Here is a 139,076-nt window from a genome sequence, read left to right on the forward strand (position 1 = left end):
ACAATCGACTACCAGCAGGTCATTCAAGAAGCGGAATGTCCTTCTCGGCAAACCATGCCATCGATTGCTTGGAAACGTGAATCTATGCATAATCCTGCTGAAAAAACGACATCCTCGGTAGCGCTATTCTCAATATGGCCATCAAAACGTCCTTCAGTAATTGTAGATACTTTTCGGAGTTCATTCGGGTGAAAATGAAACAAATTAGAAGCTTGCTGTGATAGGAAATGGCTCCCCACACTGTCAAACTTCCGCCCCCAAAGTTTCGCTTCGATCTCACGACATGCCGTTGACTTAAATAGTACCAATAGCAACTGTAACAGTCCGGACCATCCAAATTGAACATTTTTCGCCGGAAAATACAACATTTCTCCATTTTAGTTTCCATTCCATGTATTGCCGGGCGAAAATGAGATGGTTCTGCTTATGGGTGGCGGTCAGTTTCGGCTTCCCTTGAGGTTTCTTCCACATGATGTTTGGTGACTTTTTCAAGATGCGCGCAATATGCCTCTTCGTTACTGGAACAACCGATTCTACCTTAACACTTTCGACGCCCCGTCACCCACATATGGGTGACACTTTCCTCGTTCAAATTGAATAGGATTTTTAGAAGGAATTTGATAGAATAGGCACCCGAATGTAACTATAAGATATGAAGAAAAATAATAAAATCATAACCATAATATTATACTGTTTATACTATACTTTTTATTAATTTATAGTACGGATGGTTTGTACTGCAGTTTTTTGCAAGACCCCTAGAATATGACTTTGACATGTGTTATTGTCATCAATTCGTTTTCAATTGAAAACAAACATTGCTAGATCATGTAAAAGTTATCTACAAACTAAGTTTGATATTCATTTAATAATTTATTCGCAAGTTGGGCCCTGCAAGAAACTCAAAAACGTCGCGTTGGGCGACGAACTTGTTAATGCAGGACATCGTTTCCTGGTTGCTTCGTGTCTTATTCGACCTTTAAGATGCAAAGTAACTTTGGTGTTCCTATTTGTTGGTCGTTATATCCTATATTTCTGGCACTATTGCAAGAAATTCCGTACCACTTTCTCAGATAAACCAATTTTTGTTACGATCGAGCGATTAGACAACTTTTGTTCACTGAATATGTTTATTATTTTCCGCCCCTCCTCCGTCAATAGAATACCATTCCTTTAAATTCTACGTAAATCGCTAATCTGACCAACTTCTTACGTTGCACATCTAATATTTATCTTGTAAATTGAACATTCCCAAGTATTTTTTCAAAAAACACAGATAAAGGCTTGGTGATTATGCGAAAACCTAATTTTTATGCCCTGCGGCTAAGCGTATTTCTCAGGTAAAAACGACGTTAGAATGTTTATATCCACCGATGCCGCCTTGTGTGTGTGATTGTGACGCACGTCCTTTCGATAAAAGTGACTTAAATATACTACCACTACAGCAAATAAGTATCCCGATAAAAATAACATTCCTAGTTGTTTTGTAAGTGTTTCAAGTTTTTTTTTCAAGTGCGGCTAAACGAATGTCTATCACTGTATAACCAGAAGGGCTAGAAGCATGTACACCATGGCACAAATTTTTTTAACCCCCTTACTTCAAAAAGCTTTCAACTATTCTAATTATGAATTTTTTTTTCCGTTCAATTTTTTTTTATTGTTAAAAGATAGATAAACAAATAATGATATAATAAAAAGTAAAAATATTCTGGGGTGAAAGAGGTGAAATGTAGATAGTTTCAAATGATATGTTATTTGAATAATGAAAAAAAACAAACGAATTAAAGTATTCCGACCGCAAACAACAGCTTTTCACTGTAGACTTGTTGAACCCCATAGCTCTCGCGGCTGATATAGGTTTGCGGAACGAATGGTTCGGATTCCGGTCTAGAAATCTCAGTCAACAATTCTTTTTTTGAAAGGGTGTTTCAATCTGTTTTTTGTGGACAATTGGAGACGGCCAGACGACAGATATCGGTAATATAAAGGTCATAAAAACGGTTCTTAAGGTGACGTAGGTAAACGATAACCTCCTTCTCCTGATCGGAAGTCAACACGACAGTTTTGATCCCTTCTTGGGAAAGCGCCACCGGAGACGTGGTGAGCACCGATAAGCAACCAAACCACCCGTTATCTTACAGAATACACTGAACAATGATCTAAAATGAATTAGGCTCACAAAAAGTATCGTATTTTACAAAAGAATTCCGCTAAAATACCTTAATTCCACAACAAAATTTGGTTAGACCGAAATGCAACTTCAGCAACTGTAGGGTGAATCGAAAAGTAAGAAATGGCAATTGTGTACAAAGGACATCGGAAAATTTTCAAAAAAAAATAACTTGTAGCTGTAAAAGTCAGAGCGTGTCGGTTTTACCCTGATTTCCCCTGCCTACATACGCAAATTATGTATCTCAAAAAACAACCTAAGTTATCCATATGTTCATTAATACTCACATCAATATAGTCGTGTTCAAGTGATGTGAAGTCAGTGAAAACAATTTTCTCATACTAAATCATAAGGCTATTTTTACCCGTGCGACTTATAATATTTCACATATGATAAAATAGTCTAGAACAAAGATACGCCTCATGGTTCAATCATTCTGATTTTTTTTTCTGAATGTCACTGAAACAATAAAAATATTTTTTTCTGTCGGTCTGATGAAAACTACCGGGTTTACAACATCATCTTCACGATGCTCCTGAGCTATCTATAACATATTTCAAAACAGGTTTTCAAGACGAGCAGACAAACGGTTATTTTACCATGATTCGGTGCCTTCCAACAGAATGTATCGATTGCCGTTTTGCAAAGTTTTTAATATTTCCACCAAACTAGTAGTGCCACAAAAACTTACTTATACAATCAAAACCACAAAACATCACTATTGCTGCCAGCTGCCCACATCAAGCAGTCTTCCGATCGAGTCTGTCGCGCCAGAAGTTTCCAGCAACTTGTAGACCATGAACGCCATCGCCGCATAGAAAATCGCTAGGAAAACCGTATGCGCCATCCGTTGTCGATGAAATTTCTTCTTGGCCTCCTCCAGGTTGTCCAGCTTCTCTTTCATGACATACGTGCGCAGGCCAATCAAATTGTTCGCTAGAAACTCTTTCCAGTCGATCTTCGTCACATCGCACGGGAACAGTTTCTGATCTTCCTCCGACATCTGTGCCAGCACCTTGTGGAACTGCTCATTGCGGAAGTTCCATTCGTTGTTGGTGAAGAAGCTGAGCACTTCGGAGAACTTGTGCACCTTGCGGTACAGTTTAAGCACCCTTGGTTTCTGGCTGTTTAGCTTCAGAGCCAAATCGAAGAAAATTGCCGGAATTACGTGGTAGAAGATCTTCAAAAACTCCGACACGGCGTAGTATTTTGTTGTGTTGTACGTTGGCACCCAGAGTGCGTTCAGAAATGGAACCTTGCTTTTCCACTTCATCTGCTCCTCACGAACCATTCCCCAGGAGACTGGATTGTCCGCTACCGTGCAGTTGATGATGTTCATCTCGTTTCGATGCTGGGCTGCGTACCATCCCACGGCTAGTGTTGCGTTGGTGACAATATCCGCCGGAATGATGTCCGCCCGGAATTCGTTGTTGATGTGAAAGATCCGCAGCGCTCCGGTTGCGGCTCCGACGACCACTCCGTTGAAGCCGTATATGTTATCCGTCCAGCCGGGAATTGGATCGTTGTAGGTGGTTGTGACTAAAACGGAGGAATGAAATATTAAAAACAGGTTTTGGCAAAACCTGAGATAGCAACTCACCGATTGACGGCCGAATCATTGCTATGGGTACTTTGTCCGTAAATCGGCGAAGTACTTCCTCCGCCAAAGATTTCGTGAATGCGTACGTGTTGGGCCATGGTTCGATGATTTTCCGGCTCATCACCTCAAAATTATCCATGTCCTTCTCATTCTCGACCAGTTCTATAAGCAAGTATGGATCGATGAGGGGTCGATAGAACTTTTCCTCGATTTTGTCCCTGTTGCAATGTGAGAACGCCGTTGAGACGTATATGAAAATCTCCAGCGCTTTCGATTGTTCGGCGATTTTCAATATCTCACTCGTGCCTCGGACGTTCGTCTCCACGGATTCTTTCAGATTCTCGTCGAATCTCACGTCAGCCGCCGCGTGGAGGAAGATGTTCGCATTGTGGATGATGTAGGACATGTCATCGTTGCTGATTGCCAACTGCTGCTTGCTAATGTCACCATCAATGATTTTGATTCTCTCCAAATAGTGCTCTGGATTTTCCTGATAGCTTTGGAAGATCGGCTCCGACCCGAGGATCGTGGTCAGTCTTTCGCTGGGTGTTTTCCCTTTCTTCGCCCTCGATAGCAGCAAGATTTCGGCAACTTTACAACTGTGAAAAAGAAGGGTTTCTGACCTTGACCCTACTTACTACATATCCTTAGCGCAACTTACCGAATCAATTTCTCGATGTACAACTTTCCAAGAAATCCCGTTCCACCCGTCAGAAAAACAATTTTTCCTCGATAAAAATCCTTCAGTGGCGAGTTATGCGTCTCAAAGTCTTTCAAGTTCATTTTGCAGGAAGGGGGCTCTCTATCTCTTGTTCAGCAAGCTGTTCGACAACTCGTGCTGGTTAGGCTGCAGCCACACGACTGAAACCGGCACCGTGTCACTTGATTAAACTATGAATGATGCGCGGGTTGGAATTTTAGGTGCATTAAAATTTTTCAAACTGGACGACGAGCGGCAAGCGTTCGAGAACGAATGGTAAAAACAGTGACGGTGCGATTTTGTGCCATTCGTCCGTTCACTTTGTGGGAATTTATTGTCTTATTGTCACTTCGGGCCACTTCCCAGCGGCTCTAATGCAACAGGTGGGCGTGGCGCGGGACAGTTGGATTGGTCCTCTACTGATCAAAACTTAATCAGTCACTGTTAGATAGATACCGAAGGTGAAGCACACGAACGAGTGGCCCAGGTAAAAATTTGAATTTGCATTTTCATTTTTAAATTCACATGTATGATGGTCAACCGACTAGCGGTGGAACTGGCAGGCCAATGGTAATGAAGAGAGTTTGGGCATTACGTTTCGCGTTTTGTTAGCTTGGGTTGGCGATGCCGGATCATTTTACGTTCGCTTTTGGATAATGCTTCAAACTCAATATTTTACATATAGAATATGAAATTATAATGATAATGGGGTTATACACAATCGGACGACGATTAAAGTCAGGGGTAATGACATGTACACGCCAATGCAGCTTAACAGTAACATCATTATGCATTAGAGGGCTTGAGAAAACGATACAGTTTTGCGCAGGATACGCCATGCAAATCTTCTGCTTCTCACAAATACAACATCACATTTTTGTTGCTGACCGTAAAACTTGATTATTGCAAATCAGTTTTGCAAAACTTGAATTTTGCAAACCCGTTTGCTCGGATTCAACCGGTATCTATTATGATTTTTTTCTTTTTTTTATTGCTTCGCTGATCGTTTAGGCTGTTCAAAACGATGCATTTTAGCTCTGGGGCTTCTGTGCTATAGTCCATTGAGAGATATTAGATTGAATAAGGGCAGAGCTAGCCATTCACTGATATAAAAGTGCACTTGAGATTTGTGAGTGAAATAAATTTTTATGACGAACTTCCAAACTAATTGGCTATTGATCCAATTGAATTTCTAAAACGACCTAGCCTCATAATATAATGAAAGTGGATACAAAATCAATGTGTCATCGGGAAACTATACCAAAAGACTCCTCCTAAAATCGTCTGATTTGCGGGAACTTTCTGTTTTACCGTCGATGGGGGTGTAAATAGGTTATGGGGGTGAAATTGGGTAAAACATGGAGAGAGTTACTATTAGTAAAATCTTGACATATATTGCGAATATTTTTCAATAGGAGACATATTTCCACAACTTCCAATGCATAATACTTAACTATAGTACAAATAGTTATAATTTAACTAGCTGACCCGGCAAACTTCGTCCCGCTCAAAATATTTATTTTTTGTTATCAATACCTTCAAACATTCACGTTTTCTTACTATGAGCAAGTTCATGGGTCCAATCGCAGAACTGTCCATTGATTGATCTTCTAATCGACCCCATTGAATTTACCTTTTACTGTAAAATTCCTAGTACAGGTCAGACTCGATTATCCGGAGTATTGATTTTTTTTCACTCCGGATAATTGTATCCTCCGGACAATCGTTTCTTTATTTGTTTATTTTGCTGGTATTTTTCGTTTTTAGAACATAAAAAGGGAATTTGATTTTTGATTCATATTAAGGGGTCAGAAAAAACCTTTATCACATGAAAAAAAAAATTATCCAGATTCTCTCAGGAGGTGATAGACGATCATATTTGATGAAAAAATTCTCCTACGCATATGTTCGAATTTCAACAATGACAGAGTTACAGAACTTTTATTTTGTATCGGACTCTGTTGCTTCAAACTGGCTCTATATTAAAAAGTACGCTACGGAAGACGATTCTGATACTTTCATTTGAAATATGAGAAAATTTAGTACAGGATATAGTAGTGGAACAATAATTAGTGAATTTTAATAACATTTTGGAAGTGAAACACTTAAAAGTTAATAATTTTTAATGTGTCATTATTAATTTTATCCTGAAAATTTATATTGAACTATATTGTTTCTATCAATTGAAATTAAGTTCTTTGACCGCTCCACAATTTGTTCTTCGACGCACAACTTCTATCTTTCTTAATTTGGCTGCAATATCGATATAAACAATTCCTGGTGAAAATTCAAGCAAAATCTTCAAAAATCACGATTTTTACCCCACTGTACATGTAATAGCCACTTAAACTTCACCTTAACGTTGAAAGGTTTCTTCATGAAATAAGCCATATTAGAAATATATAAAAAAAAAGTTTTTTACAAACTGAATATAATCGAGTCCAACATTGTATATAAGGGGGTCTCCGTAGCCACATTGGTTGCGCGTTCGCTTAGTAAGCGATCGATCGTGAGTTCAAAACTCAGGGCCCTCAATTGACCATCTTTGTGTTGTTCATGAATTACTACGTCCACGCAACAATCATCAGCGATGGAGATCGATCCACGGTCGAAATAAGATCGATTCATCCATACAACTGCTCTGCTCTGCAAGACACATCGGGCTGCTGTTCTATAAATAACTCAACAATGATCAATCAACTGTCTCCGCTGTCCGGTGGTCCAACTGGATAACGGAAGAACAGAAAGAATACTCTTACGCCTAAATGGCTACTGTGTGCATGTACCATATGTAATGGTATAGAAGAAATACTGGCGAATGGCAGCTGTGTAATGTGCTAATTATAGATATGATAACCATGTGACATGTACACGATTAAAATTCGGCTCTGTTACAGCTAAAATGCTAATGAGCCTTAAATAAATAAATGGAATAAAAAAAAAGCATTGTATATAATCGAATCACATATAATCGAGTCCGACCTGTACTGTATTCTATTAGTCAAATCATTTCAATTGATACCAATATTGAAGAGATTGCAAAAAAATATATAGTCGACTATTTTGTGGCGGCGATCTTCTCGAAATTTATGTTGTTCATAGTGTAGTGTATCCTCAAAATCAAGCCATTCAGGCATTTTTTGCGGCGGCCAAATGGAATTTTTCAAGATCATGGAATACGCAGTTTTATAATGACAGTAGAATTAAATGTATGTTCCAAATTTCAGATCAATCAGTCAACAAGAACGGGGTCAATCTTCTATTAATGTGGGACAACCCAACAAACATTCAAACGTACATATAAACAGGTCAAGTTGAATGAAACCATTCAAAAAGTAATTAGTTGTTTGGGGACTGCGGCCATCTAGAAATTGGATTTTTCATTATCTGCTATGTTCTACTAGTCGAGAACTTTCTTTTGATACATTTTTGGGCATTTTTCATGAATAACTATGTTCTACTAGTCAAGCCTTTTTTATTTGATACCCATATTGATGGGGTTCTGAGAAAATATGTAATCCGCCATTTTGAGTGGCTGCCATCTTGGATTTGCATTTTTCATAAATAAATGTGTTCTACTAGTCAATCCCTTTCTTTTGATACCCATATTAGCTATTCAATATAGAATTACTATACAAATTATTCAAAATTTCCGAAAATCAATAATCGGATAATCCGGATAATCGAGTCTAAAATTCCGGATAATCGAATCCCGGATAATCGAGTCCGATTTGTATTTCTAACAAAACTCATCATTATAATATCAGATTATTTTCAGGCACAATTATCGTTCATGATTTTTCAACCACTTGAAAAATAACATGTTTCTCCGTTACATGGAATAAATGTTTTATACAGAAAATATGATAGAATAAACACAGCCCTAAATCGGACAATTCCTTCCTCGAGTTCTGCTCTTATCAACACATTCGGCGATACTTTTTTATTGGTATAGATAGAAGAAGATATAGGAGTGCGTTTCATCACATTAACCCTTTCACGTACAACATCGAGCCTCACTTGCCGATTGTGCCAAAACGTACAATATCGAGTCTCTCTCGTGGCGCGCTTGCAGATCACAAAGCGCTAAGACACTCAGCAGAGTAGTGAAATTACCGTCCATTTCCTGTTTCGAACAAAGATAAATTTCGCTAGCGCAAACATCAAATGGACTAACAGAACTTCTCGCTGTAATGTAATTGTAGAATATATGGGAATCTATTTTCCGAATTTTGTCCCTTTTTCCTTCCGAGTTTTCTGAAAATTTTCAATTGTCATGTTTGGTTGGAATATTTTTGGTTGAAATATGTGTAAAATTTTGATGGCACCCCCTCTCCATTCCAGAGGAGGGAGGGGTGTCATACAATCATAGAAACATAACTCATACCCAAAACCCCTCACATCCCAAATTGTGCTTGATTAGTTCTCGAGTTATGCAGAAGTTTGTGTTTCGTTTGTATGGCAGCCCCCCCTTAGAGAGGGGGGAGGGGTCTCAAGCTATCACGAAAACCTTCCCTGGCCCCAAAAACCCTTACATATCAATTTTCATGTTGATCGGTTCAGTAGTTTCCGAGTCTATAAGAATCAGACAGACAGACAAAAATCCATTTTTATATATATATAGATAACTAGCTGATCCGGCAAACTTCGTCCTTCCCAAAATTTGTTTTTTGTTATCAATACCTTCAAACATTCACGTTGTTTACTATGAGAAAGTTCATGGGTCCAATCGCAGAAGTGTTCATTGATTGATCTTCTATTCGTCCCCGTTGAATTTACTTTTTACTATAAAATTCCTAGTATTTCTAACAAAACTCATCATTATAATATGAGATTATTTTCAGACACTATTCTCGTTCAAGATTTTTCAACCACTTGTAAATGTTTCTCCGTTGCATGGAATAAAATATGATAGAATAAAAACAGCCCTAAATCGGACAATTCCTTACTCGAGTTCTGCTCTTATTAACAAATCTGGCGATCCTTTTTTTTGGTATAGATAGAAGAAGATGTAGGAGTGCGTTTCATCACATTAAAATACATTTCCAGTTTCGAACAAAGTTCAATTTCGCTAGCGCAAACATCAAATGGACTAACAACGCTTGTAACTATGTGATTGTAGAACATATGAGAATTTAATTTTCCGAATTTTCCCTTTTTTCTTCAGAGTTTTCCGAAAATTTTCAATTGTCATGTTTGGCTGGAATATTTTTGGTTGAAATATGTGTAATATTTTTATGGGACCCCATCTCTATTCCAGAGGAGGGAGGTTGTCATACCATTATAGAAACATTTATCATACCCAGAAACCCTCACATCCCAAATTGTGCTTGATTAGCTTTCGAGTTATGCAGAAATTTGTGTTTCATTTGTATGACAGCCCATCCTTAGAGAGCGGGAGGAGTGTCTAACCACCATAGAAATACTTATTGCATCCTAAAACCTCTACATGCCAAATTTGGTTTCGTTTGCTTGATTAATTCTCGAGTAATGCAGAAATTTGTGTTTCATCTGTATGGCAGCACCCCCTTAGAGAGTGGGGTGGAGAATCTAACCACCATAGAAACATTTATTGCACCCTAAAACCTCAATATGCCTTATTTAGTTTCAGTTACTCGATTAATTCCCGAAGTAATGTAGAAATGTGTGTTTCATTTGTATGGCAGCCCCCCTTAAGAGAGGGGGGAGGGGTCTCAAACTATCACGAAAACCTTCCCCGGGCTAAAAAACCCCTACATACTAATTTTCATGTTGATCGGTTCAGTAGTTTCCGATTCCATAAGAGTCAGACAGACAGAAATCCATTTATATATATATATATATATATATATATATATATATATATATATATATATATATATATATATATATATATATATATATATATATATATATATAGATTCATCAAAGTTTCATGTGTAAATAGCCACAAAATTGAATTCCATGCCAAACCGATATAATGATTGTCAGATTTTTTTCATGGAAATTGGTAGTTTTATTACCCATCGTAAAATATTAAAACCGATTTTTTTATTTTTTTCATCATGGTGGCCATTTCTATTTAATGGTGATCCGAAAAATCAGCCTTTCCCTCTTTTTTTTTTTTCAAAAATGACCTTTTTCAATAATTCATAACTTTTGTACTACTTTTGTACTACTTAGATGATCGATATATCAAATTGAAACCAATTAGCTAATGTTTGGAAAATATTATACTTGGAGAAACCAGAGTTTTCGTGATTATTGATTATAATTGTTTTTCATAGCTTACATTGTTTCGGAACTCATTCAGCTCGCGCAGTCCGAAGACATCGGTCGCAAATTTGTTCGCGTCTATTATAGAGAGGAGATTATACCGTTATCGGTTCGTGGCTGGTGAAGTTATTTCGCCCTAACGGGGTTCTCTTTATTGCGCGAGTGAGGAGAGCAGCAATCACTACCAGCGTGAGGAAGAAGTCCTCCACGGCGGACGCGGTGCGTGTGCCGTATCATCACTGTGTGTGCTTTAGCATCGTCATCGATTCCATCATCGTGTTGTGGTGCGATATACCGTTGCATCTGTGCCGAGCGATTGCCACGCGGTTCGATTGGGACACCGTTTCATTTCATTCGCATTGGTGTGCGATTTAGGTATAATATATATTAGGTTTAGAAATACAAAAAAAAAATAAAAATTATATTATTTTATATCTGCCGTAATGGCAGAAGGTCATGTTGACATGGAGATTGAAACAACTGTTTCCACCTCACTATCTACAACGGGGGCTGGGAAGTCGCTTAAACGCGTTCCCCCCTCAGAAGATGGCTCTTCAGAGAAAGAGGTAATCTACCTTAACAAGCCCCCCTCAAGAAAATTGGCAAACTTTTCCTCTTCACCCCCTCAATCTCCCGCTCACGCTTCCGCTCTACTACCGAACTTGCCTCCCAGCCCTACTGATCCCGCTCCCGTTCAACAATCGACCTCGTCCTCCCCCTCAGTTGTTTCCTCTCCTCGTGTCAAGGTCTATCCAGACGATGCACTTGGAGCTGGTCCATGGGTTGTTTTTTTTCCTGCCTAAACCAAAAGGAAAGTCAATTAATATCAATCAGGTTTCGAAAGATCTGGCAAGATTATATTCCTCCGTGGTCGAAATCTCTAAGGTTAGACCGAACAAACTGCGTGTTTTCGTGAGGGATCGGAAACACGCGAATGCAATTGTGATCGACGAGAGATTCTCCCTAGAGTATCGCGTCTACGTGCCCTCCCATGACGTAGAAATCTCGGGGGTGGTAACTGAAACCGGCCTGACGTGAGAAATGATAAAAGAAGGAGTTGGTAAATTTAAAAGACTCCCGTTGGTGGGTGTTAAAATTTTGGACAGCCGCCAACTAGGAAAAGTATCCCAAGAAGAGGGAAAAACTAAATTCACGCCGTCAGACTCGTTTCGAGTAACTTTTGCTGGTTCCGCTCTACCTGACTACGTCATGGTGGGCAAATTGAGATTGCCTGTGCGACTCTTCGTGCCAAAGCCCATGACTTGCCAAAAATGCAAGTCAGTTGGTCACACTTCAGATTATTGTGCCAACAAGGAGCGCTGTGCTACTTGCGGAGAGCAACATGAGGGGAAATCCTGCAGTGCGACTGAACATAAATGTCCTTATTGCGGGGGATCCCCACACGAGCTCTCAGTTTGTGAAACTTACAAGAGTCGCTGGGATAAACAGAAGCGCTCTTTGAAGGAACGCTCGAAACGCACTTTTGCGGATATTTTAAAGGGCGCTTCTCCACTGGCCCAACAACAACAACCAATCAACACACAAAATGTCTTCGCCACGTTGCCCGTTGACGAAATAGAAGCGGACACAGCTAACGGGGGCACACCGTTCATTTTCCAAGGGAATCTCCGGCGCAAAAATTTGACCACTCCCAAAATTCAAGGACAAGCCCCTCCGGTGATACCCCCTGTTAGCATGCCTAAAAAATCAAGTGCAGCGGACAAGCAAAATCAGGTTCCTCCTGGTTTTCGTGGGAATAATTCACCTTCGAATGGCCCAGCACTCGAGGGGACATCAAAAACCCCAACTGTCCCTGTTTTTCTGTCCAGTTCAACTTCCCAATCGGGATTTATAAAGTTGTCTGATCTTTTGGACCAAATCTTCAAGTGTTTTAATGTTTCCGACTCCATCAGAACCATTGTCATTTCAATGCTTCCAGTATTAAAGATAATTTTGCAACAATTGATGCAAACATGGCCCCTCCTTGCAATGATTATCTCTCTTGATGTCTAATTTAAATAGAGAGGTCGGAGATATCACTGTTTTACAGTGGAATTGTCGTAGTCTTGTCCCTAAATTGGATACATTCAAATTTTTAATTCATAAGTTCAATTGTGATGTTTTTGCTCTGTCCGAAACTTGGCTTTCTTCGCGAGATGATCTCTCTTTCCACGATTTTAATATAATACGCTTGGACCGCGATGACAGATACGGAGGGGTACTATTGGGTATCAATAAGTGCCACTCATTTTTTCGAATTGACCTTCCACCTATTGGAGGGATCGAAGCTGTTGCTTGTCATGCAAACATCAGAGGCAAAGACCTCTGTATTGTTAGCTTGTATTGGCCTCCGAGAGCTGCGGTTAGCCGCAAGCAACTTGTTGACATGTGCTCACTCCTTCCTGAGCCACGATTGATCTTGGGAGACTTCAACTCTCACGGAACTGCCTGGGGGGAACAGTACGACGACAATCGTTCATCGTTGATATATGACCTTTGTAACAGCTTCAATATGACCGTTTTGAACACTGGGGAAACAACACGTGTACCTAAACCTCCTGCTAACCCAAGTGCTCTTGACCTCTCGCTTTGCTCGAATTCACTATCGTTAGATTGCAAGTGGAATGTAATCCAGGACCCCAACGGCAGTGACCACTTGCCAATCAAAATTTCCATCACCATTGGTTCGAATTCTTCTGAATCTATAAACATGGCATATGACCTCACAAGACACATTGACTGGAAAAAATATGCGGACGCGATTGCTCTGGCCATCAATTCCAGAGATGGTTTACCTCCATTGGAGGAGTATAACTTCCTTTCTCGTTTGATATATGACAGCGCGGTTCGCGCTCAAACGAAACCCATCCCAGGCTCCACTTTTCGTCAAAGGCCTCCCAATCCATGATGGGATAGCCAATGTTCCAAGCTTTATCAGGATAAATCGAACGCATTTAAAGCTTTTCGGAAACGTGGAACCATTGAGAATTTTCAAACGTATTTGGACCTTGAAAATCAATTTAAAAACTTGATCAAAGGGAAAAAACGTGCTTATTGGCGAAATTTCGTGGGAGGTTTGTCACGAGAAACGTCAATGAAAAAATTATGGAAAGTGGCTCGAAACATGAGAAATCGCTCTTCAACGAATGAAAGCGAAGAATATTCACATCGATGGATTTTCAATTTTGCACGGAAGGTTTGTCCCGATTCCGCTCCTGTGCAAAAAATTGTTCGAGATATACCACAAGATAGGTGCGATCTTGATTCCGAGTTTTCGATGGTAGAATTCTCTCTTGCTCTCCTTTCATGTAACAATTCTGCTCCGGGATCGGATAGAATTAAGTTCAACTTGCTGAAAAATCTCCCTGATGTGGCGAAACATCGCTTGTTGAATTTATTCAATCGGTTTCTGGAGCATAATATTGTTCCAGATGATTGGAGACAAGTGCGAATTATAGCTATTCAAAAACCCGGAAAACCCGCGTCCGACTTCAATTCGTACCGAAATTGTTGGAGAAAATGATCTTGTTTCACCTTGATCGTTGGGTTGAAACGAATGGCTTACTCTCAGATACACAATATGGGTTCCGCAGGGGCAAGGGGACGAATGATTGTCTTGCGTTGCTTTCTTCAGAAATTCAAATGGCTTACGCCGAAAAAAAACAAATGGCTGTAGTATTCTTGGACATAAAGGGGGCCTTTGATTCTGTTTCAATAGAGGTTTTGTCAAACAAATTACACTCTAGGGGTCTGCCACCTCTGTTGAATAATATGTTATATAACTTGCTTTGTGAGAAACAGTTGAATTTTTCTCACGGGGATTCGACAGTAAATCGGGTCTCCTACATGGGCCTCCCCCAGGGCTCATGTTTAAGCCCCCTTTTGTACAACTTCTATGTAAGCGACATCGAAAATTGCCTTACACAAAATTGCAGCCTAAGACAACTTGCAGATGACGGAGTGGTGTCTGTCGTAGGATCAAACGAATCCGACCTGCAAGGACCCTTACAAGATACTTTGAACAATTTTTCAAGCTGGGCCTTTGGGCTAGGGATCGAATTCTCCACGGAGAAAACAGAGATGGTGGTTTTTTCTAGGAAGCATAAACCAGCAAAACCAAAGCTTCAACTTTTGGGTAAACCGATCACTCATGCTATGTCATTCAAGTATCTTGGGGTCTGGTTCGACTCTAAATGTACTTGGGGGGCCCATATTAGGTATCTGAGTAAAAAATGTCAACAAAGAATAAACTTTCTCCGTACAATTACCGGCACCTGGTGGGGAGCCCATCCCGAAGATCTTATAATGTTGTATCGAACAACTATTCTCTCAGTGATGGAGTATGGCAGTTTCTGTTTTCAATCAGCTGCCAAAACACATCTCATTAAACTCGAGCGAATTCAGTATCTTTGTCTCCGTATTGCGTCTGGATGTACGCATACCATGAGTCTCGAGGTTTTGGCAGGCCTACTCCCACTAAAAGATCGCTTCAATTTATTATCTCTTCGGTTCCTCATCCGGTGTAAGGTTATGAACCCATTGGTGATCGGAAATTTTGAGCAGCTTATCGAGCTAAATTTTCATTCAGGATTCATGAGCTCATATCATGAATTCATCTCCATGCAGGTTGATCCTTCTTCGTATACTCCCAACCGTGTTTATTTTCCTGACTACATCAATTCCTCTGTGCATTTTGATCTGTCCTTGTCACCTATTTAATTTGACATATAGATCATCCGAATCGGTACAGTAGTTTAAAAGTTATGTGTTTAAAATAAAGTCATTTTTGGAGAAAATGGGAAAAAAAATATTTTTTGGGCAACCCTAACATGGAAATGATCACCCTAATCATAAAAAATACAGGTCTAATGTTTTGCGATAAAGAACAAAACTATCACTTTTTAAGAAAATCTGAGAACCACTTCATCGGTTTGACATGGAATGGCTGTATATAAACATTTCCATCGCACTTCTAGGAGGATTGACACTATTTCCGTAACTCAAATAATCATTCAACACTTACATGTTGTTAAATTATCTTTAAATTATGGAGAAATTGATTTCTAAACACAATTCTTAATAGAAAGTAATATTCTCTCATTTGACCTCTAAGGGGTTAGATTGGGTCAACTTTCATTTAATCGTAGTTCAGTGAAAAATTAATATTATTCGACAATTCTTTGAACACTTACGAGTGTTCATCATTAGAGAACATTTGTACGTAATTAGAATTGTGTTTTACTTTAATGTACGATAGATATTCAACAAAAAGTTCGATAACCACATTTTTTGATCCATTTTCACCCCCATCGATGGTACCGTAATTCCATAGAATTGTTTGTAAATTATTCTTCCAAGTAATGAACAAGTTTTGCCATTTTTGTTAGATGATTTCTTTGTTGTGTGCCAATATGTGTTGACAAAAATAAAATTCCACCCCCAAAAATAATATTATTATCACTCAAAACTTTTGAGTAACCCCTCGTTTATTCATGTTATGACAGTTAGAGCTTTGCGGTATTGTTATCAAACAATACTGAAGCTTTATAGTTTTGTCACAATCTTTCACTACTTTGCTGCCGAGAATGGCCCACAGGTTCTCAATTGGGCTGAGATCAGGACTTTGTGGTGACCATTCAAGGGATTTTATTGTGCGTGAACGGAAATAGGAAAGGTTGTTAATAATACCACACAGTCCTAGCTGTTATAACATGTGGAAACGAGAGGTTACCCAAAGGTTTTGAATGATTTTCATATTACTTTTTGGTGATGATCTTTTATTTTTGTCATCGCTTGTACAGCTTTGTACACTTGCATGAAGTCATGTCCATTTTAGAGTGGTCCGAAAAATCATTCAAAAATCAATTTTTCTAAAAGTTTTCTAAAATTCATGACTTTTGAGTTACTGGGCCGCCTCTGATGATTGACGTAACAAATTAAAGCTAAAAATTTTTTCAAATATCAGAATTTCAAAAAAAAAATAGATTTCGTTTTCGTAATTATTGATTGTATTTGTTTTTTTAATAGGTTTTTTATTGTATCGCATTACAATGACAGTTGTATAGTGTCAAAGTCTGGTGGCGGCTTCCAATCTGGGGCCATAATTTAGGTCCCAAATTCGATGTTCACAAAAATGTCCAATTAGAGACGAAAATTCGTGTCACCTTATAGGTCTGTCCAATTAGCTAGATGTCTAATTAGAGGTAACTTACTGTATATACAGAGTCTTTCAGATCAAACGCTCACGCAAAAAAAATCGAATAACTTTCCCCACTTCGGGACGATAATATTCGGCTACTCGTTCAGTCTGATCGGATGGTTTTTAGTGTCAAGATGTACAATTTACAAGAACGTGTATTTTTAGTGAAATCGTATTACTCGAGCAACCGAAGCCTTAACGAAACTTTGTCCTCTTATGGTAAGAATTTCAGCATTTTTCGTCGTCGATTATTTCCTCTGGGGGTACGTGAAAGACGGTTGCTATGTTAATAGGCCACAAAATTTGGACGAACTTAAAGAGGAAATAATTCGGATTTTCAACAGTATCGAAGTCGTAATGTTAGAGTTGTGCATGAAGGATTTTGTTTAAAATACTTATCAAAAAAGGGGTGGTCAAAGGTTTTGAAAAAAGCTTGTTTTCGTTTTTTAAACATTTTTTAAACGGACCACCCAATAGAAGACTAAATAACAAACACGAAAAAGAAATTGTGGACAAATTGTGGATGATCCTTCGAAAAACCAATGTAATGCCATGAAACCAGTCTGTAATTTTCCACGCTCTCATTATAGAGCCTATTGTACATCTCATGTTGTGGGCACTTGAATCAAAATCGGATCCATCGAGAAAAGACAATTTTGTGACCATTGCTTTCGCGGATAATCAATGCTCTACTGTACGAGGTCGGTTCAATAAGTATCGCGACTTTCGAATTTACGGGGGTTACGTATTCTGTTCAAAAAGTATCGCAACTTTCGAATTTACGCGGGCTACGTATATTCGATTCTAGATTTTTATTTGTGGCATTATGTTGGTACTCATGTCTCTAACTTATTATAATCCGTGGGTATTTAAAACAAAAATAAACTAAACATTCAAAATAGCCGTACTTTTCAGCATAAGTGAGAGACATGAGTACCAACATAATGCCACAAAAAAAATCTAAAATCGAATATACGTAACCCGCGTAAATTCGAAAGTTGCGATACTTTTTGAACAGACCTCGTGTTTCATATTATATCAATATATTTCGAAATAAAATTCTTTAAAACTGACATGTGCACCCAATACATGCCTGAATTTGCTTTTTTCGAACGCAACTAAAGCTTTTTTGTTAAGGGAACCTACAGCGACCATGTATAAAGACGGGCCGAGGGTAAGACAAACCGGTTAAAACGATATTCTATTGCTATTGGAATTTTATGTTTTCCTAAACTTGAATGTAGTTTGTTGCAGACCAATATAGAGCAATTCCACCCTAGTTTAACCGGTCGTTGCCAAGACCTTCTCCAGATATTGATGTAGGATTACGTCTTTTAGTTAAGGGTATCAAATCAGAAAACATGTCACGTTTTTATGAAATAGTTTTAACGTGTCCAACTATTTTCGCTGTCAACGAATATTGATTATTTGCATACCAATAGAATCGGAAATTCTCTTAGATTTGTTTGATATGCTACACATTAAAAATCCCTAGTCAATGGTTTGAATTGATGAAAATAGGAAGCACTCCTCTAAAGTGCAAGAACAAAACCAGGGTCGATTGTGAAAGGAATCGCGATTTTATTTGCACCTTCAAATCTAGTGGACCTCGATGAATTGGTACAAAACGTTGTGTCTTTCATACCGTCTGGTGGAGAGTGCTTGTGTAATTTTGCATCATACGCACACATTATTGTTTCTTTACGCATTGTTAAAGGTAGATTGAAGTGATTACCATTGAAAAATCCCAAATCAAATCAGCCGGCCACAGACTCCATTTTCTCCGATTTTTTATTTAATTTTGTACGTATGATGGAAACTACCCAAAATCATCATTTTCGTTCTCATGTGACCAATTTAAATTTGAAACTGTTTAAAATATGATGTTTGACAGTTGTTGGAAAATCAATGAACAAGTTAGGAAAAATAGCATTTTGAATGCACTATTAAGGAATCTTACCCTAAAATTGAATTTTCTATTAAAAACTTTGATATCACAATAAATTTGCTCTTCGATATATTTTTGTACATTTTCATTGGAAAGCCCTTTCAATTTATCAAAGTTTGAACAACTAGAGGCGAATGAACTGAAAAGTTTAAACCCTCTTAAAGCCAAAAAGAAGAAGAAGAAGAAGAAAGTTTGAACAATGAAATGTGTAAATGAAAGCACATTTTTGAAGAGTTTTAAAATGTTTGTATGTATGGGAGCAGACCTTTCTTTCTATCAGACTGAACGTCAGCTTAGAATAGTATCAACAACAAAAATCCAAACGATGCCAAGCAGGGATCGAACCAAGGCTTACTGGAAGCAAAGCTGTTTCACACGACTACGCTATCCACATAGTCACTGCTATTGCCACATAATAAAATGAAGTTCGATCTTGAAAGTATGCATGGAAAATGTTTTCCAAAAGTAAAAAGGAAGACATAAACGTGAATCTGTATTCTTTTGGGCCGTGAGCCGCACCTTTGGCAAAGTATGCGGAATGGTTTAATGCGTGCTTATTTGAAATGTGTTTCCTGTTTCGCTCTCTCACATTATTCTTATATTACTATGGAATATACAATATACGAATGCTGTACCAGTATGGGAGAATGGCACATTTTTTGTTTTTTTTTTTGGTCATTTAATGTTATAAATCAAGATGTCAAAACATGTGCTAACAATTATTGGGTTGGGGAATAAATTCATAGCGTTCTTATATTACTTTTATAAGTATTCATTCGATAGAACTATTTCTGCCCTGCTATTTAATATACTATGTTAACTGTATTGTTGAGTTTCTTAATTTTTTTTGATTTCGAGGCTAGGAAATGGAATACCCAGGAGGAGAAAATCAACATTTTCGACACCTGCTCTTCTTTGCTTTTTATCGAGGTTGAAAAGCAGCCGTATGTGGAGAAAGTCTACAGCTCGGAAGTGGTTTGCAAAGTTAAAAAATTGCGACATTGACGTCGGTGACACGCCCCTTCTGAATTCGATGAAGATCGTCTCAAAAATTTTTAACGGGAGAACGGTCGTCAAACCAGTCGTGAATTGGCGGAAAAAAATTATTTGCGAATATATAATTGATTAACATATAGATATAATTATTGTTTTCTGTTTAAATAAAAGCTACTCCTCAATCCAATTTTGGATATCATACACCATGGAAATTATGAAACATGGCAACGAGTTGTGCTGTATACACAGTGCATTCTAAATGTTCCGGGTCTTTTTTTTAAAACAGAGAAAAAAGAGACATACTCAAAATATTAGATATTAGTTTTCTACCTATTGGCCTTCTCTTTCCACACAAATTTTCCAACGTTCGTAGAAGTGTCGGAAGACGCATTTAAACTGCTCAGCCGGTATGGGATTCGTAATACGCATCACATTTCGTTGATTGCCTGAAATATCGTCAAAACGGTCCCCTTTCATAGCGTTCTTTAGCTTAGAAAACAAGAAAAAGTCTGCCGGGGTGAGGTCCGAAGAATAGGGGGGGATGGGTGATGACAGTTACCTTTCGTTTTGCTAGAAACTGCGCTACCAAAATCGCGGTGTGCGCGGGCGCATTGCCATGAATCAAAAACCATTCTCCAGATCGGTAGGGGAAAGGGGGGCAGTTTCGGACAGCGCTTGTGAAAATTAAGTGGTACAATTTTCAACCAAACCAGCTGTCATATGGTTTACATCTCCTGGTCGTTTATCACTTACGAAAACAACACAGTGTCCTTTTTGATACACGTTTCGAAACTTTTGAGCTTGAAGTTGTAAGTATTTCTCTAATTCCTTTGTGAACGATTTAGAAATTTAAGTACACCACCTCAGTTAGTAACTTATATGAAATGAAAAAACCTGCATACAACGGGGAAATCTATTAAATTAATTACTATTAAATAAAATTATGATTTGTCTGATTTGGTTTCACGGGGCACATTCGGATACTGTTTAATACCTAATAAAATTTGTGTTTACTAACAAACATCAATTTAGTCTGATTCTCAGACCTAATGATGGTTCGAAACTACAAAAAGAAAACCTATAGAACCAGCATCAACGAAGATGAGATGGAAAGAGCTATCGAACGAATTTCGAATAGAACGTTTTCATGATTCTAGCTCACAGGTGATCCAACTGGGTCCATTGTATTTGCTAATTTCCCAACTAACGGTTGCATAACGGGAAAACTGTTTCTCAATATTCTGGAAAAAAAGGTAGCAAAAAGCAACATAAACGAATAAAAAATTAATCAAAAAGTCATTGCAATTTGGAAACAATTAAATATTGCAGAGAAAATTGCACAATTCATGTATCTTTTCCACTCTATGTCACAAATCGCTTACAACCGCTGGGTGTTTCAGTTATGGGCCCTTTCAAGCAAAAGCTCTCAGTTTCCCAGAACGATTGGCTACTCAACCATCCTGGAAAAACTATTTCTATAAACGTCCTTTCAGGTATAATTGAATCGGTTTATAATATTTCCTTCAATCTGAGTAATATCCTAGCTGGATTCAAAATGACAGGTTGCTATCCATTCTCAAGAAAGGTTTTTTCGGACAAGGATTTTAAATGCTGACTCGATTAATTCACCTACTAGAGCGGAGGTGGCAACTGACTCATCGGGTAATACTACAATGCTGCAAAACATTACGTCTACAGCACAGATAGATACTTTGGCAACTTTGTTCCAGGAAAATGTTGAACCTTTTCCAAAAACTTCACCGCGGAAAATCACCACTCGAAAACGAAAGAAAGCAAAAACACGAATTTTTACGGACTCTCATAGCAAGCAGATTCCTTTCAGACAAATACTGATAAACAGCAAAATGCAGAATATGCTGGGAATAAGAGGAAACGGAAGTAATTGTTGATAAACATAATTTTTTTTTGTTGTGCCCCAGAACTGTCCGAAACTGCCCCACACATGGAGCACATTCGGACAAAAAGGCAACTTTCTAAAATTAGAATAAACCATTCGTAATCGCATCAACGCACACCTCTAACACGCTCATATGATACATTGATGTCCAAATGACAACCAGAATGAATTCAGGATTTTTTTCAAGTTTACAAAAAAATAAAAATCAAGGAAAAAAAGTATCCGAATGCGCCCCCCTCACCCCTACTGATCGAGTCGCGCGCACCGTATCCGTGCCAATAATCGTTCCAGGGCACTTTCGTAGAAGAAGAGGCAAACACTGGAGGAGCCCTGGAGGCACAAAATTTGATTTAATTAAAATTGTCACGCGACAAAAAAAATTACTACGATACTCTTATCAGCCAAAACTAGCTACTGAATCGAGTTGGCGGTTCACGGTAGAAATGGTAGCTGGTCAGAAGTGGTCCGAAAGTAGTTTGCGCGTTGGAGCAGAGATAGCGCCACTTCCCGATTTTAGCGCGCGGTAGTCCCGGAACTTTTTGAATGCACTGTGTATAGTTGTGAAATATGAAAGGTGTGGAGTAGCACGAGCTGTTACAACCATCTGGAACTATCACTGGTGGACGATACCGACTGCAATGAATACATTTGAATAGAGCTCTGAAGGAATAAAAAAAGGAAAAAAAACTTTTTATATTAAGCGGTTTCATTGTGATTCAACAAAATAATAATACAGATAATGTAATAAAAGATTAAAAATAATTAGGCTAGTAGCAATTAGCAGATATTTTAGTCTCATCAATGCCCTAGATTAATGAAGGAATGAGTGTGATATTTGCTAACCGCTAATTGCATAATTATTCAAAGCTTTCAGTACATTATCTGTATTATTATGTTTAATTACAATGAAACCGTTTATCTAAAAAAAATTTTTTTTAAAATTTTATAGTACATTAGTACATTATTTGTATTATTATCATATTTCTCTACAATAAAATCATTAAACTATTTCTTTAAATTTTTCATTCCTTAATTCGTTTTTTTGGAATGTTTTCATGATGTACTGTATTCTATCGGTCAAATAATTTCGACGGGGTTTCGAAGAAAAAACAAATATCGCCATTTTGTGGTGGCGGTCATTTTGAATTTCATTCCCCTTTCATTTCATACCCATATTGATTAGGTTTTGGAAAAAAACCCATATTGATGGAGTTTTGAGAATATATGTAATCCACCATATTGTAGCGGCCACCAATTTGTTTTTTTTCAAGATGATGAAATACGCAGTATTATAATGACCGCAGAGATAAACGTTTGTTCCAAATTTCAGATCAATCGGTCAATGTGAAGGAGGTCAAATTTCTATTAATGTGGGACAGCGCTACAGACGAACATGTTCCAAACATACAAACATGTTACAGGGCAAGCTAAATAAAACGGTTTAAAAACGACCGAAGTGAAGAATAGACATGAAAAGATAATTCACAGCATGACAGCATGCTCATAGATTTGTCGAGAGTTATCTGAAAGAAATGAACTGGGAGATATAGATTCAAGATATTTTCCTTGCGATGCTACGATGCTACGAAGAATTTCATGTCAACTCGTCTTAGGAGATTGTAGTGAAACTTTGTGGATGTAAAAGTACTTTTTGCAAACTTTTTTCTGTTTAGAAACATGTAAAGAACTTGTCAATCGCGAGAATCGCAAACACAAAAATTTTACGAGTACAACAGTAGTTTTTCGGAGTCACCATGCAAAAATACCGTATATGCCTGAAACTATAAATGATAGAAAGTTGACGCCTTCATCAAAAATACGTATTTTATCCAAAACTTTGTTGAATACACTATGTAGCTATCTTGGCTTTACACTAAATTAGTATTAATTGTAATTTTTAATTTTGAAATTTTTAAATATGAAATATTGGTAATATTGTTTACCCTTTGAATCGAAAGCGATCAATTCAACGTTTGTTGGTTATTCGAACCTCAATAAGTTCTTCCGGTTTGTCGATTCAGTTACGATTGCAATCGCAGGGCTCAGCTCAGTACTGCCCATGTTTGCATAGGAGACGTAATCACCAACACCATTAGTGTTGGGAAAACGCGATTTTGTTGTTTTTTGCCTACAAACGTAACCATGCAAATTTCCAATGAAATAATCTGTCCAGTTGAAGGATATTATCGGCAAAAAGAGGACCAAGGAGATTTTGCGGATTGAAACATATTTTTTACATTTGGAAAACGCTTACGTCTATTTATGCGAACAATCAATCGTTTCAATGAACATTTGTTCGCATAGCTAGACGTAATCACCAGGTTTCTCTGTCCGTAGCGTTAGTATTTACATTTCCGATAATTGTCAAAACGTCTCCGTCGGTAGTTTCGATTGTTATCGGAAAAAATCAAAAAGGTTTGAAAGAAATTTAGTGAAATGTCTGGAAAATGTGCTCTGGATTTGTTGCGAGTCTAGGATAGTACATTTTTCCTGAGTACTCTTGGGATATAATAAGAACAGCAGGTTCGTGTTTTTTTCAATTAATTGAAGGCAATCTGCAACGTTGGTAATTTTAGCAACACGATTTACCGATATCACGATCAATCGCATAAAGATGGTGGAGTGACTTACTCCAACGGTATGAGTAAATGCTGAGTATGTTGATTAATTCGATGTCGAATCCGAGAAGTTATAATGCTAAGAACCAATATTATTTTAATTTTATTACTGACCTGATTGTTTCATTATCTACTTGATGATGAGAATTTCTTGAGAGGCAGAAATTTAGGTAGTTATAACATTAAATAACACAATTACTTCTCTTTGTTCATCGCAGTGCAGTGTACTGAAAATAGTAATTATATGAGCAGTGTTTCAATGTTTTCTTATATTCATCTATTAGGAAACACTAAGTAATAATACAATATCGTGACAGGCATGTTTGGACTCAAAAAAGAATGTGATTGTAGCTCATAGCACATAATACTTATAATTGTTGATTTTCGAACGATGTATGAAAGCTGTATGGAACAACGTCTGTTATGCGGGTAAACAGTGATTTTTCGGAAAGATTTTTTCAAAATAGCTCAAATGTTTTCGAACAAAAAATGTTTGTTCGCATGCTGAGCATACGCATTACATTGTGTAGAATGCCTAACAGCGAAAAAGTCGATTTGGTTCACTTGTCGTTTACGTCTCCTATACAAACATGGGCAGAGTAGGGGTGCACGTTTTAATTGAATTTGTAACCAACTGAACTGAAATGAAATGCATTACTAATGAAGCGTATTCAGCAGATATTTCCCATTTCTTATTGTGAGTCCTTCCTTCCTTCCTTATCCATACATTTCGCGGCCTTCTCACAGCTGACTTCTCTTATTTGGCAAACATTTCCACTGATCAAATTCATAATTTTTGCATCACCAAACAGTGATGTGGCAATGCGCCATCCTTAACACCTTAACACCGAATTTATTTTTTTTTCGTTAGATTTTTTTCGTGTTCCCAACCATTGTCATGATTGTCTAGTGTAAAACGAAGTGATGTACAAGTAATTGAAAATAATACATACGCCGACAAACGAAACGTGATTTGGAGGTCACCCAAAGTCAGCCAAAACATTCCCAAGAACGTCAGGCGACATTAAACACTCAATATTCTTCTTGAACTTGAAATGACCCACTGATTGAGTGATCAATCAATAAAACTTTGTTTGACTTAACACGGTTAACTCTGGCACCTTGTATGTTCCATGAATGCCAGAGCTTTTGAAAGTATTCGAAAAAAGACGTAAATTGAAGCACGATTACACATCACATTCTTCGATAAGTTATAGAAGCGATGATAATTAACATAGATTTTTTTTCAAAACAAACGGATATTCCAACAAAAGCATTTTTACAAAAGAAAACTCTGAATGAAACTCATGGATGCCTCAAATAGGAAAATAATGTGTTGTCGATCACTTTGCTGTTGCAAAAATCTAAAACAACCGGAACTATAATAAACAAGTGTTTTAGCGGCATTCGACCACACATTGTCACTAGGATGTTAAAAACGAGAAGACACCACTCCCAATACATATCATATCATCGTTTGAAAACAAAACTTCCCCAAGTAGCACTGTTTTGACTGACATTCGATGCTGCATAATGAAATTAAGAATATAGGTCGTCTAATCAATGTTGTGAATTTTTCTATTGATCATTTTATCAAAGATTGTTTTAAGTATATTACAACGAATGCATAGAAACACTAGTTTAGTCCATACCCGTACACACTTTACACTGACGCTTAGTTGAAAACCACAGCGAAGCTGTTCACTGGAACTAACTGAAGAAACTGGGAAACCTTGCAAAGTATGTCTTCCTCGATGAAGAGAAACGAGTCTGCAAACACGAATTTATGCAAGTTATAAATCAATAAAGTAACGTTGTGAAACAATATAAAGCAAAATCCGCACAATCGCATGCATTTTCTCGTCTACCGCCTATAACCTCAGAAGGCGAAAGAAGAATAACTTCAGGTACAGTATTAATTGTTCCGTAGTTTTATGGCGGTTGATCTATTGCACGCACGAAATTCAGCCACTTTGCCACTGATCGACTGTAATGATACGACACTTAAGCGCGACTGCGCCCAAAACTCGAAGATGCGCACCAAGGTGTCGGAAAACCGGTTTTCCGTTGTCTTCCAAAGTACCAGCCTATACTTATACACTTATATCTTCCACAATGAGATTCCACATGACCTTCCCCAACTATTTGTGGCACTTTCGTTTTCCCTAGCTCTCGGCTGGGCGTCACAGTATTGTATTTGATAATTATTTGTTGTCCACACCATCATCATCCAAAACAGCGTCATTTTAAATGACACCATTATTCTATTTCCTAGGCCGTTGGAACTCGAGATGGTTTATCAACAGTTCTATAATCACAGCCGTCACGGAGAAAAATACATTCTGCCTCGAGGCAACACGATTAAAAAAACGAAAGTGAACAAACCCATGGTCTGGTCATGAAACTCTTAGTGATTCATTCCGGCCTCATCATCACGATGATGGGGCTAATAATTGTACATAAATTGCTTAAAAAACATTGTGGCAACTGTTTTAGAGAATTATCACTCAATTTTTTTCTACATCCCATGTATAATTCGTTAGTCAAATTTTAAACACTTTTCACTATCTACATTATGACAAAGTTTAATTGCCTCAATATAATTTTCAATGAAATGCATGTCGCTACGGTGTAACAGTTAATCAACTAAACACAGCGACTTTTGTGTCATCGAGAATGTTCCACACATTAATCTCTGTTACACAGAAGGTGAAGGTAATGTCTTTGAGCATGAAATTGTCATTGCATGAAATATCACTAACGCATAAATTTGGTGTCATGTATACAGCATCGTACAGCTTCCGGCTCCCCCCGAAAATACCTTCGAATAGAACGGATAGTTCTTCTTCTGCTTCTAAGATGGCACTAATGGTCCTAGAGAAACTTTGCATTCTCAACGTGGTATTACTTGCTCTATGTGTGACACTAACCACTCGGCCCTTGGGAGCAATTAGAGTAGATACATATTGATGATCGTTAAACTTTTCGGAAATAAATTTAAAACCAGGGTCTTTATTCACAATTTTATGTATATCATTCTGGTTATCAAACAAACCAGTTTTAATTTTTTTTATTACAAATTGCATACCAGATGTTGTTTTTTTATGTTCAAGAGTTCATTTCATTAGGTTCATTTCCCTTTAGTTTTGAAAAGGCCACTCAGAAATAGACAAATGAAGGGACCTGAAAATGAACTCTCGATCGCCCGTTGAGTAACGTTCGCGTAATCATTTGGCTACGGAAGCCTCCAGGACATGATACAGACACCTGCCCCCAGGCCAGATACTATGGTTATTTCTGTTATTTTCAATTCTGGGCGGAATGAATTTCGCTGGTTTGCCAGTAAAAGAATTAAAATGAGTTTTGATTTTGTTGTGAATTCCCTGTATTTTTGTCGAAAAAACTGATAATCGATTTACACCGGATTCTGGTGCGGTACCTTCGTCCAAAGGTTTGTTTCGCACACTATATGTCACATATCCATCGGAGATATGCTCACATGAGGCAGCTGAGCGACTAGAAGTAACAAGCCGGGCGACCAGTTTGACACTAGACCACCTCTGATATAGGCGAATTCAATTAGTACCACTTTGCATACAGTTTCCGGATCTGGGTTGCTTTATCATATTTTGAGTTCCTCGATTATCTCGTTTGTGAAACGATCAGTCAGCGAAGCGTGTGAAGATTGAAATTCATTTTCGATAGGATGAATATTTTCTCTTTCGATATAATATTAATAGATTGATTGTTTTTTTTTTGATGAACCTAACAAGATCGATACAGTGCTGAAATTCTACATTTGGTGGTTTCTCAATTTCATGAGAACAGCGTTCTACTTTGTGCACGCAACGACGTTTGAACGACAAAGGGCAATTTTAACTTACCTCGATAAAAAAAACGCAATCATTATTATACTGAAGTTCATCTCAGCTCATCGAAAGTCATCTGCTTCGTCTATAGCTCCACTGTGTAATAATTGCTTCGAATTGTAATAATTTCCCACACCAAAACATTCAGGTTCGTGTCTTGTTGTTCACAATCCTGACTATGCTGAAATCTAAAAACGAATGTTTATCATCGCGACATTGATCGTGGCAAACCAATTGATTTTTTTTTTAAAACGTTTATTTTTACAGGCTCAGTTACATAAGTTTAAAGGAGCCAAACTCCTATCTGTATTGTTACAAGTATATATAACATTTTTCATTAATTCTAGTGTTAATGGAGTAGAGAACCGATTTCTCGCGGTTTGCTCGAGTTTAGAAGGTTGACATTTTTTCAGAAAAAGGAAGGGATATAAGGATATGTTGACAATGTTCACACTCACATTCATCATACTCAATTCTTAAGCCTATCTTATATCTAATATGTATTTACATTTCACCTTATTCTATTGTTAGTAAGAAGGGATTTGATTTCTCGAGAAGGAAAAGGAAAAGGAGAATATAAGGATATAAGGACAATCACACACGAAGATCGATAACTTTTAAGAAGACATATATTTGGGACATGTAATCAAGGTCTAATCGAGCCAACACATCTCTCACCGGCACATTGGGCTGTCTTCCTCTGGCTCGAAGAGAGTTTTCTAAATTCGATCTGGCAACAAGATACACCTCGCACGACCAAACAACGTGTTCGATGTCGTGGTAACCTTGGCCACAAGCACAGATATTGCCATCGGCAAGATTAAAACGAAAGAGTAGCGCGTCTAACAAACAGTGATTGGACATGAGTCGAGAGAAGGTGCGAATAAAGTCCCGACTCAAGTCCAGACTTTTGAACCATGGTTTGAGGCTAACCTTAGGGATAATCGAGTGAAGCCACCGACCCAATTCATCTTCGTTCCACTTACGTTGCCAGTTAACGATGGTATTTTTACGGACTAAAGAATAAAAATGATAAATATCGCCTTCAATTGCACCTAGCTTTGCCAATGAGTCAGCCCTCTCATTACCCGGAATTGAGCAATGTGAGGGGACCCAGACAAAGGTAATGATATAACAGCGTCTGGTTAAAGCACTCAAACTTTCTCGTATTCTCTCAAGGAAGTACGGCGAGTGCTTTTCCGGCCTCACTGAACGGATAGCTTCGACAGAGCTAGGACTATCCGTTACAATGTAATAGTGTCCAACAGGTCGTGAGGCGACGCTGTCCAGCGCCCAGTGTATTGCTGCCAATTCAGCAATATACACTGAGCAAGGATTCTGAAGACTGTGGGAGGTGCTAAAAAATTCGTTGAACACTCCAAATCCTGTGGACTCATTCATAGAGGACCCATCAGTAAAGTACATATTATCGCAATTGATACGCCCATACTTTGCATTAAAGATCGTAGGAACGATCCCTGATAGAAGATAATCTGGAATTCCATGGATTTTCTCCTTCATGAACAGATCAAAATGTACAGAGGAATTGATGTAGTCAGGAAAACAAACACGGTTGGGAATATACGAAGAAGGATCAACCTGCATGGAGATGAATTCATGATATGAACTCATGAATCCGGAGTGAAAATTTAGCTCGATCAGCCGCTCAAAATTTCCGATCACCAATAGGTTCATGACCTTACACCGGATGAAGAACCGAAGAGATAATAAATTGAAGCGATCTTTTAGTGGGAGTAGGCCTGCCAAAACCTCGAGACTCATGGTATGCGTTGAGGGCATACATCCCAACGCAATACGGAGACAAAGATACTGAATTCGCTCGAGTTTAATTAAGTGTGTTTTGGCAGCTGATTGAAAACAGAAACTGCCATACTCCATCACTGAGAGAATAGTTGTTCGATACAACATTATAAGATCTTCGGGATGGGCTCCCCACCAGGTGCCGGTAATTGTACGGAGAAAGTTTATTCTTTGTTGGCATTTTTTACTCAGATACCTAATATGGGCCCCCCAAGTACATTTGGAGTCGAACCAGACTCCAAGATACTTGAATGACATAGCATGAGTGATCGGTTTACCCAAAAGTTGAAGCTTTGGTTTTGCTGGTTTATGCTTCCTAGAAAAAAACCACCATCTCTGTTTTCTCCGTGGAGAATTCGATCCCTAGCCCAATGGCCCAGGTTGAAAAATTGTTCAAAGTATCTTGTTAGGGTTCTTGCAGGTCGGATTCTTTTGATCCTACGACAGACACTACTCCATCATCTGCAAGTTGTCTTAAGCTGCAATTTTGTGTAAGGCAATTGTCAATGTCGCTCACATAGAAGTTGTACAAAAGGGGGCTTAAACAGGAGCCCTGAGGGAGGCCCATGTAAGAGACCCGACTACTGCCGAATCTCCGTGAGAAAAATTCAAATGTTTCTCACAAAGCAAGTTATATAACATATTATTCAATAGAGGCGGTAGACCCCGAGAGTGTAATTTATCTGACAAAACCTCTATTGAAACAGAATCAAAGGCCCCCTTTATGTCCAAGAATATTGAAGCCATTTGTTTTTTTTTGGCGTAAGCCATTTGAATTTCTGAAGAAAGCAACGCAAGACAATCATTCGTCCCCTTGCCCCTGCGGAACCCATATTGTGTATCTGAGAGTAAGCCATTCGTTTTAATCCAACGATCAAGGCGAAACAAGATCATTTTCTCCAACAATTTCCGTATACAAGACAGCATTGCTATTGGGCGGTAAGAATTGAAGTCGGACGCGGGTTTTCCGGGTTTTTGAATAGCTATAATTCGCACTTGTCTCCAATCATCTGGAACAATATTATGCTCCAGAAACCGATTTAATAAATTCAACAAACGATGTTTCGCCACATCAGGGAGGTGTTTCAACAAGTTGAACTTAATTCTATCCGTTCCTGGAGCCGAATTGTTACAAGTAAGGAGAGCAAGAGAGAATTCTACCATCGAAAACTCGGAATCAAGATCACACCTATCTTGTGGTATATCTCGAACAATTTTTTTGCACAGGAACGGAATCGGGACAAACCTTCCGTGCAAATTTAAAAATCCATCGATGTGAATATTCTTCGCTTTCATTCGATGAAGAGCGATTTCTCATGTTTCGAGCCACTTTCCATAATTTTTTCATTGACGTTTCTCGTGACAAACCTCCCACGAAAGTTCGCCAATAAGCACGTTTTTTCCCTTTGATCAAGTTTTTAAATTGATTTTCAAGGTCCAAATACGTTTGAAAATTCTCAATGGTTCCACGTTTTCGAAAAGCTTTAAATGCGTTCGATTTATCCTGATAAAGCTTGGAACATTGGCTATCCCACCATGGATTGAGAAGCCTTCGACGAATAGTGGAGCCTGGGATGGGTTTCGTTTGAGCGCGAACCGCGCTGTCATAGATCAAACGAGAAAGGAAGTTATACTCCTCCAATGGAGGTAAACCATCTCTGGAATTGATGGCTAGAGCAATCGCGTCCGCATATTTTTTCCAGTCAATGTGTCTTGTGAGGTCATATGCCATGTTTATAGATTCAGAAGAATTCGACCCAATGGTGATGGAAATTTTGATTGGCAAGTGGTTACTACCGTTGGGGTCCTGGATTACATTCCACTTGCAATCTAACGATAGTGAATTCGAGCAAAGCGAGAGATCAAGAGCACTTGGGTTAGCAGGAGGTTTAGGTACACGTGTTGTTTCCCCAGTATTCAAAACGGTCATATTGAAGCTGTTACAAAGGTCATATATCAACGATGAACGATTGTTGTCGTACTGTTCCCCCCAGGCAGTTCCGTGAGAGTTGAAGTCTCCCAAGATCAATCGTGTCTCAGGAAGGAGTGAGCACATGTCAACAAGTTGCTTGCGGCTAATCGCAGCTCTCGGAGGCCAATACAAGCTGACAATACAGAGGTCTTTTCCTCTGATGTTTGCATGACAAGCAACAGCTTCGATCCCTCCAATAGGTGGAAGTTCAATTCTAAAAAATGGGTGGCACTTATTGATCCCCAATAGTACCCCTCCGTATCTGTCATCGCGGTCCAAGCGTATTATATTAAAATCGTGGAAAGAGAGATCATTTTGAGAAGAGAGCCAGGTTTCGGACAGAGCAAAAACATCACAATTGAATTTATGAATTAGAAATTTGAAAGTATCTAATTTAGGGATAAGACTACGACAATTCCACTGTAAAACAGTGATATCTCCGACCTCTCTATTTAAATTAGACATCAAGAGAGATAATCATTGCAAGGTGGGGCCATGTTTGCATCAATTGTTGCAAAATTGTCTTTAATACTGGAAGCATTGAAATGACAATGGTTCTGATGGAGTCGGAAACATTAAAACACGTGAAAATTTGGTCCAAAAGGTCAGACAACTTTATAAATCCCGATTGGGAAGTTGAACTGGACGAAAAAACAGGGACAGTTGGGGTTTTTGATGTCCCCTCGAGTGCTGGGCCATTCCAAGGTGAATTATTCCCACGAAAACCAGGAGGAACCTGATTTTGCTTGTCCGCTGCACTTGATTTTTTAGGCATGCTAACAGGGGGTATCACCGGAGGGGCTTGTCCTTGAATTTTGGGAGTGGTCAAATTTTTGCGCCGGAGATTCCCTTGGAAAATGAACGGTGTGCCCCCGTTAGCTGTGTCCGCTTCTATTTCGTCAACGGGCAACGTGGCGAAGACATTTTGTGTGTTGATTGGTTGTTGTTGTTGGGCCAGTGGAGAAGCGCCCTTTAAAATATCCGCAAAAGTGCGTTTCGAGCGTTCCTTCAAAGAGCGCTTCTGTTTCTCCCAGCGACTCTTGTAAGTTTCACAAACTGAGAGCTCGTGTGGGGATCCCCCGCAATAAGGACATTTATGTTCAGTCGCACTGCAGGATTTCCCCTCATGTTGCTCTCCGCAAGTGGCACAGCGCTCCTTGTTGGCACAATAATCTGAAGTGTGACCAACTGACTTGCATTTTTGGCAAGTCATGGGCTTTGGCACGAAGAGTCGCACAGGCAATCTCAATTTGCCCACCATGACGTAGTCAGGTAGAGCGGAACCAGCAAAAGTTACTCGAAACGAGTCTGACAGCGTGAATTTAGTTTTTCCCTCTTCTTGGGATACTTTTCCTAGTTGGCGGCTGTCCAAAATTTTAACACCCACCAACGGGAGTCTTTTAAATTTACCAACTCCTTCTTTTATCATTTCTCACGTCAGGCCGGTTTCAGTTACCACCCCCGAGATTTCTACGTCATGGGAGGGCACGTAGACACGATACTCTAGGGAGAATCTCTCGTCGATCACAATTGCATTCGCGTGTTTCCGATCCCTCACGAAAACACGCAGTTTGTTCGGTCTAACCTTAGAGATTTCGACCACGGAGGAATATAATCTTGCCAGATCTTTCGAAACCTGAATGACATTAATTGACTTTCCTTTTGGTTTAGGCAGGAAAAAAAACAACCCATGGACCAGCTCCAAGTGCATCGTCTGGATAGACCTTGACACGAGGAGAGGAAACAACTGAGGGGGAGGACGAGGTCGATTGTTGAACGGGAGCGGGATCAGTAGGGCTGGGAGGCAAGTTCGGTAGTAGAGCGGAAGCGGGAGCGGGAGATTGAGGGGGCGAAGAGGAAAAGTTTGCCAATTTTCTTGAGGGGGGCTTGTTAAGGTAGATTACCTCTTTCTCTGAAGAGACATCTTCTGAGGGGGGAACGCGTTTGAGCGACTTCCCAGCCCCCGTTGTAGCTAGTGAGGAGGAAACAGTAGTTTCAATCTCCATTTCAACTTGACCTTCTGCCATTACGGCAGATATAAAATAATATAATTTTGAATTCTTCTATCTTCCTAAACCTAATATATAAATTATACCTAAATCGCACACCAATGCGAATGAAATGAAACGGTGTCCCAATCGAACCGCGTGGCAATCGCTCGGTACAGCTGCAACGGTAAATCGCACCACAACACGATGATGGAATCGATGACGATGATAAAGCACACACAGCGATGATACGGCACACGCACCGCGCCCGCGCTGGTTGTGATTGCTGCTCCTCTCACTCGCGCAATAAAGAGAACCCCGTTAGGGCGAAACAAATTCACCAGCCACGAACTGATAACGGTATAATCTCCACTATATGATAGACGCGAACAAATTTGCGACCGATGTCTTCGGACTGCGCGAGCTGAATGAAACCAATGGATTAACGTGCATTGAAATTTGATACTTTTGGATGATAGAAAAAATATAAGATTCACCCGAACCTGAAGTTTTCTGAACTCGTGTAAATCGTACATTATCAAGGGAACCCAGTGAACGAGAATAACTCCACAAATTCATTGCATTCTGATAGCCATATATGAAACCAAATAGCCATCGTGGATTGTTACCCACGATGATTCAGTTAAGTTCCGAGACTGAACATATATCTTAGGAACTAGAGGTGCAAACTGTATTGATACATAAATTATTCAATCGCATGCGCATTCAATCAGTTGTACCATTTTATAAAGGATTGTCTGATAATGAACATAAGAGTATTTTCTTGAAAAAAACATTATTGTTTCATGTTAAATTTTCAAAATAAAACAGAAGTTATCAAATTAAACGCGGAACTTGGTCAGATTATTTCATCGCCCCGTCACCCAGAGCTGGGTGACGGGTGTATTTCCTGGGAGGCCCCGTCACCCAGATGTGGGTTTTTCTCGTTCAATTTGAATAGGATTTTTAAATGGAATTCGATAAAATGGGCACTTAAATGTAAATATGGGATATGAAGAGTAATCAAAAACATAAAAATATAGTTTTTGTACTATGCTTTAAATGGTTTTATTTATGACCTATTGTAAGTATGTTTGTATGTATATCTGTAGGGTTGTCCCACATCAATAGAAATTTAACCCCCTTCCAGTTGATCGATTGATCTGAAATTTGGAACACACCTTTATCTCTGCTGTCGTTATAAAATTGCGTATTCCATGATCTTGAAAATGCAAGATGGTGGCCGCTACAAAATGGCGGACTACATATTTTATCACAACCGCATCAATACGGGTATCAAATGAAAGGACTTGACTAGTAGAGCATATTTATTTGTGAAAATGCAAGTCCAAAATGGCGATATGTTTTTTCTTTCGAACAATGACAAATTTATTGAAAAATCAACAAACCGTTCGAGAAAAGTCACATTTTAAATGTACTGTTAAAAAATCATTCTCAAACATTAAATTTAATATTAAAAACTTTCATATATTTATGTCGTCTTTAATAAGTTCTTCCAGCATATCGTCTTCTTTTGTCTATAGTTCCTCCAAATTCGAATCGGAACTCGATGAGATAATACTCGAAACTTCTCTTCTAACGCTTCGCACTATTTCATCGTCATACTTTCCTCGCTTTCAGATTTACTATTACGCCTTCCGGTGAACATTTCAAGGGTGAAAAAAACACATGTGCGTCTAAGAAAAAAAAACTTTTTGGATAAACAGGGGCCTATCCGAGTTGCTTAATTATTATTCTCATTTTCAGAAATAAAACTTGCAACTTGCTTCTTCTTTTAGCTTTTTATCTACCAAGCGCAAAGAACAATGAAAACGAATCACGTGAAAAGTCGGAGTTGCCAAATGTGATATAGTTTATGACGATTATTTTCCCACAGAAGTGACATATGTTTTTGGTATGATATATTTACACAATCTTTGCAATCGATTGAACAGAATATGCCATATTCTCCAATATAATTGTGGTTATTCGAAATATAGTATATAGAGTATATAGAGTATATAGAGCAAGTACGTTCGGTTGATTTTTTTTTTATTATCATTGGGAACTGAAGAATTGTTTTTATAAGTTTTCTAATCAGCAGTCGATTCATTTAATTCGGATTCAACAGAAAAGTAGTCCTGAGTCGAACCCGAATTCATTATTATCGTTGCCCACTTATTTCTTCAGCGCCCCTAGGGCCACGCAAGAAACTCGACCGAATCGCACTGGGCGACGAAAGTGTAGCGAGACATTCGAGAATAATGAGACTAGCTTCAAGACCCGAAACTATCCTGCATCTGTTTTTGGCTCGAATCTCATCTGTGTCTTAACCCTCTATAGGTCCGTGGCAACTATATTGCCACTCAGAAAAAAATATTTCTTTCGCTTTCACTTCTAAAGGTACTCCAACTCTAATACTCCAATTTTTTAGGGATACCATAAATGTACGATATTAATTTGGAAGTTTTAATGTAGAAAAACCGCGATTTTGGAGCGCAGGCAGAACATTATGTTTAAATTCGTTTAAAATGCAACAAGTTGATAAGTTTTTCACTGAAAAGGTTCTCTGTGCGTTGTACTTAGTAAGATCATGCAGTTTATTCAGTAAAATAAATGAGGGGCTTAGAATGCAAGGGGTGTGCGTGATTTGCTCGATTTATCTTCATCAACTTTTTCTTTAGTTAATAACTCAACTGCAAAAACGTTCCAATTTAAGTTTGCTATAGTATGATAGATGAGGTTCTGACCTATCTTCCACATTGTTAAATACAGCTGGGAATGTATTTGCAGCTAAGTTATGACCAAAAGAGAAATCGATCAAATCACTTACACCCTTTTTCATTCTAAGCCCCTCAAATGGTATATTTCAAAATCAAATTTTTTCTACCGGCTAATTCCATTGCACAATGGCCCAGGAGATGCAGTTAAGTGGAAATTCGCATTCATAGCTCGACAGTTGTTCTCTAGACAAAAACTATATTCGACAAAGTTGTTACATAGAAAAGAGCACTCATTTTTATGTTATCAAAAACAGAGTGAGCAAAAATGTCGATGAAATAAAAAATATAATCTTATTATCTTTATAGATAGAGGTAAACATAGTTCGAAAATGTTGTAGTCCAAGTTATTTGAGACATCTCTGTAAAACAAAGTTTGTTTCTATCTCTTGAAATAATCGATATAGCGCCTTTTTTCTAAGTTGCGTTAGGGTCATCATGAGAAAAACTGTTTTTTTTGCTCTAACTTTAATGTTTCAAATTCTACTTGCAAACTGTCTTCGAAAGACTTTTAGAGCTTACTAATACAAACATTTGTCGATGCAGTACTTGTCAATATCTCAACTTCACTCAAAGTTATTGATATTTCTTCCCAAAAAATACGCTCTTTTCAAATGTTTGTCATTCTTTCTGGGGCAAACATAAGAAATGCTTGTTGACGGAATTTGAAAGAACAAATTTCACTCTATATGATATGGAATTTTCAAAACTATGTTATTATTTGTGATTGTGTAAATTAAAATTGAAATCATGAGTTTTTGGGTGAAAAATTATCAATAATTTTGTGCAGGATTAAGATATTGATAAGTTCCGCACCGAAAAATATAGGTATTGATAGGCTCTAAAAGTCGTACGACGGCAATTTTGATGTAGAATTTAAAACATAAAAGTTAGAGTAAAAAACCCGTTTTTTCATGGTTACACTGATACAACTTAGATAGAAAGCGCTAAAAACAATTTTGTTGGAGATATTTATTCTTTGGACAAAAACAGTCTTCAACAAAGTTGTTACATATAAAAGAGCGCTCTTTTTATGTTATCAAAAAAAGGGTGACTAAAATTGTCGATGAAATGAAAAATCTAACTTTCTTATCTTTATAGATAGAGATAAACATAGTTGGACAATGTTGTTGCTCCAGTTATTTTAAACAACTTTTTAGAACAAAACTTTGTTCTATCTTTTAATATAATCGATTGAGCGCTTTTTTTCTAAGTTGCATTAGGGTGACCATGGAAAAAAAGGGGTTTTTACTCCAACTTATATATTAAATTCTGCATCAAAATTGTATTCATACGACTTCTAGAGCTTATCAATACCAAAATTTTGCGATGCAGAACTTGTCAATATATTAATCGTACTAAAAGTTATTGATGGTTTTTTTTACACAAAAACTCATAATTTCAATTTTAATTTACTCAAATACAAAAAATAACATAATTTTGAAAATCACACATCATTTAGAGTGAAATATGTTCTTTTGAATGCCACTATTTAACTTTGTTTATGTTTGCCCCAGAAAAGTAGAAGTGTCTGAGCCTAGGGGCACGGACGGAAATTTGACGTAGGACTGTAATGGTTCAGAACAATATTTTTTTTTAATATAAAAAATATATATAAACAAAAAAATATATATCGTCATTAATTAAATTGAATATGAAGTTTATGGGGAAGAAACAAAAAACAAGTTGAAAATCCTTACGATTTTTCGGTGAAACATTGTTCGTTTGCCGACTATCACCCTCATTCATTCTTTGTACGAATAAAAGCCATCCATTCGAACTATCAAAAATTAAACTATTCGAACGAAACGCCTAATCTAGTTTTCGTACGAATGAGTTTTTTAATCTGCCTACCAAACGTCACTTTTTTCTTGCGAATTGCGTTCGTTTGTTAAATCAGTATTCACTACTGCTCAATCTATCATAGAAGAAATTGAGTCATTGAGAATTATGAATTTGAGCCATGAAGATTATTAATATTTCATTTCGTTTCGTTTTTGTGACGCGATGTAATGCCGGTCTCAAAAAGTCCTCGCATGATAATCGCTGCCACCCCCCTAGTATTAATATCATTTTTCGCTGTACAATTGCCCATGTTACCATTACCCCGTCATATACAGAAGCCATTTGCTTACTTGACTATCTTCAACTGGACTTATCTATAACAGAGCGTACGTTAACTGGACTGCAAAGCAGTTATGTATCAATAATAGATGTCAATACTAACAATACTTCAAGTATTGCTTTTACTGTTTTGCAGTTGCATCTGATTACTTCGAAAAAGGTCTTGCTAATTTTTTTGATAGAATGAATTAGTACACACTGTTGTGTTGCACACAATGGGAACGAAGTTGAAAGAAAGAATGCATAATACATGATTTACCATCGCATTCGCTCACGAAACATACCTCTTTTATTTGTTAAGTTGCTCAGTTGCTTATTATTTCCCCTGTTGATGTCTCAGGCACCAAAAATACTGGATAAAGTTGCCCAAAATACTGGATAAAGTTTTCAAATGCATATTACGCAGAATCGTTCTTACGATATATGATATAATATATGTCATTATTATATCATATATCGTAAGAACGATTCTGCGTAATATGCATTTGAAAACTCTTAATAAACGATACATTTTTCGTAGTGACCCCTTTATATAGAAATCAAAGACGTAGTCCTACGTCAAAAATGACAAACATTTGAAGAGAGCGTTTTTGTTGGGAAGAAATATCAGTAACTTTGAGTGGAGTTGAGATATTGACAAGTTCAGCATCGCAAAATGTTTGTAAGCTCTGAAAGTTTTTCGAGTTTGCATGTAGAATTTGAAATATAAAAGTTACAGAGTAGTATGATTTCAGTTTTTTCCATGGTGACCCTAACGCAGCTTACAAAAAGACGCTATATCGGTTATTTCAAGAGATAGAAAAAAAATTGTTCCACAAAGATGTCTCAAATAACTGAGACTACAACATTGTCGAACTATGTTTACCTCTATCTACAAAGATAATAAAGTTATATTTTTTATTTCATCGACAATTTTGGTCACCCTATTTTTGATAACATAAAAATGAGCGCTCTTTTATATGTAACAACTTAGTGGAAGACAGTTTTTATCTAGAGAATAACTGTCGAGCACTAAATGTTTATTTCCGCCTCAATGCACCTCCTGGACCATTCTGCATTGTCGAGTCATGGAGAATGCCGACATCCCGTTGTTGGTACTAATAGAATGCATGCTTTTGATTCAGCAGAAATTGATGGACCAAGACAATACCGTGCAAGACGATGACATGGAGTTTGACGTTCTGAACGACGATGACATAGTCAACTTTGTTTTGCATACGAACACATCTTTCTACAAAGATGAAAACTTAATTTCGACTGCCGAGGGAACGAATGCTTCATCACTTTTCGAACCACATCAAGTTGATGAAGATGAAGAGTCCGAAAATTGCGTTTCAAATGAAGTAGCCTTATGTGGAATCGATAAAGTTTTTACTTGGACTGAGGAAAACGGACTCCCTTTGGAAAGACGATCGCTGCTACTAGAATTACGTAGAAATATTTTAGATAAAATCATTCATTCACAAAATGTTAGCTTTTAGTTTTTGCCTTGCTGCATATTATGCACATTAAAGTGCCAATGAATGTATGGAAAAAAATGACTTTCGAATTTTAGAAAGGGACTTCCTAGAAAATGTTGATTCCCGTGAAAAAACACCCTATGAAAAATTTCAGCTCAATCGGACTTTATTTCCTAGTGTCGCAAAGACGTTGAAGTTGGAAATCTCTCTAAGAAAATCGACTCTCTGGGACTTAGATGACAAAAAAAGTGACAGTAGATCTCGACGTTTCATGCAATTTGAAGACGTTTTCAATCGAACAATTTTTTCTCCAAAACTCCGATTTCATATACTCCTCTTTTGGATGGTTTTTCGGTTTTCGAAATACTCAAACTTTGACATCTTTAAGACACTAGTAGATAGAGTCTGATTGAGCTCAAATTTTGTATAGTGTATCTTTTCGCGGAAATCAACATTTTTAAGGAAGTCCCGTTCGTAAATTTGAGATGATTATTTTTATTGGCACCGTAATGCACATCGTTAACATGTATTTGTTTTCAAACTAAAAATTATTCATTTAGCCGAACAAGCAAAATTTACCCTATGAATAACCGGATTTAAACATATTGAGCGTATCCTGCTCATTCTGGCTACATCCATTATTCAACAAATTATCATATAAGGTATGTTTGAATATCAAATCAATGCATTCATTTCACATAAGAATTTTCGACGTATATAAATCTACTGCGGATTACCGAAACTAATTCTAAGAAAAAAAAACCCTATCCCAGTCCTCTAGTCTACCTAGTTACGTTAAATTTTGTGCAAATGATCATATTTATAAAGCATATTAACAAATTATCCAAAACATAAATAAAAAAAAATCAAAGCTTAATCACTCCGGAGCTAAATTACTTCAGAAAACTTCCGGATTATCGAATTCCGGATAATCGAGTCCGACCTGTATGTATTCTTCCTCATGTAAGTATTATGTTTTCTGGAGTTGGAGTCGATTCGTTGCCTAGTTTCAACGGCCTTATAAAGGGTTGGAAGTGTCAGATTTGAAACTCTCTACTCTCAACTATATATCGCCTGCTCTTATGCAACATTTGAATTGTACGCAACTTGATTTGACAGCAAAACGAAGCAGAAATTGAATGCAAACGAATATAACCCCGCTGCCAAAAATCAACAATTGGTGGAAGTTATCGAGAGCTATATTGCAACCTGAATGCCAAGTATACGTTAAAACATATTTAAATTTATTATTCTATCAAATTTCGCTTCAGACCAGACTTAATCTGAGCATGAAAAATGTAAACCATGCGCATAATATATCAAGTAACTTGTTCATGTTTTTAATTATATATTCATTGAAAATTGAGCTTCACATCAAAACGAACTATCGTACATATTTACTCTCATCACGATACTGAACAATTATCAACGGCCTCGAATTCAGCTTTAATTTTCTAGAGTATTATTGGCAACACTGAAAAATTTCGTTCGACGAACCTGTTGCCCCTTTAGCTAACAAACCATTCAACTGCTTAGTTACTGACGCACGCAGCTTGTGTTTGTATACAAACATTTAGCATACAAACAGGCGAATAACTTTAATAGATACGAAAATATAAGGCTGGGGAAAACGAGATCCATTACCATTTTTATTGAACGGTTTTATTTAGCTTGACCTGTTTGTATGTATGAAGGGTTGGCCCATATTAATAGAAAATCGTCCTCCTTTCCGTTGATCGAGTGATAAGAGATTTGGACACACCTTCACCTATGCTGTCATTATAAAACTGCGTATTCCACGATCTTGAATATCCAAGATGGCGGGCGGATGCCAGATATCAGAAAAAAAATCAATAATTTGGCGCCACGAATTATGTTTCTTATAAACTTGTCGACACAAAACTCGTAGCCTCCGGGTTCCGTAAGTTGTCCTTTCAGATAGGCAAAGCGTTATACAGTAGAACCCCGATTATCCGCGAAATAGTCGGGCTAGGCCATCGCGTATAACGAATATCGCGGATAATGCAATATAAGACTTAAAATGAGGTACAAACACGAAAAATATATATTTTATCATGAAAACTATGTTTCATTAATACAGAAATTATTGAACTATCAATCTGTAAGGTCGTGTACATCAGTGATCAGATAATGTGAAAGCCATGACCAAAACAAAAAAGCAAGACTCTACCACTGACTGGCAAATTTCGGGAAGGTTTATGGATTTACTAGGGAACTCACTTTCGCGGATAATCCGCACCGCGGATCAACCGCTCGCGGATAATCGAGGTTCTAATGTATTCGATTTTTTCCTCATATTTATGAAGTACATTAAAGATTATGTCCTATGAAGGAGTTTTTGAAATTCCCAACCGCATCAGCCAATAAAAAAAATTTTTTTTTGAATTTAAATATTTAAAAAAATGTAGTTGTCATAAAAAACCGAAAGGCCTCAAATCGTCTACGCCATGGCACTGTTTCATATGGAACACTCCTACTTGGAAAAAGAAAGCGATTATTTTTACGTGAAATTCCAAACTTTATTTAGTATGGTTCGGGTTGCCCAATTTGGGTCAAATATGCACCGTTCTTGGACAGCTTTATTTGTAACTTAATATTGCCTCTCTTATAGAAATCAATCTTAAGGGGGTATTCTAGTGTAGATACACAAATTTCAGACGTTTTTTCGAGCTCCGTAAAATTGAAACAAAGAATACTTTAACTGTCCATCATATTATTATTTGTTTATAAATCTTTCAACAATAAAACGAAAATGACATGCGGTTTAAAACGTTTTTTCCACCGTTTCCCTATTTTTTGAAAATAGTGAAATTTTAAAAATATTATTCTTAGTGATTCACGTGATAGAGATATATGCAGATTGAACTTGAGATATCGTGTACGCCAGTTTGAAAAAAAAATGGTTTGGGGGGAAAAGTTCATTTGAAGTTCATTATTATGGCCGTGTCAGGTTAGATAACGCATCACTAAAATGGCTCTAAATCGGTAATTAATTTGATATTCAATAAGTTTGTTCAAATTCTTTACATTCACAGCAAATATGTTGAATTCAATTAAGTTCGAGAATCTTTACATTCAATCAATAATTTAATCAACACAAACAAATTTACTAATCAATGGTACCACAATTTACCACATCAACTTTGCGGTTATATCATAAATATAACCCACCCATTTTTCGTCCAAAATTCTTTTTCAGGGAGAAAGAAATGTGAGAAAATTCCTCTCTCTTCCTCTTTCTCTCTCTCTCTCTCTGAAGTTCAACGAGAATGATTTTTCGTCCCTCATTTAGTACTGAAAATATGGAACGAAAATCAAAGTTAGATTTATCAACGTTAGCCTGTTTAGACATCGTCTAAACGACCTGCATTTGGCCTTTTTGGTTTTTGCGACCAGAAATTTTCTTGCTTTTATACTTTTTTTATGCTTTGTCTCTCAATATTTTAGGAACAACACCTATAAACCTACAGAAATTTTGCACTCTAATTAATTAATGTTTTAATAGTTAATGAAAGTTTCAACTTTTAATCGAAATCTTCAAAACAAGCATTGGTGAAAGTCGGTTTTTCTTTAATTTTTGTCTTTAGTGCGATCATGTAGTCACCAATTTTTACTCCTCAAAATTGTGTGTTGCATTCTTATAACCTTTTATGAATTATGAAAAAATTATAGGACGTGTGCGAAAACGATCATTTTCTTCACACTGTTTCACAAAATTATTGATTTTCGGGCGAGAGGTGAGAGAGGGGGATGAAAGAAATGAGCGCCATTGTGGCAGCCATTTGTGGCTAGCTTCCATCTTCACCTTAAATCTTATGATTTCTCTTTCGGTGCTCGTCGATAAGTGGCTCATTGTTGAGGGCACGGGTAGAAAAGCTCACAAATCAGCGGAACGAATGTATGGGAAAATGGAAACGCTTATAGTTTTCATGAATTTTAACCATTTACACACCAGGCGATTGTAATGTATAACATATCAAACAATTCTTTTGGTATGTAAATCGCCAAAATCTGTTCTCGTCAAAAATAGGTACTAACGTTAAATATATTTCATGAAAACGTGATCTGTTTTCAGATTTGGCACCCTTAATGAAAGACGTAGTTCTACGTCAAAACATATCACTGAGAAGAACTTCCTAAGACGAAGAAACGACTGGCCACATCGCGAATCGAATCCAAAGTTCTCATTACGACAAGTACAACGTTAGACACCCGGTCATGGGAGCCACCCCGACTTATTTCGATAATTGCAAATCAAATTGTTTGCCGAATTTAATGGTGATGTTGATCCATCGTTGTCGCCATTATTACGCTTTATCATGGTCGTCTAACACACACGTACACTCGCGGTGGCGATGATGCATTTGCGCTGTTATGATGTAACACAGCGGCAACCAAAACGCGCTCTGTGATTTGACATACTGCAAGTGTATGCGCCGTTCTTGCTTCACTCGTTTGACAACTTCGAACAGGTAAATGAAGCAGCATGCATGTGAATCAGGTGATTGAACACCGGACGGCGGAAACTGGTAAACTTGTACCGGCGTGATATCGAATTCAAGGAAGCAGTAATGAGTGTGCATTAGAATGTCACATTGATATCGACGACGCAAAACAACATTTTGCGCAAAATGTAAACAATTATCAGAAGTAATTAGTCAGTCGGTGTGAGAATGCAACGATCAGATGCCTCGGATATTTATTGGCTTTCAATCATTAGACATGGAATTTAAAGTCAATAATTTAAAATTTATTCGCTTAACGCCCATGCGAAGAGATAATACACCTTTCTTAATTAAAAGCTAGAGAAAACATAAAGTGATGTAAAAATATACAAAAGATTTCCGCTTCTACCAATATGATTTCGCTGAAAGAAACCACCGGGAACTATCGCCGCGTATATGGAAAAGTACACAACTGCACACGCACACAATCTATACAGCAAATTTCGACACTGGCGCCCCCTCAGAACAGGGTCCACTTGAAGATGTAGAAGAACAGCACCACCCAGAAGAAGTAGTACGCCGTTAGGATGAAATAGTGCACTAATCGCATCTGTCGGTGTCGCTTTTTCGCTTCCTCAAGGTTATCCATCGGTTCGTTTGCAATGTGCCTCCGGAGTCCGTGAATGTACGTCCAGAAGTAGTCCTGCCATACGATTTTGTCCACATCGCAAGGGAACATAGATCTGTCATCTGGGGTGAGTCTAGAAATAATGTTGATCGTTGTTTTCATGAGTGTGTTCGTTTGAATTGTTTCTGGATAATTACCTTTCGATGACGGCTTTCATGTTTTCCTTTTCGAAATGCCATCGACCGTTGGCAAAATATGAGATAACCGTTGCGAATTTGTGTACTTTTTTGTAAAGATCCATTATTCTACGGATAGAGGAAGAATGAGAATTAAGGTTGAACAACAATTAGGGTATCAATATGAACCATACCGTGGTGTTCGTCGTATCGCCCGCAGATACGTGTCAATCAGAAATGCAGGTACCAGATGATACAGGAATTTGTAATACTCGTACAAATACCTGTTTGTCGTGGTGTTGTGACAGACCACCCAGAGGGAACGTTTAGGGGGACAATGGTTTCCAACCTCAATTGAATACTCGTAAATTTTTTCTATGAAAAAGAAAGAAAATCGTTACTGAAGAAATAAATAAACCAAAAGTATCCACTCACGATAAGTGATCGGGTTGTTGCTTCCGGTGACACAGTTGTAGATCTTGGTACGCGACTTAACCACACCCTTCATATCCGTATTGCCAGCTTTGGCCTCAATCGAATGACTGTTTTTCCTAAAGTAATGCAATATAAAGCTTTATTTTAACTGAGGAAAGAGCTATTATTCCGTTCACTACGTTTGTTGTAAATATACGACGTTATATTCGATTATTTTCTCTAAAATTCTATATAAGGTATCACAACTCCAGCTCTACTTTACCGATACGCGCATAAAACATCGCAATGAAAATGTTATTTACCGTTCAACGTATGTCTGCCAGCCGGCGACCAGTACTCCATTGACCACGAAATCCGCCGGGATGATATCAGCGTTGTTCCGGTCGTCTACGTTCATAACACGGATTATTCCTAGCGCAATTCCCGCGATGACTCCATTCAAGCCGTAAATATTGTCCGTCCATCCTTCGATCGGTTCCTCGTTGGTGGCAATTACTACGTTTGATAGATGAAAGCATGATGATTAAAGATTTACTATCGTACTGCAAGAATATTCATTGGTTCGATTCAGTTCTGGGATTGGGCCTTGCTACGACGGTGAATGATGGGACTGTATTGAGTAGCAATATGAATTTTCGATTATTATGGGCCTGATTCTCGAATACACTTCACGGTGGAAACGAAATAAACGGCACGCCATTGAACTACGTTTTACGGGTTAGTGAAGTGTCGAAGATAACGATGAGTTTTCAGGCAGAATGAGCACTGTTCAAATAAAAAATCATAAATGAAAATTCACTTCTTCGTATCAAACTGGTATTCAATGTGAGTGGAAAACTTTGTTTTCTTCATGTGATATAATAATCTCATACAAAAATTTCATCTGAAGATAATTTGATGTTATAATGATAAATTTAGTGGGAAACTAATCTCGTATCCAGATGTCGACACCGTACCGTTGTCATCGCGAATACGTTTCATTCCGTTTCCACCGTGAAGTGTATTTGTAGTGTATTCGAGAATCAGGCCCTATGTATTCTTACACATCATTGAGAATTGAGATTTGACTGAACATCGTGACGGAAGCTCGAAAATTTTAATAAATGAGATTATGCAATCTTATTTTTTATAGATTATGCAAAACTTTTTTATAAGCATCACTAGCTGACCCGGCAAACTTCGTCCCGCCCAAAATTTGTTTTTTTGTTATTAATACCTTCAAACATTCACGTTTTCTTACTAAGCGCATGTTCATGAATCCACTCGCAGAACTATTCATTGATTAATCTTCTAATCGACCCCGTTGAATTTACCTTTTACAAAAAAAATCCTAGTACTTCTACCAAAACTCATCATATCAGATTATTTTCAGACACAATTCTCGTTCAAGATTTTTCAACCACTTGCAAATAACATGTTTCTCCGTTACATGGAATAAATGTTTGATACAGAAAATATGATTGAATAAAGACAGATCCCTCCCCTCTTCACCCCTTAGAGAGGGGGGAGGAGTGTCTATTCACAATAGAAACGTTTTGTTTAGGAGGCAATATTCACATGCCAAATTTGGCTCAATTTGCTTGATTAGTTTTCGAAAAATTTGTTTTTCATTTGTATGACAGCCTACCCTAAGAGAGGGGGGAGGTGTGTCGAACAACCTTAGAAATGTTTCTTCCCCATAAAACCTCCACATGTCAAATTTAGTTCCATTTGCTTGATTAGTTCTTGAATTATGCGGAAATGTATGTTTCATCTGTATGGCAGTCCCCCTCCACCTCAGAGAGACAGGAGAAGTGTCTATTCGCCATAGAAACGTTTTGTGTCCCCTAAAGCCTTCGCATATCAAATTTGGTATTTTCTTGATTAGTTTTCGAGTCATGCAGAAATTTGTCTTTCATTTGTATGGCAGCTCCCCAAAGAGAGGGTGTGGAGTGTCTAACCACCGTGAAAATATTTATTGCGCCCTAAAACCTCCATATACCTAATTTGGTTTCGTTTGCTTGATAAATTTTCTAGTAATGTAGAAATTTGTGTTTCATTTGTGAGGCAGCCCCCCCTTAAAGAGGGGGGTGCAGAGTCTAACTACCATAGAAACATTTATTGCACCCTGAATCCTCCATATGCCTAATTTCGTTTAATTTGCTTGATTAATTCTCGAGTAATGCAGAAATTTGTTTTTCATTTGTATGGTAGCCACACCTCCCCCCCTCCCCTTACAGTGTCTAACCACCATAGAAACATTTATTGCACCTTGAAACCTTCGTATGCCAAATTTCGTTTCATTTGATTTATTAATTCTCGAGTAATGCAGAAATTTGTGTTTCATTTGTATGGCAGCCCCCCCTCTAAGAGAGGGGGAGGAGTGTCTAACCACCATATAATCATTTATTGCACCCTAAAACCTCCACATGCCAAATTTGGTTTAATTTGCTTGATTAGTTCTCGAGTAATGCAGAAATTTCTGTTTCATTTCACATATTTGCTGTGTAAGCAAAGAATTTGAACAAACACCATATAATTATGCAATTATGCTATGGTTGATTGGTTGGAAGTTTGACAAGTAGATTGACCCTAAGAAAGATGTCATTCGAATAGTTTGATTTGTCATTTCATCATGAATATGTTGATATTTGAACAACGCCTGCAAATTTTGCGGATTTTTTACGAAAACTATGGTTGATAGTGATAGCTATAGGCGATGCAATATGCCACTAGATAGATTAATCGAAAGAAACACTCGACGGGCGAAGAAAAGACCAGTGAATCCCAAAATAAGGCAACTAAACACCGCCAGACTATATTTTGTGGGGCCATATATTACGATTTAGGCTCACAGCAATTGACATCATTCATCTGTGTTTTTTTTTTCAATCTATACGCCTATGAAACAAACCTCATGTATAACAATGTTCGACTTTTCCATAACTATTTACAAATAAGCCTGAATAACAAAGTCGAATCAATTATATCTCTCGCCTGATGCAATGTTACATACTGGTTATTCCGGAATACTCGTACACACTGCGACAATTCTGTTTGCGAGGGGAGAAAAGTAGAACCTCATGATATTCCCTGTCCTCCATCTGATATTATTCTTTGGGCGAAGCCTTGGGTCCTCGATTATATGTGATTCGATTACATACAATTTTGGACTCTATTATATACAGCTTGAAAAAATTTTTTTTTTCAATTCCAAATATGGCTTATTGCAAGGAAAAATGTAACTTTTCAACGTTAATGTGAAATTTAAATGGCTATTACAGTGATAGACATTCGTTTAGCCGCATTTGAAACAAAACTTGAAACACTTACAAAACAACTAGGAATGTTCTTTTTATCGGGATACTTATTTGCTGTAGGGGTAGTGTATTTAAGTCAATTTTATTGAAAGAACGTGCGTCACAATCACACACACAAGGCGGCATTGGTGGATATAAACATTCAAACGTCGTTTTTTTCCGAGACATACGTTTAACCGCAGGGCATAAAAATCCAGTTTTCGCATAATCACCAAGCCGTTATCTGTGTTTTTTGAAAAAATACTTGGGAATGTACAATTTACAAGATAAATTTTAGATGTGCAACGTAAGAAGTTGGTCAGATTAGCGATTTACGTAGAATTTAAAGGAATGGCGAAAGGTATTCTATTGACGGAGAGGGGCGAAAAATAATAAAGATATTCAGTGAACAAAATCGCCCGATCGTAACAAAAATTGGTCTATCTGAGAAAGTGGTACGGAATTTATTTAAATAGTGCCAGAAATATGGGATATAACGACCAACCAATGAGAAAACCAAAGTTACTTTGCGTCTCAAAGGTCCAATTAGACACGAAGCAACCAGGAAACGATGTCCTGCTCATACATTAAGGCAGAATCGGTTGTAACGAAGAGGCATATTGCGCGCATCATAAATGAGTCATCAAACATCATAACATCGATAACATTCTGTTGATTTAAAAAATACGAAAATTTGTTTGGTGTGATAAATAAATGGATCGAATTGACCGTTCGATTCAATTTACATAATAAGAGTCAATATATCCGAAAGATAGTTCTTGGGTGTATTGATATGGAAAAAAAATTCTTGGGGTGTTCATAAATGACAGAAAATAAATTATTACTTATAAATTATTTGGTGGGGGTCTCCGTAGCCACATTGGTTGCGCGTTCGCTTAGTAAGCGATCGATCGTGAGTTCAAAACTCAGGGCCCTCATTGACCATCTTTGTGTTGTTACAGAATAACTACGTCCACGCAACAATCATCAGCGATGCAGATCGATCCACAGTCGAAAAAAGATCGATGCATCCATAAAACTGCTCTGCTCTGCAAGAAACATCGGGCTGCTGTTCTATAAATAACTCAACAATGGATCAACGACTGTCTCCGCTGTCCAGTCTTAACTGGATAATTGAAGCACAGATAGAAAACTCTTACGCCTAAATGGCTACTGTGTAAATGTGTACCATTTGCAATGGTATAGAAGGGAATACTCTAACGCCGAAAAATGGCAACTGTCTAATGTGCTAATTATAGATATGATAAATATGTGACATGTACACGATTAAAATTCGGTTCTGTTACAGCTAAAATACTAATGAGCCTAAAATAAACAAAAGGGATAAAAAAAAATTATTTGGTAATCAATAATTTTTTTTATATAATAAATTATCATTGAGAATTTATTAGTATGACCTATGATTTTCTTTTAATTAAGCCTCTCACAGTCTCGCAGACCAATAATCAATTATTTTGTATTGAGGAGACAGAATTAAATGATTATTGAAACTGTATGAAATTGAAGAAAAAATATTTTCTGGATTTTTTTCCATTTAATTAGAAGAAGTGATTCGCCTATAATTGGATATCTAGCTAATTGGACAGACCTGTAATGCGGCATGAATAATTGGATTTTTAGATATTATCCACTAATTAGACGTATTTGTAAACATCCTTTGTGCAAGTTTGTACAACACGATAATTTGTTTAGGGACATTTTCAACCATTTCCCAATCATTTTACTAGATCATGTATTTTTCTACTGGATTTTTCTGTTTTAACTTATTTTCCACATTGTGTTGTGCTTGTTGATATGTCCAATTACAGGTCACAATCGACTCTAATGTGACACTAAGTGGTGCCCAGGTATGTCCTATTAGAGGCAAATCACTGTATCTTTTTTTGCTTTAAATAAATACAAATAACGCCTTGAATACACAATAGCAAAATTACAGAGGCACGAACAGTCGCACGAGTACTGGAGGATTAAAACTTTGTCTCTAGTACTTGTCTAGTTAGTACTACATTCATTTTCCAATGACTTTATGATACAGTCAACGTTGGTAGACCGCAGTTTAACATTTGAAAAATTAGTCGATTTCGATGTTTGTTCTTCAGTTTCACACACACACTTACAACATGAGCTGTGTTTTTTGAATGCACACTTACAAGAAAAACCGTTAAGTTTAAGTTGACCAAATTTTGATCGCTCCATCCCTTAATCTGAATGTTGCGTTGAAATTTTACTATGTATTTCATAGGTGATTTAATCTTACAAAAATGGTATCGTAACATTTTGTCTCATTACATATTCATGTTCCCCGGAGATTTACATTTTCGGTCGGTCTGTTTTGAAGGTGCTTGAAAGTACGGTTGGCGTTTACCCGATACAAAGCTCGTCATTTTCATTGTGATGAAATTGTGATAATACTTTCAAATGCATGCGTTGCCGAGACTTCAACTTAGTTGCCATACGACATTCGCCATATATTATGGATAAGTAAAGTCGTATTTGTACACCTAATATTTCCAGGAGGAATATTTTTTGTTATTTTGAAGAAATTATTCGACATTTCCGTTGGTACGGCCCATCATCTGGCGCATGCCTGTATCGGTTAACCAATTATACCAATCGACCTTCTTTTCAGGAGCTCTCCTATTGATTTTGGTTTTAGTAAGAAATATGTTGTTATTCTAAATCAGGGGTTCTCAAACTATTTTGAGCAATAGACCCCTTTTCCAGAATTAAGCGATACCTCAGACCCCTATAGCCAAATATTTTAAACAAAAAATGTTTTTCTTGTTTTTATCTTATTCACACAAAATACTTACTAATTTAAAGATATTGCGGTTGGTTAACCTGTTATAAGTTATAATTTGTTCAAATTCGTTGAACATGCATTTTTCACGGTAAGCGTTCTATTTATGATCTACTGTGTAATTTTATGCAGTTTCTTCAAGTAAAAATGTTGTATTTGATGAAAAAATCAAATTTTATGTTTTTCTTTGTAAGTATATAATTTATTTTTTTCGCTGCACTAGAGATATTTTTTTTTATTTTTGTATAACCAAAGGCACAATAAAATAAGTTTACAAGGCAGTGGCAAGCAATGTTTTTGGAGTTAACGGACAGTGACAACTATATTGCCATCAATTTTTTCAACTGTTTCAATAGTTTATATTTCATCGAAGACGATGTGTTCTTCCTCATAAAAGGATTATGTTCTCTGAAGTTTGAGTCGATTCCTTGCATAGTTTCCACGGCCTTATAAAGGGTTATGCCAGGGTTGTCAGGTGTATTGAACAGACATCTGGATGTTGGAAAATCAAAAGTATGGATTTGTCTGGATTTTTGTCGACATTTTTTATATTTAATTGCAAATTTTATTGAACATTTTTACGAGAGCGTCGTTTAACATTTGTGGAAGCGGACACGATTTGCTGACGAGCAATGCCAATGAAGTGTCTTTCTCGAGGCAGGTGAAGAAGGAGTTTGGAATGAGTTCGTCCACAAGGGCCCTTCTCAGGACTAGAACTGCAAAAGTTTAAAGTCTCTATAATTCAACACAATCAATCAATTCAAATTATACGCATTATACTTAAACTTGATGGTTGTAGACATGTGCACCAAACTACTTTCTTCGGTGGTCAGAAAATTTTTTGGATAACTTTTCTTAATTGTGGGTATGCCATTTCACCACCACGGATAGTTGTGGCTAGAACTTTACCCCAAAATATTACCACATTGGTTCATCTGGAGAATAGTCTGAAAAATCAACATTGCGCAGCTCTCTGAATTTCGCATCAATTGGCTGAATGATTTCTCTGCGAACTAGGTAAGGAAAATTTTCAATAAGCGCGTAAAATGATTTGGTGTTTTCTTCTGATGACATTGGACTAGTCCAGCATGGTTAGATTTATCATAAACGAGTAGTTGAAATCGAAGTTGATACATTACATTAGCCTTAAATTCGTTTAGGCTATCAACAGATATTTTTCCATCCCCAATGAGTTGTTCAGCCGTTGTCCCAACTACAACACATCCTAAGCTCTCGTAATTTTATTGATCAAACGCAACTTTATTCAGATTACTTAGCGTTTGCATGAACTCATTTGTGAAAAAAATATCCAATACCGTGCTTAAAAGTCGTGTAATGCTCGAATGAAGAATCGGTAGGACTCTCACTTTAAAAGCTTGCTCATGTTGTTAATCACTTTGACTATGTATGACTAAAATGTCAAATAAATATTAGTCTACCAAGTTTTAAACACGATTAATATGTTTCTCAAATCCAAAGTAGATTTGAAGTGGTTCATGTCTGTCAAGCACTCTTTGCACCACTGCCAGAGATGGCAACCTTCCTTATTTTTCAGGATTTCCCAGACTTTTTAGCACGCTCCCTGATATCCTGACGAACACTCAATTTATCCTGTTTTTCGGAAATGATCCTGATTTTTCATGATTTTGTACTCTTTACATCATTCGTTATAAATATACTGGTTTCCATGCAAAAGTATTTAAGCTGTGTGTGATAGATAGCGCAAGATTGTGAAACAGAACTTTGAATATGAAATTAAATTATAATGCTTTGATTGAAAATGATGTTTTTGTTGTCCCAAAAATCGACATTAACTTTTCGGACAACCCAATATGAGCTATCCTGATTTATCCTGATTTTAATTTTCATTTCTCCTGATTTAAAAAAATTATAGTTGGCAACCCTGACCACTGCCATTTAATCGCGCATGGATGCGACAATTGAATCAAGAATTTCCTGAATCTCATCACACTAACTAGTTCGCAAGGGACTGTAGATAAGACAGCTATTGGTTTGCTCAACCTCACCTGGAATATGCTTACACGCATACGCAGAGCATAAGGCAGAAGTTCAATACCCAACTGTTTTTCTGTTTTTCGAACCTGTCGGTACATGGTTAGGTTACCTTAAGTATTTCTGATGTTTCAAAATGGTGTTTGTACAAATTTCAAACCAATTTTATCTGTTAAAAAGTGTCAATTATATGACCTCCGGACAAACAGTCTACGGATACCTTAAGTGACAATTTCTTCGATAGATCCGCTGATTCGTCAGCAATCAAACTGAACGGATGGCTTCGCGAATGACTAATGGGCACCTCGTGTTGACCATCTCCGAGAACGAGAACTTCTGTGCTCCTCAGTCGCAGCATGCTCCAAGAAATCCTTCAATCCTACAAGACACTAAATGTCTTTACTAAACACTTTGTAGAAACCAGCATGCTTATCGGTGCATTGGGAAAGTTAGCTCAGTCTGGCCTTTCAATCCCCTCGGTAAAATCAGTGATGACATTTTGAATAACTGTTTCAATAAAACTTACCAAATCAACTCAATAAAGTCAAATATGTGCAGAATTTATTTTAAATCTGGAAAAATCTGTGCAAAATACGGAAATCCTGGACTAGACAAAGGACGGTTTGAATATCTGGATGCTTTACCAAAATCTGGAAGATTCCATACAAATCTGGAAGTCTGGAAGACATCATTTTCCTATCAAAATTCAACAAAATAAATAGATTTAAAATCAAATAAATATTAATTTAATTGTAAATATGTTAATACAAATTACTCTCAAATACTGGAGTAGGCAATAGATTTTTGAAAAAAAAACATCGCACGTTAATGATAAAACAAATTTAACAAAATCAGTGTTATGAGATGAACCTACTTTCTCTCTATTTCTACTAATGTAATCTCTTGAATTAAATTAGTAAATGAGTGTATTCAAGTTCCAACAAATTTCAGAACGCAAATGCCAAATGCACTTTCCAAATTTTTCATCTAATACGAACTTATGCGCGCTCATCTATTTGTTAAGTTTTTGAAAAATACAACAATCATAACAGTTCGGCTGAAAACTATAAGGTAACACAGTAAAACTATTTCTTTCTTGCTAAATTCGATTTTATTATTCAACATAATTGCCTTCGAGGGCGATAAAACGATTATAGCGATCTTGCAACTTTTCGATACCATTTTTATAGTACTCTTTCGGGTTTTCCAAAATAGGCCTCAGTATGGGTAATCACTTCATCATCGGTCTTAATTTTCTTGCCAGCGAGCATTCTCTTCAGGTCCGCGAACAGAAAATAGTCACTGGGTGTCAGATCTGGATAATACGGTGCATGCGGAAGCAATTCTTTTTTTCACAATAAGTTGCTTCACTCTCAATGTAATTCACGAACCAATCGACCAATTGCTGTTAAATTTGGGCACGTATCCATTGAAAGATGGTGCTTTGTGATAGTCAAGTAGATTTTTGCAAGAGGCGCCATCTAGACGTCAGCCTTATGAACTTTTCAGCCGATCTGTTACTTTCTACGTAACACAACCTATACTGTATCTTGAAAGTTATAGTCGACCCCCAAAATCAATTTTCGTTCATGTCGACCCCTGAGAAACCAATATCGACCCCAAGGGGTCGATATCGACCACTTTAAGAACCCCTGTTCTAAATGAACATTATTTTGCTCTAAATGATCTCTGGGCGCAGAGAAAAAAATTAATCGATTGTTTTTCTCCTTGCGTTTATAAGGAAATTTGTTGTTTCTCGAATGCAACCAATATTAACTACAATTAACATTAACTTTTAATTCGACGCAGCTGATGCAAATTCCCATTTGTTTTTACAACCTGCAAACGAGTACTCACTGATAGAGGGCCGCACAACGGCGATCGGCAGCAGCTCCCCAAACTGTCGCACAATGTCCTCCGTCAGCGCCTTGGTGTACACGTACGTGTTGGGCCAGGGATGGATGAACTCGTTGACGGTCTTGTTCATGTGCTCCTCGAAGTGGTCATCCATCGCCTCCACGAGCCTTATCATCTTCTCCGGATCGGACGGTGGCGGATAAAATTCCTCCTTAATTGTCTCGTTCGGACAGTTGGAGTACGCGGTGGAGATGTAGATAAACAGCTGACGTGTACAGTGATAAAAAATAATGTTATTAGAAGAAGTTCTTTGTCGGTTCGCCGACGGTTATTACCTGCAGATTGATAATTTTCTCGCAGATCTTGAGCAGATCTCGAGTACCCCGGACATTAACTTCGATGGCCTTCTTCAGCGCTTGATCGAACCGAACGTCAGAGGCCGCGTGGAACACAATCTCGGTGTTGTTGATGATGTAATCGATCGATTCGTCCGATAGTCCCAGTCCCGGGTGCTGCAAATCAGCGTCAAGAATCTTGACGCGATCCATGAACGCAGGATAATCCTTCTTGAGGTTCATGAACACCACGCTGCCGAATAGCTCGTCACATCGCTGTTGTACTGTTTTGCCCTTTTTTGGCCTCGAGAGCAGAATTATCTGCTTGACGTCTATTCTGGAAACGCGAAGGGAGAAAAAAAAAACTTCCGTCATGCAATGAAAGATAAACTGTCGTGTAGAGTGTCAGTCCGTTGGTTTCTGTGAATAAATTAGCTAGGGGATTTATTGTACCACCCGATGATGACCAGCACATATTTTAGCGGCGGGTTGCCGCCCGTCGGTGTCATGCTTATTTATGGGAAATTCAAATTGGAACCACGCAATATCGGAGACACCGATTCGTTCGCGTTAATGAGTATGCTGAACGAGACACAGACCGTCTAACGGATGGTTACTGACGTTAGACGTTTCATACATCGGGGCAAGTAAAACAAATAAATGCATGCGTGTGCTACTAACCGCGGCCCGGCAGGGTAGATTAAATGTGTATGATAATAAACCTATCGAGCAGTTTGTACCTATATGTTCTGGGCTAGCATCGGTTACCGTTTGTGTGGTACTGCGCAACCTTTGACGTAGGGTGCTCTCGAGGTCAGGTCACGCGCAGGGCAATGGATCCCTTCCGGATATCAGTCAGAGCTAGTTCTTTTTTCGAATGACGTATAACGAACGCATTGATTATGTGTCGTTACGCATAAACATTGACTATTGAAGAAATGAAATCAAAATCAGCAAACAATTCCGGTAAACTCGTTTTCTGTATTTGCGAGTGCAGATAAAAGAGACCATACACATTGTGAGACATTCCACCAATCAACACGAATTTTCGAAGAGTTTTTTAATTTCATATTTTTGTTTTCACTGAAACCTTGCCAATTTGTCATTTTACGGTGTTAGTTTTTCGATTACGATGACGAATAATTTTTGAAAAGGGCTTATGCAAAAATGGTATCATTTCAGAAAATAAGCTGTAACGCCAACACGAGTTATTTGATCGAAACGGTGTCTTAGTTATAGATTATAGTTTTACGGTCCTGAAAAAAGTAGGGTAAATGATGTTGGTTTGTCCAATTTCGGGGGTTTTCACACAACTAGTAAATGTAAATCGACTTTTCTTCATGAGGATCACATTCAATCAAACATATATTTTTTGAAAAGCTCTAAGTCTCTAGTTGCTAATAATACAATATAGCGTTCAAATTGTTTGTTTTTTTTTTGTTTTTTTTACGATTTTCTCCAAAGAGAAATTATGATCATGGTTTGTCCATCTCTGATCATGGTTTTGTCCGAAAAATGATCATGGTTTGTCCGGTTTTAGAAATCGAAATTTTAACACTCCTATACTCGCGCATTGGTCTGTCAGACCGAGAAATCAATAATTCGTTCATTTCTCAGAAAATATAAACACTACGACTTTGCGATTCTCTCTAGCTTCGTTATTCGTCGTTCGTCATCGTTGGTACAAAGGGGACGTGTGCCTCTTTTCTAACATTTTCGGTCTGACACACCGACGCGAGTATAGGAGTAACTTTTTTGGACAAGTGCCTTTTTTATACTCTAGAATAGTGTTGAATGAAATGTATAAATTAATGTTAGTGGCGTGGAATATTTATTGAATATAATACATAAGATCATTACCGGACTATTCTTATTTGATTTCAGTCCCTTTTGTAACTGGATTGAACGGATCCGTATATTAACTATTCGTCGATATATTCGTCATTAGATTCATACGTTCAAAAGCAAAATATAAATGTTTGACCTTCGTATAGTTATTCGCTAAATATAATGATCATACATATAAACACTTCCGAAAGAATTTCACTTGTGGAAGAATTGTAAACAGTAAACTATAAACTAATCGGTGGCTTATGGAATTTTTTAACAGTTATAGTTTCGGGGATATTTTTTATAACAAACAATATCGACAAGAAAACAAGTAAAAGAAAAGGAAGTTTCTAGAAATCCTTTTATATCATCTTTTTATGTCCCATCTTAAAAAAAGGCATTAATTCTTAGTTTACCAAGAATACAGAGACAAAGAATAATAGAAATATGCAAACTTTATATTCCAGAACCTTTATCATCTGGTTATTATTTAAAAGGTCGTTATACATTCTTCTCTTCGATAAAAGACCCGAAAAACACGCAACATGAAATGTAGAAAATATGTTTGTTTCGAGCATACAGTTATGCTATGTTCTGATTCTTACTCCAATGCAACCACAATCGATTAATACGTTTTTGTATTATTTTATAGCTCTTTATACTTCCATGAATTATATTCAGTTGCTTACTTTTAATTAATAACAGTGAAAAATTCGAATTTCGGTATTTGTGTTGGAGTATCAAAAATTACTCTGGTTAGAGGAGGCTGAATTAGATGACTATTAAAACATAATAAAGACAAAGAAAACATGTTTTTTTGAGTTTTTTCATTTAATCATACCGTCTTCTTCAAATAAATGCCAATTAAGCCTGAAAAATACACAATGGCAACATTACAGAGAAGATTCGGTCTGTGACACCGTGCGCGAGTATACGTATTATGATTTTGCACGCGAGTACAGGAGGGTTAAGTAGATGTTGCATTTCTCATTGCTTGAGTTTACTGTCATCATATTGATCCATTCATAATTTAGGCTTTCTTCAAAACATTGCCTTTTCTTGGGCATTTTAAAGGTCTATAGCAATCAACACAGAGAAACTTTATTTCTGCTTCGCGCAAAGGACAACAAAACAAAACAAACAAACTGTAGCGCACCAAGCGGTTGCCATAGTTATTATGTGGACAAACCAACATCAGTGAATTGGTCAAACCATAATCAGATTTGAGGTCATCGAAATGCATTAATTACATAATTCAGATATAGAAATCTGGTACAGATGGTGTACAAGCACGATGTTTACAATATTTGGTCGGGGTTCTCGTGTTACAAACAGAATGTCAAACATAATACTCCCTTTCATGTCGTAGGCACTCATCGTCGTCAATTTGTTATTCAGAACCTTTAGAAATATGAAGAAACAAAATTATGTTGTTGCTCGACGCGCAAAACTTCGTTCTCTCTGCAGCCCGAGCGAACCAAGTACATGCTAACTATTAACATAATATCATTACACAACATATTAGTATTTTGAAACTGCTATTAACTAATTTCATGAATGGTATATACATTGATTCACTTTTGTTGTTATTGACAAAGTAATATCTTGATGAATAAAAATAAATTGATTGAGGAACTAGGTTCGCTGTGATTGAACAGTTTTGATAAATGCAGATCAGCTGTCTTACTTACAAGATCCCGACGACATCTGATTCCAGGAGCGGTCCGATACAGAAAAATCTGTTAAAGATTCGGATCTTCCTTTTCGGAGAAAACGATCACTATCGTCCGATGCCATATTGTGGTTTATGGTTCGCTTTGGTTGAATTTTTCTTTTGGAGCTGTTGTCAATTGTCTGAATGACATGGTCATTTTACAGTCGATATATCATTATTATCTGCATCTAAGGGTGTAAGTAACTCAATTTTGAAAAAAATGGCACTTGGTTCGTTTTGGCCGAACCCCGCCCATTTGTAAGTGTTGTAAGTGTTATGAGTCCAATAAAGGCCTGAATACGTACCAAATAATCATCTGGTGATTGATTAAAAGTTAGCTCAAATGCTTTGGATAGCTTTGAAATCTGTGAATCCGTATAAATATCCATTAAACCTTTTGTTTATTTTAGGCTCATTAGCTTTAGCTGTAACCGAGCCGAATTTCAATCGTGTACATGTCACATGTTTATCATATCTATAATTAGCACATTACACAGTTGCCATGTTTTCGGCGTTAGAGTATTCCCTTCTATACCATTGCATATGGTACACATTTACACAGTTGCCATATAGGCGTAAGAGTTTTCGTTCTGTTCTTCCATTATCCAGTTAGACCGGACAGCGGAGACAGTTGATTGATCATTGTTGAGTTATTTATAGAACAGCAGCCCGATGTTTCTTGCAGAGCAGTGCAGTTGTATGGATGAATCGATCTTATTTCGACCGTGGATCGATCTCCATCGCTGATGATTGTTGCGTGGACGTAGTTATTCTGTAACAACACAAAGATGGCCAATGAGGGCCCTGAGTTTTGAACTCAAGATCGATCGCTTACTAAGCGAACGCGCAACCAACGTGGCTACGGAGACCCCCTAACTATAAATCATGAAAAAGATAATTTTATTTATATGTTTTGAGACATTTGAATACCTGATTTGACACAGTTGCGCTGAACTAGAACATTCAAAAAGTGGACAAATCAAGATCATATTTTCGACTGGACAAACCAACATAATTTACCCTACACGCTGAAAAAACTGTTTTTTGGACCGAAAAAATTGAGATAAAAATTTAAATATAAAATATCTCAAAAACCACATTTTTTTAAATTTGAAATTTTGCCACAGTAAAGCCCATATTTCCTACAACAACTGGTAGAGATTTATTCCTGATTAAATGAGAAATAATTTTTTTATGGCAGTTTTAAAAATTGCGCGTTTTTTACAAAAAAAAAATAACTCACGAACTATAATACAGGTCGGACTCTATTATATACAAACTAGATTATATACTGACTCGATTATATATGATTCGATAATATACCAATTTGGACTCAATTATCTACAGTTATTTTTTTTTTCTGTTTCAAATATGACTTATTTCAGGACAAAATGTAATATTTCAACGTTAAGGTGAAATTTAACTGACTATTATAAGCACAGTGAATTGAAAATCATAATGTTTGAAGATTTTGGTTGAATTTTCACCGGGAATTGTTTGTAACGATATTGCAGTGAAATTAAGAAGGATATGAGTTGGGTATCAAAAAACTAATTGTAGAGCGGGTCGAGAGCTTAAATTGGTTGATAGTAAAAATTATTAAAGAAAATTATCCTTTCCATTTCAAATATGTTTTCTGTATATTAAAGTAACATGGTTTTACTGATGAGAAAAATAGATAATTGTGTTCGGTATTGGTAATTATCTTATATTACATTGGTGAGTTTTTTTTTGGTTTGTTTCATCCATACATAACACAGGAGGCATCTCGTCTGGGATCACAGAGGGCGGTTTAATTATATCGGTATCTTTTATCTGATACGCACCATCCAACGACTGTTTACGATCCTTCTGTCATCATCACTCGGTAAACACTGGTGGAGTGAACAAACAATACCCAACAACCAAACAAAACGGCCCTTTTCAGGACTACCAAATCATTATGGAAGAGTTTAACGATGTTATTCTTCAAACATCCAACCCTCCTGTAATTTTTTCACAAAAACATTTTTTTCATGTTCTTACAATTTTCGACTTTTTCCCTATTTCGGAAAATAGGGCAAAAGTTTTTCTAATGACAACTTTCATATTATCTTTGAAACAATTACAACTATTTTTAATTTTGTTTAAAGTCAAGATAGCGTAACAGTGTATTCGACAAAGTTTTAGATCTTATTTAAATATGAACTTTTGTCGAAGACGTTAACTTTTTATCTTTTATAGCAATTGTATATAATTGTATATAATTGTATATAAATTCTCGCGTCTGTGTTTGCAGAATATGTCAATCGTGATAATCTACGCACTAATATGTTACGATTACGATCTAAAAATTCTGAACAAAAATTATAAGAATTGTCCATACAATTCCCAACAAGTCATTCATACATCGGTATAAGGGCAGTGATACAGGGAAAAAGTTTTTCTAACAACAACTTTAACATGTTTTCTTTAAAAATATTCATAGTAATTCTTCAAAGAAAACATTAAAAAGTTGTTGTTAGGAAAACTTTTTCTTTGTAGTGATACTATTTTCCGCTGTATGGGTTTTTTTCCTAAATATATATTTTTATCAAGGCTCATATGGCGTTAGCCTCACGGGGCCGGGAGTTCAATACTTTGACAATTTTTCTTATTATCTATGTTAGTAATATGTAACCGATTACTCGCGGTTGGCTCGAGGTTAGTATTACAAGTGTTTTCGTAATTCGGATGTTGCTGTCTCCAATGCTCTGTACGTGTGCCCGACACGGGATACTTCCTATTGGGATGCAGTTGACCCTTAATCAGCAACGCCCCCATAGTCTGTACCTCATATCTAGCGTGGTGCGTCTTTCTCGACTCGAGGAATCCAGGATAGAATGGTCACTAGCCGGCGCAATCATCAGCTCGTGTAGAGTTGTCATGAGCGGTACAACCTTTGGCTCTTGTTGAATAATCAGTGAACTGCACAACCTTCGGCCCGTGCATCTGTAAAGAGTGTGTTTATGTATTGCCGCGACTAAGTAAAAGTTTATCGATCGGATAGGAGGGATATAAAACGGGGACACAACGAAGGAAACATCATTAAACGTTGACATCGGCGTTTCTGAGGAACAGGTATAGATGAAGCAGAAGATCAGGATCACGGCTACCTAAGATATCCCGGACGGGGATATCCGATTGTCTGCCGTTTGCTCTCAGTGCTCTAGAGAGCTGAGAGCGAGCAGTATGGAACCGGATACACGACCAGACAACATGCTCGATGTCGTGATATCCATCGCCACAATCACAAAGATTGTTTGCTGCGAGCCCAATGCGATAGAGATGCGCGTTTAGGTTGTAGTGATTGGACATAAGCCGAGATATCACGCGAATGAAATCACGACCTACATTCAATCCCTTGAACCATGCACTCGTCGAGACCTTAGGGATAATCGTGTGTAACCAATGATCGAACTCATCTCCACTCCACTCCACTTGTTGGTAATTGTGTGGATTTTTTAAAACACATTATTGAGAAAAAAAATATAATTTTCAAAATAATTTTGTTTTGATGATTCGCTTCTTTTTTTTTAAATTTGTTTGATATTTTTGAATGAGGACCTCAATAATTTGCTACATTTCATTCTTTAACCAATATTTTGTAGTCTTATTGTTTTTGAGTTGGGATTTTTCGAAAAAAAAAGTTTAAAGAAACTTAAAATTTCGAAAAAAATCAGGGTTAAAAAATGAAATGTAGGAAATAGTTTATTTTTTCATTAAAACATTTCGAACAATTTCGAAAACGAAACTATGGAAAAAAATTAAAAAAAAAACTGAAATTCATTTTTTTTGAAAAAATGTTTTTAAAAATTCTGAAAAAATGTATGAATTGCCCATACAATTCCCAACAAGTCATTAATACATCGGAAGAAAGGCACTGCTACGTGGAAGAAGTTTTCCTAACAGCAACTTTTTCATGTTTTCTTTGAAAAATTACTATGAATGTTTAAGTCGTAACATTATTGTGTATAGATTATCGCGACTGACATATTTTAGGAGTAAAACATTTTTTTTTCACGGGTCTCCACACAAAAATGCCATATATTCCAGAAAGTACAAAAGATTGAAAGTCGACGACTTCGACAAAAGTTCATAATTGAATAAGATCTAAGACTTTGTTAAATACACTGTAGCGCTACCTTGGCTTTAAACGAAATTGGGATTGGGAAGAAAAAATGAAAAAATTGCTGAAAGAAAATTTTTTTCCCAATCAAAACTCGACTTGTTGGAAATTGTAAGAATTTTACATATAATTTCAATTTTGAGATCTTAAAAAAGTTTTTTGAGAAAAATTAATTCCAGTTTTTAAATTTTTTTTTCTAAATGCAAGTTTAAAAAATGTTGGTATTCATTTATGAACTAGCTGACCCGGCAAACTTCGTCCCGCCCAAAAGTTGTTTTTTGTTATCAACCTTCAAACATTCACGGTTTCTTACTATGAGCAAGTTCATGGGTCCAATCGCAGAACTGTTCATTGATTGATCTTTTATTCATCCCCGTTGAATTCACATTATACTTTAAAATTCCTAGTATTTTTAACAAAACTCATCATTATAATATCAGATCATTTTCAGACACAATTCTCGTTCAAGATTTTTCAACCACTTGCAAATAACATGTTTCTCCGTTACATGGAATAAATGTTTTATACAGAAAATATGATAGAATAAAGACAGCCCTAAATCGAAAAGTTCCTTCCTCGAGTTCTGCTCTTATCAACACATCCGGCGATCCTTTTTTGGTATAGATAGAAGAAGATATAGGAGTGCGTTTCATCACATTAAAATCCATTTCCAGTTTCGAACAAAGCTCAATATCGCTAGCGCAAACATCAAATGGACTAAAAGCACTTGTCACTATGTAATTGTAGAACATATGGAAATATAATTTTTCGGATTTTCCCTATTTCCTTCAGAGTTTTCCGAAAATTTTCAATTGTCATGTTTGGGTGGAATATTTTTGGTTGAAATATGTGTAATATTTGTATGAGACCCCCTCTCCATTCCAGAGAAGGGAGGGGTGTTATACCATTATAAAAACATTTCTCAAACCCAAGAACCCTCTAAATCCCAAATTTTTTTTTTTTCCAAAATATATATTTTTATAAAGGCTCATATGGCGTTAGCCTCACGGGGCCGGGAGTTCAATACAATTTTTCTTATTATCTATGTTAGTAATATGTAACCGATTACTCGCGGTTGGCTCGAGGTCAGTATTACAAGTGTTTTCGTAATTCGGATGTTGCTGTCTTCAATGCTCTGTACGTGTGCCCGACACGGGATACTTCCTATTGGGATGCAGCTGACCCTTAATCAGCAACGCCCCCCTAGTCTGTACCTCATATCTAGCGTGGTGCGTCTTTCTCGACTCGAGGAATCCAGGATAGAATGGTCACTAGCCGGCGCAATCATCAGTTCGTGTAGAGTTGTCATGAGCGGTACAACCTTTGGCTCTTGTTGAATGATCAGTGGACTGCACAATCTTTGGTCCGTGTATCTGTAAAGAGTGTGTGTATGTATTGCCGCGACTAAGTAAAAGTTTATCGATCGGATAGGAGGGATATGAAACGGGGACACAACGAAGGAAACATCATTAAACGTTGACATCGGCGTTTCTGAGGAACAGGTATAGAAGAAGCAGAAGATCAGGATCACGGCTACCTAAGATATCCCGGACGGGGTAAATCCCAAATTGTGCTTGATTAGTTTTCGAGTTATGCAGAAATTCGTGTTTCATTTGTATGGCAGATAGATAGATTGAAACAATTTTTTACATTTCATCCTTTGACGAAAATTTTGTAGGTATTATAGTTTATGAGTTAGAAATATTCGTAAAAATATAAATAATAAAACTTGAAAATACCATAAAAAATCATTCTTCATTTGCCCAGGATCAAATCACTACAAGTTGTTGGAGACAATATGGGCTTTATTTATTTAAAAAAACAGATTTTCAGCTTATTCAGTATTTGAGGTATTCCAATTATAAACTTTATAATAAGTTTCAGGACTCAAACTATATCAAACAATTGTCTATATGTAGATTGAAGCTTGTTCAAACCAGCGAAACGGTTACTGGAGAATATTTTCTCAGAGTTTTGAAGCATTTGATGTCTAGAATCCACCGAATTCGCCCTGAATATCACAATCCGGAATGTTAGGCATCAATTTTAGGTTGATGTCGCAAAAACGCAATAACGGCGAGTCACTTTACCTATGTATGCTCCATAATCGTCCATCAGAGCAATTATTTCGAGCAATCATAGATCATTTGCGCTCCACCTTTATTGTACAGCATAACACGCATCGTTAGTGGCGTCGTACAGTGCGTGACGACGCCTGATGCGCTTTCTCGGCCGGAATCATTGATTCGATTTTCCTTTGAAAATGATGCCGGTCAGAACGCAACAGTTAATGCGGTAACCGCTTTTTGTACCAAAATTAAGTACCCTTAATATGAAAGAACTATGGTTTCAACAAGACGGTACTCAATGCCACGATTTCACACAGCTGATTTTTTGTGGGGCAATGTTCTACACTGACAATCTAGACAATCAATCTAGACGATAAAAAAATAATTTGTACTACGTTGAGACGACGAAGTTCTTGTAGGAATGATAGTGGTTTAAAAAAAAAAGCACATGATACATATACTTCGAGTATTGGGCTTTGATGTACATTTGATCTACTAACATCGATTTTTAATTTTAATGTAAAACGATGAAATCTCGGTTCCGTTTCCCAATAATCATTCGTAGCTTAACAGGTTATTTATATTACACACCAAATCCGACGCTCAATTGAGATGCCATTATTTCCAGGTAATATCATCATTTGAGCTTCTTCCAAGAACTATATCTTCCATTGGTTTGCAGTAATAGAGTTGCAGCGTTTTTGAACCTGAGAGTTAACCCTCGGAGCACACGCTAAGATTGTGATTAACAAAAAAAACCAAGCCCAGGTTGTTTCAAAGTGTCACGGCATCAAATAAAATGGCAATTAAGCTTGCCGAGAATCGTGCCGCTAAGCGTTGCAGATCATCTCCGAGTGTGCAGAGCCACTGCCAATCAGTCAATCAGAACCGTGTTGAATCACCACTGACTGCCCGACTGTTCGTCAGCTTTGTGCTAAACAGGTGATAATGAACTTGGACCGCAGCTCGTGAGGGATTATTACCGCATTATCCACGCAGATGCTCCGTATGAGATGCGAAATGAAGTGAGACTATGGTAGCTTCAACTACTTCGGAACACGCGAAACATGTCGATTTTATTATTTTGATTTTGATTTTCCAGCTACCACATTGCCATTGTATACTTTCGTCGTATGTTTCGTTGTTTGTAAGCCTGCATTTTTATGTATATTTAGATCATGTTGAAGAACATATTGTACAATATCTCATTCTCGTTCTTGTATCTGGATACGGAAAGCAATACCGAATTACGCTAGCATACCAATCATGTCGGTTGAACAGGTTGTCCCAAAAAGCGATTCCAAAATTATCATCGTAAAACGGTCGTAAAAATGTTGGCTGATGTTTAATTTTATTGCTCTCATGCCTCGAGGCACTATCAGTGTGAGGAAGCTGAACGGAACACTTATTTATACTGTGACTTTTTTCTCTCAACAGAATGACTTAATCGAGTTGTTAATGGAGATAATGACATACAAGGTGTGAGAGGTGTTGTTTTTGCTATGTTCGTTTCGTTATTTATTGCTTTTTAATATGAGGTTAATTTCTAAGCATTCCACATCAATAACTGCTAAACGGAAGCGGTTTAGCGAACATTTTTTTTGCTCAAGAATAAAGGGTGTGTCACATCAAATTGCATCACGGAAAAAACGCTGTAGAAATTCGCCCAGTAGACCGATCCTTTTGAAAATTTTAGACAGTAAAATAAAAACTATTAAACAACTTTTGGCATTTTCTTTTTATTCATACTTCGAGCCCAAACCCGTAGGCTCGCACCTTCCTCTTTACCCTGTCCATAAGGTTCTGTACAACGTCAGGTTGTAGTTTTTTTTGAACAGAAATCCTTTTTCTATTGAAGTCCGCCTCCGATTTGACAACTTTTGGGTTCTTCCGGAGGGCCTGCTTCATAATCGCCCAATATTTCTCTATTGGGCGAAGCTCCGGCGCGTTGGGCGGGTTCATTTCCTTTGGCATGAAGGTGACCCCGTTGGCTTCGTACCACTCCAACACGTCCTTTGAATAGTGGCACGAAACGAGATCCGGCCAGAAGATGGTCGGGCCCTCGTGCTGCTTCAATAGTGGTAGTAAGCGCTTCTGTAGGCACTCCTTAAGGTAAACCTGCCAGTTTACCGTGCCGGTCATCACGAAGGGGGCGCTCCGCTTTCCGCAAGAGCAGATCGCTTGCCACACCATGTACTTTTTGGCAAACTTGGATAGTTTCTGCTTGCGAATTTCCTCCGGAACGCTGAATTTGTCCTCTGCGGAGAAGACAAACAGGCCCGGCAGCTGACGAAAGTCCGCTTTGACGTAGGTTTCGTCGTCCATTACCAGGCAATGCGTCTTCGTCAGCATTTCGGTGTACAGCTTCCGAGCTCGCGTCTTCCCCAACATGTTTTGCCTTTCGTCGCGGTTAGGAGCCTTCTGAACCTTGTATGTACGCAGGCCCTACCGCTGCTTGGACTGCTGGACGAACGAACTTGACAAATTCAGCTTATTGGCGACATCCCGGACCGAACTTCTCGGATCACGTCTAAACTGCTTAACTACGCGCTTGTGATCTTTTTCACTGACGGAGCATCCATTTTTGCCGTTCTTCACCTTCCGGTCGATGGTTAGGTTCTAGAAGTATCGTTTTAGTACTCTGCTGACCGTGGATTGGACGATTCTCAGCATCTTACCGATGTCCCGATGTGACAACTCCGGATTCTCGAAATGAGTGCACAGGATTAATTCACGACGCACTTTTTCGTTCGACGACATTTTTCCAAATTTACGAAAAATTGACAGTGAAGCATGGCCAACGTGATCTATACACTCTTATCTGATTATAAGCGAAAGCTGAAGATATAATTCCTAAAAATTAAATTTCTACAGCGTTTTTTCCGTGATGCAATTTGATGTGACACACACTTTAGATGAAAGGTGTGGTTAGAAAGTTTCTTTCACTTCTTGGGAAGTTGTTTATTGGCTAAAATTGGAATGCCTCAGTGAACATGACAACACAACAAAGACTCTGTCGATGAACTATCATTCGCCAATTTCCAAATTCTTGCTGCATAAATTGGTATGTTTTCGACCATGGAGTCATAATGAACTTCGCCGTGTATCAGGAACATATTCTTGAAAAGCTATCATAGAAAATAAGTTAGGTGCACGGCGCACACCCCTACTTCTCTCACGCGTGATTATTGTTTTGGTTTGTAATTACAGAGGAAACTCGATAATAACATGGCAAACCGTCTTTTCAAATTGTGATGCGTGATTTACTGATGGCAGATACATCAGTCGATTGGAATTCCTATAACAATATGAGAATAATGTGAGTTGGTAGATTGGTAGAGAAAATTATTACATGAATACAGTCATGCATGCAACATGAAACTAGATATTGATTTCTTTTTCCTCAGCATAAGGAAAATAATTTACGCAAAACTAGCAACCGAAGACTTGAAAGCACAGGGAGGTCTCCAGATGTTGGCAGAACATGTTTTCATGCCTACAAGAAGATCTTACATTTACGATCGGTGAGTTTCCTTAAAAATATATTCGATCCCTTCCTGGTAATGATGTACGTAATCTGTTCGTAGGAGGCTAATGAAACTCTGCTGTCTGGGTGGTCGTGGTACAAAGTTAATGTTAATTTGATCTGAAGGGCATCTATCTCACATAGAAGACCAATGATGTTCCGTCTCTTCTCCAGTGAATCCATCCCTAGAAGATGGCATCGGATTCATATGATGGGAGTTTGTTTGGATTTTGCCAAGCCAAGAATCTCAATGCATACCTCAGAAACTTCTCCCAATCCTTTCGATCCCAACCCTGGGAAACTCCATACTACAACCGCATTTTCCAATGAGGACCGAACTAAACTGAAATACGAGGGTCGTTCAAAAAATATGTTTCAGTGCCTCAGAAATCGCGGAAAAATAAAGTTATGGCAAAAAACGAGCTGATTTTCGTAATCTAGGTTTTTTTTTTAATTTTTCTACAAATATCACCTATTGCAAAAAAGGTTGTTATTTTGTGCCGCACCTGAATGGTTAGAAAACGGTTCGGATTCGGTAATCCCTTAACGTTAAGATGATTGTTTTTCAAATATGATTCCATCAATTTGACGAGGTTCATGGCCACTCTGAGGCGGTCTAGTTTGGCCAGAAGAATTTTATAGTCCAATTTGTCAAGTATAGATTTGAGATTGGTTGCCTTCTCTGTTCCATTAATTTTCAAGTACAACGAGGTAAATTGTGTCAAGCTCGTAGCTTCCTTCCAGGGAAGAATCCATGTTGGCCTCGGGAAATATATGATTTTGCAACTCGAAACATCTCATTGCTTATCAGAATTTCAAATAATTTGATCCCATACATAGTGATGTCACGCCGCGATGGTCCATTATATCACTCTTGTTGCCCTTCTTGAACGCCGGAAACATAATGGATTTTTCCAGCTGTGTGGAAACTCTGCTTGCGAAAGCGACCTGTTGTAGATTGATCTCAACGGCCCGCAGATCGCCGTAGAACATTTTATTAGAACAATTGAAGGAACTCCATGTCCAGGTATGGTAGATGTCTTCATTTTCCTCATAGCGTCGAACTATGCTGATAAACGAAGTTATACAAACTTCTTTTATCAAATATGCGCACATGTTATTATGAGGATTTATATGATTTAGGATTTTTGATGAGTTTGAAAGCCTATATGACATTCAAAACAAATTTTATCTGTGATGCCAAAATTTTGTGATGAGGCAAACAGAAGAACGGTGTCGAAGACGTCATGAAAAATAAGCAAACTATGTGAAAAAAAACGTGTGAAGAATTGTTGGAAGCGCTCTGAATTCGAAAGGCACAGAACGAGACAAGATATTGAAGCAACAGTGAAAGATAACCGAAAATCCAACAATATGCGTGTACATTAAATACTCTTGAAAATAGTTGTTCGTGGTGTTTGTTACGAAAAAAAGCATGTTTTTTTTGTATTTTGACCTAAAACCATATTCATCCTCATTTCCAACGAAATAATCTGTCCAGTTGAACAGTATTATCGGTGACCCAGAAAATTTTATAAATTAAACCATATATAATGCTTACGTCAATTTATGCGAACAACCAATCGCAGCAATGAAAATTTGTTCGCACAGCTTGACGTAAATACCAGGTTGCTTTGTCTGTAGTATTAGTACTGACATCCCCGATAATAGTCTAAACGTCTCCGTCGAAAGCATGACTATTAGTTTAATTAACCCGAAATTCAAATAGGGTAAATGATCTTGGTTTGTCCAATTTGGGGTGTTTTTACGCAACTAGTGAATGCAAATCGATTTTTCTTCATGAAAATCACACATAATCGATACGAGTTTGGGTTTGTTGAAAAGCCCCAAGTCTCTAGTTGCTAATACTACCATAAGGTGTTGAAATTATTAAAATTTTTATGTTTTTTAACGATTTTCCTTAAAGAAGAATTATGATCATGGTTTGACCACCTCTGATCATGGTTTGCCCAAAAAAATGATCATGGTTTGTCTGGTTTTAGAAATCTCCATTTTTGAATGAAAACATTCGAATTCACAATTAGATGTTGCATTTATCATTGCTTGAGTTTACTGTCATCATATTGATTCATTCATAATTTAGGCTTTCTTCAGAATATTGCCTTTTCTTGGGCATTTTAGAAGTGTTCACCTCAACACAATCAACACAGAAAACCATACTTCTGCTATGCGCGAAGCACACCATAAACAAACATAAACAAACTGCAGCGCGCCAAGCGGTTGCCATAGAAATCATGTGGACAAAACAACATTATTGAATTGGACAACTCATGATCAGAATTGAGTTCATCAAAATGCGTTAATTTAATGGTTTAGCTATGTAAATCCGATACAAATGGTGAGCAAACATGATGTTTACAATATTTATAAGTGTTGTAATCCAGAAAAGGTCTGAATACATGCCAAATAATCATCTGGTGATCGATTAAAAGTTAGCTCGAATGAGGGGCGCATTGACACAAATAGAAGGTGTATTTTATAATCCTTTAAAACATGTGATTTCGTAAAAATATACTACCAAACTACTATAAATCATGTAAAAGGCAATTTCATTTATATGTTTCGAAACATTCGAAGGCCTTATTGACACAGGAGCGCTGAATTAGAGCATTCAAAAAAGTGGGCAAACCATGATCATATTTTCGACTGGACAAACCAAAATCATTTACCCTAGAATAAAATTTTTAGAATAGTCGTATTCGATTAGAAAATAATGAGTGAAACATGGATTGAGTTTGAAAGATGTCATCGATATGATTTATTGAACTTGGGTTAAATATTCTACCAAAAATCTAGAAAATCAATTGAACAGCTAAATTTGCAGTAAAATTTTCATAGAGCAGCTGTTTTTGAATAATTAAATCACCGGTTGCATACCATTTAGTCTGTAGAACTATTATTATCATTGATAACCTTCCATAAACATGTGTTGTTAATTTATGTTATTGGCATAAAAATAAGAAAATTTGTTGAGGTTTGAAATCTTTCTACTTATGGTACAGTATGAGTGAATGTTCAGTACGTTGAAAGATTTGATTTCGAATTTGATGAGAACCGATATTTTTTTCCATTTTATTACTAATCTGATTATTATCATTATCAACTTGATGTTTCATATCCTCATATCCCCTCCTTTTCCTGAAGAAAATATGTCACCCTTCTAAACTCGAGTCGACCGCGAGTAATCGGTTTCCTATATTATTAACATTAGAATTAAGGAAATATATATATATATATACTAGTAACAATACAGTAAGGAGTTCGGCTCCTTTAAACCTATGTAACTGAGCCTGTAAAAATAAACGATTTGAATAAAAAAAAAACTTGATGTTTCAAATACTTTGGCAGAAGTTCAAACAATTACACTATGAAGAAACAAGATTGCTTCTCTACGTTTAGTGAACAGAGAATAGTAATTATATGAGAATTATATTCAAATGATCGACATATCAAATTGAGGCCGATAAGCTATTTTTGATATTACACTTCCAAAAAAATATATTTCCCATGTTCCTATTATTTGTTCATGAAACTATTGCAACCAAAACATTTCAACTTTGAAAAATCATAACTCAAAAAAGGAAAAAAAAAACACCTATCTGATTTTCGAATATGTTACGTAAAAAAACCTCAGGTTTCATAAAAAAATATAGCGCTCTTGGTACCGAAATCGTGTAAACTATAAAAAAAAAACAAATACAATCAATAATTATGAAAACAAAATCCATTTTTTTTGCAAATGTAATATTTTTGCATATTGCGTACAATGTTGGTTTATTGCCTATAATTCGATATATCAATCATCGAAATCGGTGTAGTAGCAGTTCGGCTGAAAAGTTTAGAAGGTAACACAGTAAAACTATTGTTTTTACAAAATAAATTTTATTATTAAAAATAATTGCCTTCGAGGGCGATACAGCGATTATAGCGGTCTTTCAACTTTTTTACCATTTTTATATAGGCCTAAGTTTCGGTAATCACCTCGTCATCGGTCTTAGATTTCTTGCCAGCGAGCATTTTCATCGGGTCTGCAAACAGAAAATAGTCGCTAGGAGCCAGATCTGGAGAATACGGCGGATGCGGAAGCAATTCGAAGCCCAAGTCATGCAATTTTGCCATCGTTTTCATTGATTTGTGATTTTTCCATTTTTTCCACGATAACAAAAGTTGCTTCACTCTCAATGCTGTAACTCACGAACCAATCGACTGATTGCTGTCAAATATTGTCACGTATCCATTGGATGATGGTGGTTTGTGATAGTCAAGTAGCTTTTTGCAAGAGGCGCCATCTAGACGTCAACCCTATGAATTTTTCAGCCGAATTGTTAGTTTAAAAGTTATGTGTTTTTGAAAAAAGTAATTTTTGGATAAAAAAGAAAAAAGTTGTGTTTTTGGACTCTCAATATTTTAAAACTTCATGACACGTAGATATTTACTGCCATCTACAAAAAAAATGGTTAAGTATTGACATTTTGGTACTTTTTATTTGGATTTTTTTTAATTTTGACAATTATTTTTTAAATAACAGTAAATCTCGAATTTGGAATCAAAATTCAAAAGGTATATAAAGTATATATATTTTTAAAAGGGCATTTTTTCGTGGGAATCTACATTTTGCAGGAAGTCCTGTTCGAAAATTCGAGATGACAATTTCCATTTGCACTCTAATTTACAGTTTACAGTGCAGTTCTAAAACAAAACATTTACCGTTCATATTCACAATTATAAAAATCGTCAGTTAATTTGAACGTTCTGAAATCGAAACTGAACCATGTGCTGTTCTGTTTATAACAGAAATGAACAAATCTTTGATGACAAGCACTATTTTGCTTTCGTTAACATACACTCGGCGAAAAAATTAGAGGAACAGAACGCGAAGTCGGAAATTTTAAGTGATTTTTAATATGCTGTAACTTCGTGAAAAATCAACGCATATCGATAGGATGTACATCATTTTAAAGCTACAACAGGTATTAGAATACTTATTTTTATCTTGGTGTGTGTAGGTGTAGTGGGAAACAATATCGGGAAGAAACGAAAAATCGATTTTTCTCTTTTTCTTCAAAGATTTTTTGTACTAACACAATTTTTTGCTAATAAACTCAACAGCAAATCCAAATAACCTTATCAAACAGCTTTTATTTGGTTCCTAGAAAGTTCCTGTATGACATTCTCATACAGAGATATTTCAGTTTGTATGATAAGGGGTGTTCGGATCAAAAAGTGGTCAACTTAAATTCGCCGTATTTTTTCTAATCATTCATATAAAAAAACTGATCACCCCTCATTTAGTAAGTGTGTGTGTGTGTAGAATGATGCCTCTATTTGGATTTTGACATTAGATCTTTAGTTATCAAAATGGCGTCAAAGCAAGAGGAGCGACGAATCAATATTTTGTACATGCGTCGTAAAAATCCAAACTACACGCACGCAGAAATAGCAAAATCGTTGAATGTGGCCAAATCAACCGTCACCAAAGTAATAAAAGTTTTCGGGGAACGTTTGTCGACAACTAGAAAGCTTGGATCTGGGGGAAATCGAAATCCGGGAGCCGCAGTGACGAACAAAAGAGTGGCTAGCTCTTTCAAGCGCAACCCCGACCTCTCCATTCGAGATGTCGCAAATAAGTTGGGAATATCGTGTACAACCGTGCATGAAGCTAAAAAACTATCCGGACTATCGACTTATAAGAAGGTAGTGACTCCAAATCGCAACGACAAGCAAAACCTTACGGCAAAAACAAGATCTCGGAAGCTGTATACGACATAGTTGACAAAGTTTGATTGCGTGGTAATGGACGACGAAACCTACGTCAAGGCATACTTCAGGCAGCTTCCTGGACAAGAGTATTATACAGCAACCGGAAGGGGAAAGGTGGCAGACATTTTCAAGCATATTAAACTATCAAAGTTTACCAAGAAATATCTCGTTTGGCAAGCTATCTGTACCTGTGGCTTGAAAAGCGACATTTTCGTTGCAACCGGGACCGTCAACCAGGAAATTTACGTGAAAGAGTGTCTTCAAAAGTGTTTGCTGCCTTTCCTGAAGAAACATGACTTGTATGTGCTGTTTTGGCCGGATTTGCCACCCTGCCATTATGGAAAAAAGGCCATGGAGTGGTATGCCGCTAACAAGGTGCAGGTTGTGCCCAAGGATAAGAACCCTCCCAACACACCAGAACTTCGCCCAATCGAAAAATATTGGGCGATAGTTAAGCAAAACCTTAAGAAGACCCAAAAAACTGTTAGCAGCGAGAAGCAGTTCAAAGAAAACTGGCGTTCTGCGGAGAAGAAAGTGGTTAAGGTGACAGTACAAAATCTGATGGCAGGTGTCAAACGAAAGGCTCGCCAATTTAGACTAGGTCGACCGGAATCTTATCTGAGCATTTTTCCGTCTTTTATACATATTGAACTTCAAAAAGAAAGATACTTTGATTTTTTTAATAAACAAATAATCTATTTACACGCAATTTAGTTTGACCACTTTTTGATCCGAACACTCTTTAAATTACCACTTCGTCTTTGATGACTAATAATTCAATAAACAACCATTGCAACCAAAAGCGGTTTTGAAAACTCCAATGAATTCTGCACAAGGATAGCTTGTTACTTTGACGAAAAATAATTTATTTAAATTTTTTGCATCGATTTGAAAAAGTGCCAAAAACAGATTTTTTAGAGTGCTTTACAAAATCTACTGTAATTTTGCAAATATCGTAGAAAATTCTAATGTTTGCAGGCAAATTTTTAGCCTAGTGTATTCTCTAAACTTTCAGCCGATTTTTCAAAGTTTGGAGTACATTAGAGGAGTAGTTAATCGCAAATCGTACCAGAAGTACAAAAGCTTACGTGACTCTCAGAACGATGTCAAAAATCACTTAAAATTTCCGAGTTCGAACTCTGTTCTTTTAATTCATTGTTTTTGTGAGTCTGACACGGCACCACTATACATTAAACAATGTTCAATGTTCAAACATTTATATTAGGAACTCCTTTTAGTTCCTAATAAAAATGTTTTCAAAAATATCGTAGAGTTACGAAAAATTTTAATATTAAATTCAATTTGAGTAAGATTTTCTCACGGTGTATTTAAATGTTTTTTTGTCCTAATTAGATAATTGGTTTTGATGTACAGCGAAGCTATTTTAAATTATGTTATTTGAATCAGACATCTATATTTCGAATCATAATTTTTTTTTCAAAGTCCTAAGTCTTGATCCTGGATACGCTATTATGAAAAATCTGTCGTAACCAGAATTGGTCTTATGATAATGAAACTAGTTATTCGTCGGGGTCGGGGCATCGATCGACTGATTTGACGTGGAACTGCTCTATTGATAACCTGATCCCATATATGCCCCGAAAATGCTTGCAGATTCGCTAGAAAATATTGAAAGCCAAATATAATTTGGTACACAATATGCCTAGTTGCCTTTAGATGAAAATTAATTTCTTTTTCATTCTTGATAATCACATCAAATGGCGTATACAAATATTTAATTGAAGAACGTTAATATAATTTCATAATAAAATATCACAGTGATATCATTGTCTCATTCAAAAGTACAGCAAGTTACATTTGATTAGACATACCGAGACACCACTTAGTGTCGCTTTAGAGGCGATTGTGACCTGTAATTGGACATTTTCGATGACAGTGGTACAGTGTCGTCGTCTGGTGGCAACTTTCAATCGGGTGCTATAATTTGGGTCCCAAATTCGATGTTTAAAAAAATGTTCAATTAGAGGCGAAAATGTTCAATCAAGCGCGTCACATTACAGGTCTGTCAAATTGGCCAGATGTTGAATTAGATGTAACTTTCTGTAGTTGGGATTATCATTTATGTTGTTTGAAGGAAACGTTTATTATTCTCCAATACATGAAAACTGCTGTGTAGATTGAGGACTACGAAGTGTTTTTCTTGATAGGTTTATAAAAATGATTGGAATAAAGCGCAGTATTATAACCGTGACGTAGTACACATTATATTAATCAAACAAAAAATCACTTTAGAGAACCGCAAATATTGAATCAGTTTCTTGTCCATTTGTCCATCCAAAATGTCCAGAATGAATTCGATGAATTTGTTTGCTCCATCAATCACTCCCAATTATAATTGATTGATAATTGATTCGAATATGTGCCACAGATAAATTGCGTTTTGTTTTCTATTTGCGTATAATTCGTTGTGGAACGGAACATGGCGAAGTTGGTGCAGCAAAAAACAAACTTGTAAACAAATCGATGAAATGACATCAATAGTTTTTCTAAAGTTTCAACTCTAGAGTTGACCAAGAAATGAATAATTTTCTAATATGAAATCCAATCAAGACTCATCCTCGCCCATGTAGATGCCTCTAAGACGTAATTAGCTTCAAGTGCGGCACAGTCTTGAACTTGAACCACGCAGCGAACGACGACAGCACAAACGGCTATTGGCACCACAACCACGGCACCCAGCACTCAGTACCTATCCATCCGCATGATCAAATATTTAAGATAGCCGCCGAACTGACGAACCCGCTGCAGCATTCGAATCGGCCACAATTATCGGTAATTGTTATTCACTTGTTTAAGGGAAGGGGAGTTCCGCAGTTTCGGACGCGATCACCGTGACAGTGCTGATACTTTTCGAGGAGAGCGTAAGGTCTTAAGTACACTTACACTTGTGCGGCCATTAGAAACACTGTTGATCGATGGTCCCATTGAGTGATCGGTGAAGAATATTGAGCGCCTATAAACACACATACCTTCAGGTACACACTTTTTCCGTACTCATACCGATACCTTCGGTTGTCTAAGGTCGGTTGGAGATCCCCGTTGTTATTATTGATGATTTGAGAAGAGAAAAAAAAATCGTGTTTACAAAAGAATTGCGCAAACTTGTTGTCTTCACAAATTACACTCTCAAAAACGCGTCTTTGAAGCATGGCCTGCGACTAATGAAAGCTCGCAGGCCATGCTACACAATGACTGTTATTCGGTGTTCGTTGTTCTGGTAAGGTAGGAAGGAGAAGAACTTTGTATCTTGCAATGATCGAGTTTAGAAAAAAAGAACATTTTAGTTTGCTTTACGGCAACCGCGGGTTTACATGAAAAGAAACTTGATCATTCACCGAAAGCGATAAAAGCTTTGAGCATTTCAATTTAGCAATACACCGGGTTTTTTTATGAGCAGTAAACTATTGTCTTATGAATTGTAAAAGAATCCCCTTACTTTAATCTATTAAGCTTGATAATAAGTTTAAAAATTCATGGTGGGAAAGTTGTGCCTAGAATATCAACATGGGACAATTGAACTTAATGTTGTTTTTTGAAATACTGGGAACAAACAATAACTTTTTTGTGTTTTCCGGAAGATTGGGCATAAAAACATCGTTTTATGAAGAAAGGAGTGATCTGCAACACCTTCGCAGAATATAAATCTCATTATAATAAGGCATTCGCTAACAAAATGTACACGTGTTCTGTTAAATTTATTTTATTTGTTTGAGAATTAGAAGAACAGCACAGAAATGAGTACATTAGCCCTGCTGAAAGCGTGGCATAAAATACTTGTACTTGCACCGATTAATTTATTATGGATCTACAAAAAATACGTGGCGGGACAGTTATGCTTAAAATATCAACATGGGACAATTGAGCTTCATGTTGTTTTTTTTTAAAGCTGGGAACAAACAATAACTTTTTTGTGTTTTTCCGGAAGATTAGGCATAAAACATCGTTTTATGAAGAAAAGTGAAAATTGTCAAAAAAATAACATGGGACAACTATGCGTAAAACGGCAGTATGCGTTCCGGTACGAAATTGTTCTCGGAAGGCAGATTTGCCAGTGAGAAGTATATTTTCAACAAGTATAGTGAAATGTAGCTACAACATTTGGCTGCTTCTAGTGAACGTTTTGAAGTTCATGAACGTTTGAACAGATATCATATGCAGCTGGCCGTTAACCACGGACCACATACGATCGAACCCAAATTAGCTGCGTTTGTTTTTACTGTACGAAACATATTGGTCTGAGGCAAACGTGAGAGCTGACCTCAGTAACCGGTTGTGTCAAACAATTGAAGAGTTGTTTGATGCGGATGTTTTCGGAGTCTCCGCAAAGTTTTTGTTACGGCGGGTAGTTGGAGCTGTCCGACGAGATGGATTAAATGGCAACCGGGATCATTGTTTTGTTCGAAATGTTTGTTTCGGAAAACGAGTTTAGGGGTCACACACGTATATGACCGATTGAATGGATTGGTCGGTGTAACAGTTTGAAATAAATTGTTATAAAACTTAAATTTGATAGAACACCAGATATATAAATATGCCCAAAGTACACATGCATGTTTAAGGTTCTTGAATGATTTAAAATATTTTATTCAAAGTAAAGATCATTGGAAGCTGCCTATTTCTCCTATCTTTCAAGCGATTTATGAATGTATTTCAGGCAATTTATGAACAAATAATCAATGTCAATCATTTCTCTGGGCGATCTTGTTCGCGTTGATGGGGAATTGTCATCAAGAAAAATATCTTTGCGCTGTGTTTTTTGATATTCCAACCGTTTTCGGTAACGTTCACTACTTACAGTTTTCTTCTAATAAATTTTGCAATTCAGCGTCTTCAAACACTTTCAGTGGTTTCCCGCCTTCCTTGTTCTTGACATCAAAATCACCACTTTTAAACTCTTTGAACCAACATTATATGCGTATCAGAAGCGGCTTGTTTAGTGTATTAAAAAAATCAATTATCTCCGCAAGTTTCGATTTATAAACACAAAATCCACAATTTTTAACGACAAATCATAGAAAAATTACAATAGATATGACATTTACCTATTTCATTAATTAGTGTAAATGTTAATTTGTGAATTTCGATTTCATATTAATGCACTTCAGTACTTCAGAATGAAAAATTACCATTCCCATAGAATTAGAAAACATGCATATTTGTAACAATCACAGAATTCCACAAAATCATATTTTATTTGTTTAAAATTTGTAAATTTATTCATTTTGCTGTGATTTGGTATCCGGAACCTTTTTTTCATTCATGATTGGATTCCGGACACATTTTGAGAAAATATTTATTGACTTTTGTACAGCTTAATATTTTATTATTATGCTATTGTAATCTTGAAGCTAACATCAATAATGGACAAAAAAAATCAAGAAATTTGAAGAAATTTAAGAATGAAATTTATTTTATGATTATTATTTTCCGAATATATTCTTAAGCAACTCCTTCAATAGGACATTTTATCGTTAACTTTTGATCCGTTCGGTTTTTTAAATCATCTTCTGAATGTGCTTTTTATTCCGAACATGGGTTTGTGAAACACAAATATTTGTTTAGATTTGTCTGCCATTTTTGCTAGGTACACTGCTTGACACTAGATTAAATTGATACAATAATAAATATCAGTCACATTAATTCAACATGCAAAAAAGTGTCCGGATTACAAAATCATCTGGATTCAAAACCATTATGGTACTTCCTCAACCGAAACATCAGTAACGAGCCTCAAACGTAGTGACAAAATGAAAAAGGATAAGAAGCAGAGGCATCAAATTGTGCCGTTGCTTCGGCAAATTGTCACTCAATTTTGATAATATGTTCGTATATTATATCTAGATAAACGGTCATTCCATGTCAAACCGATTTTCGTTGGTAGTTTTATTCCTTATTGCAAAATATTAGATCCTCATTTTTTCATTAGGGTGCCCATTTCCGTTTCAGGGTGGTCCGAAAAATCTATTTTAATTCTCTCCCCATTTTTCAAAAATGTCGATATGTCGATATGTCGATATGTCGATCATCTGAATCGGACCAGTAGTTGAAAGGGAAAGTAATTAAGGGACGAAGGAGAAAGATGACAATCGAAACAGGAACTACATCGATTAAACGCACGACACGTACTAAGAACGGGTTCATTGAATCCGTAATTTGTGGGTGATGATGGGAGGAACAAGTGATTATTAGAATGCATATTATGTCGGCTAATGTTAAAATGGTTTAACCGAAGGAGTTCAGGACAATCAATGTGTGCACCAATCAAATCTGACGTGAATAAGGCCTTGGCAACATCTCTTCAAGACCGTAATGAGTCCAGCCATATCAGTCTTCAACGGTCCTCATAACTGGGAAGATTAAGAGGATCATTCCAATCGGACATCATTCCGAATCGGACAAACTTTCGTTGAATCGATTCAATTCGCTGAATCCTATTTTGGTAGTAGGGTGACCATACTACACAAGCATACTTAAGAGTTGATCGTACCAATGCGTAGTACACTCGCCTTGATGCAATGCCCATCTTTAAACTGCTTTGGAACGCGGAAAATGAAGCCAAGAGATTTGGACGCCCCAGACGTGATGTAGGAAAAGTGATCACGAAATGTCAGCATAGAATCCAACATGACGCCGAGGTTTTTGTTAGTGACGACACATTCCAAAATTACGCCATGCAGCTTATAATCGAAGATTATCAAAGAGCGCTTGCGGGAAAACGATATCACAGAACACTTAGATGGATTTAGAGTCATTATGTTATTTACACACCAATCGGCGAAAATATCCAACTGTTGTAGAAGAAACTCAGCGTTTCCAGTGGAATTCACAGGAAGGAATAACTTGAAATTATCTGCGTATGAAAGTTCAAAGCACTTCAAACATAAATTGATGTCGAAGATACATTAGGAATATCTATGAACCTTGATGACTCCCTTGCGGAACACCAAATGTTACATGAAATGGAGTAGATATGGTGTCACCGATCTTTACTGACATGATACCGTTCTGAATCATATTTCGGACGCTTAAGGCATATGATGCAGAAAACAGATCTATACTTTATGCACACGTATTATTTGGTTGATATTTTCAATAAATTAGTTCAATATGCTTTTAAGCTTTCTACTTTGGCAGCTATTTGATTGAAAACATAAAAAAATCATCGAATAAAATGCTTTTCAAATGAAGCGAATAAGAATTAAACTTCGGACACTAAATCAAATTTCAGACAGATTGAATTCAAATTTCGGACACTTTATTTTGTAATTTTTTGGACGAAAATTACATTACACTTGATTATATGTTATAGTGAACTGCGAAACACTTATCAAGCAATCACAGTAAACTGTTAACGATGATGAGAACTAATGAAACACTGGAGAAATTTAAATATTTATGAACGGGTAAATTCTACGTGCTCACGCTAAGGAAACGTCAAACACAAACGATAATGAGTAGCGTTGTAAAATTTCTGCATTAAGTAATTCAGTGCATTAAGCCATTCAAGATATTAGAACAAACTGTCCGAAATATGATGTTGTCCGAAATATGATTCAGAACGGTACGATCGGTAACGTAACGATGGAACGGTGAAACAAGATGCTCAACGGTAACGAGAGAATGTTGAAGCACATCTTCAAAATAACTGAAGGAATATTGTCGGGTCCAGGATTTGCTGATTTCTCTAGCTTACAGCAAGCCTCTTCTACATACATGGTGCTTATTACGGGGTAGGATCCGATAGATGCCAGGCAGGGTACACTGCTAGCAGTTGCAGAGACCAGATTGATTATGAATATTACACTTGCAAAAAAAATGAATCCTAGTTTCATAGATCTAGTCTAGTTGCATAGGAATATTGAATGAAGACTAAAAACATGTTAATTTTGGAAACTCATAAGTTAAAAACGAAAAAGAACACATCTTTGATTCTTGGATGTGTTAAGCAAAAAATCCCCAGCTTTCAAGAAAAAAAATATAATAAAATATAGCGCCCTTGGTCCCGAGACCATCTAAACTATAAAAAGCAAATACAATAAATTATCACGGAAACAAAATACATTTTTTTCGCATATGTAACATTTCTTTATAGAATTCTAGATCATTGGGTTCAATTTGATATATCGATAGTCCGAATCGGTTCAGTAGTTCAAAAGTAATAATTTTTTGAGAAAAGAAAAAAAGGGAGAAAAAGTTATATTTGAACCTATCGGATAACTTCGAAAAACTTTAACTCAAAAATAAAAAAAAAAAATCACATCTCTGATTCTCGGATATGCTTTGTAAAAACCCCTCAGCTTTCAAGATAAAATATAGGGTTGGGGAAAAAGAAATGTCGTATTTCTGATCGAAATTTGACGCTTTATTTAACATACTTAAAATTATCCAATTAAAGTCAAATATGCGTCGTTTTGTTCGCAAACTTGTTGCCATTTAGAAGGGAACTTCATTGTCCCCCCTTATAAGCCCCCCCCCCCTCCTTATTTGCAAAAAACTCAGACAGTGAGTTTTCGCAAGCCTCTTTTGAGGCCAACTTAGTATCACCAAGAGCGTTTTGCATGGACCGGAAGAGATGATAATCACTTGGAGCCAGGTCCGGACTATACGGTGAGTGCAATAGGACATCCCACCCGAGCTCCCGTAGCTTCTGGCGGGTCATCAAAGATGTGTGAGGCCGAGCGTTGTCCTGGTGGAAAACAATACCATTCCTATTAATCATTTCTGGCCGCTTCTGGTCAATCGCCTGCTTCAAACGGTTAAGCTGCTCACAATAGAGAACCGAGTTGAGGGTCTGGCCATAGTTGAGCAGCTTATCGTGGATGATTCCCTTCCAATCCCACCAAACACACAGCAAAACCTTCCTGGCCGTCAATCCGGGCTTGGCGATGGTTTGGGCCGGCTCACCGCGCTTCGACCACGACTTTTTTCGCTTTAGGTGGTCGTACGTGATCCACTTTTCATCACCAGTTACCATCTTCTTCAAAAATGGGTTGAGTTCGTTCCGTTTCAGCAGTGCATCGCAGGCGTTGATTCGGTCTAAAAGATTTTTTTGCGTCAACTCGTGTGGCACCCATACATCCAGCTTTTTTTTGGAATCCAATCTTCTGCAAATGGTTTCAAACGGTTTTATGGTCTATACCCAGTTCTTGGCCAATCGAGCGAGTGCTCACATGTCGGTCTACGTGGATGATTTCAACGATTTTATCGGTTTCCACGACGATTGGCCTACCAGTACGGGGTGTATCTTCGACAGCCACTACACCAGAACGAAATCGATCAAACCAACGCTGTGCTGTGCGAATCGTTACAGTATCGGGTCCATAAACTACACGAATTTTTTCGGCCGCCTTCGTTGCAGTTTTACCTCGCAGGTAGTAAAAACGTAAAATATGGCGAATTTATTACTTGGTGGACTCCATCTTTAACGCGCTGTAACTTGAGACTGAAAAGGACAATCACAACACTGTCAAAACGACACTTGTAGCACAGATTGTCGTCTTTAAATAGCCGTATAGTATGACCCGATGCGATAAGTACAACACAAGATATGTTTAAGTGTCGCCATATATTGACAATATACGACATTTCTTTTTCCCCAACCCAATATTAAAAAAATATATAGCACCCATGGTCCCAAAACCATATAAAAAGCAAATACAATCAATTATTAAGAAAACACAATTCAAATTTTTTGGCGGTATTTTTTCACAAAGGAACATAATTGGTTTAAATATGATGTGTCGATCATCTGATAGTTCAGTAGTTCAGAAGTTATAAATTTTTGTAATGGAAAAAAGGTGGAAAAATTATTTTATGGAACCATCGGTTAACTTTGAAAAATCATATCTTGAAAACGAAAAAAATAACATCTCTGATATCGAGATATGTTATGTAAAAAATTATCAGCTTTCAAGAAAAAATATAAAAAAATATAGCGCCCTCTGGACCAAAGCCATGAATTACTACTTTTTACGAAAATCTGAGAACCACTATATCGGTTTGGCATGGAATGGCTGTATTAACACTAAACCTACCACGAGGGGTCAAATGATCCACTTCAAAGTTTTAGCCCAATTTTTTTTTTGCAAATTACATTGTCACGACTTAATTTACCTACATTACTTTTCTTAAAACATACATCGAATGTATTTTTCAGTGTTTACTGCTCTCTTGATATGCAAACATTTGTATGTGTGGTTGTAATATAAAACCATTGCATTACACATTTTTGCTATTGATTAGATATAAATTGTATTGGTAACTATCCAAGCGAGCTAACAGTAACCATTCCAAGCTAACAGTTCGGCTGAAAAGTTTATAAGGTAATACAGTAAAACTATTTCTTTTTTTTTGAAAAATTACATTTTATTATTCAACATAATTGCCTTCGAGGGCGATATAGCGATTATAGCGATATTGCAGCTTTTCGATATCATTTTTATAGTATGAATAATGAAGGTCCCGCCTCATTCCCTTACATAGGTTTGAGTTGTTCGATTATCTAGTTGATAATTAATTAATACATAACCAGTTTTACAAATAAAAACGAATTTAATTTGCAGATATGAAATCAACTCTTTGTGATATCGGTATTTAACTTAGCTTCGTCTATTCAAAAGTTTCTTCGGATATGTTTGTAAGAAGTCACAGCAAATCTTTCAGTTCAATCAAATCTCAAGAAGAAACGCTTGCTGTCCCGTCAAGCTATCCCATAGTATCTTCTGAGTTCACTGTAAACTGACTGACTGAATTGTCAGACTATTAACTCTTCAGATTAATCGAACATTTGATCCGTTGGATGAATTTCAGGTTGTAGCCTATCCCTTCATTCTGACGGTTGTCTACTTGATCCTTCAGAAATTGCTATTGAGCCTTCTTTACTTGACAACAGTCGTTCCCTCGATCTTAAACGAACCCCAATCATAGCTGTGCTTCTTTTTAACGAAACTAACATATCCAATTCCACAATAAGAACAAACTCTACCATGTTCCAATCGCTATCACAATTCAGATTTCTCATGGCTGCATTATCGCGCGCGTGCTCAAACTTATGTAGACTACTTTCTATTTTCTTTTTTTTTTCTCATTTCATTTCTATAAACATACAAAAAAATCCTTCATTATCATTCGGACGAAGATGGCAGTTCATTCTTTCATACACATACACAAACACAATTCGTTAAAAACAACTTCGTTCATTACAATTTAATCATTTATATTACATTTTTGATATGTGAAATACACTGTCGTTTAAAATCCATTAATGTGGTTGCTCTTTTAATGTGCCTAGGCATCGAATTGAAATAAGTTACACCTTTAAAAAATAGGGAGTTCTGTGACACTCTACTTAAGAAGTTAGGTGTTCGTGCTTCGTCTGCATTTCTGGTATTATATCTATGAACATCACTTCCTCTTTCAATTCAATCACACAAATATCGAGACAGCAATCCATTTATAATTTTGAAAACGAACACCATAGTTAAATATACAATCCTTTGCTTCACAGATAGCCATTGAAGCGTGTTTAGCATGAAAACTGAGGAAGTGAAACTATTACAACGCAACATTAAGCGCATTACTTTATTTTGTAAACGTTGTAGCCTCAACATTTGTGTTTCGTTAGCAAGAAAAAGAATGGATGAACAGAAGTCTATGTGTGGCGATATTATTGATTTATATAATTGAACTTTACTCGAAATTGTCAACTCATTTCTTAAACGGTACATGATACCGTTTTTTTTTTTTTGCAATTTTTTTGATGACATTATCTATGTGAGACTTAAAAAGCAGTTTGTCATCTATAGTAACACCAAGATACTTTATCTCTCTAACACGATCAAGTGTCTTACCATTTATCTCTACCAAACACTCGGTGTTATAATATCTCGAAGAAAATACCATGTACTTGGTTTTTCCAACATTTAATTTTAACTGCTTATAATTTAACCAAATACTAAGACAATGCAAATCTCCATTTAAGTGCAATGCTGCGGATTCCAATTTTCTAGCTGCTATGAACAGAACTGTATCGTTCGCAAATAAATTTATATAGCAAAAATGTAAGACTCGTTTCATGTCATTTATGTACATTATGAATAAAATAGGCCCCAACACGCTTCTTTGTGGAACACCGAACGTACTAGCTATTGGTACAGAAACAGAATTAGCAAAAACAGTTCTCTGTATTCGATTACTCAAATAACTTTCTAACCATTTGAATGCCGAACCCTCTAAACCAAAGCGCCGCAGAGTCTGTAACAACAAGGGCCTGGAAATAGTTTCAAATGCGCGTTTCAAATCCAAAAACACTGCAATGACCGCTTCTCTGTTCTCGATATATTCCTTCCAATTAGCTAACACCAAATTCAAGGCGGTTTCACAGGAATGTGACCCTTAGTAGTCTTTCGGTTTTTCCAAAATAGGCCTCAGTTTCGGTAATCACTCCCTCATCGGTCTTAAATTTCTTGCCAGCGAGCATTCTCTTCAGGTCTGCGAACATAAAATAGTCGCTGGGGACCAGATCTGGAGAATACGGTGGATGCGGAAGCAATTCGAAGCCCAATTCATGCAATTTTGCCATCGTTTTCATTGATTCGTGATTTTTCCATTTTTCGTCACAATAACAAGAGTTGCTTTACTCTCAATGCTGTAACTCACGAACAAATCGACCGATTGCTGTCAAATTTTGACACGTATTGAAAGATGGTACTTTGTGATAGTCAAGTAGATTTTTGCAAGAGGCGCCATCTAGACGTCAACCTTATGAACTTTTCAGCCGAACTGTTACAGTGCTATTTTGCGTGTCAAAAATTGTAATATCATTATATTGCTAATAATTGTTTCCTAAAAATGTCGAAATATACAGGAGAAATGTGGTATGCCACGTTTCTCAACAAAACTATATAACTCGAGTCATTGTTCACTAACTACTAATAAAGGGTCACTTGACCCGCTGTGGTAGGAATAGGTTTACATGAAACATCGGTAGGTTTAGCGTTCATCGACAATTGGATTTGTTGATGGATGAAACACTATTGACAAAATGATCTTATTGCTTGCTCAGACTACTCAAGTTGTATGTTACCCATGGCATTATTTAAACTATAATTATTATTCTACTATCACAACATACGAGGGTCGTTAAAAAAATAAGTATCAGTGCCTCTGAATTCGCGGAAAAATAAAGTTAGGACAAAAAACAAGGTGATTTTCGTAATCTACGTTTTATTTTCTATTTTGCTACATAAACGCCGTAACGTTCGAAGCATTTTTCATATCTTCACAATAGTACGGTGATGAAACGGGTCAACGATTACGATTATAGATTACGAAAATCACCTTGTTTTTTGTCCTAACTTTATTTTTCCGCGATTTCTGAGGCACTGAAACATAGGAGATATCCAACGACCGGAGTAGAAAAAAAAATCTGTTGCCTAACCTAAGGGAAGAAAACTATTACTTCTCAGGATACAAGTGACATCGTTTTATTGAAATATATAAATATCGTAGCCATCTCTAGAGGCAAATGAACTGTGAAGTTTAAAGCTTTTTAAAAACAAAGAAGCAACGCAAGTATATATCTCACTGGACATATATGGATATACAAGTACTTCTGCAAGAGAAAAGTGATTCAATATTAAAATGTCTAAAACCCGATCACTCAATTCTCTTTGTGTTTCTAACACTGCATAATTGTTTGGAAATATACAAAATATGGACTATGTAGATTGTCTCTAGAAATATGATTGGGATATACAATTGCCCAATAATATATTAATATTTTAAGTTGATTTGTAGCTTGAATTGTTTATCACTTTTCTACTGTATGGTATTTTAGCAATCACTTAAAATATGAAACTATTTTTTTCCGAGAAATATGGAGTCTTTTCATGATACGAAACGTAAAAATGCTTGAAACAATCTCACATTGTTATGAAATAACTGTATCAGATAGAGGAAGTCTCCATGTATCCACACTCAAAGCAAAAATGCAATCACCACAACAATTTGTTTATCATTACAAATTTTAGCACTTCACTATGACCAACATCCATTTCACTCGAATGAGTCGCAGTACATATTCATGTACATTAATCGCCAACCAACTATTTATAATTACTACACAACGTGTGCCACCTCATTTGCTTATCCTCGGACTCATTGCGTGGTTGAATAACAACCGCTGCTTTACGAGATATCACTTCATCACTTCAACGGATGTGATAATTTATTTGTAGAATTCATCGATACTCCCAGTTGTTTGAAAAGTACTAAACATAAAACACTCGCCGTAATCAATCCTACAGCTGAAGAAGCACACGGACGCGCAACAGTACTAGTGCGTAAATCAACACCGCGCAGCGATCAAATCCCCATCCGCCTCAAGGTTACCCCAAGGAAGGAGGGGAACCATTAGGCCATAATTTGTGGCACATTCTAACACGTTGGTACTGCCATGCGGAGATTGAGCGACGCAAGCGCCCCAGTCAGCTTAGGACTTACCTCAGTAATTTCTCTATCAGCAGTCGACCGATGAATCCGGTCCCTCCGGTGACCAGGACGTTCTTCCCGCGGTAGAACTCCATCACCGGGGTATTGTGAATCTTCTTCTCCTCCGTCAGCGCCAAATCATTGTTCCGTCCCAATTCGACGTTCATTTCGAAGGTAATCACAGTGTCCTTTATTTGAAAATCGTGTGCGACTCGAATCTATGGTTTTTTTTATCGGTACGGCGAGAAGTGTTATCGCTTTACGCAACCAACGTCCGGATCCTTGCGTGGTTGCTAAACCAATTCTGTAAAAGGCACAACCGCAACTAGTTATGCGCGCGCGATGGAATCGTAAAAAGCGTTGGTGAAGAAGCAGTAAAAAAAAAGCAAAACGCTGATGATATGAGTAAATAGAGTCGCCTAATGTTGCCCCACTCGGACGGTCCGTTTGCTGCTTTCCGTTTCCGAAGACTGTTGATTTATTTATTCAAATCAAACACTTTTAACAATTAAAATAACCACTTTCGCCTCCAGGCATTTGTCACTTCCACACCCAACGACGCATTAGCGGAAGATCTTCGAATGGGTAATTAGGGGAATATTTCTATGTTTTCCGAACACTATTTATGCTGAGGGCAGAATGAATGACAATGTCACCCCACTGATTGAAGCTGTCTCACACCTTGTGTGTCCACTAAATTTACTAAATAATCTTCTAGGTGGAGATTGATTACGAAACGTTTCGATTGCTAATTCGTCAAAAGTCTGTACACTCCAGGTACCGAATGTCCGCTGTGCGTGCGCACTGTTCGAGCTGATTTACAAAACTAAGCAGTACGAGCAATTCAATTTTCATTGTCAAGCACTTGCGGGCACCATCTGAGTGACGACTCAGTGCTCTGCACTCACCGGTTGTGGGCGTCACTCAGAGCACTTGCTCACCAATATTATATTCCAATCGATCGGGCGCTGGGGTTTGAAAAGATAAGAACCGCGGTGTGGTTAGGTCATTGCATATGATATATTTTCTAACTCATACGTACACCTGGAAATCAACGATCTACTCACGCATCGTTCCTGGCGGGTGATCGGTGGGTATTGAAGATGTGCTACGCATTGTTTGCCAAGCCGGGTTTTCAACATTTGTAATGTACCATGTGTTGGCCGGAGTTTTTCTCATTTCGGGTTGAAACATTTGGATCATCCAGGGAAGTCCCGTCTCATGGTGGATTTATTGGATTTTTAGTTAAAACCAATCTGTTTCTCGTGATGAATTTAAAGTAGAACACAGTCAGTCCGAATATCCGCAAGTTATCTCGCCGGATTACTAACAATAGAATCTGTCGCCAATTTATCTGTAATTTGTAATTATTGAAGAGTATTCATGTCACAGCTCACACGTTTACTGTTCCTAACAATGTTGTGCTGTTTTCCTTCCCTAGTTCATTCTTATTTTTTTAACTAATCATAGGGGAAACACAAACAGCTTGGTTGTTGGGATCAACTAGAAGTGCTCAGCAGTGATAATAGTGTCATTAATGCTTCTCTTAGACTAATTATACCTTTATCATGAAGTCTTGATATGCAATGTTTTCCGAGACAAAGAAATTTGGGCAAGAGCAGAATAGATTTTCTACGCCATATAATTATTTTTTGTATCAGTCAAACAAAAATATCAAATGATTCAAATATCCATTTATATTTATCGGTATTTATCGAATCTAAAGAAAAAAGTCTAGAGAGTAACAATAATTTCAGGGTCTTCTTTTTAGTAGGTTGACCAAATACACTGCGTTTCACAACTATAGAACCACTTATTTTTTCTGAGTTTCCAGAGAAATGTAAGAAGTTGGTTGAATTGAAGTATATAGTGTAGAGTACAATAACTGTCTTTATAGTGTAGAGTACAATAACTGTCTTTATAAGATTGGCCATTTGAACTTTAATGTTGTGTTCAGGCGAAAAACATTCAAAAAACCAGAATTCCAGTGTTTCATAGCTATAGAATCAGATGGAAGAACTCTCACTTCTTTACAAAATTAACGCCAATTTAACATAAATTACGATGAGTTTCTAATTCGTAGGTCATCTTTAGTTCTCAATCAGTTCAAATAACTCATTCGGGGTGGTTACGACCAGGCTGCGCCATGTTATAGTGGGTATCTCGTTCTACGCAGAGGATACTGCTCGTTTAAGCTCTTCAAATCACTCATACTGCTTGTAAGCTACATCTACTATTCGTCTGATCACTCCTCATAAGTTCCGGACAGGTTTTTGATTTGGTAAACGAGAGGACCATTCCAGAATCTGAAGCCCCTATTCATTAAACCATGACCTTCCAGATTTTATGAATTGATGCCAAATTACCCAATTACCACATTGTTTTTGATGCAAAAACAGCAGTATATGATTCTGAAGTACTTCGTTGCACTTCCGACTGTTCATTCGTGTTGATGGTAAGCTATCTGTAAAGTAAAAAGGCTTCAAATCACTGAAGAGCTTAAACGAGCAGTATCCTCTGCGTAGAACGAGATACCCACTATAACATGGCGCAGCTTGGTCGTAACCACCCCGAATATGTTATTTGAACTGATTGAGAACTAAAGATGACCTACGAATTAGAAACTCATCGTAATTTATGTTAAATTGGCGTTAATTTTGTAAAGAAGTGAGAGTTTTTCCATCTGGTTCTATAGTTTTTTTGTTTTTTTTTATTTTTATCTGTATTACTAGCTAACCCGGCAAACTTCGTCCCGCCCATTTACTTGATTAATTCTCGAGTAATGCAGAAATTTGTGTTTTATTTGTATGGCAGCCACCCCTAAGAGAGGGGGAAGGAGTATCTTAACATCATAGAAACATTTATTGCATCCTAAAACATCCAAAGCCAAATTTGGTTTCATTTGCTTGATTAATTCTCGAGTAGTGCAGAAATTTGTGTTTCATTTGTATGGCAGCCCCCCCTTTGAGTGGGGGAAGGACTGTCTAACCATCATAGAAACATTTATTGCATCCTAAAACTTTCACATGCCAACTTTGGTTTCGTTTGATTGATTAATTTCCGAGTAATGCAAAAAATTGTGTTTCATTTGTATGGCAGCCCCTCCTTAGAGAGGGGGGAGGGGTCTCAAAATATCACGAAAACCTTCCCCGGCCCCAAAAACCCCTACATACCAATTTTCATGTCGATCGGTTCAGTAGTTTCCGAGTCTATAAGAATCAGACAGACAGACAGACATCACTCCATTTTTATATATATAGAAGATAGTCAACACTTTTGGCTGGTTCGTCACTTTTACTTCCATTTTTGGAAGAATGTTGGGAGTGAGAATTGATCTCGTGACCTTCAGCGTGAGAGGTATGGATGTTACCACTACGCCAGATCGCCTCCTGGTTCTATAGTTATGAAACACTGGAATTTTAGTTTTTTAAATGTTTCGCGCCTGAACACAACAATAAAGTTCAAATGGCCAATCTTATAAATGAAGACAGTTATTGTACTCTACACTATTTACTTCAATTCAACCTTCTTCTTACATATCTCTGGGAACTCAGAAAAAATGAGTGGTTCTATAGTTGTGAAACGCATTGTAGTTCCGGACTAAAAAAGGAACATTTAACCAAAAAAAAATTAAAACCCCTTTTTTAAGAATTTTATTGTGTAAATAGAATTGAGAGTAAAACCAAAAAATAAAACATGTGCATACAGTCATTCCATGCCATACCGAGATAGTAGTTCTCAGATTTCGTTGAAATTGGTAGTTTAGTTCCTTATCTCAAAATATTAGACCCGAAATTTTTGGAAAAAGGGGAAAAAATAATTTTTCGGACAACCTAAATGAAAAAATAAAAAATACGGGTCTAATATTATGCAATAAGGTACAAAACTACCAAATTTAACGAAAATCTGAGAACGACCATATGGCTTTGGTCAGGAACGGCTGTATATGTACCCGCTATTTTCTGTACCTGTAAAAAATACTTAGATAATTATGATTCTTGGGAATTTTCTCATAAATAAAAAGTTTTATTTGACAATTATCCATAATGGGGGTCTCCGTAGCCACATTGGTTGCGCGTTCGCTTAGTAAGCGATCGATCGTGAGTTCAAAACTCAGGGCCCCCATTGACCATCTTTGTGTTGTTACAGAATAACTACGTCCACGCAACAATCATCAGCGATGGAGATCGATCCACGGTCGAAATAAGATCGATTCATCCATACAACTGCTCTGCTCTGCAAGAAACATCGGGCTGCTGTTCTATAAATAACTCAACAATGGATCAACGACAGTCTCCGCTGTCCAGTCTTAACTTGGATAATGGAAGAACAGATAGAAAACTCTTACGCCTAAATGGCTACTGTGTAAATGTGTACCATTTCCAATGGTATAGAAGGGAATACTCTAACGCCGAAAAATGGCAACTGTGTAATGTGCTAATTATAGATATGATAAATATGTGACATGTACACGATTAAAATTCGGCTCTGTTACAGCTAAAATTCTAATGAGCCTAAAATGAACAAAAGGGATAAAAAAAAATTATTCATAATTTCAATATTGACTGTTGACTTTTCCGTTGTCCACATATTTTTCATCGTGGAAAAATCATTCCAAATGATGCGGTACTACCAGACACACATAAAATATAATAAGTAAGCTAAGTTAAGCACTACACAAATTCATTTTCTGAACCCAACGATTTGCAACTGGCAAGGATTATTTGTTCCACCACCCCCTTATCTCATCAATTTTAATTACTTTAGTTGTTGTGTGCTTTTAAAACAACATATTTTCATTTATCTGAATAAAAAAGATTTCAGTAATGCTACTTTGAATGGTCAGTTAGGAATGGAATAAAATCCATTTATACTGTTGTGCTTCGTTTATTGTATTGCATCTGAATCAACTAAACTTTTAAGACAACTGTACTCCACACTAGTCGAGAATACATCTTTCCTTTCATGTTGAGAAATTCTATTTTTTATAAATCGTTTATTCTTACAGGTTCAGTTACATAAATTAGATGAAGCCAAATTCAACATCTATTTATAATTCTAATGCACCGCACCGGCACAATGGGTTGTTTCCCTAGGGCTCAAAAAAGAGCTTTCTTAATTATATCTGGCTATAATACACCTCGCACAACCAAACAACATGCTCAATGCCTTGATAACCTTGTCCACAAACGCAGAGATTGTTGCTGTCATGATTGAAACGAAATAACAGCGCATCTAACGAACAGTGATTGGATATGAGTCGGGAGAAGTTATGAATGAAGTCTCGACTGAAGTACAGATTTTTGAACCATGGTTTGAGGCTAACCTTGGGGATAATCGAGTTGAAGACGATTTGATTCCGATAAGAATTCTAACAAAATCATCAAAATTAACGACAATATCAGTGTGCTCCCGTGGCCGAGTGGTTAGCGTCATAACTAACATGCCGGGTGTTCGGGTTCGATTCCCGTTCTGATCGGGGGAATTTTTCTTCAAAGAAATTTCCTCCGACTTGCACTGTGATCACGCGTATTCTAGATCTTGCCACTCAGAATGCATTCAAGGCGTGTTATTTGGCATAGAAATCTCAACTAAGTACTAATAAAAATGACGCAAGTAAATACTACGTTTTTTTTATCCCATTTATTTATTTATTAGGCTCATTAGCATTTAGCTGTAACAGAACCGGGTTTAATCGTGTACATTTACATATGTTAATGTTTCTATAAATTGTGAATTACACAGTAATTAGTAGTAACCATTTAGGCGTTAAGTTTTCTGTTCCATTACATTATGGTAAATTACACAGTAGTAGCCATTTAGGCGTAAGGGTGTTCTTTCTATTCATCCATTGTTCAGCAGACCGGACAGCGGCGACAGTTGATATTGATCATTGTTGGGTTATTTATAGAACAGCAGCCCGATGTTTCTTGCAGAGCAGAGCAGTTGTATGGATGAATCGATCTTTGTTCCACCGTGGATCGATTTCCATCGCTGATGATGGTTGCGTGGACGTGGTTATTCTATAACAACACAAAGATGGTCAATTGAGGGCCCTGAGTTTGAACTCACGATCGATCGCTTGGTAAGCGAACGCGTAACCAAGTGGCTACGAAGACCCCCTAATACTACGTTGAGACGGCGAAGTTCCTCTAGGAACGTTAGTGCAATTGAAGAAGAAGAAGAAGATCAGTGGCAGATACATTGTCTCTTTTACGAAACTCTTCAATTTTTCTACACGAATCGTGTCAATATGAAGACATTTGTAAACTTTTACAACGGAGCATTCAATATCTATTGCATTTTGAAGACAGTTGTGTGAAATCACTGCGAAAACAACAATATAAATCCTAATTCATTCATGAGATGTTCATTGGAATAAAATTATTGGAAATAGTGATAGTGGAATATTAAGAAATATGAGAAATTTTTGTATACTCAAAATATGGTACAAATTGATAAAATGGAGGACAATCAAAATCGGTCAAAATACTTTACTGTCCCTTCAAAAACGGTACGGTACGTACGGTACATGCAAAAGAACGATCGTTGTTTTCAAATGAATGCTTCATTCGATTTAATTGCTCCAAACTGGATAGTTCCGAACTGTCTTTCCGAAAAAAGCGGAATTAAAAGAGGCAGTTGCTCATAACTGATTATGGCTGCTGGTATACTGCACATTCTGCCACATCGACATTTTCATTACTTTCAGTAAAAACGGTTCGAACTCAAACGAAATTTTCATTCAGACATAAGACCCTTTCATATTCATTTGACGATTTCATAACTTCGTTTCAGTGTGAAGAATGAAACAAATGAACGTGAAACAAAACGAGGCTGTTCAGAGGTGAAGTGATATTCTTTTTATTGAGCATGGAGAGAGAGTAACATTATTTTTAGAAAGCATGAGTTTGCAGAAAACTGAAAGATGATAGGCTCATTAAGGAGTGAGGATGTATAAAAAAAAGTGATGTAACTTTTCAAGTGCTGATTTTTGTTTTTATTTTCATTTTTTGTTGTATTGATATCCGGCGAAGCGAACTGTACTGATGCTCATGATGCAGTTTATAGCTTCATCGTTATGATTCAAGAATTGATCTCACGAGATGTTTCTCGGGTTCTTCTGTAGGAACCTTGTACCATTGCGACCAATAGTTTGATCTCCTGTAGTGGTGCCTCGGGTTCATCCACGTCGTAGATCAGTATGAGAAGTCAGTAACTCAGCCGTCTCAAACGCTTTGGCTTTAGTCTCGGAATATTATCGATGTTATTTTTTGTATACTATCGTGAAAGAATATTGAGTTTTTATGCCGCTTTGAGTTAAAAGATGGCTTTTCCAAATTTAGGTTTATTTCACTCATAGTCGGACGGTGTCGAATAAAATTAAAATATAAATAAATAAATAATAAAATATTCTTGTCCCGAACATGTAATTACAGTATCAACTACACTACACAAAAAAATATAAAAACAGAATGCATAGTCAGAATTTGTAGGTGCTTTTTGTAATGCCCTAACTTCGCGAGAAATAAACACATGAAGAACACATTTTAATCTAGGTATGTGTAGATATAGTGGATAAAATCATTGGGAAGAAATGAAAAATCAATTTCTTTCTGTTTTTCCAAAGGCCTATTCAGACACAATTTTTTGCTAACCAGCTCAAAAGCACATCCAATTAGCCTTATTAAACAGTTTTCATTTGTTTGCTATAGCGTTTGTGTAGGACCCGATATTTCGTCTTTTTTTTTTATTTAAATCGTTTATTTTTACAGGCTCAGTTACAGCTCAGGTTTAAAGGAGCCGAACTCCTTACTGTATTGTTACTAGTATATAAACATTTTTCCTTAATTCTAATGTTAATAATATAGGAAACCGATTACTCGCGGTCGACTCGAGTTTAGAAGGGTGACATATTTTCTTCAGGAAAAGGAGGGGATATGAGGATATATTGACAATGATCACACTCACACTCTCAATCACACTCTCAATCACACTCATCACACTCAATTCTTAAACCTATCTTATATCTAATATGTATTTACATTTCATCTTATTCTTAAGAAGGGATCCGATCTCTCACAAAGGAAAAGGAAAAGGAAAAACTAAGGGTGTAAGGACAATCACACACGAAGATCGATAGCTTTAAGGAATACATATATTTGGGACATGTAATCAAGGTCTAACCGAGCCAACACGTCTCTCACCGGCATCATGGGCTGCCTTCCTCGGGCCCGAAGGGTGACTACTAAATTCGATCTGGCGACAAGATACAGCTCGCACGACCAAACAACGTGCTCGATGTCGTGGTAACCTTGGCCACAAACACAAAGATTGTTGTCGGCAAGATTAATACGAAAGAGTAGCGCGTCTAACGAACAGTGATTGGACATGAGTCGGGAGAAGGTGCGAATAAAGTCCCGACTCAAGTCCAGACTTTTGAACCATGGTTTGAGGCTAACCTTAGGAATAATCGAGTGGAGCCACCGGCCCAATTCATCTTCGTTCCATTTGCGTTGCCAGTTAACTATGGTATTTTTGCGGACTAAAGAATAAAATTCATTGAAGGCGATTTGACGCTGATAAATATCGCCTTCAATTGCACCTACCTTTGCTAATGAGTCAGCCCTCTCATTACCCGGAATTGAGCAATGTGAAGGGACCCAGACAAAGGTAATGACATAACAGCGTCTGGATAAAGCACTCAAAATTTCTCGTATTCTCTCAAGGAAGTACGGCGAGTGCTTTTCCGGCCTCACTGAACGGATAGCTTCGACAGAGCTAAGACTATCCGTTACAATGTAATAGTGTTCAACAGGTCGTGAGGCGACGCTGTCCAGCGCCCAGTGTATCGCTGCCAATTCAGCAATATACACTGAGCAAGGATTCTGAAGACTGTGTGAGGTGCTAAAAAATTCGTTGAACACTCCAAATCCTGTGTACTCATTCATAGAGGACCCATCAGTAAAGTACATATTATCACAATTGATATCCCCATACTTTGCATCGAAGATCGTTGGAACGATCCTCGATCGAAGATAGTCTGATGTTCCATGGATATCCTGCTTCATGGACAGATCAAAATGCACAGAGGAATTGATGTAGTCAGGAAAACAAACACGGTTGGGAATATACGAAGAAGGATTAACCTGCATGGAGACGAATTCATGATATGAGCTCATGAATCCAGAATGAAAATTTAGCTCGATCAGCTGCTCAAAATTTCCGATCACCAATGAGTTCATAACCTTACACCGGATGAGGAACCGAAGAGATAATAAATTGAAGCGATCTTTTAGTGGGAGTAGGCCTGTCAAAACCTCGAGACTCATGGTATGCGTTGAGGGCATACATCCCAACGCGATACGGAGACAAAGATACTGAATTCGCTCGAGTTTAATGAGGTGTGTTTTGGCAGCTGATTGAAAACAGAAACTGCCATACTCCATCACTGAGAGAATAGTTGTTCGATACAACATTATAAGATCTTCAGGATGGGCTCCCCACCAGGTGCCGGTAATTGTACGGAGAAAGTTTATTCTTTGTTGACATTTTTTACTCAGATACCTAATATGGGTCCCAAGTACATTTAGAGTCGAACCAGACCCCAAGATACTTGAATGACATAGCATGAGTGATCGGTTTACCCAAAAGTTGAAGCTTTGGTTTTGCTGGTTTATGCTTCCTAGAGAAAACCACCATCTCCGTTTTCTCCGTGGAGAATTCGATCCCTAGCCCAATGGCCCAGGTTGAAAAATTGTTCAAAGTATCTTGTAAGGATTCTTGCAGGTCGGATTCGTTTGATCCTACGACAGACACCACTCCATCATCTGCAAGTTGTCTTAGGCTGCAATTTTGTGTAAGGCAATTGTCAATGTCGCTTACGTAGAAGTTGTACAAAAGGGGGCTTAAACATGAGCCCTGGGGGAGTCCCATGTAAGAGACCCGACTTACTGCCGAACCTCCGTGAGAAAAGTTCAAATGTTTCTTACAAAGCAAGTTATATAACATATTATTCAATAGAGGCGGCAGACCCCGAGATTGTAATTTGTCTGACAAAACCTCTATTGAAACAGAATCAAAGGCCCCCTTTATGTCCAAGAATACTGAAGCCATTTGTTTTTTTTCGGCGTAAGCCATTTGAATTTCTGAAGAAAGCAACGCAAGACAATCATTCGTCCCCTTGCCCCTGCGGAACCCATATTGTGTATCTGAGAGTAGACCATTCGTTTCAACCCATCGATCAAGGCGAAACAAGATCATTTTCTCCAACAATTTCCGTATACAAGACAGCATTGCTATTGGGCGGTACGAATTGAAGTCGGACGCGGGTTTTCCGGGTTTTTGAATAGCTATAACTCGCACTTGTCTCCAATCATCTGGAACAATATTATGCTCCAGAAACCGATTGAATAAATTCAACAAGCGATGTTTCGCCACATCAGGGAGATTTTTCAGCAAGTTGAACTTAATTCTATCCGATCCCGGAGCAGAATTGTTACATGAAAGGAGAGCAAGAGAGAATTCTACCATCGAAAACTCGGAATCAAGATCGCACCTATCTTGTGGTATATCTCGAATAATTCTTTGCACTGGAGCGGAATCGGGACAAACCTTTCGTGCAAAACTAAAAATCCATCGATGTGAATATTCCTCGCTTTCATTGGATGAAGAGCGATTTCTCATGTTTCGAGCCACTTTCCATAATTTTTTCATTGACGTTTCTCGTGATAAACCTCCCACGAAATTTCGCCAATAAGCACGTTTTTTTCCTTTGATCAAGTTTTTAAATTGATTTTCAAGGTCCAAATACGTTTGAAAATTCTCAATGGTTCCACGTTTCCGAAAAGCTTTAAATGCATTCGATTTATCTCCATAAAGCTTGGAACACTGGCCATCCCACCATGGATTGGGAGGCCTTCGACGAATAGTGGAACCTGGGATGGGTTTCGTTTGAGCGCGAACCGCGCTGTCATAGATCAAACGAGAAATGAAGTTATACTCCTCCAATGGAGGCAAACCATCTCTGGAATTGATGGCTAGAGCAATCGCGTCCGCATATTTTTTCCAGTCAATGTGTCTTGTGAGGTCGTATGCCATGTTTATTGATTCAGAAGAGTTCAACCCATTGGTGATAGAAATTTTGATTGGCAAGTGATCACTACCGTTGGGATCCTGGATTACATTCCACTTGCAATCTAACGATAGTGAATTCGAGCAAAGCGAGAGGTCAAGAGCACTTGGTTTAGCAGGAGGTTTAGGTACACGTGTTGTTTCCCCAGTGTTCAAAACGGTCATATTGAAGCTGTTACAAAGGTCATATATCAACGATGAGCGATTATCGTCGTACGGTTCCCCCCAGGCAGTTCCGTGAGAGTTGAAGTCTCCCAAGATCAATCGTGGCTCAGGAAGGAGTGAGCACATGTCAACAAGTTGCTTGCGGCTAACCGCAGCTCTCGGAGGCCAATACAAGCTGACTATACAGAGGTCTTTGCCTCTGATGTTTGCATGACAAGCAACAGCTTCGATCCCTCCAATAGGTGGAAGGTCAATTCTAAAAAATGAGTGACACTTATTGATCCCCAATAGTACCCCTCCGTATCTGTCATCGCGGTCCAAGCGTATTATATTAAAATCGTGGAAAGAGAGATCATTTTGAGAAGAGAGCCAGGTTTCGGATAGAGCAAAAACATCACAATTGAGTTTATGAATTAGAAATTTGAATGTATCCAATTTAGGGATAAGACTACGACAATTCCACTGTAAAACAGTGATATCTCCGACCTCTCTATTTAAATTAGACATCAAGAGAGATAATCATTGCAAGGAGGGGCCATGTTTGCATCAATTGCTGCAAAATTGTCTTTAGTACTGGAAGCATTGCGGTGACAATGGTTCTGATGGAGTCGGAAACATTAAAACACGTGAAGATTTGATCCACAAGGTCAGACAACTTTATAAATCCCGATTGGGAAGTTGAACTTGACGGAAAAACAGGGACAGTTGGGGTTTTTGATGTCCCCTCGAGTGCTGGGTCGTTCGAAGGTGAACTATTACCACGGAGGCCAGGAGGGACCTGATTTTGCTTATCCGCTGCACTCGATTTTTTGGGCAAGCTAACAGGGGGTATCACCGGAGGGACTTGTCCTTGAACTTTGGGAGTGGTCACATTTTTGCGCCGGGGATTCCCTTGAGAAATAAACGGCGTGCCCCCGTTAGCTGTATCCGCTTCCATTTCGTCAACTGGCAACGTAGCGAAGACATTGTGTGTATTGATTGGTTGTTGTTCTTGAGCCAGTGGAGAAGCGCCCTTCAAAATTTCTGCGAAAGTGCGTTTAGAGCGTTCCCTCAAAGAGCGCTTCTGTTTCTCCCAGCGAGCCTTGTATGTTTCACAAGCTGAGAGCACGTGTGGGGATCCCCCGCAATATGGACACTTATGCTCAGTCGCACAGCAGGATTTCCCCTCATGTTGTTCTCCGCAAGTGGCACATCGTTCTTTATTGGCACAATAAGCAGCCGTGTGACCAACTGACTTGCACTTTAGACAAGTCATTGGCTTTGGAATAAAAAGTCGCACGGCTAACCTCAATTTATCTACCATCACGTAGTCAGGGAGAGCTGAACCAGCGAAGGTGACTCGAAACGAGTTGGACGGCGTAAATTTCTTTTCTTCTCCTTCATGGGAGACTGTTCCGAGCTGGCGGCAACCCAAGATCTTAACAGTCGTCGAGGGCAGTTTTTTAAAACGGCCGGTACCTTCACTCGTAATGTATTCGCACGTCAAGCCCGTTTCGGTTATCACACCCTCAATTTCGACTATGTGAGAGGGAATGTAGACCCGATACTCAATTGTAAAATGCTGATCGACAACAATCTTGTTTGCGTCTTTTCGATTATTCACGACAACTCGCAATTTGTTTGGTCTAACCTTCGAAATTTCCGAAACGGAGGTATACCTTGCCAGATCTTTCGCGATCTGCATGACTCTCAACGCCTTTCCATTTGGCTTAGGCCTGAAGAAAACAACCCAGGGACCAGTTCCGGGCGCATCTTCTGGATAGACCTTTACACGGGAGTGGGAATAACAGGGGGGGAAGGCGAGGACGGGGATTGAGAGTGGGAAGACGAAGGTTGAGAAGGAGCGGGAAGAACAGAGGGAGAAGACGAGGTTGAAGGTAGAGTGGGATCGTTAAGGGCAGATGGGAGATTTGCTAGTTTTTTGGAGGGAGGCTTGGTAGGGTTAGCTGACTCGTCCCCAGAAGAAGTATCTTCCGTATTTGGTACGCGTTTGAGTGACTTTTTTTTATCACTTAGGAGGGAACTAGAGTCAGAGACCTCCATATCCGAAGGTCCCCCACCCTCTGCCATTTTAAAATTGGCACTTATATTCTAAGTATTTTTTTTTTAAATAATATTTCACAATAATAATAATTCACAAAAACAAACAAAAAAAAAACTTATAATTAATAAATATTTTCTCTCACTATATTCAATCTTATTCACCTATGAACGCACTCCAGTGCAGATGAACGGGAGCGTGCTGAAAGCTCGTTGGTGGTGGGAATGTGCCTACGACACCACTACACACAGTCGTCGGTGAAAGCTTACCCGCACTGTCACTGTTGGCACGATGACTCGGCGAAATCTCCAATGTCGGCGAAGCAGCGACAAAACAAAAACCAATGCTTGGCTTTCCGAGGATGAAAGCCTCTATCCACTTGCAGGCAGGGCACTTCACTCACTATCCAGATAGCGAAATGAACTCTTCAGCGGCAAAAAAAAACAACAATCACGCGGTAACCGATAACGGAACTTGGACGCGACTTTCCTTCGTCTGGTTACTTCGGGCAATCGGCGAAGAATGATTTCGTCTTTGATGATAAATGATTCAATGAATAATGATTGCACTGCAAATAGGGAAAATTCCCATAAACCCTGTAGAGTAGTGCGGGGCAAAAGTGCGCATTGACCTTTTTGAAGCAAACGAGCATAAAATTTCGACAACAATGTATTCGTTTGATACATTGTTACATCAGCAGCTCACACGTATAAACAAGATACATTTCATGAAAGTGGCAAGAAGTTATGAGGTAAAAAGAGTTTTGCGATGTTTTGATATAAATTTTTCAGTTTTGAAAATGATGATTAACCTACTTAAAATAATTGGAAAGTTCGAAACTACACTGTCAAGGAAACCTTCATTCTACAGTAGATGATAGTGCGTATTCTTTTTTTGAAAAAGCTCAAGAGCTCAAGTATTTACGAGTGAGCAGTCTGAGGATCTGGCGGACCACTGTAGAGCACTGGACAAAGCTATTCATGGTATGACTCTCAAAGATTTACGTCGTCTTGCGTTTGATTTTGCGGAAGCCAACAACCTCCAGCACGAATTCAACCAAGTTGCAAAACTGTCAGGAAGAGATTGAGATTCTAGCTTCATGAGGAACCATCGTCTGTTTCTTCAAACCCCTCAACAGCACAACGAAGCAACAGCGCTCCAAGGCAAAGCGTCGGAATCCTCAGAACCGAATCCAAGATAAGGAAGAGAATAAACAATTGCTTGAAAATAATTCAAAATGAATTTCAAATGAAAAATGTTTTTATTTTCACAATGCATTCAATTCAATAACGGTTATGTTTCGTTTATGTTTATGTTGTCACAATGAATTTCAAATAAATATTTTTTTTTTAATCAATTTCAAATAAATCAAGTGAAGGTAACTATGTATTTATAAACTTGATCTATATTAATAAGAATGATTTGGTGTCCGTTTCTCACGATTTAACTCAAGAACGGAACAACGTATTAAAACAGTCAGAATCAGGATTGATGCGTCTTAGTTGGCATCAGGTGTATATGTAAAAAAATAAATTATAAACCACGAGTATAGATTATGTATTATCCATTGTGGGTGGGACGAAGTTCGCCGGGTCAGCTAGTTTGTTAATAGAAAAGAATTCTGTTTCAAATGTTGGACATTTTCAGATAACTCATATTGTCAGTCTCCTCCCTCGCAAAAATTTTCACGTGGTATGTTCAACCATAACACCCACTCATCTCTACCCATAAAACATCACACAGGACTCCCCTCCAACCCCCTGGATGGTGCCAACCCACTCTGGTAATTATGCTTCTTCCGCTGGTAATGATAAAGCATTTATTTTTGTTACAAGTTACCTCAGAAGTACAATTCAAAATAGGTTTTTGTCTAACTACAAACAAAACTCGAGAAATTCTTATACAGGGTTTTCCAACTTTAAATTCCGAAAGTAAATTGAAATAAAACACACTTAGAATTTCACACTAATTTCGATGAGACTTTTATTTCAAAGTTTGGTTTATGCCATTATGTGTGAAATAAAACATCATTCAAATGTCCACCTAGGGCTTCCTCGCGCACCTTGATCCGGAACAGGTAATTTTCGATGACTTTTCGGCACATATGGGGCGGTATCTCGGTCATAACTTCACGAATGTTGTCTTTCACATGTTCAAGAGAGTTGGCATAGACACGGTCTTTCGCATAACCCCACAACAAAAAAGTCTAGCGGGTTCAAATCGCATGATCTGGACGGCCAATTGGCATCACCAAAACGCGAAATTATGCGTCCCTCAAATTTCGTTTGCAATATGGCCATGTTCGGTCGTGTTGTGTGGCACGTGGCGCCGTCTTGCTGAAACCACATGTCATCCGTATCTATATTTTCAATTTGTGGAAAAAAATAGGTTAACATGCGGCCATAGCGCTTATCATTCACAGTTACCGTCTCGCCGTCCTCATTTTCAAAGAAATACGGCCCGATGACTCCACCAGACCAATGGCTTTTGGCGGATGCAATGGCCTCTCAACAATCAAGTGTGGATTTTCTGAGCCCCATATACGGAAAATTTGGGTGTTCACATAGCCACCGAGCATTTTGCTGCTGTTGTTCGTTCACCCAATCGACGTATGCCCGACGCATTCCATGGTCACCACGCTCTAATTTTTGTATCAGTTGGACTTTATATGGATGTAGGTGCAAGTCCAAATGCAAAATTCGCCACAATGATGTGTTTGACAAGCCCAATTGCTGAGCACGCCGTGGAATCGAAACATTCGGGTCATCCTCCACACTGGCAGCAACAGCAGCAATATTTTCGGCCGAACGCACATTACGATGATGCACAGGTCTCACAATATCCGCTACGGATCCAGTTTGTTCGAGTTTACGCACTACATTAGCGATTGTGTGCTCTGTAGGCCGTCCATGACGACCAAAATCCGTCCGTAAGGCTCGAAAAACATTTGCCGGTTTTCCATCATTTTTATAGTATAATTTAACAAAATTAACACGTTGTGCGATGCTAAAACGATCCATATTGTAAAATGGCAGACATTCAACTAACGATATAACGATATAAAACACACTTCATCGCAAAATGTACCAAAACAACAAAATGCATTAGGTGGCCTTGGATGTATGGAAAAAATTTCATCATCTAATTTGAAGAACCAATCATGTATGATTTAGGGGTGCCTCAAAGAGCTCAATTTTTTTATTTCTTTGATCCTCGAAAATCTCCCAAGGCTATGTATACCCTCGAAGTGAACGTTTGGTGTGCTCGGAGATTTGCTGCTAATTAAAATAATGGACCAAAGAAATTGGCAGGCAATATTGTGTAAAGAATGGGATGAAGTACTTTAAAATACTTGGAGTTGATCTCGTTCGGAAGACACTAGGACATAAAAAGCATTTGGAAATATTCAAACACTAGAAAAAGATTGTTTGAGAAGTAGTTTTTTTCGGATTTTTTGGGAATAAGACGTATGTCAGCGAAGTTTGATTCGAAACTGAAACTCCGTGTTCACTTTGTTGCCTTCTGAGATGAACACCGGGTTCTTTTTCGCCGTCGGAAGCCGCCAATCCAAACTTCGTAACGCCAGCAGGACGCATGGTCAGATACTAATATAGCGATCGATTCTGAAATTTGATACAGGATCGACGGTAAATACGCTCACTTCGTTGAATATGACTAATTTTTTTTTTTTTTTGTTGAGGAAGTTCAAGATTTTCATTGTATGCACAAGTAAAACGGAAACCTCATTTGTACGATAATTTGAACATTATCACGTATAAGGTAATTATTAAAACACGATGATTCGGCATAATGACAATATGTCGAGACTAAATCCATGCCAGCGAAAGAAGCTGTGATAACCTTGAGTCTACAAAAATAGACGTACTCTACAGCAGGGATTCTCAAACTATTTTGAGCAAGAGACCCCTTTTCCAGAATAAAGTGATACCTTAGACCCCTATAGCCAAACTTCTTCAATCATACGAAATATTGAACAATTGAAAACTTTTCTGTTCATTAGCCCTTCATAAGGCCGTGGAAACTAGGCAAGGAATCGACTCAAACTTCAGAGAACATGAAGAAGAACACATTTTTAACTTTGATAAAAAATAAACTATTGAAACAGTTGAAAAAATGATGGCAGTATAGTTGCCACTGCCCGTTAAACCCAAAAACACTGTCGCTGCCTTGTACGCTCACCTTATTGCGCCTTTGGTTAAGCAAACATTAAAACAAAATTTCTAATGCAGCGAAATTTTTATTTTCCCACCAAATACACCATTTATTGAAAAACTGCATTAAAATTGAAAAAAAAACTATTACAGCGAAAAACTTTTCAACTTGTTGCATTTTCAACGAATTTAAACAGAATTTTCTGCCGATACTCTAAAATCGCGGGGTTTCTGCATAAAAATGACTCGCAAATTAATATCGTAAATTTTTATCAACCTCAAAAAATGGAGTATTGCCAGATACCTTTAGAAGTCTTTGGGTAAGCAAAATATTGAAATAATATTCGAATTGCGGCGAAAAAAATATTTTTGTGGGTGACAATATAGATGCCATGGCCTCATAAATGATATCTTTCTCTCAACGAAATTCAGCAAAGCAAATAGACATTAAATTCGGTGAATATTTTGTTATCTCTTGAATGTATTATAATTCAAGCTCAGAAGAACCTTCACAAGGCGTTCTCACAATATACACACAGAAAACTGTACAGTACTAATCTTGCTTTGGCATGGATTTTGATATAGGATTACGTATTTCATTTCTGTACCGGTGTGTAAGTTAAAATCTTCAGATTCTCAAATTTTGGTACCTAAGTGCAAGCTTGTTATACAGTAAAAAATAAAGAGCATGTTTCAACTTGAATTTGATCATGACAGCCTCCTATTAAATCGAGTATATGTGTCAAATATAGCACAAGTCAAAACGTGCCTGAAAGACTTGTACACTCAGCTTTTCTTTGATAAAGGTTAAAATGAAAGCCAAGCCGGAGATATTGTAAATGGTGTTTATGGTACCGATACTGTAACAGCTAATTACGTGCAGTTTTTGTCGATTATATTCAGGCATTTTTGATGTCGTACAGGCATGCATGTCGTCGAAATTGTCGATAAAATCACCGAAAAAATCAAAATTGACCGTAGCATCGCCCAGGAGCTAAAGATCGACCATAAAACAGTTTAAACAGTTTAAACATTTCTTAAACGGATAGTGACTGGGGATGAAAAATGGGTCAGTATTGTTCGAAAACGATCGTGGTCAAAGTATGGTGAAGCAGCTCAAACGGTGGCCAAACCAGGACTGATGGCCAGGAAGGTTTTAGTGTGTATTTGGCGGGACTTAAAGAGAATCATTGTTTATGAGTTACTTTCGTATGGCCAAACATTAAACTTAGATCTCTACTATCAACAACTGGACTGTTTGAAGCTAGCGATTGGCCAGAAACGGCCAAAATTGGCCAGCAGTAGAAGTGTTTTGTTCCATCAGGACAACATGAGGCCCCACATGTCTATAATGACTCACCAGAAACTCCGGGAGGTTGGTTGGGTAATAAAATCTAGTCCGAACCTGGAATCAAGTGATTACCACTTTTTTTCTTGCACTGCAACATTTCCTGAGTGATAAGAATTTGGAATCAAGAGACGATTGTGAAAACGATCACTATAGTTTTCGCCAATAAGAACCAAAACTTCTATGAGAGCCATTATGAAATTACCTTTAAATTGGCAACAAAAAACGATGCATGTTAACTTGTGTTAGACCCCTAGGGCTCTACAGCAATCGAACTATAACCTCGTCAAATTCCTAAGATTCACGACGATCCCATAATCTAGAAAATTATTAATGTTAAACGGTAGAAAGTGTGGCTAGAATGCTGGATAACAGTATAGATAACCATCTCAAATCACATTGTATCCGATGGAAACAAGAAAAAAAGGAGCCCAGTGAATTAGTAATGATTTGTTTGAGAAATGGGACGATTTCGCTACTGCCAACCAACGAACAAACGGACGTTAATTCATTTGGCAACAAAACATCGAGAAGAGGACCCCAGCGAATTTGGTTATTGGAAACATTGATAATAAAAGACAAATGGTAATTTTTCGCCCAATCAACGAGTTCTTTTGTAATAAATGGTTGGATTTGTACGTTCTAGGAAGTGAACTATTATGCAGTGAGCCAGCAAGAGTAAACAGTTGCCGGTGTCGGTAATGTTGTGGTAAACGTGACTGCTACGCGCTCCCATTCGGACAAGACAAGAGGAGATTATGATATGTGATCAGTTTTGTCATGCATTCTGCCAGCCATTGCTGGGAAATCGCCGCAAGAAGTTTTGAGATAACCCATAGCTTTTCCCTGACGAGTCTTGCTTCAAAACAGCGCAATGTTTGGAAAAGTCTGAAGAAGTTTATTCTGAGGATTTTCTGAATACATTCGTTGTTATTCAGTTACCTTGTTTGTCAATATCGCTCGAGTACGACTCCTCGTTGTATTACCCTGAATTGTAACCGCTTAGTACAGGGTTTGATACCAATATAAATTAATTCGGTTTTGAAAATTCAAATGGATACGGTTTATTTGAATACAACTCCTGCTGCCAATTCTGAATACTTTTCGGAATACCCATAACAAATTGTTATTTTTTTTAACACGAGCTCCGTTGAGGGTATATCGTTTCCAGAGCAGTCCGCCAGTCCGTTCACCCACCCAATATCGATGTATCCACCCTTGATTGTCAATAAAGTGCTTAGGAAGTGATCGCAGAACCGCACTCTCGTTGCAGAACCGCAGTTCAGCGTTGAGTTCGTCGCTTATTCCTGAATATAAATTTTCCGCGACACTGCGTTTGTTTAATTTGCATCGCGTTGAACCACAATCCAATCATATATTAATTTTCCACTCACCAGAACTGAGACGAACGATATGTCAGTTGCGAAGTATGGGTGTTTCAATAGTGAGAAATTTGTCACATTCACATCCACCGTTGAAACCGGCGCTCGCCACTCGGTCGATGAGCAATGGTGGGGAAAATCTAGTTGAACGATAACATTTAAGTACACGCGTCAGTCAGTAGTGGGTCTCGCGTGCGTTTTAATGTCTGAACCTGTTATATGAAATTCTTCTCTGTAATTTCCGAACATGTAAATGAGCAGCAAATCAGTATTACTCGATTGTGTCACAAAGCGCTTGGTTTAAATCAACAACAGTCACAGCCACGAATATCTTCCCCACGAAAAGATGAACTTTCGGGGTGAGCCTCTGCAGCCATCGAGATCTCAAAAATCAACATTAGCTGTGGCCACAGAATGTGCAGCCGTTGGCAAACGTTTACCACATTATCTCAATGTGCACTTGAGACACTGAAAATTAACTACCGCAATCGGTATCGGCAAACGGTGGTCGGTTCAATTTCAATTGGTAATTCGTGAAGGCCGTTTTTCATCTTTCTACCTCGCTGTCGCCACCTGCATACCTATGTAGTAATTGGGTGGCGGTGTTGGTTCTTCACGATTGGCGTACTGCACCGCGCGCTGTTTGTCGTTTGTTTACTTTTCCGTTTATCTTTGTGGGTTGGAGTGTGTACCGAGTCGATTCCTAGAGAGAGCGAACAGATTGTAAAAGTTGGTAACGTCAACATTTCACCGCGGACTTTATGCCATCGGGTGGCGACGTGTTTGCTAGATATTTGTTGTGTAAGTGGAAAACTGGCTCAATGTTTGCAAACAAGTTTTATTTCCTCCAGCTGGCTAGACTTTCCCGCTAACTTGCTTGCTTGCTCCGGAGCGTGTGTGTGTGTGGCGGTTTTGCGACATTGGTTATCTCGAAATGTGGTAAAACTTTGGAATAGTTCATTATGTAAATAATACCTCGAAGCAATGTATATTTTCTCTACTACCATGATAAGTGATTATTTTGTCGAATCTGCAAGAAAAGAAAGAAAAATCGACCGATTCAATGAAATGATGAATACTATACATAAGGATACCATCTGGTCGGAGTTAAAAATCAGGGCACCTGTCACAGTTACGATTATGACCAAACCTGTGTGATTGTTTGAGATATAATATAAATAAAATACTCCAGAGATGATGGCTTGTCTTTTTACGAGCACATAGATTTTATTTAGCGGTGTCAGAGTCATCAAATATCAAGTGCAATAGTACCGAAATACAAGTCACAACATTCAAAACAAAAAATGAACTTGGTCTTTAATAACCCAAAAACATAATACACTGAAAATAATTATAATTCTGCAACAAAATAGAATTTCTCATGAAAATCAGGAGAAAGGCTAGGTTGTGGAAAACAAATCAGGACAGATGGTAACCCTAACTATACACACCATACATAATTGGGTCAGTTGTTTTTTTTGTCCCATTTATTTATTTCAGGCTCATTGGCATTTTAGCTGTAACAGAGCCGAATTTTAATCGTGTACATGTCACATATTTATCATATCTATAATTAGCACATTACACAGTTGCCATTTTTCGGCGTTAGAGTATTCCCTTGTATACCATTCCATATGGTACACACATTTACACAGTAGCAGCCATTTAGGCGTAAGAGTTTTCTATCTGTTCTTCCATTATCCAGTTAGACCGGACAGCGGAGACAGTTGATTGATCATTGTTGAGTTATTTATAGTACAGCAGCCCGATGTGTCTTGCAGAGCAGAGCAGTTGTATGGATGAATCGATCATATTTCGACCGTGGATCGATCTCCATCGCTGATGATTGTTGCGTGGACGTAGTTATTCTGTAACAACACAAAGATGGTCAATGAGGGCCCTGAGTTTCGAACTGACGATCGATCGTAGTTGTTTTAGTCAAGCTTTTTTTTTAATTACATTGTACGAAGTAAGCAAAATAATGTAGGAATATCTGCGATTATGATAGAAGAAAATGTTTGTATTGTATCATTCAAAAAGTATCCGAGTATCCGATATTTGTCAGTAGACTGTTTTGATGATCATTTATCAGGTAACACTTATCCAATTGACCATTGCACAATGCAAAATGGTCCAGGGAACGAATTTAAGGCAACATTTCCATTGAAAGCTAAATAACTTTGTGCTCTAGACAAAAACTGTCTTCGTAAAAGTTGTTACATGGGATAGAGCTCATTTTTATGTTGTGAAAAACGAAGTGACCAATATTTCAGGTAAAATAAAAAATCTAACTCTCTTATCTTTATACAGTCTGTTTGAATTATAATCAAAAAGTCGGTCACCCTATGCGCGGAACTACTACCTCCTCAACTAAGCTCAGCTTCCGTTAGTGGTCTCTGTACCAATAGATTAGCTGAAACAATAGGCCAGTTAGATCATACCCATAGGAGTGTATAGTTCGTGCGCGCGCTTAGAAGAGTTCAACCGTTTATTTGAATATATCGTTTACCAGTTTATCTTTGGCTATTTTATTATCCCGCCACCCGAAATCCAGTGAAATAACAAATCCTGTTTGAACATTTGGTCCTTCGAACCGGATTTCGGGGACGAATAAAGGCCAAGAAAGTGAGCCAAGTTGTGCGATTGAAGTTGAGTGAACTTTCGGTGTGCCATTGTTGGCTTGTCGTGGAATTATTCCACACAGAAAAAGTGGTTTGCGGAGGAAGATACTACGAATTGTCGAACCTGCGGAAAGGATAGCGGAGCTTAAGTGGCGACAGAAACTGCTGGGAACCATCGGATCGTATCTGCGGAAGGACATATAGAGTGATAAGTACTGCATGTTAACAAAAGGTTTGTGGTGGCTTGGTGCATGAAAGGCCGCCATTGCATGACGAAAAACGAATAAATGAAATTGGCTTACAAAACTGGGAGTTTTATTGATTAAATACACGTTTCCCCTGAGATTGTGGTTTGTCGGGTTGGTTCACCAATATTCTGAATATTTCTTCCTCTAACTGTCTGTTCGATTGGTTCTCGTTATACAGTAAACGGTCGTCAGTCAATTACATATTATACATTACAAGTCGCGCAGGACGTAGAGTAGATTGAGATCAAAGAGTGTGCACAGCTTATACTGGGGTAGTGTGATAGTGAACAGTGGTGAAATTCAGTGAACATGGATCATAATTTACGAGATTTGCTGAAGCAGGAACGGTTTTTACGCAAGAAGTTCGACACGGTACGAAATTTCCTACATAACTTCGACGCAGATCAACATAATTGCCAATTGGACGTTCGACTACAGCGGCTCGAGGAAACTTTTAAGGAGTTCCAGATCGTACGTCAAAGGATCGAGTTACTCGCAGAAGAAGAAAGTGAGCAAACACCACCCGAGCCTAAGGAGACGGAAAAAGAATGGGCAGAACGCGTAACCGGTTTGAACTTAGCCAGAGAAGAAGAAAATTGGAAGGTACTGTCCGAGATGGAAGAAATTTTCTGCACTTTGAAGGGTGAAATTATGTCCCTGAAGCAACATGAGCGTCGGTCAGAACCAACTGTAAGATCATCAACCACAGAATTTGGTGAGACATCGGTAGGACTATCTCGTATGAAACTCCCAGACATCCGCCTACCAACTTTCAGTGGGCAACTGAAAGAATGGATGATATTCCGTGACAATTTTCAGAACCTGATTCATCGAAATAACCAGTTGATGCCCATGGACAAGTTTACGTATTTGCGATCCTCACTGATAGGAGAGGCGTTAAAGGCAATTGACTCTGTGGAGTTATCAGCAGTTAATTATGAGGTGGCGTGGACGTTGTTACAAAACCTTTATGAGAATCGTAAATTGATTGTAAAAGCTTATCTAGATGCCTTGTTCGCTGTGGAGAGTATGAAGAAAGAAAGTTACGATTCACTGAATCGGCTAATCAGCGATTTCGAGATGAATCTCATGATGTTGGACAAAGTGGGGGAACCAACAGCTAACTGGAGCACATTGTTGGTTCATATGATGTGTACGCGACTAGATGGGACAACTCTCCGACATTGGGAGTCTCACCATAACTCCAAGGACGTGCCTAGCTATGAGAAACTAATCCAGTTTCTTCGAAACCATTGTTCGGTTTTACAATCGGTTGCTGGTAACAAGCCAGTACCGATGGAAGATAAGCGATCCAAGATATGTATCAGTCATATGACCACTCACACTTTTAATAAATGTTTTTTCTGTGGAGAAGCGTCCGTGCCTTCCGTTGTATGAAGTTTTTAAAAATGAAGACTTCCGAACGAGTGGAAATATCCCGTCGACACGCGCTGTGTCTCAACTGTCTGTCACCTGGTCATCAAGCTCGTGTCTGTAACAAGGGATCCTGTCACCACTGTCGACAGAAGCACCACTCGCTGTTGCACACAAACTCATACCCGGTCAATTCCTCTGTCGCGCAATCAAGAAGTCAAACCACCAATCAACAGCAGTTACAAACACCTCGATCGAACCTCAACCAACCGATACACACTCAGACGACACAAACACGCACAAACTCACTCCCAGTTATACACTCCAACATCAGCCAATCACCTACCACCACAAACCAGTCATGCACGTGTAGAAATACTGTCACGCTTCCTGTCAGTACTAAAACCCATTCTAAAGAAGTTCTTCTGTCAACCGCCATCGTTCGAGTAGTAGACCGTTTCGGAAATACTCAACTAGCTAGAGCTCTGCTAGATTCGTGCTCACAGTTTTGTTTTATGACCGTACAATTCTGTCAGAAGTTGAGTTTCATACAGAAGCCGAAGTATCTAACGGTTCAAGGTATTGGAGGATCCAAGGCAGTGTCACGAAAAATAGCTGTTGCAACCATAGCGTCACGATCCGATCAGATTTCGACGTACAATTCTGAGATGAAGTTCTTCGTGCTTCCGGAGCTTACTGTTTCACTACCAACCTCGAAGATTAATGTCAGCCATTGGAGGTTTCCTGAAGATATTGTGTTGGCTGATCCTACATTTTTTGAACCCGGTCGTGTGGATATTATCATTGGAGCTGAACACTACTACGATCTTCTCGAGGAGGGTCGTATGAGACTTGCCGACGACAGTCCAGTATTACAAAACTCTGTCTTCGGCTGGATAGTTTCCGGGTCGGTTCCCGTTGAAGAAAGGATTCAGCAGTCAACCGTAGCCTACACGTGTACACTTGCAGATGTACACAATCAATTAACGAAGTTTTGGGAGGTGGAGACCTGTCGTTCCAATAGCATACAATCAGTAGAAGAAACAGTATGTGAAAACCTTTTTGACCAAACAACTACTCGGGATAAATCCGGTAGATTCGTAGTGAGCTTACCGAAAAAGGAATTCGTCATCAAGCAATTAGGAGAGTCACGTAATACAGCGATGAAACGGTTAACTGGAATGGAGAGACGTTTCCAGTCAAACCCTGGATTGCAATCCGCGTACCGAGAATTTATGAGGCGCGGACATATGCGACAAGTTAACGAACCCAACGATGAAGCTCCTGTCTACTACCTCCCTCACCACGCGGTTCTGAAACCCGATAGCACAACGACCAAGCTTCGTGTTGTGTTTGACGCTTCATGCAAAACGACAACTGGGGTTTCATTGAACGACGCACTGATGGTTGGACCGGTCGTACAAGACGATCTATTGTCTATTGTAATTCGTTTCCGTTTCCATAAAATAGCAATAGTTGCGGACATAGAAAAAATGTATCGTATGATACAGATGCAATGCACTGATCAACGTCTGCAACGCATACTTTGGAGAGATTCCTCCGACGCACCTATTCTTACATATGAATTATCCACCGTCACGTATGGCACTGCGGCAGCTCCCTATTTAGCCACCAAGTGTCTGAAACGATTAGCACAAACCGGAAGATCTACATATCCCCATGCAGCGAAAGTTTTAGAGAAAGATTTTTACATGGATGATCAGTTGACAGGAACCGAAAACCTTGAAGAAGGAAAACAGTTGATTCGCGAAATGCAAGAACTGATGGCGTCTGGTGGATTCATTCTACGAAAGTGGAACTCGAATTGTCGAACGTTACTTGAGGATCTACCCGCAGACTTGGTAGATGACCGTGCCACGTTTGAGCTGGATTCTTCCAACTCTCCCGTTAAAACCTTAGGTCTATTATGGGAACCTAGGTCAGATAAATTCCTGTTCACATCTCCCAAATGGAACAGCGAAACCGTCTTTACCAAACGTATAGTTCTCGCTGACGCTGCGCGCCTGTTTGACCCGTTAGGACTAGTGGGTCCTGTGGTAGTCTTAGCGAAAATATTTCTACAAGAGATCTGGAAACGGAAATGTGATTGGGATGATCCGCTTCCAGACGATATGCAATCGTTCTGGATGGATTATCGACGAAACCTGCGAGCACTCTCATCATTATCAGTACCCCGATGGGTGCAATTTTCGAAAAACTTGGAGTTCGTCGAGATACACGGATTCTGCGATGCATCCGATAAGGCTTATGGAGCCTGTATTTACCTTCGTTGCACGTCTAGTGATGGTTCCGTGGAAGTAAATCTTATTACCGCAAAGTCCAAGGTCGCTCCCTTGGAAGACCTCAAACGAAAGAAAAGGAAGCAGACCATTCCCCGTTTAGAGTTATCCTCAGCACTTCTCCTGAGTCACCTATACGAAAAAGTCATCTCCAGCACAAACCTACAGCAAACCGCAACGTTTTGGACAGATTCGACCATCGTATTATGTTGGTTGTCTTCTTTACCATCACGATGGCAAATGTTCATAGCAAATCGTGTGTCCGAGATCCAGCACATCACGAAAGGTAGTCACTGGAAACACATTGCAGGTGTAGAGAACCCAGCAGACATAATTTCCCGAGGAATGTCTCCCATCCAACTTCAGTATCAGCGTTTGTGGTTCAAGGGGCCTCTCTGGCTGTGCCAGGAGAAGAGTTTATGGCCATCCAACAAACCAAGAGAAACAATTGATTCCTCACTTCTGGAAGAGAAATCAATCATAGCGTTACCCACGATAATCGAGCAGCCTAACGAAATATTCTCGTTGCGTTCATCGTTATTTGAACTGACCCGTGTAGTTGCATTAATAAATCGATTCAGACATAATTGTCAGCCTAACGGAAACCAACCCAAACTCACAGGATTCCTCACACACGCTGAGCACGAACATGCTATGATTATACTGATTCGGCTCTCCCAGAGCGAGTCATTGGCAGCTGAGATTTCCGCTTTGCGAAAGGGTCATCAAATATCAGCCAGTTCATCGATTGCTACGTTGAACCCAATACTTATCGATGATGTTCTTCGTGTTGGCGGCCGGTTAATGAACGCGGCGATTTCCTCAGATAGAAAACATCCCATTATTCTCAGTCATCGACATCACTCACTAAGTTGATAATGGTACAATACCACCGAAAACTTTTTCACGCAGGGCTGCAGCTATTGGTTTCCACCGTACGTGAAAAATACTGGCCTACCCGTATTAGACGACTAGCAAACACAGTACTTCACGAGTGCGTATCCTGTTTCCGCACCAGACCGAAGGTTCTGGATCAATTAATGGCGGATCTACCATCTGAACGTGTGTCTCCGGCTCCTCCATTCTTGAAGGTTGGGGTCGACTATTGTGGACCGTTCCCTGTTGTTTATCCTGGACGTCGCGCTGTTCCAAGGAAATCCTTCATCGCTATTTTTGTTTGCCTGGTGACGAAGGCGGTGCATTTGGAGCTCGCAGGAGATTTGACCAGTGAAGCCTTCCTTGCAGCCTTCAAGCGATTTATAGCCCGTAGAGGAAAACCTGCTGTAGTAATGTGTGATAACGCCCTCAATTTCGTGGGGGCCAGACGAGAGTTGGACGTACTACGTCAGCTTTTTTTGAATCAACAGTTCCAGGAATCAGCGGTTCGTGAAGCAGCTCAAGATGGCATAGACTTCCGGTTTATTCCTCCTCGATCACCTAACTTCGGAGGACTTTGGGAAGCAGCGGTGAAGTCTTTCAAAACGCATTTCAAAAGATCCATCGGTGTTCGAGTTTTACAGCATGATGAAATGCAGACAGTTGTGGTTCAGATAGAATCCGTGCTAAATTCCCGTCCGTTGACTCCAATTAGTAATGATCCCAACGATTATGAAGCGCTAACCCCGGGACATTTCCTTGTCCAGAGACCTCTGTCAGCTATACCGGAACCGTGTCTCCAAGAAATACCAGAGAACAGACTCTCTATGTGGCAACGGGCGCAATCATTTGTGCAGCAATTGTGGAAAAAATGGTCGGTGCAATACCTTTCTGATCTCCACAATCGCACCAAATGGACCCGTCAACGCAACAATATATCGACGGGTACCATGGTCCTGATGAAAGAGGACAAACTTCCACCATTAAAGTGGAGCCTTGGACGCGTGGTGAATACTCACCAAGGACCCGATGGCAACATTCGGGTTGTTACAGTACGAACAAAAGATGGCGAATATAAGAGAGCGATATCGAAGATATGTGTTCTTCCGATCCAGGATAACCATGATGTATCGACGCAGCAAAATTAATGATCCAGAAACGAATCTATACCCAGTCCAGCGTTCTCCAACGATATGAGAAGAAATACAATTTAGGTTTGTTAGAGATAAACACTTCAAACTCGGCGTTCATCGCCAGTGTTGATCTGCTAGATCAATGCTCGTTCACCAGTGTTCCCTCCGTCTCTTAATCACCACGTACCCAGCCAAGCATTGACTTCGCATAAGCAGTGTTCCAGATCAATTTGTACATAATGTCCCACTGTCGGAGGTTCCAGCACAAAAGCACTAGGAGTGACGCTGTTTTGATCGGACGGGTCAGAACTGTCACTCCAAGGCTGTTGTTCGTTAAGTACCATAAACTTTCTTTCCTGTTACGGCATTGACGCGTTCTTCCATCCAGGTACCCCCAACCACAACAATCCCAAACAACCGTAGTAGCAGCATTAACCCATCGACATCAGAAGTCATAGAAGCAACCATATGAATATCTGTAGCAGAAACAATGCATTATACGCAGATGCAGCAGTAAGGAAACCGGCGGAATCGCTCGCGGACTTGGGTTATCGACGCCGGCTGTATCACAGTTGACGGAGTCGAACCCTAGCTCCCGTCCTCGACGCTACCGGTCTACGTGAAAAGGCAGTCCAATTAATGAGTGAATTGAATTAAAACGTTTTAAAATTTTGTTGAAACCGATACGGCTTTCAAGGCGGCCGGGAATGTTTGAATTATAATCAAAAAGTCGGTCACCCTATGCGCGGAACTACTACCTCCTCAACTAAGCTCAGCTTCCGTTAGTGGTCTCTGTACCAATAGATTAGCTGAAACAATAGGCCAGTTAGATCATACCCATAGGAGTGTATAGTTCGTGCGCGCGCTTAGAAGAGTTCAACCGTTTATTTGAATATATCGTTTACCAGTTTATCTTTGGCTATTTTATTATCCCGCCACCCGAAATCCAGTGAAATAACAAATCCTGTTTGAACACAGTCATTCCATGCCAAACCGATAGAGTGATTCTCAGATTTTCATGAAAAATGGTAATTATGTTCTTTATTGCAAACATTAGACCCGTATTTTTTTATTGTTTCATTAGAATAACCATTTCCATTTCAGGGTGCTTCGAAAAATTCTCGAAATTCAGGGTGCCTTTTTTCCAAAAATAACTTTTTTCAAAAATTCATAACTTTTGAACTCAGTCTCTCAGATTAAGGGCTCACGCAACAAATTTCAATAACTTCAACAAAAGTGAACCGATTTAATTTTAAAAACGAAAATAAAGCTTATTTTAGGACATTTTCGATGTGACCACCTCTTTTCTCGATAACGCGTTTTAAACGGTGAACAAAATTCTTCATGCACAACTCTAACATTAGGGGCTGTCCACATACTACGTGGACAGAAAAAGTATGATTCTAGACACTGCGGCGAGGGCTGCCTTTGGGAATAGATAACGGTTTATGTCGATTATCCCAAGAATTTTCCATTCAAAATGGTTGTAAATTATAACACTTTTCATCGCCCATCACGATTTTTTACAAAAACGGCGTTTTTAACGTTTATAGAACGAGACGCAGTTAAAGATGTTATTAATTAAGTTTATTTCGGTCAAATAATGTGGAACCCACACGCCGTAGCAATTTGCTAGCTGCACCAAATGCTCAGGGACAGTGGTTTTTGGATATTTGTAGTGAATCTGTTAATTGATCTGTCGTGTACCCAACTGGCGTGCAAAACCTTGGAGGTTCTGAAGAGATAGAAACGAAGTGGTTTTTGTATCATGAACAGAAACTGGATCAAAGCCCGCATCTATCTTCATCCTGACGGAATAAATTATCCTTTACTAACAATGAAAATGAATCGATCCCTCACAATTTATGTGCATTGATTTCAGCATATAGATTTCAATGAAAAAGATCAAGAAGAGAAAAAAATTGTAAGGGGTTGTATCTAGGACATGACCGCTTGTTTTCGACTTACAAATACGCAATTATATTAGGCTGTCAAAAAAATCCTGCGGTTTTTTTTTGAATTTTCATTTGTTCATAAAATTAGTTACAATCATCTGTTTTAAGTCAAATATGCGCCTTTTTGTTCGATGACTTGTTCCCAACGAGATGCCAACTTCATAATACCCCTGTTATAGAAGCTCGCTTCCTTATTGGCAAAAATATATCGGATAGCCAATTTTCACAGGCCTCTTTTGTGGCTAACTTCTGACTACCTAGCTCGTTCGCAATGGACAAAAACAGGTGGTAGTCACTTGGTGCAAGGTCCGGACTATACGGCGGATGCAAAAGAACCTCCCATCCGAGCTCCCGGAGCTTCTGGCGCGTCACCAAAGAAGTGTGTGGCCTGGCGTTGTCCTGATGGAAGACAATGCGGCCTCTGTTTATCAAAGATGGCCTCTTCTTCATGAGTGCTACCTTCAAGCGGTCCAGTTGTTGGCAGTACAGGTCCGAATTGAGCGTTTGGCCATAGGGAAGCAGCTCATAATAGATTATTCCTTGACAATCCCACCAAAGACACAGCAGAACCATCCTGGCCGTTAATGAGGGCTTGGCCACCGTCTGAGCCGCTTCAGCGGGCTTCGACTACGACCGTTTGCGCTTCACGTTGTCGTAAGTGACCCACTTTTCATCGCCAGTCACCATCCGCTTCAGAAACGGGTCGATTTTGTTGCGATTCAGCAGCAATTCACATGCGTCGATACAGTCAAAGATGTTTTTTTGCGTCAACGTGTGTGGCACCCATACATCGAGCTTCTTTGTGAATCCAAGCTTCTTCAAATGGTTAATAACGGTTTGATGACTTATCCCCAGCTCTTAGCCGATGCTACGGCTGCTACTATGCCGGTCTTTCTCGGCTAATTCAGCGATTTTGTCGCAATTTTCGACGACAGGCCTTTCGGAGCGTGGCGCATCTTCGACGACCTCTACACCAGAACGAAAACGTTGAAACCATCGTTGTGCGGTGGAAATGGAAACTGTATCGGGTCCATAAACTGCACAAATTTTATTGGCAGCTTGAGATGCATTTTTGCCTTTGTCAAAGTAGTACTGTAAAATATGTCGGATTTTCTCTTTATTTTGCTCCATATTTGCGACACTATAACTCACGAACGACTTAACCAAACAAAACACTGTCAAGGTCAAGGGCGCGCAAAAATACCTTTCCAACAAGCTATAGTATGACTCGATACAATGAATACAACTAGAACTACGCGCTTACAACGACACCTCGCGGAAATACCATAGGACTTTTTTGACACCCTAATATTATGCAATCCACTTATTTATCACTTCGAATACTATTTTAGAATGCATCGAAATGTTTATAATAGATTATGTTCTTCGTTACAAATAAATTTGATGAACGTTTGATATGATGCCTAGGACTATCAAAATATGTGAACGGAAGAATTGTTAAACGATCATTGTATTTTACATTTCCCTCCGAAATTATTGCACATCTCATGTTTACGTAGTTATCGAACCTCGAGAGTTCATTCATCTCTAGTATCTGAAATGACGATTTTCCCAGGCTTTTCAGTTTAAAAGTACGTTTTAGGGAAACATATTCCGGTCTGCACAATGACAAACGAGTACAAAAGTACTCAACATCAAAAAATACCCCCGAAGTACATGTATTTGCAAAGCGGATTCCCCCAGGCACATTGAGTTTGAAGTCCGTGTTAGGAAAACAGCTCGGTGGGAACAAAAATACTCCCGACTTGCATGCATATTTGCAGAGTGGATTTCCACAGGTACCTCGATTTGGAAACCTGTGTTGGGGAAACCGTAAATCGGGCCAATCAAAACTTGGCAGTTAGGGCGTTTAAATAACGCTTGACATTTTACGGTTATTCAATTGTTCATCTCATGACAAATAATATTTTAATAATTGTGATGGACGCGTAGAAATATTTCCTATCAATTGATGCAAACATCTTTCCGATCTGTTAAGAAATGTTCGAGTTATAAGCATTCGAAATATGGGTAGGGTTGGCACACACATCGGCAAAGCAAATGTATGGAAAAAAATGGAAGTTCTTCCAGTTTTCATAAATTCAAACCGTTTAGAGATTAGCGAATTGTAATGTATAGCACATCAAACAAATCTTAGAAAATTTCCGATTCGATTCGTATGAAAATCATGAGAATTCGTTCACAGTGAAAATATTTTATTAACGTTTTTTCATAAAACGTGACTTGTTTTCCGAATTGACACCCTTCCTGAAAGACGTAGTTCTTCGTCAAAAGATGCCCGACCGGCACTCTCAGAGTCTCTTTACACAGTGCCAGCAACTGCTGAATCGGTTGAATCGATTAGAAACGAGTGCGAGTCGGTTCTGAAAATTGCATTCTACATACTTAAATGTTTTTTTGTTTTGCCACGGGCCAGTCGCCACATACATGCATACTGATTGGACGTAATTAAAAAAATGTGTCCACGTGGAAATTATCCATACCCCCTCCCCCGTCACCGTGGACAAGCGTGGACATTTCGTGACCCCTACCTCCCCTAAAGTTGTCCACGTGGTATGTGGGTAGCCCCCTACGACTTCGATGCTGTTGAAAATCCGAGTTATTTCTTCTTTAAGTTCCTCCAAATTTTGTGGCTTATAAACATAGCAACGGTCCTTCACATACCCTCAGAGGAAGTAATCGATGACGAGAAATGTTGAAATTCTTACCAGAAGAGGACAAAGTTTCATTAAGCCTTCGGTTGTTTGAGTAATACGATACGATCACTAAAAATACACGTTCTTGTAAATTGTACATCTTAACATTAAAACCATCCGATCAGACTGAACGAGTAGCCGAATATTATCGTCCCGAAGTGGGAAATGCTGTGTTACCATCGACGGAGCGGAATTTTTTTTTATAAGGAGCTATTCGATTTTTTTGCGTGAGCGTTTATTCTTAAAGACCCTGTATTACACCGATTTCGATGATCGTTATATTAAATTAAAGACAAGCCAACTGTTTTTCTTCGAAAAAAATATTTTACTTACAGAAAAATTTGGATCTTGTTTTCATAATTATTGATTGTATTGATTTTTTATAGTTTTCATGGTCTCGGGACAAAGGGCGCTATATTTTTTTATATTTTTTCTTGAAGCTCAAATTAGATTAGAGAGGAGTTTTTTTTCGTTTTGAAGTTATGATGTTCTAAAGCTTACCGATAGTCCAAAAAATCAATTATTTCACCTTTTCTCAGGAACGAAAAATTCATAACTTTTGAAGTACCAGACCGATTCAGATGATCGATACATCAAATTGAAGCCAATCTTCTTGAATGGCGTTAACGTTCCCTGTGGAACTTTTGCCGTCTCAACCTATGAATTAATTAGTGTCATTTATTAATACTTAGTTGAGATTTCTTAAGCCAAATAACACGCCTTGAATGTATTCTGAGGGGCAAGCTCTAGAATACGCGTGACCGCAGTGCAAGTCGAATGAAATTTCTTGATAATGTGAGACGCTAACCACTCGGCCACGGATGCACAAATTGAAGCCAATAGGATAATCTTTAATGAAAAAATATTACACTTGTAAAACAATTATATTTTGTTTCAAAATTTTTGATTGTATTTGATTTTTATAGTTTACATGGTTTCAGAACCAAGGACGCTATATTTTTCATATGTTTTCTTAAAAGCTGAGTTTTTTTTTACATAACATCTAAAAATCAGATAGGTATTTTATTTCGTTTTTGAGTTTTTGATTTTTTGCAAGTGTAGTTTTTTTTAAGTATTTTTTTTTTTGATTTGTCGATCATCTGAATCGGTCCAGTAGTTCAAAAGTTATAAATTTTTGAAAAAAGTCATTTTTGGAAAAAAGGCACTCGCAATTTGGAGGATTTTCGATCCATGTAAAGATCCATTACATTAGGGTCACCATGGAAAAAACGGTTTTTTGCTATTTTGTATATTTAAAATTCTACATGCAAACTGTCTTCAGAACACTTCTCTTACTAAGACATACATTTTGCGATGCAGAACATGTCAATAGCTCACTTCTACTCGAAGTTATTGTTGTTTCCTCCCCAAAAATACGCTCTCTTCATTTGCTTGTTGTTCTTTCTGGGGCAACCATAAAAAATGTTTATTGGCGGCATTTGAAAAAAGCATACAGTGTCCGACATTAAGACCACTGCTCAAGCAAAAAATAAATAAAGAGTTTATGAAAAAATAATCCAATCCAGTGCTCCAATCCATTTATAATTATTTATTTGCATTGTTCAAAGATAAAATCTATAAATCTGAACTGCCGTTCTACGCATAGTTGTCCCATGTTACTTTTTGGCGATTTTCACATTTCTTCATAAAACGTTGTTTCTATGCACAATCTTACGGAAAAACTCAAAAAACAATATAGTTTATTTCCAACTTAAAAAAAAAAAACAACATCAAATTCAATTGTTAAATGTTGATATTCTATTCATAACTGTCCTACCATATATTTTTTGAAGATCCATATCGAATAAGTCGGTTCAAGTACAAGAATTTCATGGCACACTATCAGCTGGCCTAATGCACTCTTTTCTGGTTTGGAAGAACGAACTAATTCTCAAACAAATAAGTAAAAGTTTAAAAGAACACCTTGTTAGCGAATGCCTAATAACAATGAGATTTATATTCTGCGAAGGTGTTGCAGATCACTCATTTCTTCATAAAACGATGTTTCTATGCATGATCTTTCGAAAAAACGCAAAAAAATATCGTTTGTTCCCAGTATATCAAAAAACAACATCAAGTTCAATTGTCCCATGTTAATATTCTAGGCATAACAGTCCCACCATGAATTTTTAAACTCGTAATTAAGCTTGATTGATTCAGTGAGGGGATCTCATCTCATTTCATTAAACAATAGTATAGTGCTTATAAAAAACTTTGATTGCGTTTTTCTCAGTTGCTGATATTGGAACATGGGGCAACAATGCGTAGAACGGCAGTGTAGTTAAAACAATAGTCATTCATTAAAAAATGCGTTTTAACTATACTTAAAAACTAAAGTGACGCGATTGTTTATGTTAATGTCTGAATGTTTTGTCCTTAATGTTTTGTACAATAGTATTTGATTCTACATAACGTGAAATTTTCAGAAGTATGTTACTTTTTGTATTGTAAACCAAATTTTTAATCATGAGTATTTTGATGAAAAAACACTAATAACTTTGGGGAGGATTAATATATAGACAAGTGTAGACAATTCACCTCCATCTATAAAGATGAGAATATTAGTTTTTTTTTATTTTGCCTTAAATTTTGATCACAATTTTTTTTGACATCATGAAAATGAGCGCTCCATCATACGTAACAGTTTTTGTCTAGAGATTAACTGTCGAGCTCTAGTTGCAAATTATCTAAAAAAAAATATATAATTTCAGGTGAAATAAAAATCTAACTTTCTTATCCTTTCAGAAGATGGTAAATATGGCTCGACAATTTTGTAGTTTTGTAGCAACTTTGTAGTATAAGGTTTTTTTCTATATTTCAATACAACCGATTTAGCGATTTTGGTGTAAGTTACATTACGGTCAGCATAAAAAAAAGTTTGCTCTAACTTTTATATTTCAAATTCTACATGTATACTGTCTTCAAACTTACAAAAGAGCTTACAAAAAATATCATATATAGTTCTGCATGTTGATATTTTTTTCTCAAAAATACGCCCTTTTCATTTGTTTGTCGTTCTTTCTGGAGCAACACAAAACATTTTTATGGACGGCATTTGAAAGGGTTTATTTTAGTTTGAGAGCTTTAAAATTATGTTATTTATTGTATTTGAGTAAACTAAATTTGAAAACATGAGCTTTGGGTAAGAAAATATCAATAACTTTGAGTAAGATTAAGATTAATGGCAAGTTCTGCATTGCAAAAATTTTGTCTTATTATGTCCTAGAAGTCGTTCGAGGGCAGTTTTAATGTAGAATTAAAAATATAAAGGGTGACCATGGATAAAGGAGTTTTTACTCTAACTTGTATACTTCAAATTGTACATCAAAACTGTCTTCGGGCGACTTTTATAGCTTATCAACACAAACATTTTGCAGTGCAGAACCTCTTAATAGCTTGATCCTAATTATGGTTATTGATGTATTTTTATCCAAAAACTTCTGATTTTGAATCGAAAGCATCTAAAAGCACTTAAGTTTTTTTTAAATAAAAAAAAATATATATAACTCAGAAACTAACAGCTCTTCCAATTTTTGATCAAAGAATTAAATGTAAGAAATTGTTAAAATTTTCATTAGAAAGTATGGAACAAATTTTAGAAAGATTAACGGAAGAAAGACATTTTCAGGAATCTTCATGCAGGAATGCGACGTATTTTAGAAGATATATGAGATAGAAAGTTCACACCTTTGATGTATTTTGATATTATCTCAAACTTTGCCAAATACATTAAATCTTTGAATAGCGATTAGTTTTTTTTTTCATGAAAAAATTTAAAAAAATTTTTAGAGAACTTTAACCATGTAGAAGTGCTCTACGAAGTTGAACATTATCCAATCGTTTCAAAAGTTTTATTGGTTCGAAAATGATTGAAATTTCTGAGGATTTCTGAACACTTTATGATCCATCTCTGCCATTGATGAAAAAACATTGGTCCACATAAGAACTTTAAAAAATCATTTGAAATAGTTTTTCGCCGATAAATCACAGATGTTCTATACTGATGGAATCAAGAAATTACTCGAAAATGACAAATGGTTAGAGATAACAATGGCCATTATATAAATGATAAAAATTGATTTTCAATAAAGAAAAACCTCATTCAATAATTGAACAAAACCGCGGAAAAATTTTAAATGACTCAATATAACACTAGATTCATAAATTTAGTAATGGGATAAAATTGTATCATGTGAAACGGGATAGATAACACAAATAATATCTTTGGTATATGATAATGATCTGTTTTTAATTTCACAATAAATAACAGAAAACTCATATTGGAAATTTTCAAGAGGATGGTTTTTATTGTATAGAACTCGTAACAACTCAAAACAATCAATTAATGGCTTTTGATAGTAAGCTTTACTCATTTTAAAAACAGGATTGCGTGTTGAATGGTTTTTGGTTTAATTCTTAGTTTCGTATATAAAATTTCGAAATTCCTTCCTTTTTTTCCTAGCATCGACAACAACTATAGATAACTTTAGAAATTCTGAGAAAATATGAAAGGAAAGTTCTTTTTTTTTATTAATCGGTTTATTTTTACAGGCTCAGTTACATAAGTTTAATGGAGCCAAACTCTTAACTATATTTCAACTAGCATATATCAACATGTTGTTTCCTTAATTCTATGGTTAATGAAATAGGAAACCGATAACTCGCGGTCGACTCGAGTTTAGAAGGGTGACACATTTTCATTAGGAAAAGCATGGGATGTAAGGAGATGTGTGTTTACACTCGCACATATTCACATTCACATTCTCATTCACACTGAGGGAAAGTTCTTATTAATAATAAAAAAATAATATCAAATTACACTTTCGAATAAGTTTTCTTGAACATGTATTTTTTTATTCTCCCTAGAAGCCTAATTGATGTTTCAACAATTCTGCCAACATATTTAATATTATCATAATCATAATACATATTAATCAGACAACAGCCTTCCGAAATATGGCTTTTTGCAGAAAGGTAATTGATTATGATTCTTCTTTAGTAACCTTTTTTTTTTTTTTTATCTTCGCTTATTTTTCGTCGGCCTATTTCCGCCACTTTAGTGCCAATCACCGACATCAGGGAGGCGACTCCACCTGTTCCTACCTATCAGACTCAACAACTCATGAGCCGGGCCAACTTCTTTTACTTCCGCTCCGAAGGAAGACGTAACCAGAGATTTTTCGCCTCAGAAAATCCCAACGACGCCAGCTGGGATTGAACCCAGGCCGATCGGATTGTGAGGCTGTTACGCTAACCATACAACCACTGGCGCCGTCTTTTAGTAACCTTAACGTTCCAAAAACGGCGAAAAGGGAGAATCAGCTAGCGGTAACAGAAACTTGCCTCAATCTAACAAGCTCAACATAATCGAATTATCTTCGTCATAGCTAAAATGTGAGCCGTTTAAAATGAAATCTCCGACATTTGACTCGGTTCAAATTGCAGACAATTTCCTCAGGCTCACCTCGCTCAAAATAAAAGAAAACAAGCTAACTATCGAATCATACCGTTCTCATTACTTCACCATCAAAACAAACCGTTTTTAGTGCCTCCGTTCGCATGAGAACGGTCCGAACTTCCTGTTTATACTCCATTCCCTTCCAGTGCATTTGCGTTTCCCATGAGGATTCAAGTACCGCGTGCAATTAATTCCGCTCAGACACGATCAGACACAGTTAGTCCAACGATTGAACGGATAAAGGTCGAAAAATAGTGTAGGATGTTTGCCGGTAGCCGGTAGTGTTTAGTTGTTCTGTGACGATTTTTATACGGCTAATTCCGCGACGTAATTAGTTTAATTCAATGTAATGTGGGAAAAACTAACGGCCGGTGCGTGCTGGTCAACAACCTCCACGCAGCAGGAAGGCGTCGACACCGACTTACCGATGGTTGTGTGTGTGTGTGACTTATTAATCTTTGTAAAGGACAACCATAGATTTAGTTCCTGCAATTTTAGCATTCAAATGGTCAATATGGAAATAGTTCAACTTTTTAGTGAATAATTTCATTGATACAAAAACACTGTTTCAATATGAGATCATGTTATTCACAATTTTGTAGAACAAATGTTCGAACACAAACTCCAATTCATAAGAGTACACATATTTAATAAAATCAACTTTAATTAATTTCTGGAAATGTTTCGAGGTTATTCATACTATCAAATTTGTTGTCGTCGATTTGTAATGCATTTCAAGAGAGAAAAACAACAGAAAAATGTTGGTTCGGTGATAGGCTTACAAACAAATTACAAGTTTTTTCAACATATTCGAGAGATACCTTTTGATGGAAATTCTTAAATTGGCTATAAAAACACAGGTGGGCATAAAATAAAAAATACCTCGATGGTAAAAGTTATTAATCTGCTTTCATTTCACTAATCAAATTGGGCTATGAAATATATCTACATATATGAATATCCTGATTGCAAGTTAAGTTGTGTGGAGGCGATCTGGCGTAGTGGTAACAACCATGCCTCTCACGCTAAAGGTCACGAGTTCAATTCTCACTCCCGACATTCTTCCAAAAATGGAAGTAAAAAGTGACGAACCAGCCAAATGAGTTGAAAATCACTATAATACAGATAAAGTTAAGTTGTTTCAGAACTTCGTTCATCGAAACACAACTAAAACCGTCGCAGAACGAGAAACGATCTGAAACGATATTGCATACACTGATATGAAACGAGCTTTAAGAAAGCTCCGGCGTAAAATAGAAAAGCATCATAACGGTGCGATGAAAGCTTCGTGCTCGGTGGATTTGTAGCTTGTTTTCACATTTCATAGCAAAAATGGGACAAAAGTAAATAGGAATTCAAATCAAATATTTTTTGTCTGTATTAAAGTGAATGGTTTTGGTTTGTCCAGTCGAAAATATGATCATGGTTTGTTCACTTTTTTGAATGCTCTTATTCAGCACACCTTTGTCAAATCAGGTATTCGAATGTTTCAAAACATATAAATAAAATTTTGTTTTTCATGATTTACAGTAGTTTTATAGTATATTTTTGCGGAATCACATGTTTTAAAGGATTATAAAATAACCATTTATTGGTGTCAATGCGCCCCTCATTCGAGCTAACTTTGAATCGATCACCAGGTGATTATTTCGCACGTATTCAGGCCTTTTCTGGATTATAACACTTACAAATATTGTAAACATCATTCTTGCACACCATTTGTATCAGATTTACATAGCTAAATCATTCAATAAACGCATTTTGATGAACTCAATTCTGATCATGAGTTGTCCAATAAATTAATGTTGTTTTGTCCAAGACGGGTCTATGGTACTAGGTGAGGCCGTTTCGTCACTAAGTTGGTTAGGGGAGCGGTATATAAAAACAGTACGGAAGAAAGCAGAAGGGGAATTATTTGCTTGAAGCGTGAAAGAGACAGACTGATCACGAGCGAGCTCCGGCACAAGCGTATTGTGTTTTGTTTACAAACAAAACACAGTAGACTTCCAAGATGGCTGAAGAGTGGTGTTAGCAAGTTGGCCCACCTTAGGGTATACTTCTACGCGCCTTGGTTTTGTCCACATGATTTCTTTGACAACCGCTTGACGCGCTGCAGTTTGTTTATTGTGTCCTTCACGCATAGCAGAAATAAAGATTCTCTATGTTGAGTGTGTTGAGGAGAACACTTTTAAAATGCCCAAGAAAAGGCAATATTCAGAAGAAAGCCTAAATTATGAACGGATCACAGTATACTCAAGCAATGATAAATGTAACATCTACTTTAGAATTCGAATGTTTTCATTCAACAATGGTGATTTCTAAAGCCGGATCTTTTCTTGGGCAAACCATGATCAGAGGTGGTCAAACCATGATCATAATTCCTATTTGAGGAAAATCGTTAAAAAACATAAAAATTTGAATAATTTCAACGCCTTAGGGTAGTATTAGCAACTAGAGACTTGGGGCTTTTCAACAAACCCAAACTCGTATCAATTATATGTGATTTTATTGAAGAAAAATCGATTTGCATTTACTAGTTGCGTAAAAACACCCCAAATTGGACAAACCAAAATCATTTACCCTATAGTGACTTTCGACGCTTTTGGCTGGTTTACTTCCATTTTTGGAAGAATTTCGGTAGTGACAATTGAACTCGTGACCTTTAGCGTGCGTGTTACGGATGTTACCACTACGCCAAATCGCCTCCTCTCTAAATCAAATAGCCCATATACCGTTCTGAATCATATTTCGGACACTTAAGGCATGCAGAAAACAGATCTAAACTTCATGCACAGGTATTATTTGGTTGATGTTTCTAATAAATTCGTTCAATATGCTCCTAAGCTTTCTTCTATGGTACCTATTTGATTGAAAACATCACAAAACTATCGAATTACAAAAATGTTTTTCAATTGATGCGAATAAAAATCAGTGTAATGCAACCTTCCATACACAAACAAATGTCTTAAAAATTGTCTACAACCATTGATGGCTTGTAAACTTGTAATAGAACTTTTACAACTGGTTTTTTTTAATTACCTTGAAATAATTTTCAAAGATCTTTTTTTTTGTGATATTTGCAAGCATTTGCCCATTTCCCTATTTTCCTCCAAAATGCTTGTCGTTTACTGATGCTTCTTTATGTTTTAGCTTCATGGTATGCAATATCGTAAGGGTTATATTAATGAAATGATAATTATATATTTGAATTGAAGTTATTTGTTGTTCAAAGTAATAAAGAATTCAAGGTTATTCACAGATCTTGAAGATTGACTCTCATTATCTTTTTGCTTTCGCTTTCTGAATTCGTGAATTTGCAGCTCTTTCCGTTTCAACTCAATTTTCCTTTTCCTTTCCTCAAGTTTTTGGTGTTTCATCATTTCAATCAACTTTTTCGCAGGTTCTACTTCTTTACACAATATATAACAAGAATCGCTCGTGGCCACTGCAGAGTAACGTGGAGCTTACTTTTACCGTGAGTTGATGAGTTGCCAGGATACACGGCAGCGTAGGAAGGATTTAACGTTTCTTCTGTTAGAAGTTGAGTTGCAGTTGCACACTGCTCACATTGTCATATCTATCTGCTGGTCTGTATTTATGCAAGATTTCGAAATATTTTGGTGTGTTATATTCATCTACACTTTGCATCCATAATAAGCCTGATAACATACATTGTACTATCACTAATTTCAGCTGGCCGAAATATGAATCGCAGTTACTTATAACGGTGATGAGAACTGATGTAACACGAGATAAATTTAAATATTGATGAACGGTTAAATTCTACACGCTAGCGATGAACCTCAAACACAAACGATAATGGGTAGTGCTGTTGATTTTTTTCTTACTATGTTATAATATAATTCAAATGTAGTTCTCATATAAAATAATAGTTAAACACAGGGGTTACTTTAAAGAAGCAATTGTGATATCAGTTTTATAGTTATATCATCAGTGCGTTAAACATTTCAAGATATTATTACAAATTGTCCGAAATATGATTCAGAACGGTACAGCCATTCCATGCGAAACCGATATAGTGGTTCTCAGATCTCCGTGATAAGTTGTATTTTTTCATTAGGGTGTCCATTTCTATTTTAGGGTACCCAAAAAAAATCAATGTTTTCCCATTTTTTACAAAAAAATTTGTTTCAAATTCATAACTCTTGAACTACTGCACCGATTCGGATGATCTACATTTCCAAATAATAGGATGAATTTATTTACGTTGTAGAATGACAAATGGCGCTGCATACGCTACATCGCTTCACCCACACATGCGGAAGTAACCTCAATTCGTCTAAAGCTAGGGGCATCGACGGATACTGGAAACCTTATCGAATAAGCACAATGAATGATTGAAATCCTTCAGATCATACATGCTCGGATAGCAAAATGCTAATCACCCAGCTGGAGAACACGTGTATTGATTCAATGATTCGAATTAAAATATATGAATATGAATATGGCTCGATGGATTTTTATTATCGAACGATGATTCAACGCAGCTAGGGCAACGTCATTCTACGACGTCGTGAGCTGTGCCAATAATTCAAGGTCGGCATGTACGCGAAGGTAGGGAAGAATTACTGCGATTTCACGACATAATCGACTGAAGCAGCATTAGGACGAATAAATTCACTTGCGAGAAGCTATCAAAAGCAACGCCGACACAGCCTTTGCAAATACCAGACCAAAACGCAATGCATTGTTACGGAAATCGATATTGACGACATCGAGCTTCGTGCTCTATTTCTGTAAAAATAGAAAGGGATTTTCGGGTGCAATAAAAAAGCTTTTAAAACGAAAAATATTGATGTAAATTAGCTATATTCTTCCAAATATGTTTTGTATGTAACACAGTATTTTCTGCAAGTGCGTAAAAATCGTATACGAAAATTTTGCCTGATAATGTTTTTATATTCTGGATTAAGTTTCAGCGGAAATGTAGTTAAAAAAATAAAGAAAAAAAATTGTAAGGGATCGTATCTAGGACACGACCGCATATTTTCGACGTAGAACTACGCAATTATATTATGCAATCCACTTGTTTACCACTTCGAATATTATTTTAGAATGCATCGAAATTTTTATAATTTGTCATATTCAATTCAATTGTCAAACCATCATTGTATTTTACATTTCCCTCTGAAATTATTGCACATCTCATGTTCTCACGTGTTGCACGTAGTTCTCGAACTGCGAAAGTTCATTCACCTCTAGTATCTGAAACGACGATTTTCCCAGACTTCTCAGTTTAGAAGTACGTTTTAGGGAAACAAATTCCGGTCTGCACAACGTCAAGCGAGTACAAAAGTACTCAACTAGAGATGTGCCATCCGCTCATGAGCTGTTCCGAAGAATCGACTTTTTGAAGAGAGTTGACACGGAACAACTCGCAAAAAAAATCACACAGCTCTTCAGCTCACTTTGATAATGATGCAGGAGAGATAAGAGCTGTTGCATTGCATGAAGTACTGTTTCGCGAAATTAGTTCAATTTTTGGATACAATAAAGCCTTTTTTCACTTGACTGCAACAAAAATGTATTTAAAAATACATATTTATGGTGAAAAACTAAAAAATATGTTTGATTACATTTGTCTCAAATTCCGGACAGCAGAAATGCAATTTAAAAAAAAAATTACTTTTGAACTACTGGAGCAATTCAGGTGATCGACATATCAAATTAAAGCCAATTAGCTAGTCGTTTTATATTATACTTGCAAGAAATTTGGGATTTGTTTCCGCATTTATTGATGGTATTGGTTTTTTATAGTTTACATGGTTTCGGGACCAAGGGCTCTATAACGTTTTCAAAGAAAGAAGAATTTTGAATTTTTTAAAAAGGTAATTTTTGGAAAAAAGGAAGAAAAAATATTATTCGGACCTCCCTAAAACGATAATAAGCTCTCTCATGAAAAAATAAAAAATACGGGTCTAATATTTTGCGATAAGGAACAAAACTACCACTTTTCAGGATTCCATTCTTTGTTTTTGAGAGGCTTTAAACTTTGCAGTTCATTCGCCTATAACACCTTTTCAGGAAAATCAGTGAACCACTATATCGGTTTTATATGGAATGGCTGTATATTTTTCGTTTTTTTTAATATAAAAGAAGAAATTAATCTTTAATTCATCCCCTTACATAACAATTACATGTATCTGGAATGTATCTCTATCTCAAATGATAGAGGATCATATTTGATTGAAAAAAAGCGCATTAGGTAGAATTTCAACAATGATAGAGTTATAGACTTCAGGAATTCGGTTTTTGTTATTGTGATTTTAGTTGAAAACCTGACCAAGAAAATCAACCTTTCTCTCGTTGGTTTGCGCCTTCGACCTACGTTTTGCAAGTAATGAGCCTACACACATTTGTTAACAATTGGTGTTAGGTCTTTTTATCTTGTTGTTCCAAAAATGAACTAAATTGGACGAACGCCTTGTACCCCAGCACTTAACATGAAAACAGCAAACAAAATTGTTAAAACGACTACAAAAACTGGAAAATTCACGATGCTTGTTTTTACGAAATTTGTCAACGCAAACATTTTATCACTGGTTTTGGCAGTCACTTTATTACATATGATTAGTACAGGTCGGACTCGATTATCCGGAGTATTGATTTCTTTTTCACTCCGGATAATCGAGTCATAAAAAAAAATTCTCTAGGTAAACGTATTACAACTGAGGGGCCTAGAATGCAATGGGTGTAAGTGACTTGATCGATTTCTCTTCATCAACTTTCTTTAGTTAATAACTCTACTACAAAAACGTAATTTATGAAAAATGGAAATCCAAAATGGCCGCCACCACAAAATGGCGCCGTATTTTTTTTAAAACCTCTTCAATACGGGTATCAAAATGAAGTTCTCGAATATTAGAACATAGCAGATCATGAAAAATCCAATTCCGCAGTCCCCAAACAACTAATTACTTTTGAAATGGTTTCATTCAGCTTGACCTGTTTGTATGCATGGTTGTATGTTTGTAGGGTTGTCCCACATTAATAGAAAATTGAACGCATTCCTGTTGACTGATTTATCTGAAATTTGGAAGACACCTTTAATTCTACTGTCATTGTCATACTACGTATTCTATGATCTTGGAAAATTCAATTTGGCCATCGCTAAAAATGACTGAATGACTTAGCATGGAGAACACGCACCATAATAAACAACATAAATTCAAAAAGGTCGCAGCCAGTCTTCAGAAAACAAACGCAGCGCTGCGCTTGAGTTTAATTTTCATCAGCGCGCTAAAAAAAAACTCGTATTTTCTATTGGTGCGAAGAGCACAAAATTCATAAGCACGACAACGCAAAATGTATCCGGCGCAGAACTCAGATACTAAACATTTCTTCTCACTTGTGTGATACGCGTCTCATCCTATACACACACACATACACATAAAATTCTAGCGTCCGCTTTGTCTTCTTTCGTTCTAAGCAAAGTATAAAAACAACAGCGCGCCCCCATTTGAACCTTGTGTGAAGAAAAATACCTCAACGAAGAGAGCAATCCAGTTTTCGCGCAGTATAAAAATACGGCGCAAATTTCAGCGTAAAACTAAACTTAAAACTGAGCGTAAGAAAGGTTTTGGCAACCAAACATTTCATCTGTGTTTCGGAGCGTGCTCATTAGCCAGAGCGCATGTGTGCACAAGGAGTGGGAGCTCAACTGGGTACAAAAATCTTGTTGCGCATCAGCACCGAGTTACATTCTGAAGACTGGTCGCAGCCACTAAATGGTCGACTATGTATTTTTGCAATTCCCTCAATATCGGTATCAAATGAAATGATTTGACTAATAGAATACAGTACATCATGGAAACATTCCGAAGAAAATAAGGTAAAATATTAACGTTGGATTTCCATTTTCCACAGTTAGTTCTTTCATCATATACCCCACGATTTTATTTTAGTCTCATCATTGCCCTAGACCAATGAAAATACGGATGTGATAACTACTAACTGCTACTTGCCAAATTATTTTCTAGCTCTTGGTACATTAAACCGTTTAACTTAAAGTTAAAGTTTATTTTCCTTTTTTTATTTTCTAGTTTTTTAGTAAATTATCTGTATCATTAGTATACTTCTCTACATTAAAACCATTCAAAAAATTTATGTTTTTTCAATTTTTGTTTCTTACCTAACTTTCTTCGGAATATTTCGATGAATTACTGTATTCTATTAGTCAAATCATTTCATTTGATACCAATATTGAGGGAATTGCAAAAAATACATAGTCGACCATTTTATGGTGGCGACCTTTTTGAATTTATGTTGTTCATAATGTAGTGTATTCTCCAAGTCAAGCCATTCAGCCATTTTTTAGCGGCGGCTAAACTTAATTTTTCAAGAACATGGAATACGCAATTTTATAATGACAGTAGAGTTAAAAGTATGTTCAAAATTTCAGATCAATCAGTCAAAAGGAACGGGGTCATTTTTCTATTAATGTGGTACAACCCTACAAACACTGAGACATACATACAAACAGGGCAAGCTGAATGAAACCATTAAAAAGTAATTATTTATTTGGGAACTGCGGTCATCTTGGATTTGGATTTTTCATTATCTACTGTATTCTACCAGTCGAGCACTTTCATTTGATATCCTTATTGATGGGCTTTGAAAAAAATGGCGTCATTTTATGATGGCGGCCATTTTTGATTTGCATTTTTCACAATTTTTCATAAATTACTGAAAATATATAATCCGCCATTTTGTAGTGGCCACCATCTTAGAATTACATTTTACATAAATAGCTGTATTCTACAAGTCAAGCCCTTTCATTCGATCCCAATATTGATGGGGTTGTGAAAAAATATATATGTTGCCATCTTGAGGTGGCGGCCATTTTGAATTTGCATTTTTCATAAATAACTGTGTTGTACCAGTCAAGCCCTTTCATTTGATAACCATATTGATGGGGTTCTGAGAAAATCTGAAATCCGCCATTTTGTAGTGGCCGCCTCTTGGATTTGCATTTTTCATAAATAACTGTATTCTACTATTCAAGCCCTTTCATTTGATACCCATATTGATGGGGTTCTGATAAAATATTTAATCCGCCATTTTGTAGTGACCGTCATCTTCGATTTACATTTTTCATAAATAACTGTGCTCTACTAGTCAAGCCATTTGATCTGATTATCACAATTTCCGAAAATCAAAAATAAAATACTCCGGATAATCGAGTCTAAAATTCCGGATATTCCAATCCGGAATAATCCAGTCCGACCTGTATTATAAATGATAGGCTGTATCGATATCTGTAAATGATGTTAAAATGAAGGCTATACCACCACTAAGAATGTCATTATCCAATAATTTATAACATTCAAGTTCAGTAAATCAGCGATCGATCGTGAGTTTCAAACTCAGGGCCCTCAATTGACCATCTTTGTGTTGTTATAGAATAACTACGTCCACGCAACCATCATCAGCGATGGAAATCGATCCACGGTCGAAAAAAGATCGATTCATCCATACAACTGCTCTGCTCTGCAAGAAGGAAGGAAGGAAGGTATTGAATTAGAGAGACTTTAAACTCTGAGAGTTCATTCGTCTCTTCTGCAAGAAACATCGGGCTGCTGTTCTATAAATAACTCAACAATGATCAATATCAACGCAGAGCGGACAGCGGAGACAGTTGATATTGACCCTTACGCCTAAATGGCTACTACTGTGTAATTTACCATAATGTAATGGAACAGAAAAAACTTAACGCCTAAATGGCTACTACTAACGACTGTGTAATTTACAATTTATAGAAACATAAATGTACATGTACACGATTAAAACCCGGCTCTGTTACAGCTAAAATGCTAATGAGCCTAATAAATAAATAAATGAGATAAAAAAAAAAGTTCAGTAAATTTACATTTTAAAATGAAGTGTTCGAAAATCGAGACAAAACGGTAAATGCATAGAGAAAATGGCCTTAAATAATAAAGCCTTGATAAGTCTGAGAAGCACTGGAGGAAATTCAACTTCCTGAAATTTCTTACGGTTTCTTGTACAACGCTACAAGTAAAGTAAAGATCCGATCATCGGATTATTTCTATTTGTCTTTTTTATAGATAGAGTAAGTTTTTCTCAAAGTTAAAACTAGAATGCAAACAAAATCTCCCAAAACCCTC

General features: G+C 37.6%; 3 protein-coding genes across 3 annotated transcripts; 2 read left to right on the forward strand and 1 right to left on the reverse strand.

Moving 5' to 3' along the window:
• Positions 1–2,802: 2,802 nt before the first annotated feature.
• On the reverse strand, positions 2,803–90,818 carry LOC129766963 (uncharacterized). The gene is given in 12 exon segments (XM_055767560.1): positions 2,803–3,709; positions 3,771–4,369; positions 4,432–4,581; positions 45,380–45,587; positions 45,590–45,645; positions 45,710–45,817; positions 45,883–46,063; positions 46,124–46,239; positions 46,426–46,618; positions 56,093–56,357; positions 56,428–56,764; positions 90,018–90,818. Coding segments are annotated over 12 exon segments (3,189 nt in total). The 5' UTR covers positions 90,173–90,818; the 3' UTR covers positions 2,803–2,888.
• A 22,606-nt stretch (positions 90,819–113,424) lies between these two features.
• On the forward strand, positions 113,425–114,513 carry LOC129766964 (uncharacterized). Its single transcript, XM_055767561.1, has one exon. The coding sequence runs from the start codon at positions 113,425–113,427 to the stop codon at positions 114,511–114,513; it is 1,089 nt and encodes a 362-aa protein (XP_055623536.1).
• An 11-nt stretch (positions 114,514–114,524) lies between these two features.
• Positions 114,525–118,813, forward strand: LOC129766965 (uncharacterized). Its single transcript, XM_055767562.1, has 2 exons — positions 114,525–117,660; positions 117,702–118,813. Exons 1-2 carry the CDS (start codon positions 114,525–114,527, stop codon positions 118,811–118,813), a joined length of 4,248 nt encoding a protein of 1,415 aa, XP_055623537.1.
• The last annotated feature ends 20,263 nt before the right edge of the window (positions 118,814–139,076 follow it).

This window comes from Toxorhynchites rutilus, chromosome 2, assembly GCF_029784135.1.
Source record: "Toxorhynchites rutilus septentrionalis strain SRP chromosome 2, ASM2978413v1, whole genome shotgun sequence".
Classification (NCBI taxonomy): Eukaryota; Metazoa; Arthropoda; class Insecta; order Diptera; family Culicidae; genus Toxorhynchites; species Toxorhynchites rutilus.

What these genes read in the sequence shown, in the direction of transcription:
- LOC129766964 (XM_055767561.1), top strand. Translation starts at nt 113,425, where the DNA reads ATGGATCATAATTTACGAGATTTGCTGAAGCAGGAACGGTTTTTACGC.
- LOC129766965 (XM_055767562.1), top strand. Translation starts at nt 114,525, where the DNA reads ATGAAGACTTCCGAACGAGTGGAAATATCCCGTCGACACGCGCTGTGT. An exon ending in TCATCGACATCACTCACTAA is followed by an intron (nt 117,661 to 117,701) that starts GTTGATAATGGT and finishes TTTTTCACGCAG; the next exon opens with GGCTGCAGCTATTGGTTTCC.